This window comes from Sphaeramia orbicularis, chromosome 12 (genome assembly GCF_902148855.1).
Source record: "Sphaeramia orbicularis chromosome 12, fSphaOr1.1, whole genome shotgun sequence".
NCBI classification, from domain to species: domain Eukaryota; kingdom Metazoa; phylum Chordata; class Actinopteri; order Kurtiformes; family Apogonidae; genus Sphaeramia; species Sphaeramia orbicularis.
This window is the reverse complement of record NC_043968.1, coordinates 15,278,997-15,423,175: the sequence shown is the minus strand read 5'-3', so window position 1 is coordinate 15,423,175 and position 144,179 is coordinate 15,278,997. Positions and strand designations below refer to the sequence as shown.

The 144,179-nt window shown below is 38.1% G+C and overlaps 6 protein-coding genes across 9 annotated transcripts; 5 read left to right on the top strand and 1 right to left on the bottom strand.

Moving 5' to 3' along the window:
• The first annotated feature begins 1,620 nt into the window (after nucleotides 1-1,620).
• On the top strand, nucleotides 1,621-25,269 carry tnfrsfa (tumor necrosis factor receptor superfamily, member a). 2 transcript variants are annotated; one of them, XM_030150392.1, is made up of 10 exons: nucleotides 1,621-1,883; nucleotides 12,857-13,028; nucleotides 14,485-14,616; nucleotides 21,210-21,321; nucleotides 21,407-21,540; nucleotides 21,631-21,729; nucleotides 21,818-21,864; nucleotides 22,003-22,284; nucleotides 22,380-22,416; nucleotides 23,029-25,269. In XM_030150392.1, exons 1-10 carry the CDS (start codon nucleotides 1,851-1,853, stop codon nucleotides 23,328-23,330), a joined length of 1,350 nt encoding a protein of 449 aa, XP_030006252.1. In that variant the 5' UTR covers nucleotides 1,621-1,850; the 3' UTR covers nucleotides 23,331-25,269. The 2 variants fall into 2 exon arrangements, with proteins under 2 accessions (XP_030006252.1, XP_030006251.1); XM_030150391.1 differs by having other exon boundaries at nucleotides 12,842-13,028.
• Nucleotides 25,270-38,968: 13,699 nt separating this feature from the next.
• Nucleotides 38,969-41,560, top strand: LOC115430594 (cytochrome b ascorbate-dependent protein 3-like). The gene is made up of 4 exons (XM_030150688.1): nucleotides 38,969-39,098; nucleotides 40,902-41,110; nucleotides 41,169-41,320; nucleotides 41,437-41,560. Exons 1-4 carry the CDS (start codon nucleotides 38,969-38,971, stop codon nucleotides 41,558-41,560), a joined length of 615 nt encoding a protein of 204 aa, XP_030006548.1.
• A 1,957-nt stretch (nucleotides 41,561-43,517) lies between these two features.
• On the top strand, nucleotides 43,518-55,207 carry trappc13 (trafficking protein particle complex subunit 13). Of its 2 annotated transcripts, XM_030150293.1 has the most exons (13): nucleotides 43,518-43,666; nucleotides 44,320-44,388; nucleotides 46,659-46,758; nucleotides 46,848-46,932; nucleotides 47,032-47,159; nucleotides 47,323-47,395; nucleotides 47,696-47,740; nucleotides 48,149-48,166; nucleotides 50,462-50,595; nucleotides 52,071-52,269; nucleotides 53,973-54,073; nucleotides 54,183-54,330; nucleotides 54,412-55,207. In XM_030150293.1, the coding sequence occupies exons 1-13, from the start codon at nucleotides 43,621-43,623 to the stop codon at nucleotides 54,517-54,519; spliced, it is 1,254 nt and encodes a 417-aa protein (XP_030006153.1). In that variant the 5' UTR covers nucleotides 43,518-43,620; the 3' UTR covers nucleotides 54,520-55,207. The 2 variants fall into 2 exon arrangements, with proteins under 2 accessions (XP_030006153.1, XP_030006154.1); XM_030150294.1 differs by lacking the exon at nucleotides 48,149-48,166.
• A 312-nt stretch (nucleotides 55,208-55,519) lies between these two features.
• On the bottom strand, nucleotides 55,520-63,333 carry sgtb (small glutamine rich tetratricopeptide repeat co-chaperone beta). Of its 2 annotated transcripts, none has more exons than XM_030150296.1 (12): nucleotides 63,216-63,333; nucleotides 61,154-61,266; nucleotides 60,796-60,899; nucleotides 60,593-60,668; nucleotides 59,797-59,896; nucleotides 59,466-59,570; nucleotides 58,713-58,851; nucleotides 58,111-58,173; nucleotides 57,644-57,681; nucleotides 57,470-57,553; nucleotides 56,437-56,561; nucleotides 55,520-56,357 (listed from the first exon to the last, which is right to left on the bottom strand). In XM_030150296.1, exons 2-11 carry the CDS (start codon nucleotides 61,251-61,253, stop codon nucleotides 56,450-56,452), a joined length of 921 nt encoding a protein of 306 aa, XP_030006156.1. In that variant the 5' UTR covers nucleotides 61,254-61,266; nucleotides 63,216-63,333; the 3' UTR covers nucleotides 55,520-56,357; nucleotides 56,437-56,449. The 2 variants fall into 2 exon arrangements, with proteins under 2 accessions (XP_030006156.1, XP_030006155.1); XM_030150295.1 differs by having other exon boundaries at nucleotides 56,441-56,561.
• On the top strand, nucleotides 63,330-69,051 carry nln (neurolysin (metallopeptidase M3 family)). Its single transcript, XM_030150292.1, has 13 exons — nucleotides 63,330-63,495; nucleotides 63,956-64,203; nucleotides 64,296-64,444; nucleotides 64,872-64,976; nucleotides 65,536-65,638; nucleotides 65,717-65,877; nucleotides 66,056-66,191; nucleotides 66,739-67,105; nucleotides 67,281-67,482; nucleotides 67,571-67,757; nucleotides 67,853-67,981; nucleotides 68,256-68,392; nucleotides 68,481-69,051. Exons 1-13 carry the CDS (start codon nucleotides 63,455-63,457, stop codon nucleotides 68,631-68,633), a joined length of 2,118 nt encoding a protein of 705 aa, XP_030006152.1. The 5' UTR covers nucleotides 63,330-63,454; the 3' UTR covers nucleotides 68,634-69,051.
• Nucleotides 69,052-69,939: 888 nt separating this feature from the next.
• erbin (erbb2 interacting protein) lies at nucleotides 69,940-118,131 on the top strand. The gene is given in 28 exon segments (XM_030150291.1): nucleotides 69,940-70,593; nucleotides 79,233-79,307; nucleotides 94,895-95,089; nucleotides 95,387-95,504; nucleotides 97,063-97,141; nucleotides 97,255-97,344; nucleotides 98,461-98,517; nucleotides 100,621-100,684; nucleotides 100,942-101,016; nucleotides 101,711-101,855; nucleotides 102,525-102,597; nucleotides 104,180-104,309; nucleotides 104,420-104,535; nucleotides 104,971-105,040; nucleotides 106,554-106,653; nucleotides 108,086-108,207; nucleotides 108,442-108,562; nucleotides 108,565-108,614; nucleotides 108,769-108,951; nucleotides 109,045-109,162; nucleotides 109,266-109,449; nucleotides 109,549-111,034; nucleotides 111,500-111,643; nucleotides 113,238-113,294; nucleotides 113,874-114,041; nucleotides 114,898-114,990; nucleotides 115,127-115,201; nucleotides 115,284-118,131. Coding segments are annotated over 26 exon segments (4,212 nt in total). The 5' UTR covers nucleotides 69,940-70,593; nucleotides 79,233-79,307; nucleotides 94,895-94,903; the 3' UTR covers nucleotides 115,392-118,131.
• The last annotated feature ends 26,048 nt before the right edge of the window (nucleotides 118,132-144,179 follow it).

Sequence of the window (144,179 nt, the reverse complement as noted above, 5' to 3'; positions counted from 1 at the left end):
ACAGATCTATTCACACACATATACACCTACATATATACATATACACACACACTTACCACATACTTGTACATCTTTATCACACCCAGTGATCTCCAAGCCCTCCCTCATCCCTGTACCTCTGAAAAACTGTCTTTGTACCTCTTTTTAAATTCTTTCATGCTTGGACATTGCTTTAACTCTATATTAACCCTTTCATGCATAGAGGTCACTACAGTGGACAGCTGATGAAAGGGGTTTTCTTGTATATTCATGGATTTGTTATTTTGTGCATCATCCCATACGCTACTGTTCATACCATTACTGTAAGTTTGCTGTTCTAGATAAACCTGATCTGTAGTAACATGTTTGAGTGTGAAAAAAAAAGCTAATTGTTACTAGACTGAAATAAACAGTTTTTTTGTTTGTTTGTTTTTTTAAACAAAAGTTGCTTGTTTTTGTTTTTGTTTTTTTGTTTTTTGCATATTATCTCCATGCAGGTATGTTAAAATGTGAGAAAACATCAGATTAGCAGCATTAACTCTTTCATGCACACAGGTCACTACAGTGGACAGCTATTCTACAGCTGTTTTCTTGTATATTCATGGATTTTGTTGTTCTTTTCGTTGTTGTTGTTGTTTTCGTTGTTTGTTTGTTTGTTTTTTACACATATCTTTATTAAAGTTTTAAGACACTACATATCTTTTCTGGCATGAATTGGTAACATTATGTAGGTCTCTCCTGAGCATAAAGCCCCAGAATCACAAGCCCTCCCCATAGTTTTCACACAATTTATCAGTAAATACATATTTCTGTGTGTCAAAAATTAAACGTGTGGTGTCCAGCTGAGTGGACATTTTTGCAACTTCATGAAAAATAGGTTCATAGGAATTTTTTTTGTTTTTCATTATTTTTATTTTTTTTAGGTATTTTTTAAAATTTTTTAAAATTATTGTTGTTATTTTTTAAAATTATTATTAATTATTTTTCAGAAGAAAATTTTTAATCGCATTGTTTTGTTTTGTTTTTTTTTTTTTTTTCATGCCTAAAGAGGAATAAAAACACTCAGGAAAAAATTTTGATTAAGGTTCTCATAATTCTTGCATGAAAGGGTTAAAAATGTTTTTATTTCATAGTTTTCACACAGTGTATCAGTAAATACATGTTTCTTTGCCTCTAAAATTAAACGCATGATGTCCAGCTGAGTGGACATTTTTATAATTCCATGAAAAATAGGTTAATAACAAATCAATTCCATTGTTTTTTTGTTTTGTTTTGTTTTGTTTTGTTTTTTCATGCCTAAAGAGGAATAAAAACACTCCGGAAAAAAATCTTGATTAAGGCTCTCATAATTCATACATGAAAGGGTTAAATCTGTTCCACAGTCTCACCCCGCTGACAGAAACACAAAAACCCTTCCTAGTCGTGCGTATTAAGGGAATCTTAAAGTTAATTTCCCCCTTTAATTCATAACCCCCCTCATGAATACTGAATAATTTCTGTACATTTGTTTCTGAACCCAAACCTGCACACATGCGCTGGATCATTATCTCTAACGGAGCGCTGTGATTGGCTGATCCACACTATGACGTATGCATCTCTTCTCGGGGCAAGGAAAAAAAAAAAAAAAAAAAAAACCTCGTCCCTGCCGCTCAGACCGAGTCTCAGCTCCCACTAAAAAAAGTTGTAAAGTTTTGTCAGGGACACGAGAACACGCATGAAAGACCCTGGATGACGGATAGCTTCACTTTTGGGCTCGTGCGGCTGTTTGTTTTTCTCGCGGTAACTGTGTGTTTTTGCGGAGATTTTATTCTGGTGGTTTTTATCACGCGAAGTCCAAGTCCGGGATTGTGTCTCATCTCGAAGTTCCCAAGATGAGCTTCGGTCCGGCGCTCTGGAAACTCACTGTGAGTACTCTTTAAAGCCCATATTTAACCTTCTGAATGTGTTTTCAGTTGAGTTACAGGTTCTCGGTTGAGTTTTGCGTCTGTTTTAACACTTTGGCGCAAGCGTTAATGATGGATTCAACCCCTCCTTATTTCGGATATAGCGTCTTATTTGGCACGCGCTTGTCGGCGGCGCTTTGAAATGAATGTGATACAATGTAACGAGGCTGCGTCAGAGTTTTAATGTGACACGAAGCCTTTAAAAAGGTAAATGTTGACTTTTTTTTTTTGGGTGGGGGTCTGTGCAAAGAGACATGGGAGCTGAAATCACAGCCAGGCCTCTGAACTAAACTAAAGGCTGAAGATTAGTGATGTGACGTTCACGAACGACTCGAATCTTTTGAACGGCTTTTTGAAATGAACCATGGGAACTGAGTCTTTGTAGAGCCGTTCATTTTTTTTTTTTTTGATTAATAACAGTGATTATTCACTGTTGTGTTTTGTGCATCTTTTTCCGTATGTTTACACACATTTATTGTTCTTATTCTGTGGGAAAATGCATTGCTGTTGTTAAGGTATTTAAGTAATTGCAATGATAAATCGCTATTGTGTTTTGTGCATTTTTCTGTGTATAATAATAATAATAATGGATTAGATATATATAGCGCTTTTCTATGAATGCATACTCAAAGTGCACACATAGTGGATCCATTATTCATTCACTCTCACATCCTCCCTCTGGTGGTGGTAAACTACATTTGTAGCTACAGTTGCCCTGGGGCAGACTGACAGAAGCGTGGGCCCCTCCGACCACCACCAAACATTCATACACCAGTGTGAGTAGCAGCACTGAAGGCAATGAGGGTGAAGTGTCTTGCCCAAGGACTCAACAGCACATGGACAACCCTTCGGTTATTGGACGACCCGCTCTACCATCTGAGCCATGGTCGTCCCTGTATATTTACCAACATGCTGTTCTTGTTCTGAGAATTGCACTATAGTTCAGGTATTTCAGTAATTGCAGTGATTAGTCACTGTTGTGTTTTGTGCAGTTTTTCCGTATGTCTACACACATTTATTGTTCTTGTTTTGAGAAGAATAAAATGTTATTTCATAAGAAATATTTTATTTCTTCTTCATTTTTAGGCTACAGACTAGTCCACATAATGTACCGTGATGTTTTTGGTCCAATTCCCACATTTGCCTCATGTCACCTCTCATGTCATGTATTTAGCCCACACATTTGAACTAACAATTCTTTTTTACGGTAAGATAATATTTACTGCCGCGCCAATTAAACACCTTTAAAATGTAATGTCAATCATTACATGTTGCCTATTTAGTCATTGAAACACTGGTGTTTCAAAATAATGCAAAAAACATGAAAGAGCCAGTCTTTTGAACGGCTCTTTTCAGTGAACGACTCCTGATTGAACGGCTCCCTTCAAAGAGTCAAAAGTCCCATCACTACTGAAGATGAAACAGCCCGTCCATTGTCCCACAAGACCTCGAACACAGGAAGCAACATTGTGTTTGTTGTTGATGATGATTTAAGTCAGGGGTGTCAAACTCATTTTAGTTCAGCGGCCACACTCAGCTAAATTTGATCTGAAGTGGGTCGAACCAGTAAAATAATGACATAATATATAGATAATGTCAAGTCCAAATTTTTCTCTATGTTTTAGAGTGAAAAAAGTAAAATTACATTATGAAAAGGTTTACATTTACAAACTATCCTTTCAAAAGATGTAAATAGCATGAACAAACTCAAAAAATAAGTGTAATTTTAACAGTATTCTGCATCAGTTTATCATTTACACATGTACATTATAACTTACAGATCACAGTGGATCTACAAACACACAAAACATTTAATAACAGGCAGAATATTGTTAAAACTGTACTTATTTATCTTAAGACATTTCAGGTTGTTCATATTTGTATAGGTAATTCACTTTTTTTTTTTTTTTTTTTTCGCAAAATTATGCTTTAAGTGTAATTACATGAAAATATTTACATTTACAAAGAGAAAAGTTTAGAGTTGTCATTTTTATGTTATTATGATAGTATTTTACTGAATCCTGCCCACTTGAGATTGAATTGGTCTGAATGTGGAACCTGAACTAAAAGGACTGTTAGTATCTTAGTGTAATTTTTGCATTTCACAAGGGCCAGACTGGACCCTTTGGCGGGCCGGATTTGGCCCCCGGGCCGCATGTTTGACACCTGTGATTTAAGTGTTTATTTCTGTAGACGAGGATCAAGAGTGATCCTCTGAAGCCCTGTCTCTGTTGTAGGTATACTGGACATGTGCTGTATCACTCTCTCAACATTACATTCACCATCTGTGTTGGACATCATGTGGTCGTGCTGTTCAGACATCCAGCAAATGATGACTTTTGGTCTGCAGCAGCGGATGTAGATGGCTTTATAGGTACTAATCTTATGTGCAGCTTTGACTCACTGTGCATTTTTTTCCCCCCCACTTGAAGTTAATCACTTTGACCCCACAAGCCAAGAAGCCACCTTTTCTAGTTTAGTCACTCAAAGCTGCAAAGTCTCCCCACAGTTTTTTTTTCCCAATCAAGTTAATTCCACTCAGACCTTCACACAGACTTCTTTTCATTCCTCAGCTGTTGCTTTTTCCAATGGTGCTGCACCAAAGCCAGGCACAATAAAACTGCACGGTAATGTATTTAGCTTTTAAAGTGTAAGAAAAAAAAGTGCAATTAAGTGAATGTATTTGTACTTATGCTGCATTTGACACGCTAAGTGAGCCAGAGTCAGTCAACGGGGCTAATTTTCATCTGTTGTCCTTGGCCAGATGTTAAAAGGCAGTTTAAAGAAATGTTGATTTGGAAGAAGATGGTTAATAATACAGTTAGCTATAAGAAAGGAAGTAGAAATGGATGACAAATTAAGTGTCTGTGTCCTTTGTGTACAATAGCAACAGTATTAGTCATCAGATGCAGTATTTTGCTGTTGTTTTCTGTCACTGGTGCCGACTGCCGCTTTGTTCAGACTAAAAGAAAATGTAGCTGTTAAAGTGACTGTAACATCTGTTGATGTGCCTGGAGCTTTAGTGTTTGTTTTCTGCATTGTCTGATCTGTGTTTTAAGTCATGCAGTGTTCCATTACTGAAATCAGATTTACTTCTACGGGTGGCAAAGTCAATGTTTATCTCTTCTGTAAACCACAGTACATTCTGGAGGCCTCGCCAGCAGGCCTTGTTGCTAAGGGACTATGAGGAAACTTCACCCCCCCATCCGCCCACCAACCCACCCCACATTCCCCCCTCTCTAATCCCCCCCAACACACACACACACACACACACACACCCCTTCAGATTGCTTGAGTGTACGTGCCTGGCTGTCCAGTAAACTTCCTGTCTAGTTGTACACAGATATGCTGATTATTAGTGGCATCAGTCAGCTTCTGAGAGTTGTCATGCCCATGCAAATGTACACTAGATTTTAATCTGTGATTGCTTACTGTATGTCTGGGTGTTGGTTCACACAGGAAATATCCCCCCACTGTCTCTGTGGACGACACAGAGGGCAGGACTGACATTGGGGACAAGTGGAAGCCAAAGTGTGTCACAGGGGACCGACTAGTGGTCAACAAATCAACCGCTCTGGGGTCTCGGACTCTAGAAAACGCAGTGCTGCAGCTTATTGCCTGCCTGCATAATGACCATGTGAACTGCTATGACCATGCCTGTGGCTTCGAGAAGCTACATGGTCTCAAAATGATGCAACACAGTGCAACCAATTCACTGTCATATACCAGGTGGATGCCGGTCTTTGTGTGTCTGCCTGTACTTGTTTCAGAAGGGGGCTTATCTCATGCTGTTTTATTGTTGGCGGATTGATAATTTCTTAGGACTTTGCTGTTATTGTTGTTAGGGTGAGTGACTCCCACTTTAAAGCCCTGCTGACTCACAAAGGGTGTGCCACCTGTACAGGTGTTGCCTGTTCATGTAATGCATACCAAGAGAGGAAAGTAATAGCTCACTGATATAAGTCAAGATAATGCCCAGTGTTGTATCACGTATCACCAAGTAAACAAATAGTAGTCACATAGATTCCTTTTGATTTGATATGATTTTATAGGCAAATAACAACTACTTAGTGTAAATAAGAATGTCTGAATTCCTCTGAGTTGCACAGTCACACACAGCTCTTGCGTGTGTATAAAAGTCATCTGATAGGTCAAATCACATGAGTTTTCTCTGAAGACATTTCCCTGTGTGGGGTCACTGCCTGCCTGAGGCTACAGAACTATTGCAAGCTTTTTCAACACTTTTCCCTCTTTACCTGTTCTAGATATATTTTTGGTGGAAAAGGTGGTTCTTCCAAAAGGGCATGTCAGGCATGTTTGAGTGTAGTTGAAATGGAAATAAAAGCCCAAGGTAGCTTTTAGTAACTTGTCACCAGTTTTGAGGTGAATAAAAACATGGAGTTAAAGAAACCCCGATAGTACTTTAAGTCTCAGCTGTGGGCTTTCAAGACTTGACAGCTCAGAGAGGTGGCACTGAAGTCACGGTATGGTGGATGTTCAGGTAGTTCACTACCTCACAGTACATAACATTACTCAAAATCACAGCTGTATCAGAGTTATATCTCCTTACTTCCTGCTTTTCTTGAAGAATGAACAGATGAAAAGTGTCCAGTCTTAGAACAAACTCAACCTTTGTCCAGAGAATGGACTGGTGTTTACAAAGACATAAATCCTATATAAATTCCAGCCTGATGGTCACTTAGGTCCTTGTTGATCTGCTGCACAAGCCACATATTCTACATTTTTTGCTGTGATGTGTTTATAGTGAAAGCTATAAACTGCCTGAGCTGCACTGCCGTTTTTTTCTTTTACACAAAGACAAGCTTTAATGGAGCTAATGTGATTGTCTCTAGAGCGAGGTGATGGATTCCTGCGCATACTTTAATCTATTAGTCATCCCCTCTCACTCTTTTTCATTCTTTCTCGGCTCCCTCTGAGTTGTCTTGTGAGTTGCCGTGCTGCTTCACAGTGAAGGGCTTAATCAGAATTTGAAAAGGCTAAGGTCAATAGCGATCCTAAACACACGTCTGTGCTCTCTGTTTGTGACTGGCATTCGAAGTGCGTGTCTTCCCTCCTCCCCTCAATAACATGCTGTATGACTCATTTGTCATTCATGTGAATTCAGCAGCCAACCAGCCCTTAGAAACCACTGAGACCACCTCAGCCTCACAACACAAACAAATTGGAAAATGTGCGTCACATTGCACCTGTCAACAACTCATGAACTCTTTTTTTTTTTTTACCATTTGAACAAAGAGCACCCTTTTGTGCGGTCATCATTAACGTCAGAAGATGTTTTTCTCTACCTTTTTTTCCCCTTTGATATGAAGGTGAATGTCACCTAACCTGCTTGTGACACAGTGTCATACTTCTGTAATCAGTGAAGCATACCTCCTAAGGAAACTCAAGAATTTGTGTCGCGGAGCTGCAGCTTCCCTGAGTTATAAATATCCATTCTAGCGGATATGTTGTGGGTCTAATCGGGTGCTGGGCTTGCTCTTAGGCAGGCTGCTGTGGAGGGAACAGTTTGGAGCTGAACCCTGCATGAAGCCTCTGTATTGTCTCGAGCTTCCTGTGCTCCCTGAGAGGAGGGGGCAGTCGCTTTTCACACGCTCCCACTCGTGCTGTGTGTGTACTTGTGTACTCTTTTGTATGCGTATGTCTGCTCATGTTCTTCAGTGTGTGTGTGCATGCAGATTTTATGCTTCGACGTGATGGTTTTCACACTGCAACTGGCTGAAATTGATATTGGGGGCATTGTCTTTATATCAGATTCAGTCAGCTTTATGATGATGAATTGCTTTTAGTTACAGTGTGTAAAGTGTCAGACTGACTTGTAATTGTCTTCATCATGTAGCGCAAAATGTCAGTGCACATTAAATCACTTAAGGAAGGCTGTGCACCTCCTGCTGTCTGCAGACAATACTGAGATTAGAATTACAATTAAACGCTTTCACTAAGATTAACAGCAATTATAAGATTAAACTTGAGGCATGTCTCAGTTTTTAAGTAGGATGAGCCTGAATTGTGTTAAAAAGGAAATCTCAATACCTATATGAATGAAGTAAATGCAGTATTTGTTATGTGTATGTATGTATGTGTGCATCAGGACACTTCAGGCTGGATTCTGGGCTGTCAAATTACAACTACAACAACAAAAATAACAATATATGGTTATTAAGTGGTATTATGTATGACACTGTAATGTTATCATAACCAATATGGTTTAGTGTTATAATTAAGCAAAACACAAACAATACAGACTGTACTTGTTGTATTCCAAAAACAGAATGATCATGGAAGATTTGATTTCCAAACTGATCCTATGTCAAATGCTCTGCTAAGTAGTGGCAGCTGTAACGCAGATGCTGTCACCTCTTCTGTTATGAGACAGTGGGGGAGGGTCTGTCTCCTTCTTGTGGTTGTGGTGTGACTGTAATGTATAATAGAGATTGAACTGCGGTTAGGTCAGAGGGATACGTATGTAGCTGACATTTAAACTTGAGAAAGCTTTTCATATTTTGTCATTGATGAAGCATGTCACGTCAGCAGCTGCGGCAAAACATATTTTTCCCTCCTACACCGTCTCACATGTTTTAGTACTTAAAGATTATCAGAGTAAAGTTGCCAAATTGTTCAGTATAACACGGACATAAAGCGGTTAGGGGTGGGTGATCTTGCAGTGACTTTAAAGACCCAAAGAGCCACCAGCTAAACAAACCATCTACAGATGTAAACTGTTTAATAACTGTTGATCCACTAATTTTATCAATACACGTAAATAATTGGTGTAAAACGCAGTTCGTCATCTTTTCGTGGTCATCAGCTATGACCCATTTGGATGCTCAGTTAGGAATATCTTTGCTGAAAAAGTCACTTTTTCTTCATTTTTCTCTGTTTTGATGTAGCTAACTTCGAATTTACTCTGAGTTTTCATGAACATCAACATGATCTGTGAATTAAATATAGGAAAATACAAGATTTACACCAAAAATACAGAGGATAATTTTATTTCAAAAATGGTAAAAAAAAAAAAAAAAAAAAAAATCTGTTAAGGTAGAAATAGAGAAAAGATCATTTGTGAACTGGCACAAAAGTAGCACTGGGTCTTTATGGGTTAATGTGGAAATGTACACATTGTACCATTAAATTCAGTTGCATTTGTGGCATAGTGCTAGGCTTGGAACTCCATTAATGTCTGTTGATAAACAATTATATAATAATGATTCTATCAAATATAAAGTGGTTTGATTATTCTTTCTTAACATGTTGAAGTTTGTGAAATGTTTTTTGTTGCTATTGAGGACATATAGTCTTGAGGACTCAAGAAGAGTTCAGATCGTCTTCTGATATCTTCCACAACAGAATAAACAATAACAGAAAGTCCGACCGAAATTACAGCTGTCACAGATGATGAGCTTAGACAGATTGTGAGAAGACTAATGACAGAGGAAATGATAACTCCATGAGCTGCTGGTAGCTGCTCACTAGAAAAATGCAGACTTCATCTTTACGTCATTCAGTAGCAAAGTTCAGTGAATTGTAAATATTGCACTCTTGATTTGAGAAAAGTGTGATTCATATTGTAATTATATCCCCAAAATTACATTAATATATTTTATCCAGATTAGCCTTCGTTAATAATTGGGTATATTTTAATTTGCTTGTTGATTTTCAGATGCAGACAGTCCATAATCTGAGATGATGGACCATATTATTTTAGTCTAGAGATCAACTGATCTGGCTTTTTAAAGGCTAATATAATAAAAACCAAAGCAGGAAAAAAGCTAATACTGGTGCAGATTACTCAACTAAAATGACACTAGTTGGTGTAGTTTAGATAACATTCAAATAGTTGATGCAGTATTGGTTAAAATATGTAAACGTGATCTTCGGGGCAGTGATCTAAGATGAGTGGTTGAATGGTAATTATTTATAACATTCTCAAGGTTGCAGTATTTTTACTCTATAATCTAAACTTCTCAAGGATGCCTTTCCTCTCCGATAAGTTGTTCCAGAGTATAGACATACAATATTCTATCACAAATGCCCCACAAATAGAATTGGCTAATAAGGAAAGCATGATATGGAGAATCAGGTCCTGCTCCGGATACAGGAATGTAATGAAGTACATCGTGTCTTTCCTTATCAGTTGGGTATGATTGAAATCATATGTTCAATATGAAATAAAGAATCTGCCTCCGTTTTACGTTCAGTGTGTGCGCTTGTTGTTGTGTGTCTGTACAATAGTTAAACACATTTGTTTTCTGCGAACTTCGATAATGGAGTTCACTGTAATTCCCTGAAGGATATAAAGCGATCACAACACTCTAAATGGCCCATTGATAACCTAGGTCAACTGAAAGGATGTCCTGTCATTTAGTCACAAATGCATTCTCTTGTACACGCCATGTGTGGAGTTTGTGCCAAGGCAATTTGGAAGAACCCGGGATCTGTAGAGGAAGAGGAGGGGAGCTACTGTTGTCAGATAAACAGAAAGTCCCTCATTATTTTATTGTAACATTTATTAGTTTAACTTTCCTAACTATCGTACATACAGACTGAAAGCAAGACAATAGGACACTGTTGTACCAATAATTTGTATCCAAACCCGCTCATTGTAAAGAGGATAGAGAAGACTGAAGTGGACTGAGCCACTTCAGTCTGAGTTGGAGCATTTCCAGGGATTGTGGGTTTGGAGGGCTTTCTGCACTGAGGTTACGGTCACTCCAGTCTTCCTCTTTGCTTGGTTATGGAGGTAAAACTAAGCCACAATGTGGCTGCCCATAGTGTTTATACACTTCATGTATGCCTGCCACTTCAGCAGCCCTCGGATGTTAGTGTGGACACACTGTGTTGATGACTTTGTTCATTTCCCTTGTGTGTTTACTTTTTAGCTGAGTTTGAGAACTGCCACAGCACGACTGCCTCTGGCTTTCTGAACTGTTTACAACAAAACTAAAAGCGGCACAGAGATTGATTGTGAGATTGTTTGTGATTCTCACATTAGCAAATGGAAAAGTGATTATGTGCTAGTGTCAGATAGAAAAGTGACCTGCAGGTCAGATTTCCATGGGATCAGAATTCTATATGACACTAGTCTGACTGCAGTCCATCAGTGCACATGTGTAGAGTAATGGTATTTTTTTACACTGTACTGTTGTGTGTGTAATATTTTGTTAGATTTCATTGGTTGCAGCCTTTTCACAACTCAACAAAGCCGACCTTCCAGAGAGTGCAGCTGCACCTGAGAGTGTTTTGCATTGAAAATCCTGAACAAAGACAGGAAATGATGTCATTTCAGTGCTTTCTATGCATCTTCACTTCCGATGAGACACCTGAAGTTCTATGCTGATTGGTCTCCATAATTATCAGCCACTCACTGCTGATGACAGTGACTATTATCACAGATGCACATTCTTTGCCATGTTTTTTTTTTTTTTTTTTTTTTTTTTGCTTCTGCATAAGTACAGGTCATTCTTTCCCATTTGTCTATTTCTTTCTTTCCACTGCTTTGCACATGTGCTTACACACAGATTTTTCTCTCTTGCCTTTTCACACGGCCTTCTGCATACTCTTTTCCCAATTCCATGCCTCTTAATATCCCCCACCCTGCAGTCATACACATACTGTATTCAAGTCTTAGACTCACCCTGTGTCATGCAAGCTGTTAGTCCCCCCCCCCCCCTTCATTTTATCTCCCTCCCCTTTCCGTCTCTCTTCTGCCTCCCCCCCTCCGCAGAATGTTTGGATAGATCTAAATGGTGTGATTGTGACTGCTCTGCCGGCCGTCTGCCTCTCAGCGTCTTTGGAAAGTCTGACGTGAGCAGAGGGAGAGGAAGAAGGGAAAAGGCAGAGGAGAGGGGAAAGTTCTTTTGAACAACAAGGCATGGCGGACCTCCAGAGAGCCAAGTGTAGCGTCAGGAGTCGGCCTCAGCTCCAGCCTGTCCCTCTTCCCTCACTGTCTATGTGCTCTCAGCTCTTTCTTCCTCCCATTCTCCCACACTCGTCGTTTTAGACGAGCAATTCCCACTAGAACGTCCCACCTTCATCTTGCTGTCTTCAATTTCTCGCTTTTAAATCCCTCTCTCAACCTGGCCTTCTCCTCCCTAACCTGTTCTATTCTTTCCTGGTCTGGTACGGTGGGAGGTGGGGTGGGTGTATGGGAGACAAAACCTCCAAATCTAGGCCTCTCATTTACCCAGGAGGTGTCGCGTTGCGTTTGAGGCGCTTCATAGCGGTGTCGCATGTCGTAGCATTCAAAGAGCCGGGGTTTAAGAATGTGGGTCATTTGAAGTAGAGGCACTAAAGTGTGTTGTTTGCCAGTGAATAGGGCCTTCTCACATTGACACGGTGAAAAGCGTGTGAATAAACACCAGCGCCTGGGGGCCACACTAAAGTGTTCGGCTGTATTCTTCTCTGTACCCCACCTATACAAGCCTGTTATTATCTAGCACATGAATGGATTACTGGAATCACATTTGATATGTGACCATGCGGGCGTTGATAAGGTATCTTAGCTACACAGTGAAGGAAACAGATTCTCTGCTTTTTAATCTCTCCCTACATGAAAACCAGATCATGGTGTAATTAAGTTAGGCTGCCTGTTGCACTGCATGGAGTTAGTGTACAGCTCTGCATCCTACACACACAGGGTTGTTTGCCTCCAGTTCTGACTGGCTGGATGGCTACCCTAATTGCTTTCCCACAGCAGATGTTCAGATCAGATGGTTCAAATTAAGTCATAGATTGCTCACACAAGGTTTCCTATGAAGATAGACTCTTCTCTTTACTGTCCTGGATCTAATGACTTGGAGTGGGCGAGCCTTTATGCTGTGAATAAAGAAAAATAATGTATACTTTCTCTTCTGTTTTTCTTCCTGTGTCTCTCCCTTCCTCCCTCCCTCCCCTCATGCCTGACTTTTCTGATACAGGTGTTGGTGACAGTGCTCTCCATCGGGCTCGTATGTCACGCAGCAGAACTTAGTCCGGCATCTCAGTGGTCCAGTGACGAATTCCGAAACCTCACTCTGACACGGCACAGAACCTGTGTGGAGAACGAGCAGTACCTTCACCAGGGCCTCTGCTGCCTCAACTGCCGAGCTGGTAAGGACAATCACATTCATTAGATGTAACAGCTTCAGCTGCTATCAGTCAAATTAACGGTGGGAGGCTGTAGTAAAACTCCTGCTCCAACAAATGGGAACTTTCAACATAAAACTCCCACTGATCAATAATCAGCTGTGCTTCCCTTATCCAATAAATTAAAACACATTATACTCCAAAATTAACATTGACACTACCATAATATGTGAATAAGTCTAATGTTATATCCACAACCTTAACTATTTGGCACAAGAGTCTTGCAGATGTCCTCTGCCCAGTCTGGAAAGAATGCATCACTGCAAATTACTCCACTGTAGCCAAACCCCAAAGTAAAGCGAAAAGCGTAGGATATTAAGTGGACTTTATTTTCAAAGAGAAAGGAATTCAACCTTTTGTAATGCAATATTTGAAGAATTTGGAAAACATTCTTGTAGCTCAGCATATTTTTGTTAAGATGCAGTTAATACATTGTCTTTAGATTAGATTATTTTGTCTGAAATGTTAGAAAGCATTTACATGTATTTGATCTATTCATTCACTTTAATGCAGGTTTATCATTCATCTCGAGGACAGTTTGTCTGTATTAGCATTATATTAAACCACTCACCTTTTGAAATAGGTGCAAAATAACAATGTGAATTAAGACCTATGCTTTGGCACTTTGTGCAGGACTTGGAAATAAAATTCAAACCTGGTGTTCTGATCATTGCCAGTGTGTAAATTCACAGAGTATAGGTAACTGGGAGTGATAGAGCATCAGTGTAGAGCTATGAAGCTAGGATGTTTTTTCTTTGTTTCTATTTCTTCTTTTGATTCAAGTTTCCTTTTTTTTGCCAGTTGCTAAATTTATACCACAAACTGTAAAACCACAGCAACCTTTTAATAGTGAGAAATGTTGTCATGGTCAGCTTTTTCAGTTGTTTATTTAATTTTGCATAAATGCACGCTAAATTCTATCCATGCTACACTAAGCATGCTAAACAGTAACTGAATGCTTTTGAGTTCATGCAAATATGTCTTTACCCTCACTTGCATTTTTCCCCATTGGCTTCTGTGTTGTGCAAACACATGAGAATTGAGTGGTTTTATTCATGGCATGCGTGAACCGTGTATGAAAATGACAAGCATGGCATACAACCAGTGAAGGAGGTCGAATTACTGCGTATTCGACTGAATTTGTTCCTCTTTCTCCTCTGCTCCACATGAAATGTCACCTCCTGGAAAAAGAGACATTTTTTAATGGTGAACTCATGCCCTAGAAGTGAAGAAAAATCTAGAAGTTCTACCCTCTGTGCTTCAAATGGCCCTCACTCTCCAGTCAAAAAGCACACAATACTGTCAGATATTGCTCTGTTGTTTAGGTGATAAACATTTTGCATTAATTATGGGACTAAGAGCTCGAATAACCTGTGTTTTGTGCATATGATGTCTGACAGTTTTTCCCACTTATTTTCAGGAACATTTGTGCAAAAAGCCTGTGAAAGAGACCAAGAGCAGGGAACATGTCTCCCTTGCGAGCATGGCCAGACCTACACAGAACACTCGAATGGGATGAACCGCTGTTTGCCGTGTACCCACTGCCGCTCAGGTAAGGCCAGTTTAGTTACCCCTCATGTCTCTAGGAAGAAAACAGTGTATTCCTGTCAAGTTTCTTTTTCTTACAGCCTTTTATTTTTGTCTCATCACACAGTGCTTGCACAGGTCTTGAAAGTCTTAGAAAGAATGGAATTTTGAAACGCTGTTTTCCAGATCTTGAAAAGTCTGGAATTTTGTGTGAAAGTCTTTATAAAGTATGGAAAAAAGTTTCTCTCATAGTCGAATTTTAGAGTATGTTCAAAGGCACAAAAAATAAATACATGAGGAAAGCACATACAAAACTTGATGCGATTTCTCTAAGTGGTCGGAGCTGGAATGATTCTAGTGAAACTTGCTTGTGGGTTAGGGTTTCATATGTTTTGAAAATGTATCAAACATAATTTACTGCAAATTATGCATTCATTCATTCATACATTTATTAAAATGAACTTTTCTACTACACACAACAGGTACAATCTCAACCAAAAAAGCATGCAAGTATAAAAGTGCATAAAGTCAAGGTCTTAGGGAGGAAAAATAGCAGTTTTGAAAAAGTCTGGAGTTTTTATTTGGATAAAGAGCAAGTACTCTGTATCATTCAAGTTCTGAATACGCTATTAAGATTCTCTGTAGCCCCTACATTGTGGATCTATTATTATTTAGCTACCATTCAGCGCTAGCATAGGATAATCCCCTGTTTATCCATTTTAGTAAACCCACAATGAACTGAATACCAGGTTGTTAGAAAAAAGAGCAAAAGCAAATAATAGCCTAACTGAATTGCCCTTTAATTCAATCTATTGCTTTTAAAATTACATCAATATAGGGGTGTTCTGTAATCCAGTTTGCCAAAGATACATTGTTTAGGAAAGTCAATACCTTTTTGTCTGTGCCCCCGCCTTTCAGGTCCACTCATGAAAATGTGATCTTATGATGTTACATGGAGCAGCAGGGCGTGTCTTTGTTGTTTTGTTCCGTTTGCAGAACGCGAGCGTGTTACCTGTCTCTGGAGATTTGCTAGTGTGTCTGTCTTACCTGGCTGAACTGGGTGTGGCCATGTCTCATTGTCTCCCACACTGGGCGTCTTTGTGCCCGGTGAAAGGCTGGAGCCACAGAAAAGAGACTACTGTTACATAGGATGTGTTTTGTGCTCATTCATTGCTATTTTTTTTTTTTTTTTTTAAAGAAAGAGCTTTGTGTGTTTTGCTCTAGTTCTAACTCTTTTAACAATCATGTAATAATTAATTGGTACATGCCAAAGAGTTGGCTGTTAAAGTTTAAGAAGTTACCCTCACTGGATCACTCGCACTTCTAATGAACTGTACATCAAGGCCGAATGAATAATTAACGGCACCAGGTGGAGAGTTGCTTTTTTACAAATTTAGCTTTTTTTTTTCCTCTTTATTTTATTCCCAATTTATAATACGAAGCAGCATTTTTTTCCCTGCTGTTGTTTTTTGGTGTTTTTCAAGTTCGACACAAAGTAGGTCAGCTGCATAAATTATTCAGAATTACAGGAAGAACACAAAAAGGCATTTTTAGACTCAGGCTAAACATACATTGTGATTTTACACCAGAACTTGAGCTTTCCTGCTTTAGTCAATGAAAAGCTTTGTGTTGACAAGTCTTGTGCGCCCCCGCCTCCTGCTTCCCCCCACTCCTAACACTCCCATCTACACAACACACCTGCCATCCTCACAGATTTAACAATCCAGACATTTAGGTGTATTTCTCAAATGCCATCTGCCACAGACTAGTGACTGTGTACGAGTGGGTTTAGCTGTTTTTTGATGGAGTCGTTTAGTTTTTCCACCCTCGTTCTTTTTAAGTTATGTAACAAAAACAATGCTGCAAATGACACTATGAAGACTTTATTCCCAGCAACAGTTCAGACAGATTCTGCATCCAACGTGACATTGTTTTTGATACATAAATGTTTAAGTTCTTGCTTCTGAGAACAGCATGAATGCATCGGCACATATGGCTCCTCCGATGATACGACTCGTACATGACAACAAAGCAGGCTTCCACTTTGATCAAATCTTCTAAAAAGTAAACAAAACGACAACGCCGAGCAAATGAAGTCAGCTAACGGTGTTGAAAGTTGAAAGTTTAACATGTTAGCTGTATTAAACTACTCTGTGTTTGCTTCTTTATGAAAATTATACTTTTTTTCAAATGCAGTGACCACTTTTTTTCATCAATAGGCTCTTTGTGAGAAGACTGACAATCCCTGCACCGTTTTGATACAGTTTTATGTCGCATACTATCACATTTAATAAGTTGGTGTTTGTTGAGCTTTGTAAATAGAAATACTGTACTCTAAAATCATCCATGATGCAAGTGTGCTACAGGGCGCAACATTTAACAGCTATTGAGTAAATTAGTCCCCAGTGTTTCATCCCCTTAGGAATTTTTATCTGTTTGATAATCCTTTTTTTAATTTTAAAGTATTAAATAATGTTAGATTACAAACAAATAGAGTGATCACAAGCACACTGCAGAATTTTCTTCATACTTGACTGTGGTCTCTTGAGTGTGTCTGTACGTAAACACGGAGAGGAGACACTACTGTAAGAAATGCCCGAAAAGAACAGCAACGATATTTTACTGAATTTATTCCCTCAGGTTTTGGTAATTAACAGGCATATAAACAAATCTACAAAATAGTATTTTGTCCTACTAAAAAATGTACACATGCAAAGGTTATGATGTGGAAATGTGTTTTTAAAAGTAGATTAGCAACTAGGGCTGCATGATATTGGAAAAATCTGACATTGCGATTTTTTTTTTTTTTTACTCTGCAATATATATTGCAATATAAAACAATACTCAAGAGGATATAATAGTTGTGTGGTTCCGACATAAAGGGTCAAACAAATGAGTTGTCACCTCTCATAGCAATGGGCGCAAGGCACTATTGACACAGAATACGTGTTTTAATATCATTCTTCTTGTAGCTGAAATAATTCCACATAACTGAAGTTGCTTTTCTTTTTGGCACAAAATCTTAGTTTTTGGTGATTTTTCTTCTGTTCGTTGCTCATTTTTCAATGTTGTTACTAGCGACTCACATCATGTGCAGGGGCGTGGTCTGCTTCCCCAAACTGATAAAGAACGATTGTGATTGGTGGATCGCTGTGTGCAGTGTGTTTCAGGTACCCAGGTTGAAATTAGATGAGAACACATTGCCTCCTTCTAGAGCTGCACAGTATATTGTTTGAGCATTGACATTGCAATGTACACGTGCACAATAGTCACATCGCAGGTCCTGCAGTGTAGGAGGCAAATGAACTCGATGTGTTCTCATCTAATTTCAAGGGTATGTGACACACACTGGGCACAGCCATTCACCAATCACAATTGTTCTTAATCAGTTTGGAGTGATTCGCTGGTAACAACACTGAAAAATGTGCAACGAACAAGAGAAAATCACCGTAAACGAAGACTTGATGTCATAAAGAAAAGCAACGTCAGTTATCTGGAGTTATTTCGGCTACAAGAAGGATGTTCTGTGTTGACAGTGTCTTGCACCTGTTGCCACAACAAGAGGAAACACAACTAATTAGTTTGACCATTTACGTCGGCACCAAACAGCTATTATACCCTCCTGAGTATTTTTTTGATATCGCAGTATATATCGCAGGGTAAAAAAAAGTCAATGTCAGTTTTTTCCAATATCGTGCAGCCCTACCTCCTACATTACACAACCTGCGATGTGACTATTGCACACACATACATCGCGATGACGACGCTCAAATGATATATTGTGCAGCTCTATTAGCAAACAAATGTGTCTGCATGACACACCAATGGTGTGTGCTCTGTATACACGGTCACACACATAACTGTGTAAACTAATTTGCCAGCTTGAGCCAGTTTTAGATGTTTAAGCTCTATTTTTAGTCTTCATGTATTTCAGCTGAGATGTCTACACGCACTGGCCACATCTATAGTGTTCATTATTGTCATTACATTACATTACATTCTAGTCACTATTAAGTTAATAACAAGACAGACGCAGTGACTTTGGTGTAGGGAAACACATGGAGAAAAGATGGGTAATAAAGAGAATGGAAACTGTGCGTTTGAGTTTTAGTTTTCAACTTAAAATGTGCAGAAAGATGAAGGGAAAAAGCATCTCCTTAAAGTACAGGATTTTCTTAGTAGCTCTTCCAACACAGGCCTGGTGACGTGCCCTCTCAGTAATTTCCTGATGAGGGTGACAGCGTGCCAACAGATGACTAATTGCGGACTTTGTATCTTAAGCTAAGCAATAATTCACCTGCGGAAAAGTTGACTAAATAAATGTCCTCATTCTGGGTGAATCGGGTCGTAAATATATAGCATTAGAAGTTCTCTCTAACTCTGAAACATCCTACAAAATTAGATTAATTATCTGAGTGACTGTGGAAGAAATTACCCTAAAAGTAACAGCTGCTGCTGTTGGAAACTAAATCACTGGCTCTACTACCGACTGCCGCAGACAGCAGGTTCTCTGTAATTGTCCAGCATACACATTAGATAACTCTGAAAGTCTGTTTGGGAGAGGTGATCACTGGTTTAGTTGAAATTCTGATCGTATCTTAAAGGTCAAAACTGTTGTCTGTGTTGAATTCAATATATCAGCCTTGTCTAATTCTCCACTACTCACTACATTCCACACAACATGTACCTAAGAAGAAGGCAAAATTGTACAATCTAATCATATTATGTCTCAAGTGGGTGTATAATTGCTCACATCCGGCAGATTAGTCCACTATCTGTTGTGACACACACCAATGGTCGCAGGTTATAACTGGTTAATTACGACAAACTACACAGCCTGACACTGGCGTACAGGTTATACACACTAGTTCGTCTTAAACTGTGCCTGTTCCTGCATTATCTCATTGCCATTCACAATATTTACATGTTATAAACCTGCATTACCATTGATGAACCATGAGTTGTTATTTCAATGTTATGTGCTGCTGTGAATTTTCATCTGTTTCAGTGTCATAAAAGCTGCTGTGAGTATTTGGGGTGTAAGAAAATATTGTTTGTGCAATATATCGCAATATTTCATTTCACAATACTGTATCGATATTAAAGTACTATACCGATATTTTAGGTATTTATTCAAATGCAGATATTGTGGAGGTTCATTTTTGTTGTTTTTCTTTTTCTTTTTTGTTTATGTTTTATTTATTATTATTTAACACTCTTTGTTGGGGTTGCACAAAAATAATATTATGATGTTAGTTATGAACTGATAGAATATGAACATTTGAACAGGATCTTAAGCTGTAATGTCTGTCAAATATAATTAAAATTTTAACACATGAAAATTTTGATATAGCATCAGATCCTGTTGTGATCAAATAAAAATGTGTTTAGTATTTGTGCATATTTCTGGTGTAATTCAATTCTTCCAGGAAATAATCTTTTAAAAAAGAAACAAAACCAATAAAAAAATTGCCTTTTCAACAGTATCATAATATATCGTGTTATATCGTATCATGATCCTAGTATTGTGATTTGTATCGTATCGCCAGATTCTTGCCAATACACACCTCTAGTGAGTATGTGCTTGTGTGACTTTTCTTCAGCGGTTTTGTTTTACTGTGTGTTTTAAGGTCAAAACAGAGTGGAATAACAGAAAAAGACAGAGAGGAATTGAAGTTTTACAGGTTTTTACTAAATAAGGCACTCCTGTAACACTGAACATCAACAAGTATTTGGATTTTGACTCAGTAGTTCTTGTTTTGGGCTCTTTTTTTCCTAAATCAGTCCAGCTGCTTTTTGGCACCTGGTTGAACTCCAGAAAGCAGTTACATGGTCAAAACTTGGTAAAAACACCGTAAAAAAAGGAAAATCATGACAACACTGCAAACAACAGTAACAACAAAAAACAACAAGGAAAACGGTGTAAAAACAAAAAAGAAACTGTCTATTTTTAGAGGGAGTCTGTCTCACTCACTGCTCTATGTTTTGCCTCTGTGCACTGAGCATGCTCGGATGAATTTTTATGAATAAATAAATAAATAAAAAAAATAAAATAAAAAAAATAAATCCTACTTTCCGAACTCTCACCACGGATAAGTCAGGGGTTAAAGGGTTAAAGATTCAGTAAGTGGTTTGTGTGAAAGACTGTTGACGTTTGGACTCACATCCTTCTCTTCAGTGCCGCCGTTTTCAGATTCGTGGAAGTGCATTACCAGCGCAGTACCCCCTGTTGCTGACTCGCTAGAATAGTTGCATTGTACTGAGCTACTTTTTGTGTTTTTTTTTTTTTCCAAATTTACAGACCCAAGGCTGTATACAAACACTAGCTTTTTTGTTGGCACACAAAATAGACATTTAGTAGTCTATGGGGAGATATTTGCTGAATTTGACAGAAAGAGAATTGGATTAGAATTGCTTACTCCAGCTTTAAAGTAGTTATTCCCTCTGTGCATTTCATTTATTACTCATTGATGTTTGTTTATTGTCATTTCCAAAGTGAGTTTCTTGGTTTTATATACAAACTGCATCACTGTAGGGATTTATTCATGAGTTTTTCACCATGTTATTTAAAGAACATGCTGTTTCATGGTATTCGGCTTCCTCCTTTTCTATCCACAGATGAGATTGAAACTACACCCTGCACCACAACTACAGACACCAGGTGTCAATGCAGACCGGGGACATTCTGTGTTCCAGATCAGGCCTGTGAGGTCTGCAAACGATGTGCAAAGTGAGTGACATTTCTGGCTGCACCAAATATGCATCATTTATGCTGTTTTTGTCTGTGGATTTTAATGTGTCTGGTGTTTGTACAGGTGTAAAGCAGGAGAGGAGGAGGTGAAAAAATGCACCCCGTTTTCTAACACCGTGTGTCAAAAACGGAATCCGTCCCCCACCCAAAGCTCCCCGGCCCCTCCCACACCCACCTCAACGTCTCCAGTGTCGATGGGTAACAGAGATTCCACTTCTTCACTGTTTGATTTATGGCCTGCGGTTTCATATGGTCTCTCTTTACTGACTTGTGTTTTTTATCTTCCAGTTATTCCTATATTTGTCATCCTGGCCATCATCATTATCGTCATTGCCGGACTGGCTTTTTGGTGGTTCATAATAAAACAACATTCATGCGAAAAGCCATGTGAGTTAACACAAAACACTGAAGCTCGATGAACTGTTTTTATTTATTTAAGAAGTACTCCTAAAGCTATTTATCTGCTCATAAACAGGTTCAGAGAGTCACTGTGAATCCAGCGAAATTGTCAAGATTCCTATTGTAAGTAAATATTTAGTTTTTCCTTTGACTTCGTCCATGTTGTTTATCTTTGAATCCTTTTGTAATTGGTTAATGCTGTGTGTGTTAACTGTCACAGACAATATGCAGTGCAGTGTTTTACTCTTTTCCATCCTTCAGGATGAGAGCGGAGCCACAGCAGAGGAGAGACAGAATAACCAGAACGCAGGTCTGGAGGGGGAGGAGCCTCGGCCCGAGTCACGACCCCTGCTGCAGGAGACCCAGGCCGGGATGACCAAGGCTTCGCCCCCTCTGGAAGACGAGGACCGAGGACTGGGGGACAGTTTACCCAACACCACCAGTTCATCTCAGACCAGCCTTTCAGCGCTGCCCACAGCAGCGTCCTCTGGTAACACGCCACACCAGAGTCCCACTGCCTTCAGACTGCCTCCTGCAGCCATGGTGAGGGCAAAATATCGGCACTCAGGAGGTTTTCTCTCCTCATTTTGATCACCCACATTACATGATTAAACACATTTGCATTTTTCTGTTACCAGGATGACCCTCTACAGCATCGACTGGTGCCACTACAAGGTAAGATTCCCATGAGGCGAGAAAGAGAGAGAGAGTGAGAGAGAAAGGCTTTCCTTCCCGGAGACATTTTACTCAATTCATGAAGCAATTATTCATGCTACTTGATTTGGCCTAAAACGCAACAGTACACAGAACAACAACCGAGTTTATACAAGTTCATGTCCGTCCACGGGGAAGTCAAATAAACAATATCTCCTCAAGATCTCACATTAACTGCTTGATAGATTAATAATCTCATGACAGTCAGGCCATATCTAAGCCTGTAGGGGATTGGAACATGCTCTCTTTTTTTGCTCTTTGTTTTGCCTCATGCTAAATTAAAGAGTGCATGGCTTAACAAAGTTATTTAAGTGTTCTGTTTTTATCTATATATCGCCAAGTAAATGCACTGACATGTTATACATGGTTTGTACAGTAACCAAGGCTTAATCACTGCAGGAGCATGTGATAAACATTTTACTTTGTGTCTCTTAAAATAGAATGGGAGCATTATCTTAGAACAAACAGGAAAAGGAGCCAAATAAACATTTTATCCAAATATGTATGAAAACTGTGGAGTTGCAGTTCACTTTAGATGTCATACATCTTGTTTATTTATCCATCTTTTTCTAGGGTCAGAAAAGTCCTTGAAGAAAAGCTTTGATTTGTTCGACGAGTATCTGGACGTACGGATCCATAACAAGTTCTTCAGAATGATCGGGGTCAGTGACAACCACATTCGGATCGCTGAGAACGGGACCCCCGGTGACAAAGTGTATGAACTGCTGAAGAACTGGATGCAGAGGCAGGGACTAAAAGCCGACATCAATGACTTGTTGGAGGCTTTGCTGAGTATGGATCAGCGGCGTTCGGCCGAGAACATCGCCTCTGCAGCCCTCCAGAGAGGCTACTACAAGCACGCAGACACACCCTGAACGCTGAACATAAGGGGACTGCAAATGAAGTAAACACAAAGTACTTAACACACAAAAAAGAAAACTAAAAGCACATAGACACTGTCGGTGGACAGCGTGTCTCAAGAACAGGCTTACCTCTTTGTGGCTCCTCAGCCATGTATTTAAAAGCCAGTAGTTTTTAATAAGAAAAACACAAAAAGGGGAAGGTCGAGCCGTATTGATGGGCGCTCTGCGGATGTTGACTACATGCCTAATGCTGAAGCGTTTAAAAAAACAAACAAAAATATATACAAAAAGATCTGTGGTCGTGGATACTAACAAGATGACCGTTAAACTGCTTTCAGTAATCTGAAATAATATGAAGGTGAATGTGTCCACAGGCAGAAGAGGCTGCTTGTTTCCGGCTCTAATCAAGCGAACAGCAGCCAAATACTGAAAGCTTAGAAGTCTCTAGGCACGTGTCACTCATCTGGTCCTCCCAGATCATAATACACTACCTAGAGACAAGGATATACACTGGTTTGTAGGAGTGGCATTAGTTATGTCACTAATACTGTGCCTCCTCGATGCACTGACCTCTGGCACATGTAGGATGTAAAACTACAATCATGCTATACTTGTTTTGTATATTTAGGATCCTCTGAAACTATGTAACAGGCCATGAAAACTGACTGTGTCATAACAAAGTGTAATATGCAGCCTTCGACCTTACAACTTTAATGCCATTTGACAATTTATTTGGTTTTAGATCTTTATAATGTTATTTTGTTCTTGGAGTGTAGTGATACAAAAAAAGACATCAGATTTTTCTTGTTTTTACAATCAGGTTACATTGGATTAATTCTAATGATTCAGTCTTTGATACGTTCAGTGTTACTACTCAACAAGACAATTAAGAAGGATTTTTCAAAACAATTGTTAATAGAATTTCCATTATGTTTCCGTATATCCAGGAGAACTTCAAAGGTCATTTTATTTATTCACATATTTATTGTAATGAATAATAATTATCGTCATTATTTATACTATTGCCAAATCAACCCTGGAAAGTAGTCGCACATCATGTTTGTGCTGTGACGATTTTTAGCTACAGGGCAAAAAAAAAAATGACTGAGATACAATTTCTTTCAAGGTGTGGTTGAAACGTCTAGTGTTTGTTGAGCTCTCCTGGTGCACTATTGTTATGTAACGTTACAAACACCAGCTCACTCGTTTCTTGAGTTTCTATGGTGACCACATACATGACAGCACTGAAGCTTCACAGATGCTAAAAACGAATGTGTCATTTCAAAATGGAGTCGTGTTAACAACCGTCTTGAGAAATGAAGACTGGCCCGTTGAGTCGGACTGTTGTGGTTGTAGCCGTCTGACCGAGTAGTGGCGTGGGATGCAGGTACGGATTGTTTTGTCTTAGACTCAGACAAGATGAAGGAAACATTTTTTTCTGGATAAACAAAGCTAAATTTATTTCCCCTACATTGACTTTTTTTGTACATACACGCCTCACATAATGTATTTGTATATATGTAGCTAATCTAATAACAAACCAAAATGAATATAGTGAGGTATGAAGTTATTAAAAACAACAAGTACACCAGCCAGAGTGTCTGCTGATGATGATGATGTGTCATTTAAACAGGTTTTGCCCATTTTTCTGCAGTTCTGTACAGAGAAAAGAGTTTAGAGTTATATATTATTGCTGAAGAGTGATGCTACAGTGCTGGCACTGCCATCTATTGACAGACAATGAAAATACAGCCTGCATCAATATCTAGGGACATTACAAACCCTTCTCTCACTAACGTTCTCCCTTTAACACATCCATGTCACACCTTCCAGCATTTTGCTTTCAAAGTGCTCCTGGCCTGTCCTGACGTAGTGGAAGCATAGCAGCGAATAGGCTTTAGTCAGAGTTTACTCAGTGGCAGTAAATGTGAGTGATTGTCTGCTTTTTTTTTTTTAAATATTATTTCTGTGTTTTTGACTTTACATATTTCATTGTCCTGAGCTATTCAAGTATTTTCCTGTCCTTGTGTAAAAACTTTTCTGTCCCACTACACTGTTAAGCCATTTCTCCCTTAGTTATTGTTTGCTTGTCATGAATTTCAGATATAAATTATGCAAAAACATCAAAGCTGTTTTTATGGCAATTTCAAATAAATGTTTTGTACAAATGTTTTTGTTGGAATCATTATGTTCACATGAGAATCGCCTCCCAGTGTTCCTTGTATTCCTTTTCAAGCAGTTAAGACCAACAGGTTGCCTATGAATTCACTTTATTTTAATGAAAATTTAAAATTATGTTTAGTTGCAAATCCTGCAATCCATTATCTAGACAAGATCAGTTATATCTAAGTAATAATATTTGTGTCACTATTTACAGATCTGACATTTTTATTATGTGTAAAGTATTTTTAGCTACATATTTTTTTAACAAATATTTTCAATATTCTGGTTGGTATGGTAACATGGTCTGTATATGTACTGGGTTTGAAATGTTTCAGAATGGAAAAAAAACTTGATTTGGATGCAGTTTTATGTAACCACCTGAGACCCAGGAGAATACAGATTTTTGATTTTTTTTTTTTTTAAGAAACAATTGTCAAGACTGAAAACAGCACGACATGCATTTTTTCCAGATACATTTTCAGTTTTTTTTCTCTGAATGTCCTTTGCAGTGGCTTTTATTTATTTTCATTTTTTTAAGATAAAGCTGTGGAACTCTTGTCCACAAACATGGACAAAAAAGACCATAGCTGGGTCTTAGGAGGTTAAATATTATGTTTTGCAGACAGTATCAAACATCTCAACCTCAAGCAGCTGTTGAAAAAGAAAGCATTAGAAATACAGACAAACAGACACATGTGGTTATAACTACTACAACATATCACCCTTCCTGCCTTAATTCAGCATTTGTTCCACATTAAAGTCTGGTGTATTTTTGGATTTGTTTGTGCATTTCCTTCCTGTATTTGATGACATTGGTGACTGTTACAGCATTGTCCAGCAGGGGGAGCTGCTTCTCAATGTGTGATTAGAAAACATTGAGTTTTGAGGCCTCCTGCTTCACTTTGTTCAGTCACACTGTGTATTTCATTTTGAAGCTTTAGTCAGTTTTTCAGTGTCTGTTTGCTTTAGGTGATCTTATTCTTCACTAATATACTTTCTTTCACCTCTTTCTGTCCCACCATGACTCCTTTTCACCAGTCTTTTTCTCATGGGGGTAAAAATTATTTCGCACTCTTTTCTGTATCCCATTAAAATAATAGAAGTGATCGTATTCATCGTCATACGGAGGACTGTTTCCGTTGCCTCTGTTGAGAAATGCATCTGTGGGTTCCTTTGATGACGTCATCTTGGATCCCATGTGTGTTAATCTGTCCAAGCAGTGTTTGAGTCCGAGCTCAGTGCGGTGTATTAAACCCCTGCAGAGCGGAACAGCGGCATCTGTCGCCTGGAAAGGACACCTTCCATTAGTGCACAGGTGTCAAACATACGGCCCACGGGCCAAAACCGGCCCACCAAAGGGTCCAATCTGGCCTGTGGGATGAATTTGTGAAATGCAAAGATTACACTAAAGATGGTAACAAACAAGGGTTTGAAAATCATTTTACTTCAGCGACCACATACACAAACACACCAACTGGATCTCAAGAGGATCTTGTTTTAGTATAAAAAGTAAAATTACGTAAACATTTTTAGATATCGGTACATCTATGAAACTGGGTTCATTTTGGTACCTGGCACTTTACCAGCTTTTTAGACCCAATAATAAAAGAGAAATTTAGACATATTTCCCCCCAGGATGTACAGGGTGGGGAAGCAAAATTTACAATGAACATTTAGTTGTTTTTTCCTCAGCAGGCACTACGTCAGTTGTTTTGAAACCAAACATATATTGATGTCATAATCATACCTAACACTATTATCCATACCTTTTCAGAAACTTTTGCCATATGAGTAATCAGGAAAGCAAACGTCAAAGAGTGTGTGATTTGCTGAATGCACTCGTCACACCAAAGGAGATTTCAAAAATAGTTGGAGTGTCCATAAAGACTGTTTATAATGGAAAGAAGAGAATGACTATGAGCAAAACTATTACGAGAAAGTCTGGAAGATACTATTAAAGAAGAATGGGAGAAGTTGTCACCGGAATATTTGAGGAACACTTGCGCAAGTTTCAGGAAGCGTGTGAAGGCAGTTATTGAGAAAGAAGGAGGACACATAGAATAAAAACATTTTCTATTATGTCAATTTTCTTGTGGCAAATAAATTGTCATGACTTTCAATAAACTAACTGGTCATACACTGTCTTTCAATCCCTGCCTCAAAATATTGTAAATTTTGCTTCCCCACCCTGTACTTAATGATGACCTCAGATAAATGCAAAAAATATATATACTCTTGCTCTGAGCCATCTCAAAATTAATGGATTTTAATAAAATATTGGGGCCAAAAACAGGACCAAAACTGCGACAGGAAAAGCTACCTAGGTGTCAGTGCATTCAATATGGAAAGCATGGCTTGAAATGGTCTTATATAGACTATAAATAAAGACACTGTGTTAAATTTGACAATCCTAGTGGTTTTCCTAACTCAGACATGTGGGTTTTTTGTGAATCTCAGTCTCATTCCAGATTTCACGCATAACTCATCGTGTCCATTGTGTCGGCCATTTTTGTGAAACACTCTGCCTTGCATTATTAGTTCGATTCACAAAATGTACCTGTGGAAGAATAGAGATATTTGAAAAAATAGTAGCGTGAAATTTTCGTGTCCTTTTTGCCATGTTACGTGCAGATTTTGTATAAAAATGTGTTTTATCAGAAAAATAGTTTCCCTTTTATCTTTGTAAATATCTCTTTTTAAAATAGACCCAAAGTGCCGACATTATTTATAGGTTTTTATCTTATTATTAGTATTAGTATTTTACTGGTCTGACCTGCTTCAGCTCATATTAGGCTGTATGTGGCCCCTGAACTAAAATGAGTCTGACACCCCTGCTTTAGTGCATTCACTACTGCAGAACAAATGTCACCAAAGACACTTAAACAACCTACACAGTTGATCATATAGCATATTATGTTGGACTTCATCTACTGTTGCATTAAATGAGAATAAGCTGGATAATCTTTTTACTGTATAGGCCATCATCTGTATTATAAAAAGGGAAGTGGACTCTGTTTGTGAGTGTGTCTCAGGCATCACACAAAATCCAGAAAGAGCTGACATCTGAGGTTTGGAATACTTTTCTATTTCTGGTCAAGGAAGAGACTACCAAGAACGGAAAATTCATAGGATTAATATTTTGGGAGATATTAGTAATTTTGGAATACAATAGTCTTATAATCATGTTGCTATGCCCAGAATCATAGAATCATCATCGAAGTGGGTTACCTAGCAACAGATAAAAAATAGGGCCACATTGCCACACTGTAAGCCCAGATAAGTTGAGTTTACTTTAAAAAATTTAGAAAAGTGGTTGCCTTAAAAAAAAAAAAGTAATGATTGATGAACTATTTAAGAACATTTTACTTACATTTAACTAAGATTTTCAGTTAAACGTACTCAAAAATTAATCATTACTTAATTTTTTTAAGGCAACCACTTTTCTCAATTTTTTCAAGTAAACTCAACTTATCCGGGCTTATAGTTAGTCTCCCCCACTGAAAAAAGTAGCAAGTCAGCTAGCGGACACCTAGCTAATAGAAAATGTCTGTGGAACAGGTCAATGGAACTGGTGGATAATAAAAACAAAACACTCCTCTCACAGTTAAAACGAACAATCATTGATAGCCAACAGAACTTTTTGAGTTGTATCTTGTATGAGAAGCACCAAAACTCCTGTAGCAGCTATGACCAAAAGCACAGACACTGGCATGGGCAGACATGCATGGGCAGTTGACAATTTACATGGTCAAAAGAAAAAGAGGTGTGGTCATAACTAAAACTTATTAATTTAAATCCATTTAACTTAAATTTATTCACACATTCAACTATATCCACAAATGAGTTGACAAAACTTAATATTTTCTAGTAATGTCATCAACCTTATACTATTAAGTGCATTCAAATACATTTTTTTAAAAGTATATTTGACATCCGGGCTTACACGGTGTCAAATTTCATGTGCAGAAACAGACACACCAGCTGAGAGGTTATTCAACTGAAAATACCAGTGGAATTTACCAAGAAAGTAAAGGAATGAAGTGGATCAGAGGATCTAGACCCTGTGGTTCCCCATAGGTCAACATGATACTTATTATTAGGGGTGTGAGAAAATATCGGTTCTGCAATATATCGCAATATTTCATTTCACAATACTGTATCGATATTAAAAAGTACTGTATCCATATTTTTAGGAATTTATTCAAATGCAGATATGACAGAGGTTCATTATTGTGTTTTGGTTTTCTTTATTGTTTTGATCTTATTTATTGTTTTGATCTTGTTTATTATTATTTAACACTGTTTTATTAAATAATGGTTATTTAAATCATCCTAACCGCACTTTTTACTGTCTGAGAGAGGCAGGTGTTAGTTCCTTTGTTGGAATTACACAAAAATAATGTACTGATGTTAGTTCTTAACTAATAGAATATAACATTTGAACAGGCTTTTACACTGTAATGTCTGTAAAATATAATTTAAGTTTTAACACAGGAACATTTTATGATATAGCATTAGAGCCTGTTGGGATCAAATAAAAATGTGTTTAGTAGTTGTGCATATTTCTGGTGTAATTCAATTCTTCGAGGAAATAATCATTTAAAAAAACAGAAAAACAAAAAAAATGCCTTTTCAACAGTATTGTGATATATAATGATTTATCGAATCATGATTCTAGTGTTGTGATTTGTATTGTATGGCCGGATTCTTGCCAATACACAGCCCTAGTTATTATTATTTCACATGTACAGCTGCCATGTTTCTCACACATTTCTGTCAATTAATTTAGTTAAAACCACCAGTTTTTACTTTTTTTTTTTTGTCTTTTGTTTGTTTGTTGTTTATCCTCAATAAAAGAACATGAGAAACAGCTTCACTTACTTTTGGGTCAGTGTTTGCATCTTGTTGAAGGACTCTTTCCGAAGGTTTATAAAATGGAAATGAATCGGCGCTGGTATCATTTCTTTCTCTTCTGTCAGTTTCTCTGTTGTTTGTTAAATCTGTGGATGCGTACGCTGCTTTTTCATCCTCAAGTTTGGTTTTGTCTGCAGGGAAATCCTCTCTCATCCTCAGGCCTGACAGTGACTTTGGAGGTGTGGATTGTGTGTTTGTTGTTTTCCATTTTCTAAATCTGGGCTCAGTGTCATTGTCGGGTTCTGGACTCCTAGTGCTTGTTTGTGTTTGCTGTCGCTCTGCCTTCACTCTGCTGTTTATTTTGAAGGCTTCCACTACTGATGTTGTCTGTTTTATCTCCAGGTTTGCTGCAGTTGTCTCTGCTGTATCGACTGTCTCCTTCATTTTTTGTAACAGAGGTAGAGCAATAATTGATACGTCTAATGTCATGTTTTTACCTTGTGCGGTCTGATTTATATTCATATTTTCAGGAGCTATAGTATCTGCTTGTGGATGCTCTATTTTATTTGTTGTTACTTTGACATTTCCCTCTGAACTGGAAGATGCTGTTGTAGTTTCTGCTGTGATTTGAGCTGATTTTAACTCTATCCCCTTTTTCACATCCATAGCTTTATATATTTCCAATGCAATTTCAGGTGTAGGAGGGGGGTCATCCAGCTCCGTTGTGCTTGTCTTTAATGTTTCCAGGCTTCTGTTAGTCTTTAAAAGAAGTTTTCTTGCAGCTAATGGCACCACTGAAAGTTGAAGTCCACCTCGTTGCATAATAGACACAACTTTTAATGAATGTTGCTTCACAAAATCTTTATGCATCAAATAACCCTGAGGCGCGTTTGGATGATTTTTCTTCGTTTTGCATTCTCCAAATGCATCTCTTTGTATCTCTAACTGTGATGCATATGTTGAGCTGTGAAAGTGTACGGCAGCAGCTTTCAACAGTTGTCCTTGATAATATTCAAGAACTTTACTTCCCATTGCTTGCTGTGCGCTTGCTTTTTGTCTCATTTGTAGATCTGCCATGCCTCCTTTCTCTTCTATTGTCTTGTTCATTGTTTTTATTTCACTTGCGGCAGTGGCGTATCTAATTGGCAATGTTTCCTCCAGTTGAATAGTTGTGATGGGTGCCCTGCTCTTGGACCTTTCCAGTGAGAAAGCCTGAAAATTGTGGCTGGAGGCGGTTTTGTGATGGTGCATTACCCATGCAGATCTACCCCTGAGATGATATTTTATTTTGTCTGCAATGATACGACTGCCTTCCCTCTCAGCTACAACTGGTTTGGCTCCGTTAACAACATCCGTGGCTGGCAGAGAAACATCAGAGTTCAACACAAATGCTGGAATGCTTATTCTGATTCCCTGGAGAAGAGAAGAAAAAAAAAATGGAATGGAAAACTGTTAGAATCTGCTGACAGATAAATCATAAAAACATGTTTTATATAATTGATGAGCTCAGATCTGGCTGTAAACACATAGCTTTCTGCTTGTTTCAGTGTGACCTCTTAACTATCAAAGGTTCTACTTTCTTTGTAATTTCTCGGTTTCCTCGTACCCCCGTGGCATGTGGTGCTGTCAGCGCACTGTCAGCCATGCAGAACATTCATTTTTATCTGATCAATGATACAGAGAGAGAAGGAGATTAGTTTATCGCATTTCCTCAACTTTTGATTTTTTTCCCTTCTCTTTTGGATGTGTCTAACAATGCAGGGAGGTCACGATTTGCATTTTATTATTTGACTTGACATTTGAGATTTCATTTTTTTATGCCCTCAAACTCAAATGAAAATAAGCAGTTTCAGTATAGTGGGAACTGGAAGTGTTTTGCCAGACTATCTCTCCTCTTATGCTTATATTTCATGCATGTTAAATAAAATAGAAGACAAGACATTGAAAATAGAACCTTTGCTGAAAGAGTATTTCTAGGCACAGGAAGTGGGTTGATTTTAACAATTAACCCTGTAACGCCAAACGTATCATATTTGATACATGAGTTCTGAAGCCCTCTACATGATCAGTGTGATATTTTTTTTCTTGAAAAACCTGATGTATACAATTAGATACATGCAATACACAGATAATCCACCAGGGGGGAGGAATTTGTTCACCAGAGGCCTTTCCAGTGACACTACAAGACTGTCATTAATGAGGAAGGAGGTAGAACTTTGCCAATTTTGAAAAGGAATTACCAGTTTGTTAGACATGTTTGTTAGGGCTGTGCAATTAATCGAAATTCAATTACGATTTCAATTATTACACGCAACGATTACAAAAATTATGTAATCGAGAAAAAACGATTATTAATTTTGAGTTGTTTAATTCACGCGCACGCAAGCTACCATGAGCTGCTCAGCCCCGCCCCCCTCTAAGCTACAGCTGCCAGCTAGCCGGCAGGTCCACCCCAAGAGGAAAGTTGTACCTAGCGGTCTGGAAAAATAGCAGGAGAATCGCAGCAGAAGTGCTTGGTAAACAAAAAAAGCAAGTCAAATTCAATTGTATGGAATCACTTTGGGTTTGATGAAGAGCAAAAACCCATTACATGCAAAAAAGTGTTTCGTAATTGTGTCCACACCGACTGGTAACACAGCAAACCTTTGTAACCATCTAAAGTTTAACCACTGCGACCTTTATCATAATCTTATGAAAAACTAAAACGCATGAAAAAAACTCCGTCTACAACTTCGTCCGCCATGCAATCTTCAGTCTCCGAATCTCTTTACGCTGCAACTCCCGTATTAACCTAACTGAAACCTCAGGGCATGCCACTGAATTTACTATGTTTCATACTACACTGAACATACTTGAATTTATAATTTGCACTTTACGTGAGTTTTTTTTTTTTTTTATTGCTCCAGTTCTATAGAAACTCTAGAGCAGTTTAATTCCAGTGCACTATTTGTTTACAAAAGGAAACATACTTGAATTTACAGTATACTTATTTGCATTCAAAGATTTTTTTGTGTCGTACAAAAGTGAACATACTTTGTTTTAATGGTTAAAAGCTTTATTTATATTTAAAGAGTATATCTTACATTGTTTTGCAAGAAAAAAATGAACAACTTTAAGGTTAACAAATAATCGTTTTTAATAATCGTGATTTCAATTATTGCTAAAATAATCGTGATTATTTTTTTTTCTATAATCGAGCAGCCCTAATGTTTGTGTTATACTATGTTTTGTTTGTTCAAAAATAATAATATTTAAGCATTGAGACCTGATGTATCAAATATGATACAAAATTGAAACTCATACATGGAAAAGGATTTTTGGAAAAAAGAAAAAAAAGGGTTGTTCAAAAGGCCCAATAAAGGCTCCATTTTCAAACAACTGGAATTTTCTGTCAATGATTTAATGGTTCAGGCTTTACAGGGTTAAAATTAAAATATTTACAAAATCAAAGTAAAATTAAAAAAAAAAAACTCAACGTAGCAGCACATGAAAATTCCCAGTGGTCTATAAAAGTAAAGGGACTGTTTGTCCTGCAGCTTACAGTCATGGTGTCAATTCAGAAAGAAAAAAAATCTAAGTAAAATGCAAAATAACTATTGCCACGCCCACACACTCACCAAAACTCCCATAAATTCAATAACCCCCTGAACCCCCGCACATAACACAAATCATGGTGCACACAATGCCAAACACCCACAATGCAATGCGGCAATAAACCCGCAGCATGCCACAATATATACTGTTATTGTAATTCACCACATCACTAGAAAATAAACATTGACAGGAAAATACAGAATCCAAATGCTGATTAAAATGCTGGTACCCATCCTGGGCTGTGGTCCCTATGGATTATTTCCAGGAGGTCCTCATGAGGCCGACTGTGTCTGTGGCCGTCATGGTCTGTGTACTCCAGGTGAAGTGGAAAAGACCTCTGTTTGTCCTGAACAGCAGCAGACACACACTGTCTCCAGGTCCTAAATATTTCCAGTCCACGGGGAGTCGTATATTCACAGTGGAGCCAGTTTGTGCACATTATGGAGCTAAAGTAATCCGTGACCCAGTCCTCGTCTCTGAAGGGACAGAGGTCAGAGACGAGCAGGAACGATACCAGCAGCCACAGTCCCATTGTACTGGAAGTGAGTCCTGAAAGGCACCGTGAGCCCAACAGGGATGCTCTTATCTCTACTGCTTTTTATCCTTCTTCTTTTCCATATGCAAAGTGTGTGTTAAATTACAGCTCTAACAACACCTTCTATTGTGTTCATGAAGTCGACTGTAGATTCTCACACTGTAACCTATAAAGACCCGAACAGCCACCGGTGACACAAAACTAAACTGTTTAATACCTGTTGATCCATTAATCCTATCAATCCATGTAAAAAATTGGTGTAAAATGCAGTTCATCATCTTTTCGTGGTCATCAGATATGACCCATTTGGACATTCAGAGGTTCCGTAGTGAACATGGAAACACAAAAATATAAAACAGACATATACTATATAAATATCCATATCAACTCATAATATCCTATCTGTTTTGCCATTTTTATCCCTCATCTTCCATATACCTATTTAGAAATAATTTTTATACCTCTTTTTAAATACATTTATGTTTGTGCTTTGCTTTATCTCATGCTCTAGATTGTTCCACAAAGTCACTCCACAGCTTCTTCTGCAACATTGATTCACCAGTAAAACCCATGGAGTTCGATAAATGACAGTGGATGGACACTTGTTTTTACATTCAGTCAGCAATGTCGTTGCTGACAAAGTCATTTTTCTTCATTTTGACATAATTACCTTTGAATTTACTCTGCGTTTTCATGAACATCAACATGATCTTTGAATTAAATATAGGAAAATGTATAATTTACACTAAAAAATGCAAAATACAGAGGATAATATTATTTTAAAAATTGGTGATAAATCAGTTAAGAAATGTAGAAATAAAGAAAAAAATCATTTGGGAACAGCCACAAAAGTAGCACTGGGTCTTTATGGGTTAAATCAGTGGTTTTTAACCTTCGGGTCATGACCTCATGTGGGGTCGCCTGAAATTTCTAATAATTGATAAAAAAAAAAAAAAAAAAATACTAATAAAAAATATTGTTTAATGATTCAATATATATTTCGTTATAATTAAAACACCACACGTTTTTCCTAATAAAAATCAAATTCAAATAAAATGCAGGATATAATATCTGAGAGGGCATATTTTGATTGACCCGATTATGTGCCCGCATGTGTAACTACACTTCAACCTGCCCGGACACAGACAGAAAACTGGACCGAACAGAGAATGGAAAGATTTCTTCGCCCACCTGGCCCCGCTAAGACATCTCCAAGAGAAACAGAGAAGCAGACACCAAAAAGGAGCATTATATACATTATATAGCCTAAACGTCATCTAAAATGAATGTTTATTTGCAACATAGTACAGCAAACTATTAAATGATCAAAAACAAGTCAGTTTTAGCAAAAAAATGTCTCGGTTTTGAATGTCTGAGGTCGCTAGAAATTTGTGATATTAAAATGGAGTCGCAAGTCAAAAAAGGTTGGTAACCACTGGGTTAAATGTAACTAATTATTAGTGTTCAACTTCTATGAGAGTAAATATAATACTTTCACCATCACTAATATTTCATAAATCCTTGGTCCCCCTTCAAAGTGTAGTTCTGCCTGAGTTACATTTGCAGAACTCGTAAGTGCCCTGATTTATGTAGAAAATACTTTGGTTTTCAATAATATATCGGTGTTACATTTTTTTAGTGTTTTTAACTCTTACTGGAATGAGCGAGCTTGGCTTTAAGCCACTATTTTACCCACCGTCTTCACACCTCTGAGGCAGGTGCACACACTAAAGTATATTGCACTGCATTTAAAGTTTTGCATGCTATCACACTTTTTCCATAAGACACACACTGCTCAGGCCAGGAGGACGAGTACTGTGCATTACCATCACCCTGTCTTCAACGTCTCTGCAGGTAAGAAGTGATTCTGTCTTTTATACAGTTTAACCTCCTCAGACCCACTATCCACATTTGTGGACAAGAGTTTCACAACTTTATACAAAAAAAAAGAAAAGAAAAGAAATCTGTCCACCACAAAGGACATTCCATAAAATTTTGAAAACTGCATCTGAAGAAACTGTTACATCGTGATGTTTCCAATATAGGCACTTATTTAATAAAAAACAAAAAAGCTTGTACTTTGCTGACATTTCATGGGTCTTAGGAGGATAAATAAGATGAGGCTCGATGAAGAATTAGTCATTCAACAGAAGACAGGCGGACAGCTCATAAAAATATAGTTTTATTTCCATTCATACACTTTCAAAATGTGCATATGACATTTTAAGACTTACTTGCATTTCCTGTATAGTCTTTCTAAGTCATTCATTAGATCGCTGTCTCTAGACTTTTCTGTAAGGTTTATGAAGAAAATCATAGTTTATTCTTTTATTTTCAGCTGTCTGTAAGGCCTGTCATTTGACTCTTCTTTAACCATTATCACATGTAAAAAGAAATCCAAAATGGGAAACACCAACAGCGTCTGTCAGATGAGCAACTACAGCAGGAGGAATGTACGAGTGTTTGTTACTGAGAAGGCTCTGGAAATGGACGCCTTCATCACTTCCGCGGCTGCTAAAGATGAGGTTTTATCTGCACTTCCTGGGGGTAAAAAGTTCATCTTCAGGAAAGACATGGACTGTGTCCGTGTCCTGGCCTCGCAGACTCAGGAAGTGCACTGGGTTCCTGATCACTTTCTGTCCGTGTTCGTGGAGGATGAAGACGATGAAAAAATTTGTTCCAAACAAATTTTACACAACATGGCTTTGGGCGCGCCTGTTACTGTCCTGCTTTATGATGTGTAGAAGAAGAACTGTGCACCTGCAGATATGCAAATAATGATAAAGTCTGATCTACAGTTCTGTCATATTCAGCATTTATGAATTAAAATGTTCTCCTTATTAAAAAGACCTTAATATCTTACATTGTATGCTTCAGTCACTCATTATGTTTCACTCATGATGTTTTGAGTTCAGAGGTTTCTCATCTTCATGCTTCTGTCTTTGTCATTACAAAGGGAAATGAGATTACATGTCAGGTGTCCCAGTGTGACCGACCCTCTGTCATCATTATGTAACATGGTTTTCTTCACTTTCATGGTTTGTTAAATCTCAGTCATCAAGTTCATACACTGTAAAATATAACAGACCCATGTAGTTACAGCCACTCACTTTTTAACTCAAAGTATTCTGACAAGTTCTAGTTTTTAAACTCAACTATGTGAGCTTTTGTTGGTTAAACTTGTAGGAATCTATTGTGTCGAGTATTTGACACTTTTTTCAGCTTTATACAAGACCATGGAACTAATCACAGGAAAGAAAAGAAAAGAAAAGAAAAGAAAAGAAAAGAAAAGAAAAGAAAAGAAAAGAAAAGAAAAGAAAAGAAAAGATGCTATTTTTGCCATACATTTTGACTTTGACAAATACTGCCATCTTTAAACTACGGTCATTTCGATCAATTAAACAGCAAACATATGTTGTGTATTGTAATTCCACCTTAAATGTAAACAGTTACAGTAAAGAACAGAGGACTGCCACTGTCCTGTCTCCCTCCTTCCTTTCCTAGCTGCTGTGTGTGGTGTATGTTTGCATGAGCACAAACAGAGCAGAGGCACAGGACAACTTCACCCAAACATGGAGTTCAATTTTGTTTTGTGTGTTTTTTGTGCTTACCTTTTGTTCATAACCTTTTTTTTTGTTTTTTTTTAGATCACAGTCAGTAGGGACTTTCACCTAATGTACAATACTTTCTTGTTGGGTTACTCTTCCAGATAAACCAAGTTTCCAGTTAAAGTTACACTAGCATGCATGCAAAACCTCATGTTACTGTGCATCACCTTGTATAAAGCATATTTGTGGAAGCTCATGTTGCTTTTTGGACGTTATCTAAAACTATGACTAATAAAATCTATGTCGGACTTGTTTTCAGTTTGACATGGTTTGCATGTCATGTGAGCATGTTGCTTCTGCAAATGAGTTGAATAACACATAACAAGTGGATAAAACTGTGAACAATGGCATTATATTTCAAAACACTTTTCACTTACAGATATACATTAAATAAATGTATATTATATTTCCCCAAAACTCTGCAATAGCTGCTGAAGATCAACATGACAACATTAAAAATGAATGTTATGAAAATAGAGATCCATTTTGATTTTGTAAAAACTTGCACATAGCTGTGACTAATGTGTTAAGTTTTCCAGTTAACTCTGAAAAAAAATGTTTTTATGTAACAAGAGTGCCGACAAAAGAGACCCCATCCCACTTTAACAATCCCTCCTGTATCTACCAGACTTATGTTCTTCAGTTGAATGGAAACAGGACACACTGTTCATCCTGGACCCGCTCTAAAATATCAACAGGACGTTTGGTGTTGTAGTTAAGGTCCTTGAACTTCCACTTCTTCAGATGTACTGACAGCACTGATGCAAAATTCACATGGTGAAGTCTAGATTAGCCTCAGGTCCAGACATTTTTATATGTCCTTTCCCAGACATAGAGATATGAGTCAGTCTGTTCTTTTCTATGTCACCTACGTGCTGGGCCTGTGTTTGGGTCTGATGTGTCTGCTGCTGGTGACCTGCTGGAGCTCCAAATGGAGAGGTGGGTTCACATGGGACGGTTCTGCTCTGCACTTCAACTGGCATCCTGTTCTCATGGCGTCTGGATCCGTTTTTCTGTATGGCAATGGTAAGATATTGTGTAGTTGTAATGGCATTTTTAACAACACTTATTTATTTTCAACATATACAGTATAAATACACTGAAATGCAGTGTTTTTCAACCTTGGGGTCGGGATCCCACATGGGGTCACCTGGAATTCAAATGGGGTTGCCTGAAATTTCTAGTACTTGATAGACATAAATAAAAACTTCAAAAAATAAAAAACTTACTAATAAAAAATATATGATGATCTGAGAGAGACAATCCCAATCCATAAAAGACATGACAAAGTCTGAAGCTGAAACTGAAGCACTGTGGTTCTGTTTATCTGTCAAATGTTCATTGTGGTCGGTTTCAGATGCTACAGCTCTTTCATAATTTATAGTTTGAGTTCTTGTTTATTCAGTATTAATTGTCAGTCTTGTAAATCCAAGCTGGACTGACTGTACATATCCTGACCAAGGAAAATCAAATTCTCCCTTTGTGCAGCAATCTATACCTGGATTTCTGCCTCTGTCTATAATAATATACATTATATAGACTAAATGTCATCTAAAATTAACGTTTATTTGCAAAATAGTATAGCAAACTATTACATGATAAAAATAAATTAATTTTAGCAAAAAAAAAAAAAAGTCTCCATTTTGAATGTCACCAGAAATTTGTGATGTTAAAATGGGGTCACGAGCCAAACAAAGTTGGAAACCACTGATGTAATGTTTCAAAAAATCATGGGAAGGAATGCTTCTAGGACCCACAAAAGAGTTTGTTCGAGGTGCTCATTGGAAAAAGGGATTCATAAAGTAGATGACAAAACTCCAAGGCACTCTCTTTAAGCATTAAAATGCCTTTATTCTCATGGCATGATCATGTATAGACCTGAAAAAACACTTTAATGTGTTTCAGCTACAGGCCTGCATCAGAAGTCAAACAAAACAGACTGAAACAGACACTGTAATGCTTATTTAACCCATAAAGACCCAAACATCCAGCGATGACCAAAATAATCTACTGATGTACAATGTTTAATACTTGTTGATCCATTAATCCTATCAATACATATAAATAATTGGTGTATAATACAGTTTGTCATCTTTTCATGGTCATCAGATATGACCCATTTGGACACTCCGAGGCTCCATAGTTACTGTTATCTTCTACAGCATTGATTCACCAGTAAAACCCACAGAGTTTGCTGAATAACAGTAGATGGAGACGCTTGTTTTAATGATATATTTTGTTGAAAAAGTCACTTTTTGTTCAGTTTTAATATAACTTTTGAATGTACTCTGAGCTTTTATGAACATCTACATAATCAGTGAATTAAATATAGGAAAAAATATGATTTACACAAAAAAAAAAGAAAATACAGAGGATAATATTATAATAAATTGTGAAACATCTCTTAAGAAAAGTTAAATAGAGAGAGAAATTCATTTGGGAACTGCCACAAAAGTAGCACTGGGTCTTTATGGATTAAAAACAAAAATATTTGATCTGGTTCATGTTGAACTATATTCATGTCAGAGAATAAATATTCCTATCACCATATAAGATTGAGTTTTGTTGCTAATCTAATTATTTTCCTGACAATCTCTCTGTAAACATATGAGCAGAGCCCCAGTGCTGCTTTAAGTGGCCTGTGACCTCAGTGACCTGTCCTAAAAAATATGGAAAAAGCTATTTTTAACCCATTTCATGTGAATAATAAAACTGGCCACAGAAACAACAGTCACACATGTCTAATCATAATGTATTAAAATAGCTGTATATGGGAAAATAGAGCCACTGTCATCCTGGATTATCTTTTATCTCTGTGTGCATTTGCAGCTGTTGTTGTGTACCAGGTCCCGTTCACCTGGAAGCAGAGGAAGTGCATCTGGAAACTGGTGCATGCTGGACTGATGCTGTTGGCTTTGCTCCTGTCTATCCTGGGCCTTTGTGCTGTGTTTGATTCCCACAGAGGACTCAAAATTCGTGACCTGTCCTCTATACACAGCTGGGTGGCCATCAGTGCTGTGATAATGTTTGCATTTCAGGTACAAAAAACACACCTCTGTATATAATAATATAACATTATGCCCCCTCTCTGAGAAGTGGATTTCAGGTCTTGCTGGTTTCTTGTTCTCTTGCTCTCCCCTGTGGATCCGTAACACCCTGAAACCTGTTCATGTCTGGATGGGAAAAGCAATCGTCCTCAGTCTGACCTCGTACATCAGTGACATCAATGAGAAACTGCTTCTTTCCCTGTAAGTATCCTGAACACCCAGTGACTGAAGACAACCCATCGAACATCTTTCCCAGCTTGTTGTCTTGCTCAGACTAACCGAAAACGAAACTCTCTTCACTTCTTTACTCACTGTAGTAACATCAACAGTGGTGAACCTTATAACCCCCTGCCTGTGGAAGTGGTGTTTGCACATTTCCTGAGCATCCTCATTGTGACCTTTGGTTCGGTCATTTTTGGAATCCTGTCCATAAACAAATAGCAGCATCCAGAGACACATCAAGAAAGTATGCATGTAAGTATGCCAGTACTTGGTCTGAGAGGTGAATGAAGAATATTTTTCTATCATACATAATGTATAGCATAAGAATATTTTCATTTTATCTGCATCTTTAACTCTCTGGACATGAGTTTAAGTTGTTGATGTGATTGCAGCTTTTGCGCCATGAAATTGAACAGAGTTTATTTTTGATATGTATAATGTTTTTTGCGTTTTGTGCAGGATTGTTTAGAATTTATTTTAACATTAGTGACCCCACGGGCAGCATGGACCTCTGGTGGTGGTCGGAGGGTCCGAAGGTGCAAATTGGCAGCCACGCTTCCGTCAGAATGCCCCAGGGCAGCTATGGCTACGTATGTAGTTTACCACCACCAGAGTGAGAATGTGAGAGTGAATAATTAATGGATCCACTGTACGCACTTTGAGCATGCATTCATAGAAAAAGTGCTACATAAATCTAATTCATTATTATTATTATTATTATTATTATTATTATTATTATTATTATTATATGTAAGATTTGTTAAGGTACTTTAACCCTTTCATGCATACTGGTTGCTACAGTGGACAGCTATTCTACAGCTTTTCTCTTCTATATTCATGGATTTTGTTGTTTTCGTTGTTTTGGGTTTTTTTTCCACACATATCTTTATTAAAGTTTTAAGACACTACATATCTTTTCTGACATGAATTGGTAACATTATGTAGATCTCTTCTGAGCATAAACCCCCAGAATCACAAGCCCTCCCCATAGTTTTCACACAATTTATCAGTAAATACATGTTTCTGTGTGTCAAAAATTAAACGTGTGGTGTCCAGCTGAGTGGACATTTCTGCAACTTCATGAAAAATAGGTCCATAAGATTTTTTTTTTCATTATTATTATTTTTTTATATATATTTTTAAAATTTGTTAAATTATTTTTATTTTATTTTATTTTTTTTAAATTTATTTTTCAGAAGAAAATTTTCAATCGCATTGTTTTTTTCATGCCTAAAGAAGAATAAAAACACTCAGGAAAAAATTGATTAAGGTTCTCATAATTCGTGCACGAAAGGGTTAAGGAACTGACGTGACTTTGTGATCAGTAGAAAAAGATAGGGTAAGGTGGCGGGAGTATATAAGTTGTACTTCATCCTGCTCCTTCTTGAATATTTTTTAATTTTTTGTTTTTTCAACTTTTTTCCCCCCTGTTGTTTTTGTTCTATGTTCGAAATAAAATAAATAAATAAATAAATAAATAAATAAATAAAATAATGCAATAATAAGTGGACTCCCTACAGGCTTCTGTGTGCTACAGGATCACAGAGGATGTTTTTCAACTGCACAATACTTCCAAGATGTTTCATTTAACAAGTATACATATTCAACATGTTTTCAAAGATGTGTAAACTCCTAATAAAGCATTTTAAATGGATTTATCAAAAATAAATGTGATATGATGCATTCTTCTTAATACCTTAATATATGGCAAACTGTATTTGTTGAACCTTTTTATAGTATATTTTTACATTTTACAGTGGTCATTTTACTTGCCTGCAGAGTTGAGTGAATAAATAAATGACCTAAGTCTTTTCCTTTTGTCCTTTTGTTCTTTTCCCGTAAGACACTAATAAACAGGAAATAAGTGAAACTGCAGTTATTGCAGCCAAGTGTAATACAGTCACTCACCACTGGAGGTCACTGCAGTACCATATGTGGTGATTATTTGCAATCCCTTGTAAAAAAAACAAAACAAAACAAAACACTGAAATAATTGGCGACACACAGTTTACGGACAATATCAGCTTTAAGACGCGCCTCTGCTTTCATTGGAGAGAACTTTTGTTTTCATGTTGGCCACTTCTAGTCGACAGAAGAAAGGAAAAAGGAGAGGGATTGTGAACCCTTGGAGGCGGCGCTGCGTCTCAGAGACATTAATTGAAGACAGAGAAGAAGAATGCATTCACTTCCTATGAGGTCAAAGGGCACCAGCTGGCCTGTCACAACACGGCCAACCAGCTAGCTTAGCTGCAGCATAACCCGTCATTTCATCTTTCAAAATGGATGTAAATCAAGCGAAACAGGAACACCTACTCGCATTAAAAGGTATTTTTGTAGTACGTGATAGTAGCAAACAGACAGTGGTGTTGCCAGACGTTGTACGGAATAAAACGTGTTTTTATGCCGCAGTGCATTAGACTGTTGTCATTTGTTTTTCCTTTAAGATGCTAACTATAACCAAGACAGTGTCAGACTTTCACATTTTGACAGTTGCATTCCAAACTGATATGACACGCGTAGATTTAAAAAGCTGCTAACATTTTCTAATTAAATGTAAAATCTGAAATAGAAAGAGGAAGTGCAACAATAAATTTTCCGCAGAGAATACCAAGGTGTTACCTAGCTTTGGCTGCGGTGTTCTCGGCTAACTTCGTAAGCTAGGTCAACTGAAAAAGAAACCTAACAATGGGGAAATTACCAGTAAAGTAAGATAACATCACCTGAAGAATTAAAAGTTTGCATGTCGGGGTTGCTCGTTTTCTTTTTTGTTCAACCTAAAATGCACTATCCATGGCATGACAAGGAAGTGGTGTGGAACAGTTTGTGTTGCTCTAAGATGCTAATAACTGCTATATTAGCAGCTCGAGTATTAAATCGGACAGCACTAGCCTGTTCAGTTTATTTCACTTATCAGATGCTTGTGGTGTGTATCGGACATATGTTAAATTATATGGATTATATTTCCCATTCTTTTACAGTAATGCGGTTAACAAAGCCAACACTCTTCACAAATCTGCCAGTGACATGTGAGGATCGAGACCTGCCAGGTGAGTCTGTTTATGTCAGTAAAATGTCAAAACTCAGAGCTATAAATGAATGTGTTTTTATGTCAGGCAGACATGTAGCAAAAGAGGAGTTAAACTTCAAAGCTGTTGGCAAGACAACAGGAGATGTGGTACTTGTGCTAAAGAAAGTCTCATGTGGATATGAATCTGTATTTGGGTTGCAGTTATGAGTTTAGATGTGGATAATCAGATCTATACTTAACAAGGCATGTTGAAATGGTCAGGAAATCAAATCCAGCAGGATGTTTAGAATTGTACCAGGTAATGCTATTCCTGTTGGAAACTGAAGGAGAGACAGCACTGAAACACTACACAGTAAAGCTGCAGGCATTGGGTTGGGTTCCTACCAGGATCATGTACCATAGAGGCAGCAGTGCTAACAAGCTATTGATGTTTACTGTACAGTATGATTATATGCTTCATAGAGATGGTGGGGATATTAATAAAAAGCAATCTGTAACATAATGCATATATACAGTAATGGAGATCGTGCAATGATTGAATGAATGGCTGTGTGTGTTTGTTTGTTTTTATTTTTATAATTATTTATTTGCTATTGTGATGTTTGTGTCTGGTTGTTGGAGTTTTTATTATGCACTGACTGGTGGACACTTTTTAATTTCATTGTACATGTTTCATGTTACAATGACAATAAAGACTATTCTATTCTATTCTATTCTATTCTATAAGATGAAGAACAATAGGAAAATGTCTGTCATGTAATATTTTTACATTGCTCAATAAGGTTTTAAATCGGGCTAGGCAACATATTGAATTGATTGAGATTTTGTTTTTGAATGACTGCACTTTCAACGTCACTGCTTCTGTTAGATAACTTTCTTGCTCTGCAACAACTCAAAATGTATCTGAATTGGCCAATGCATTAATTCTGAATGTTCCTCCAATCTTTGCCTTTTAATAGTGCTTCATTTACTTAAAAACAATTAGATTTAATCAAATAGTACTCATCTGCACCTTTTCTTATGCAGTTGTTGTAGCTGTTATATTGCATGTATACTAATTATAGTTAAATCAAACAAATTATTTATAATTGTGTTTTATCTAGAGCTCAGTGGAGACCAAAAAAATGACTGAAATCAAGAGTCATCCGTAACACTGAAATGACAACAGACATTTTATCTCCTGACCCAACCCTACTTATAATAATGAAAACAGATGCTTTTGTTTTATGGGTTTAAATATTAGTTTTAAGTAGCTTGATGTTCACTGTTATTTTTTAGGCTTCATTTTATGCCATTTGATGAGAAACCTTCAATGTTTGTCTAATCATTACATTGTGAAGATGGTGCCACCATTTCACATTAACTTGCACAACAGGGAACACAAGAGGGACTGAGAGCAGAGGGTGCTCTGTTTCCACTGACACCCAGAGTGATGTATATGATATATGTTTCATACAATAATCTCATATCAGATGTTAAACAGTGTTGTTAAGGGAATGCTGAAAAAATAGTTTACAGTTACAGCAATGGCCTGTAATAAGCATAATATTACTGATGATGTACTAATACAAAAGTAAGTAAGTCAAAAATCAGCTATGTAAAAACCTTTTGCTAATATCATTATTGAATTACCTCTATGTATTTGTACACAAAAATAATAGAATTCAGTGCATAATATAGGGAGGAAAAGTTTAATTGCATATACATTTTAACCTCATATGTATTTTGTATTGGCTGTGAACATCTGCATTGTAGCTCAAAAATCCAAGACCCTGCTCCCAAATTTAGATGGCAGTCCCACTGAGAGTTTCCAGTGTTTGTTTTGCCTTTGGGCAGTGTTCAACACAGAGCAATGTGTTTGCAGCACTGGTAACTGAACCCCAGTCCACATAAACCATAAATCACCATGACATTTCTAAGTAGGCTGGCTATTTATATAAAAGTAGAATGAAGTGTAGCGATATAAAGCTCACAAATAATAAGTGATTAAATTTGACTTCAGAAAGATGAAGTCAGTTTATTTCAGTTTTAACCGAAGTCTCGACTTTAGACTCTTCATAAGATTAATCATTTAATCATATAAGTTTCTGTAGGGGTAGGATTACAGATGGGCAGTATCTTGCAGCTGTTTGTAAAACCCTGCAGAAAATAGGAAGGACAGTAAAGACAGACTTCTGTTTAGGGCTTTTGTCATGTGCAGATTTTATGTGGTTCAACTCATAGTTTAAATTGATTAATTCATGTTCAATGCAGTATACAGAAACTACAACTCTGTTTTTCCACCCATAGGGGATTTGTTTGGTGAACTCATGAGAGTGGACCCATCGACCATCAAAGGAGCAGAAACATTGATGCTCGGAGAGATGCTTACCTTACCACAGAACTTTGGGTATTACATACAAACTCACAGTAAACTCTGATTACCCATTACTGTTTGTGTATTCCGTTCTTTGACTTTTCTCTATTGTTGAATGGCAGAAATATTTTCCTTGGTGAGACCTTCTCCAGTTACATAAGTGTGCACAATGACAGCAATCAAGTTGTAAAGGATATTCTTGTGAAGGTACTGTTAAGTTACCTGTCAACCATGTGCATATTATCACACAGCTTTCCTTTCCGTTTCCATCATAATCATCCTGTTGTGTCATGTGACTTTTTCCAGGCTGACCTACAGACCAGCTCACAGAGACTCAACCTCTCTGCGTCGAACTCAGCGGTGGCAGAGCTCAAACCAGAGTGCTGCATTGACGATGTTATCCACCACGAAGTCAAAGAAATCGGAACACACATGTAAGTCTTTTTTTCTCGAGCTAATTTTGTCACAGCTGTGCACAAACACCCCATCACAAACCAAAAATATCCTGCTGGCTCACTTTTGATGTGTTAATACAGTATAAAGCACAGTTGAACATGAAAACGACTCCATGCTATTTGTTCATGTCCTGTTTTCCAGCTTAGTTTGTGCAGTCAGTTACACTACTCAGTACGGGGAGAAGCTATATTTTCGGAAGTTCTTCAAATTCCAGGTGAGTTATATTTGAGCATTCTCATTAGATGACAGCAGTAAACTCATGTGGAGGCTTGGTAGAGGCCTGACAAATGTCACATGTCTACAACAAACCACACATAATGACTATCCCATAGTCTTGCTGCAGTGAGTTGTTGAACTCATCCTTCTCTTTTGCAGCATGTTCAGAAAGACCAGTTTTCTTCTTAATTATTTAAGATTATAATCAATTTTAGAAACAGTCTTACTATTTTTTTTCTGAATGGAAAAACAGTGTGAGAAAACCCCTGCATTCAGTTTGCAATCTATTTTCAATCAGGTTTTAAAGCCTCTGGACGTGAAAACAAAGTTCTACAATGCAGAGGTAAGTTAACCGTTCTTCGGCTCTATACTGTTAGCATCATTCTATTCTTATATGAAATGTAGTCGTCAGTGTACAGACTCTGTGCCCTTACTGTAAATCTCTCATCACACCATTCTGCTGAATAGAAAAAAATGTTTTCTATTACATGGAAGTCAATAACATGCTTCATATCCTAATAGGGGCATAATGTCTCTTTGGAAACCCTTGTGCCTTCTCAACTTGTATTGAGTCTAAATTCAGAGCTGGAGATCAAGGCACTTCCTGAAAAGAGACAAAAAAGCTTTTCTTTCCTCATTTTCATACAGTAGCTTGTAATGTTAGAATGCAAATATTCATTGTCATCATCTTTGGCATGTAACTTCATTTGTTTATTATTATTGTGTTTTGTATTTTTATTTTCTCCATTAGAGTGACCTCAGTTCTGTGGTAATTGTTTCTTCTGTTCTCATTGCTGAACATCAGCTTTTCCTAATCCTTTTTTGTCTTTCTATAAGGCCAGTAGAAAGGTGCAAAATAAAAAATGGAAACACATGTATAGATGTTAAAAAAGCCTTTTAAAACACTATAATAAAGCAGCTGTAAAACAACATGCTTGCAGTAGTTTTAACACATGAACTGTTGACATGAGTTTTCCATTATTTTTCTCTTGCCCTTTCTGTGGACTCTCATGCTTTCTTGCCAACTCATCATGCACAGTTTTTTTTTTTTTTTTCTTTTTTGAAAATGACATTTCTGGTGGCAAATTGTGGTGGGTGGGTTTGCATTGATTTCTAAAAGTACCCTGAAAATGGAATTGAAATCTGTATATAATGATGCAAACAATGGGAAAATGATAATGATACGTAAGTCCATTTTCAGCAGCTGTATTTTTCATTTGACGGGTTTTATTGTGGTGTAAAAAAAAAAAAAAAAATCTTACCATGAATAGATAGAACAACAAAGTTACTTTCATTTCACTGATTCGATGCAGGTCGGAATTGATTAAAACAGAAGTCAATTAATGAACTGACATATTTGATTAGATGTTTGAGGTTGGAATGGCTTTGCATGGACCCCAGGTGCTAAGCTCTGTGATTTAACATTAACCTCATTCAGAATGGTTCATGGGTCAGTTCTTAAACTATGAATTGCAGGCATGAACTAATCTCTGCTTCCTTCTTATTGTATCTTACTGTATAGTTGAGGTTGCACAGTTCTAAAGACCATGAAGTGCTGCTGTTCCGAAACATCACCTACTGACCAAAGAATGTCCAATTTAGATTACATTACGATACTTATGATGTGCTCAATTTGTTTAGTTGTTGCTAGTATTATATTAAAAAATACAGTAACCTAAGTTTACTTTTGGCAAAAAAAATACTACCTTTTATTCTATGTCAGTCACTTTCCTGTTCCTTATTACATGCTCATACAGAAGGACATGGAGACATATACTGTAGATTGTGTCAGAATTGTCCTTTTGGATAGTAGTTAATACTTAAAGGGGTCATACTTTGCTAAACCCACTTTTATCATTCTTTGGTACATTTATTTGTGTATTTGGACCCTAATAGTTCATAAAGTTTGAATTTGAATCCTCCAGGTGCTGCAAAGCTATATTTATATTCATTCCGGCAAAAATCGAGTGGATTTCTACAACCCGTTTTAATTCCTGCTTAATTTGTTACATTTTACAATTAGTTACGTCACAACATTTTCACATATAAGGTCAAGACTTCCGACGAACATTTTGTCCAAGTACGCCATAATTTTTTGTCAGCAGCAGCGGTTGTAGTAAAAATTGAAAATATGTCCAAACTTTGAGCTGATTCCAGTTTCACTTGTTGGTTGTATTAACGAACACAAGTGGCTGAACGGGACAGAAAGCTCGGCCAACAACCTGGAGGGGGTGGGGGGTGAAGTGACTCGTGCATTTAAAGGGCCAGGGTTCAAAACAACCTTTACCATGTCATTAGTCAGAAATTGGGTTGAAGATGGGCCTGTGGAGTTGAATTAATGAAGAATTCAGACCCAAGCAGAGCATTTACAGTTTATGTAGACCACAGGGAAATGTTTTAAAATGCATAATTCCATTTAAAAATGCAAAATATCATTCCTTTAATGCTTTTTTATTCAGTCATTTGGATTGCAGTGTTTGAGAAAGTACCAGCAATGTTCTTTTCTGTAAAGGGAGCCAAAGATACATTTACATAAATCTACATATTTAACAGCTTTGAATGAAAGAGCTGATTGTGTAACTGTTATAGATCATTTAAATATGTGGAGTGGAAAACAACAAATCTTTGCTGGAAAGGCTTTGAAGATGATGGGAATAATTATCAGATTGGTTATAAACACTCAAGTCGTTGATACTTGACACGTCAACTTAAAAGCACTGGCAGTTTGACAAACATAGCAGCTGTGCAACCTCTACTGTACTACTGTAAACTCTGCTGGTCAGCACATGTACTAACTATGTCCTCCAAGGTATACTGAGCACTCTGAGTAGAACCCAATCTGTGCAGTCCAGACAGTGTTCTATGTTTATCTTCTCTTAAATTATATCTATTCATACAACTCACATCACCTGAGGAGTAGTTTATGGTAGTATGAGTTTTTGCACAAGCCTAACCCTTTTTAAAACCTAATGATGAAAGTAATGTGTTGCTCAGTTCACCTTAGAGATGATGTCGGTCCAGTTCAGTGTCAAATATTAGTTTGACCCCTGACCTTCTCCTCCAGACAGATGAAGTGTTTCTGGAGGCTCAGATCCAGAACATCACCACTTCACCCATGTTCATGGAGAAGGTCTCACTAGAGCCCTCCATGATGTACAACGTCTCAGAGCTCAACATAGTCACAAATAGTGACGATGGGTAAGTATCAGAGGACCCGGTGATCGGATTAAAAAGAAATTGTCAATTTAGTCCATACTGATAAATTTCAGATCATTATTTCCTTGAGTTTTATGGCGTATTTTTGGACCTGAGTGAAAGTTGAAGAAAACAGAAGGTTATTACCTCCGCCAAGGAGGTTATGTTTTTGCCAGGGTTTGTTTGTTTGTTTGTCTGTCTGTCTGTCTGTTAGTGTGCAACATAACTCAAAAAGTTATGGACAGATTTTGATTGAAATTTTCAGGGTTTGTTGGAAATGGGATAAGGAAGAAATTATTAAATTTTGGTGGTGATCGGGGGTGGGGGGGCCCACAGACCACAAAATTTCATCAAAATCTGTCCATAACTTTTTGAGTTATGTTGCACACTAACAGACAGACAGACAGACAAACAAACAAACCCTGGCAAAAACATAACCTCCTTGGCGTGGGGGGGCCCACGGGGGGGCGGGGGGGGCACTGATCAGCCTTGGCGGAGGTCTGCGCTCTCCGAGTGCTTCTAGTTTGTAGAAAAGAATTAATAAGATGAAAATGACATAAAAGATGCAATGCAATGAAAACAGTATGAAAGTCACAAAACAAGATAAAAATGGTCTGATAGATTCAACAAGGCAAAAAAACCCCATGCAAAACAAGACAGAAATGGCAATTAAAGATCTAAAAAGATGTTGATGTTGAGGAGACAGAAAATACTGAAAAACATGAAAAAAGACAAAAGCCTATAAAAGAAGAAAACGCACCTGTAGGTTTTTTTTGTGATGTTGTCCTTATTCTGTTCATTTTATCTAAAGCCTGAATGAAAATCCTGAAGTGTTGATGCCCAAAGATAAAAGAAAAATGTGTATCTGTAAAATTCAGCTGCACTAATCATAGCTGCTTAACTCTAAGGAATATTCTCACTGCACAGTCACAGAAAAAATTATTAGACCACCCTTGTTTTCTTCAATTTCTTGTCCATTTTAATGCCTGGTACAACTAAAGGTACATTTGTTTGGACAAATATAATGATAACAACAAAAATAGCTCATAAGAGTTTAATTTCAGAGCTGATATCTATCCATTTTCTATATTTTCTTGATAGTAACCAAAATCACTTCACTTCTTACATTAATATCTATGGCATTGTACTGCCAAAAACAGTGCTTTTAGACATTCTATGTTTTCTTTTCTGTCTGTTTTAGTCACATGGTACACACAGGAGTTAGTACTGGATTGCATAACCATTGTTTTTGATGATTTTTGATGGTCTAACAATTTTTTCCACCACTGTATAATATGATATTGGGATATGATATAAAACTATATCATGCTTATTATCATCATCATTGTATCACCCAGCCCTACTGTATTATGGCTCTGATACAGTAGTACAGTGCAATAGGCAGCTTTTCCAATGACCTGTACCTTATTTATTTATTTATTTATTTATTTATTTATATATTTATTTAAATCTACCAGAGAGTCTACATTTGGGAAGATGTCCTACCTGCAGCCCATGGACACGCGGCAGTACCTCTACTGTTTGAAGCCAAAGCCAGAGTATGCAGAGAAGGCTGGCGTCATCAAGGGGGTGACGGTGATAGGGAAGCTTGACATAGTGTGGAAGACTAACCTGGGGGAGAGGGGCAGGCTACAGACCAGCCAGTTACAGAGAATGGTATGTGGACCCTCTGAACATGTGTGCCCTGTCTTTGTTTATTTATGTATTTATGACTTTATTTCCAATCTAATTCAACTTTATTTGTAAGGCAAAGCAGGTTTATTTATATAGCACATTTCATGTACAAGACAATTCAAAGTGCTTTACATAAAACATAAAAGCATTACAGCAGGGGGCAGGGGAAGCAATAAAAAGTATGGGCATTAAAAAGAAAAATAATAAAAAAAAAAAAAAAACACAAAATGGATGAACAGATTAAACAGATAAGCAGATAAAAACTTTAAGCTTAAAAGAAACAGTGCAGATCAGAACTTCTGAATACAAACTCTATTCAAATGCAGCTGAGAACAGGTGGGTCTTTAACCTGGATTTAAATAAACTGAGTGTTTCAGCTGATCTGAGGTTTTCTGGGAGTTTGTTCCAGACATGTGGAGCATAGAAGCTGAACGCAGCTTCTCCGTGTCTGGTTCTGACTTTGGGAACTGACAAAAGACCGGATCCAGATGACCTGAGGGGTCTGGTGGGTTCATACTGGGTCAGGAGGTCACCGATGTATTTTTGGTCTTAGAGAGGACTCTAGCAGCAGAGTTCTGAATGAGCTGCAGTTGTCTAATTAGATTTTTTGTAAAGCACTTTATAACAACCAAAGTGCTGTATAGAAGAAGAAATAAAAACCAAAATAAAAGAGTAAAATATAAGAATAGATTAAAAGACATACAACTGTACAAAAAAAAGTCAGTGCTGTACAGAAGAATAAATGAAACCTAAATAAAAGAATAAAAAACATAAAAAGCTGTACAATAAAAAAAAAAAAACAAAAAATAAGAACAATAAACCAATACCAAATAAAACAATCGAATAAAAATAATACAGTCAAACATCTCACATGGCTTCAAAAGCCAAGGAGAAAAATGTATTTGGTAGGGGACAATGCACATTAATGAGCAACTGTACTGAACAAAATTAGATGCGATTGTGCCGGATTATAGTGAAAATCTTCATTTGCATCTGTAGTCCCTTGGCAGGTAACAGAAAACATCACAGTTTAAACATAGAAATAGAACAATAAAGGAAAAACACATTAAAAGGTTAAACGTTACTAGAAGTTGTTTTTAGCCACTGTTTGAGTTGAGTTTTATAGGTAGGATATGTGGAGCATTCTCTTATTGAGAGCGCTAGATTTCCTGTGTTTAGTTCATTTCACACAAAGTATATTTTGTCCAAAAGTGGTTCTTCTGGGTGGGACCTCAGAGTCCCTTCTAAAGGAGGTTCTGGTTCTGATACCACTGAGTCCTTGGTTTAAAGAACTCGGACATGGGACGAGGGACAAGTCCATGTAGTACCTTGTAAATAACGCATATTGTTAGCCTAGTTATTATAATTATTAGTCATTTTTTTCAGGACATAGCCAATGGTGCAAAATGAAGCAGCAGTGTTAGAGGAGTGAAGTTACACAGATATCACAATATGGCGCAAAATATAACTTAGGCTATTATGCTACGAGGCTAACGATATTTTAAAACTGTAAAATTTTCAAAACACAGCAGGTTATACTTAACTAAAATGTTGCACTGATGACATGACAGTGTTTTTTGTTTTTTGTTTTTTTTTATCAAGGACTTGATGTTGTCAAAATAAAGGTGCCTTCTATTTTTCGTTCTCTCCTGTTGATGATATTGTGTTTCTGTTGTCCTCTCCAGGCTCCAGGGTACGGAGATATCCGGCTGTCATTAGAAATGATTCCTGATACTGTCAACATCGAGGAGCCTTTCGATATCATCTGTAAAATCACCAACTGCAGGTAAAACCTCCAAGTCAAGCCAGTTTTCTTCCCATTTCATGCAACGTACAAATGACAACCATTCTGCTTTTGTAACTGTAACCTTCTGTCTGCTCTGTGTTTGTTTTAGTGAAAGAACCATGGACCTGGTGCTGGAGATGTGTAATACCAGATCAGTCCACTGGTGTGGTATATCAGGGCGACAGCTGGGGAAACTTAGTCCTGGTGCCTTCCTCTCGCTGCCCCTCACACTCCTCTCATCCATGCAGGGTCTTCAGGTACGTTAAGTCAAATAGAAAACCTACTCATTAATCTGTGTGTGGATGGTAATGTGTTTTTTTTGTATTTCTTTGTTTTAGAGTATTTCCGGGTTAAGACTGACAGACACTTTTCTGAAGAGGACTTACGAATATGATGACATTGCACAAGTGTGTGTGATCTGCCCGTATACAAGCAACGAGAGCTAGAAATTTTATTTACTTTTTAATTTTCTAGATTTGAATGGACCAAGTGTACAATTATGTACATAAGGTATTGTGGGAAAGTCTAAGGCCACCTTAGGTTTGGATGTTTTTGCAGGGTTGTAATGAGATACATATTTATTTCTCAGTATTTTTTTTTTCAGAAACCACAGGAGAAATGTGCTCAGTGTTAAAGACACAAACAAATCTCAGCTAAATGGTTCCTACAGGAAAAGGTCTGCATTTACAGTGACCTCTGATCCTGTGAAAAGAAGTAGCCCCAAACAATAAGTTCTCATGTCTTGAGTGAAACCTGGTGTAATAAACCAGAATATTACTGGAGTAAATCTCATATTGTCAGTGACGTAAAAGCAGAGAGAGGTCATATTTAGGTCAAACTGTAGGAACGTTTTTTTTCCTGAAGTTTTTGTTTTTAATGCTGTTTCCTGTTGTATCTTGACAGAGAATTTGAGAAATTCATACTGTTTGTACGTCACTATTACTTTGCTACACCAACTAACTTAATGGCCTAAGACCTTTGCACAGTACTCTATGCTCACATTTCTCTTTTTGCAACCTCAGAGGATAAAGTTGTAAAATAATATAAATCTCTTTCTTTAACAATAATCTTGTAAATGTGCATAAATGTTAATAAACATTACTGTTTTCTTTGATTATTTGCTTTTAAAACCTATTTCATGGTCTCTTTGGTTACTTTGATTAAAAATGCTCTAAGCTTAAAAAAATGAAAAGATACAGATGTGAATGGCATCATATACTTATTTTATCATGTTATAAAATCTATTGGGGAAAAAAAATTTAATTCAATTTATTTAACTTAAATTGGTAGTGGCATTCAATATTGTTCTGGTTCTGTTAAGTAACAACTAGAGTTCAAGTGCACTCGCTAAGATGCTTGGATTCTCTCAGGTGTGGAGATACTTTAATTATTATCATCGAACTTAAGGAATGATGACGCACAAAGACAAATATATGAGCACAAGTGTGAATGTTTGCTTAAGACGTTTATTCACATTTTAGACAAAACATTGTTCTGCCCTAGCATACCTATTTGTTTTCATAAAGCATCTGATCTCAAACACCAGATTTAAGAGCATGCAAAATTAACAATCTGAATACTCTGTTACTAGTGTATCAACAATTAAATATGCTTAAAGGGGGACAGTAATCTTTGCTAAAGTGCAATAACATAATGGAAGCTGCAAACACTGCTATATACTTACATGGTTTTCTTAATCAAAAGTTAATTAGTACTCTTTGAAAAGCAGTGAATGAGTGCGAGTCCCACATGTTCAAGGACTGAATGGTCTGTGTCACTCAATAAACCTCTTTTTACAAAAATAATATTACACAAGATGCAATATAAACAAGATAAAGTTGATGTTTTATGTGTTACGTTGTGAGAAAAAGCTGAAATGTTCCCTGCAATGCAGTAAAAGTACATTCCTTCCCAACCCTCGACTTATCGTGACATGGTTTGTTAGCGTGTCGAATGAAGAGGACAATATTTTAAAGCACATTCTGCAGAATGGAAAAGCACTGAAGAAACACATTACTTCTATTCTGTCAGTGGTCTAAATGCGATCTTGGCTCCTGCTTGTGATTAGGTGTTTACGTGTATTTTCGTCCTAGATGTGTGGGTTTCTTCATTTCATGGTCCAGTCTCCAGGCCCTTGTCTCTTCCCTTCAGAGTCTTAAAGTAAAGTGCCTTCAACCCCATCCTTGTCTCTTCATTCCAGCTATGCCGGGGAGTTGACGTTAAGAAATGGGTGTAGAGATTGTAATCGCGTCATATGGTTGCCCTTCCTCTAGTGAAAAAAAAACTGAAATGGAAAGAAAAGTTATTGATAAAATTAGATTCATGTAATAATGTGGTTATCTAAGGTGTGGTTTCAGATATACAGACCTGAATAGATCATGAGTGCTCCTCTGCACTGCCACTGAAGGAGCGGCTCCGGATGTGGTTCCTTAACTGCTCGATCAGCTCAGGGTTCTGCTGCTGGATCTGCTGAGCAAACTGCTGTCCTCTGGTAGAGAACGAGAGGAGAAAACTCTTCTGAGCTGCTACTGGTATACTCACTACCACAGAAATGTTTATTTTTAATAAAACAAAGTAGATGTCTTTTTCCTGCACAGATCTCTACACACTGTAGCTTAAATATTTACAATAGAGATGCAGTATGACACCAAAAAAACCTGTGTGTCTATGGTGTGAAAATACCACATCACTTTAACCCATAAAGACCCAAATGTCCACTAGCGACCAAAACCATCTACTGATGTAACTGTTACATACCTGCTGATCCACTAATCCAATCAATACATGTAAATTGGTGTAAAATGCAGTTTGTCAACTTTTCATGGTCATCAGATATGACCCATTTGGATGTTCAGAGGCTCATGTAGTCATCTTCTCCACCATTGATTCACCAGTAAAACCCATGGAGTTTGATAAATGACAGTGGATGGACACACTTCAGTTACTTCTATCTTTGCTCAAAATGTCACTTTTTCTTCAGTTTTCTCTATTTCTGATATAATAACCCTCAACTTGAATCTGTGCTTTTACAACCACCTACATGATCAGTGAATTAAATATAGGAAAATACCTAATTTTCACTGGAAAAACACAAAAGAAAGAGGGTAGTATTACAATAAATGGTGATCATAGAAAAAAAATAATTTGGGAATTGCCACAAAAGTAGCTCTGGGTCTTTATGGGTTAAATGGAAATTCTATTAATTGCTTCAAACTGTCTAGCCTACATATAAAAATGGGTTCAATGCAAACCAGATTTATCTTCATTTTATTCCCCTGTGATATCAGAATAGCACTACACAAGGGTTATATTTATATTAGTCAAACCAGCAGTTTCCAGGTAAATAAACTGTTCAATGAATTATTTATGACGTAATTAGACAATCCGTGTACTTACGCTTCGATCAAGCTGGAGATGTCTGATAGTCCGCCTACTCCTGCTGCAGGCCCCCCGACGGCATTCGACATCATTCCTGACATACTGACCACACAGTGACACAGTAACAGTACACTAAAGTATGTCCACACAAAAGCCAAGTCATTAGTATAATCAAACACAGATGACACTCACAGCTGTTGGACTTGCTGGTTCTGCATCACACTTGCGGCCTGTAAAACAGAAATCCGACAGAAACCCATCTATTTTCACACAAATGTATCAAAGGACACTACGACTGATTACATCTGTTTTACAGTGAGAAATCAATGGATTATCAGATGCTTTGGATCAGTGCTGCTACAGCTGTAAAACTCGGGTATGCTTGTAGAAGCATTCTCAGCCTGGCAAACATTCCCATGTGTCACTATTTAATGAATCAGGATTGTTGCAGCCCAGACAAGGTCCCTACAGCTAGACATTACAGCTGGTAGAATAACAAGCTACCTATCAATCACGGAACTAACAAGCAAAAATGTCTAGTCAAACCCCTGGCAGAGGTAAAATGAGAATGAGACACCTGACTTCAGGGCATGTCCGTGGCACCAAGGTTTTCTGCTGGATTTTTATGAATTCTCCACGTATTAGGAGGATACACTTACCATGCTGATGAAGGCAGGGTTGTTGATTAAGCTTGCCATATCAAAACCCAGTCCAGCAGCTATCTGTGGCACACATTTGCAGAAAGATTAGACTACACTGGAAAAAATCCAAATCTAACCAAGTGTATTTTTCTCATTTCTTGTCAAAATATCTCATCACACTTAAAATAAGACATAATCACCTAAAGAGTAACTTTTCAGTGAGATGTAAGAACTTATTTTTAGACAACAGATCTTGAAAATCTTATTTCAAGAAATCTTACCAAGATAATTTTCACTTGTTCCATTGGCAGATCTTTTTTTTTTTTTTTTGCTTAATTCAAGATTTTTTGCTTAATTCAAGCTAAAAAAATCTGCCAATGAAACAAGTGAAGATCATTTTGGTAAGATTTCTTGAAATAAGATTTTCAAGATCTATTGTCTAAAAATAAGTTCTTATATCTCACTGAAAAGTTACTCTTTAGGTGATTATGTCTTATTTTAAGTGTGATGAGATATTTTGACAAGAAATGAGAAAAATACACTTGGTAAGATTTAGACTTTTTGCAGTGTATGAGCTTTATGGGAATGCTCATTGGAAAACGCAGTTAGTTTTAACTTACCGGACTTGTTGCTTCTTTATGCTTCTGCTCGGCAATCTTCAGGTTGGATTTGTAGGTATCATTCTCCGGATCTAACACCAGAGCTTTTTTGAAGTAGGAAATTGCCTCTGGATACTTGTTCATGGCCGTTAAAGCCAAACTGGATCCACAAAGGACAGAGACGAGCATCATCATCTGACAAAACTCCATATATTCAGAAATACTACACAGGGTTTCTGCGGGTCAATAAAAAGCATTAAAAACCATTAAATAGATTTTGTGAAAATTAAGGCCTTAAATGGCATTAAAAAGCATTAAATTCGATTTCCAGAGGCATTAAAAAATTAAATCCACTTGATGGGAAAAAAAGCATTGTCATTCATGATTTATTTTGATTATATGAACATTTAATAATTTTGATCAGAAGTAGAGTGTGATGATTGACAGGCGGAACCCTTTAAATGACTACTCTTTATGGTCGATGCATGAAGTCACAACACTGGATGCTTGGAATGCAATGTGCTGTGGCGAAAGAGTGAAGGGAATATTAGCAAATGTGGGAAAAATGGGAAAATGCAAGTTTCAGCAGAAGTGATTGGAGGAAGAACTATTCAGAACCTTGTTAAAGCCTGTTGATGGCAAACTGTCATGTATATATAAAAGTATATATAAAACTGTATCTGCAGTTGGACAAGAGCATTAAATTAGATGTGCTGATACCTGCAGAAACCCTGCTACAATAAATAAATACAGTAAAATTAGCATGTAACACACCCCATCCGCCCATATGCTTTGCTGTAGGTAGGATCAATCCCAATGGCTCTCTCACAGTCGCCAGTTGCCTCTGTATAATTTCCCAGTTTACTGTGAGCTGCAGCCCTGAAAAAGCATAACACAGACTCTATTTGTATCCATCTCTGTGCCTGTTTTATTTAATTTCGTTGAGAAAATGAAAAAAGAAATGACATCGCTGCGTCTCTTCCTATGTAACTGGGCGTATGTTATACTGTTATATAAAAGACCTCAACCACTAATAAAAACCACAAGTTCAGAGTTGAGTACATGGGCACACAGGATGAAATCATGGGTTTGCTGTTGTAAGTACCTATTGCAGTAGTACACAGCGTTTCTTAGATCCAGATCGATTGCCTTTGTGTAGCACTCCACCGCACATCTGTAGTTCTCTTCCTTCATGTGATTGTTCCCTAAAAATAAAAGATTTGCTCTCAGACTGATCATGGTATTAGTCCTTTCATCAGTAGAAATGGCAAACTGGATTACATTCTTTTAAGAGTCTGTGCCACAAATAGCTTTTCCACTTAAGACTAAGACACTGCAAGAGAGAATTTCATGCATTTGGCAGTTGTTGACAATTCCTTCAATTTACTGACACTTGCTTGAACACTAAATCCATCATCAGGAACAATATCTAACAATAGGTCCTTTAAACAAGAAGAACGAGCTGCAGAGTCTCGACATGTTTTTACAGGAAGTATCTTGCAGACATTTTAGTATTTTTGACAATACTTGTAATTTTAGAGTAAATTAACCAAAGCAGTGCAACATATTCCAGTGCAACATATTCTAATTAAAATTAGTTCAAAGCAACTGTAGGAGAGATTGCAACAATAAAAATACAAATAAAATAACAACTCATCTCTCATAGTTGTCTTAGGTATTGCCATACATCAAAACACATTTAATTTCTGCACTACATATACCACTTTTTGTGTTGCTGATTACTCCTGTTTTCTATAAGATCCTCCAGGGTAAACATCAGTTAAAAAGCTCATCATATTTACAATATTGCCTAAACTGAAATGTTACAAGATACTGAGCTACAAGCCATACTACAGAAAACAGAAAAAGTATCACAGGATTAATGCAAGTTTTAACATTACCTTCATTCTTGAGTTGTTCTGCTCGTTCAATGTCTTCTGGGGATGGGGAAGTCTCTGGTATGGTTAGGTTGTCATTCTAAGAAGAGTCAAAATGTGTTTTTAACATGGAGTATGCAATTGGCTTTTCTCGTGATGGACATTTTGATTTGAAATATATTTCTTTATATGTCGTGCATTAATCCAGAAGGTGTTGCACAACCTACCTTGAGCAGGGCATTGAGAAATATTTCTGTGAGCGGCTGTGGCACAGCAAGATGGCAGTCACTGGAGCTGATCTTAAAGGTGGTTTCCAAACACTGAATAGCAACTGGAGTCAAGGACATGTTACATTTATAACGGTTTCACTGTAAATTCAGCAAGACAAGAAGTGTCCATCAACAACATACATATACACGGTCATTTCTAGGCACAGTGGATGCTTTTTTAGTTTGTATAACCTACTTATCTTTTCTAAACTGGGGTCATTAACAAAGAGTAAACAGAACATTTGATCATCAGAACTGGACAAAAGAGCTGAGACCTGAACTCTTCTAGGTGTAGGTGCACAGTGAGTCGACCTACCTTCCAGGCTTTCCTGCTCATCAGAATTCAAAGCTCCACAGTGTGTTTGATCTCGTAAGAACTGCACAATTGAGTACGCCAGGCGCTTCTCCACAGCCATTTTCACCTGGAAACTGCTCGCCACATGCAGTTATTTAGAATGAAATAGAAAACCACAGAATCAAAGCAATTATTAATTAATGCACATGTATTACTTATGTAATGTGTGACTGTAGAAATGTATTAGCCCTAGAACTATGTCACCTCTATATAGGAATTTAGAATTATTACAGTTCTGGCTAGAGTTGGGCAATATGGACAACAATGTTACAGTAAAAATATTAATGACAGTCAACATCTATAATTATCAAGACATACGTCATATGATTATCTCGGTCTTGTTTTGGTCCTGTGTTAAAGTTGAAGGAACTAGACTGTTATTTGTGCTTTTAAGCTTTGGTTTATGGTCAGATGATAAACACTAATATTGCAGAAATCTAGGGGTGGAACATTCATAAGAGTTAGAATAATACAATTTTGCTCAAGAGAGTAATTAACCCTTTCATGCATAGTGGCCCCTACAGTGGACAGCTATTCTACAGCTGTTCTCTTGTATATTCATGGTTTTATTGTTTTAGTTCCATATCAGCCAACACAGTGGACACTTATGTACCATCCCAAACACTGACATTCATATCATTATTGTAACTTTTCTGTTCTTGATAAACATGATCTGCAGTGACATGTTTGAGTTTAAATCAGTTGCTTACTGTTGTTATTAAACTACAATCAACATTTGTTTTTGTTTTTTTAAAACAAAAAGGTTTTTTTTTTTTCTTTTTTTTGCATATTATCTCAATGAAGTGAGTAGTGACTATTAGAGTATGTTAAAATGTGAGAAAACAGCAGATTAGCAGCATTAAAAATGTTTTTATTTCATAGTTTTCACACAATATATCAGTAAATACATGTTATCAAGCTGAGTGGACTGAGTGGATTTTTGGAACTCCATGAAAAATAGGTTCATAACATTTTTTCAATCACGTTGTTTTTTTTCATGCCTAAAGAGGAATAAAAACACTCAAAAAATAAATCTTGATAAAGGTTCTCATAATTCATGCATGAAAGGGTTAAAACAACTAAACACTGATTTTTTTTTTTCTTTTACTTGATCAAGTAAACAAACCAAACCCTAAAGGCAAAAAAGTTATATTGCATTAATATAAATAGTGCTAATATACAGGATATAAATAATCATTGCCACAGATCTCAAAAGGACCAATATCATGACATAATATGAGAAAATATATTATCATGCACTATCATGTCAAATTATGTCACGATAGCTCTAGTCTGGCCCTTGGGTTAGTTGTAATTAGACTGTTATTAGCTCATACGCAGCAACTGCTGGGAAGGATGCTAGGGTGGAGGCCTTTGCTTCTGCACACAGGAAAATAAAACCATTCTCCTATGAATATAACAAGCATTGATTCATTCTCAAAAGATGGCTACTGTTGCAGGTTTTTCTTGTCTTGAGCAGAGCTGATCCAAACATGTTTAAGGGACAGGTCGGGAAAAAGGCCACTGCACAGGGGGGATATGGATGCTAGACAAACATTGCCTCATATGTCCATCACGTGCATCAGCCATGGGCTGTTTTGTTCATGTATGTCCGCCTGGCTCTGCTTACTCCTCCCTCGGTGTGTGTTGACACACGTAAATGCGGTGATGCAGAAGCTGTGATGTAATACCATAACAGGAGACAGGGGGGATTTCTTGGCATTACACGAGCACTATATTAGCTAAATGCAATTAATTCAAGGTAATTCCGCATATAAAACTGATACATCTGTGTGGACTATTTTCTGGACACTGTCCTTAAAAACCGTCCGGACAACAGGCGCGTGCGTTGTGCAGGTTTTTGAGCGATGGCTAAACAATCCTATTTTTCTGTCAACGAGGCAGTAAAACAGCGACAGGAGCAGACACACGGGTCGACCTTTAATCCCTCCTAACACCGCAAAGGCAATTTCTACCTAAGGTTGTGTCAAAGGATGTTATTGAGTGTCCCCCGCCCACCTACCTGAGCTCCTCCAGCTGTCTGCTGCTACCGCGTCATGAGGACTAGTGGCGGACTGAGCGCATCTTCGGCGCCTGCGCGTCAACGGCGGAAATAAGGACCGTTTTCCTCCGCACACAATCACACATGCACCGACACCGGACCGGCGTTCAGCTGCGGAGAAAGAGCTACAGAGAGAAGGGAGTGTAGTACAAAGTGTTTTGATTTTTTTTTGGTAATGACAAACGCATGAAACCGCCGGCATGTGTGCGCTGAGAGTATGTGCCTTCCGTGCACTTTGGAGGTACGCTGTTTGGAGCTGCACTTCTTAGCATTAGCAGGGTTGTTTAATTAACATCTGCTGGTAAATGAAAGAGGCTTATGCTGCAGCCACTGCTCTAGAATGTATTAATGTTTTTAACGTGCACCTGTTAAGCGTAAAATAAAGATGTAAGAGCTGACATTTCCGGCTCCACTTTAAATGCACTGCAGTTTAAAGTCCTGGCTGTGACTTTATTTTATTTTATTTTTTACAGAGCTGACTGATAAATACTCTCCGCTTTAATAAACTTGTTTTGAAAGGCTGCCGCCCAAGTGCTATGAAACTCTACACTAGGTGGTCATGGGAAAAGGTCGCCCCTTAGCATGGAAAAAATCCAGAGCACGTTTCAAGTGTGACTTTGAAGAATTTACTGCTTACATAGGCCACCTGTTAAATTCATTCTTAATCTATGAGTAATCATAAATATAATGTGATTTTGCAGCTTGTCCAAACCTCAACAGAGAATGACCATCCAGAACAGATATGTGATATCTGCCAGAGATTACTCTCAAGCAGGGAACCAGAACACACTGAGATGGGACCTTAGTCCTGAGGACATCAAAACTAGGACAGACAACTTGATCAACCGAATAAAGAAGGTTTATGATGATGTTGGATCTCTTAACATTGAAAACATCTGTGTTGAAAACACCCTGAAGGCGTTGGCTAATGCCAAGCTGGACTATGCATGTAAGTAATAAAACTATCTTATCATAGTATCATATATATTACCAATATTAATTGCATTCACTGTATCTATTTATGTTTATTCTTGTCCTTAGCATCAAGGCACGTCCTTGATTTCCCCCAGCATGTGTCCCCCTCTAAGGAAGTCAGGACAGCAAGCACTGAAGCAGACAAAAAACTGTCTGAGTTTGATGTGGAGCTAAATATGAGAGAAGATGTTTTCAAGAGATTAACTGCCTTACAGGTACGCCTCATATCACATCCATTTATGCATTTTCACATTGCTGACAGTCTGAGGGATGTAAAGATTGATATGCACCTGCTAAAGATGATGAATGGCATAGTAATCTTCATGATAAGAACACAATACTTTGAAGATGATTGAGTCTAATGTGTGAAGATTCATCACATCATCTACACTAATGATGGATTTTTTGTTTACATTTGATCCCAGCCTGAAGACTCTGGTGTGTGTTGTGGCAGACCCAGAGGTCATCACCTTAATGGACCTCACTGTTTCATATTTAGCCTGAGAGTGAAATTTAATCTGCTCTAATCAGCAGTAGCCAAAGTCTTACATTAAAATAAACAGGGCTGATGGCTGACACATGCATTAATATATTTGGCAATAACCCCATAACAACTTGTGCTTTTCTTGTTTTTTTTGACAGGCAAAGCTCCAGGACAACCTCCCACCTGAGGAAAAGAGACTCCTGGACAGACTTGTTACATTAGGCAAGCGGAATGGATTGCATTTGTCTAAAGATATACAAGAGGTAATGCGGAATTTAAAGTGATCAACAAAACTAATGGCATTTAGTTTTAAAGTCACATCTGAATTACATCAGAATTACTAAATAAATATGTTCATTTCTGAAATAATCACAACTGAAAACACAGGCCTGTTTTAAGATCAGACTTTACTGATCCCACCATGGGGAAATTTCACAGTTGACAACAGAAACATACAACACACAAGAGCAAAGAAAATGACTAGTAGAAAAAAACCATAACTGAGAGGTGAAATATACAAGAAAATGAGAAATTTGGTATTTATATAAATAGAGAATTAGAATTAAACATTATTGAAATTTAAATAGTATTTAGATATTTACATTGTGATTGCACACGGTGTGATTGGGGGGGATTACTGTGAACTGTTATAAAGTCTTATATGAATGGAAGAAAAAAGTTACAGTTGTGTTTTAAAAGTTGATTGTGAGGATACACTTTTATTTACCTTAGTGCTTCAAGTGCCAAAAATGCATTAAAATAAAACAGAAAATCTTAATGATGTTCCTTCATGCCTTAGTAAAACTTTTCTTTCCTCCCAAGGAAATAAAAAGAACCTCCAAATTGATAGCTGAACTCTCCATTGAGTTCAACAAGAATCTGAATGAGGACAACACTTCTCTTGTATTTACCGAACGTGAACTAGGTAAGCTCAGTCTCATAAAACTGACTCTTATGTCTAGAGTTGGTTTTCACACTGTTACCACTGCATATTTGTGTAAAGGTGGGCTTGCAGAAACGTATCTCAATGGTCTGGAGAAAACTGCGGATGGACACTACATAGTGACACTTGCATATCCCCATTACTATCCCCTGATGAAGAGGTGTCACATTCCTGAGACCAGGAGGAAGATGGAAACTGCTTTCCATAGCAGATGTAAAGAGGTAAAAGTATCGCACACTTTCCTGATATTTTTGTCACAATTTCTGTGCCCCACAGTTTATGTAATATGTGGAGAAAAGAGCACAAGTATTTAAAGAAATATCTTCTATTTCTAGCATGTACTTACTGAACTTCATACATTGCTGATCTGCATATTTTGCTCCTCTACTTATTTTTCAGGTTAACACTGCAATCCTTGAGCAGTTAATACAGCTGAGGGCAAAGGTTGCAGACTTACTTGGTTACAATAGCCACTCCAACTATGTACTGGAGGTTAACATGGCCAAGAATGCAAGCAATGTGTCTGACTTTCTAGGTATGAACTCTTCACACCTTCGGCACATGCACGTGTGCTTCACGCATATATTCTGTTTGTGTCATTGCACATTAAAACTTGGGGCATCTAGCATCTTTTGATGTTGCAAAAGGAACCTTATGGGGCAGGCAGCTGAGTACCGAGTCAAGCTAACAGGTGAAATGTAACACTAACTGAATGTATTGAATGTGAAACTGCATGCCTCTTGCATGTAGCAGAACGGAATGATTTATGGCTCACGAAGGCACATGGCACACATGGCCATATACATTATATTTCTAAGTGGAAAGGGGCTACTGGTTATTACTTGTATGTGTTGTATTTAAAATCTGTGAAAAGATGTAAATAGACTAAGACGGATTTACAGCAAAAAATATATTTAATAATTGAAGTCATGATTTATTGTGTGTGAAAAGGCAGGAGGGCATACTCAAGGGCTTTGAAATAAGATATAAAGAAAATATAATTAGATCAGGGTTGAAACAACATACTGTATAGTAGTAACTGTGGTTGTAAAGACTTTTATTTCTCACCTTGCACTTTACAGATAAATTCTATGAGACTCTGAAGCCGGTCGGGACCAAGGAGAGAAAATACATTCTTGCGCTCAAGAAGAGAGAGTGTTTAATGAGGGGCTACAATTATGACGGACAGATCAACGCCTGGGATTTGCCCTACTACATGAATCAAGTGGAGCAGTTCAAGTTTGCGGTGAACAAGGACAAACTAATTGAGTATTTCCCACTTGATGTGGTGACAGAAGGACTGCTTGGCATTTACCAGGAGCTGCTGGGTCTCACATTCACAGAGATGGAGCATGCACACGTGTGGCACGAAGATGTCAAGATCTTTTCAGCCCGGGACACTGAAACGGAGGAAGAGATAGGACAGTTCTATCTGGACTTGCATCCCAGGTAAAAAATATGTCATAAATGATATCATGAAACCCTCGCATGTATGACACTTCCCATAAGAAAGTGACGAAGCATGAATTTAAGTGGGTAGTGATGAAAGCTTGTGATCTGTGGTATGCATATCGTGCATTTGAATTTCTATGTGACATGTACTGAACAATCTGTCTTCCACCAGAGAAGGGAAGTATGGGCATGCTGCCTGCTTTGGGCTCCAGCCTGGGTGCAGAGGCCCTGATGGAAAACGCAGGCTTCCAGTGGCAGCTATGGTGGCTAACTTTACCAAGCCCAGAAAAGGCTGGCCCTCTCTCCTCCAGCACCATGAAGTGGAAACATACTTTCATGAGTTTGGTCACGTAATGCACGAGCTGTGTTCCAAGGTAGACCATTGTTAGTTTTATTGTATTCGTTTATTGTATGAGTTGTATCAGCAGTGGAGAGAAGTAACTTTTTCTGTGTTTGTATCAGACCACTTTTTCAGAATTTAGTGGAACCTTGGTCGAGATTGACTTTGTGGAGGTGCCGTCTCAGATGCTTGAAAACTGGGTCTGGGAGAAGGAACCTCTTAGGAGAATGTCTCGCCACTACAAGGATGGCAGCCCGATCCCTGATAATCTGCTGGACAAGCTCATTTCTTCCAGAGTAGCCAATACTGGTCAGACTCTGAAGTTTGTTTAAAAAAATCCTCTACAGTGTCTATGCACAGATCTTTGTCAGGAAATTTTTTTCATTTTTCCCTCCTTTTTCTAGGTTTGATGAATCTGCGTCAGATAGTTCTCAGTAAAGTAGATCAGTCACTCCACAACAGCGACAGTGCAAATACAGCAGAGGTTTTTGCACAGCACTGCCAAGACATCCTGGGTATTCCTGCCACGCCAGGTCAGTTTAACATAAGAAACAGTGCTATCAGAAATATACGTGATATAAATGTATATTTACTGGAATATCAGTTTTAACATGTTGTAACTGAAAATTTTATGTTATTTCTGTTTCTTATTTGCGGACATAGAAAGACTAGGTTGTTTGGTTCTAAATATTTAATATCATAGGCTTTTGATACTTGTGTGTAGTGTATAAAATCAGATTTGTAACAAAAATATTTTTAATATAATACAGATTTTCTTTTTTCTTTTTTTTTTTTTTTTGTCTACAGGCACCAACATGACTGCTAGTTTTGGCCACCTGGCTGGAGGATATGATGGCCAGTACTATAGCTATCTGTGGAGTGAAGTCTACTCCATGGACATATTCTCCAGTCGTTTTAAGAAAGAAGGCATAATGAATCCAAAGGTGGGTCTAATAAGATATGACGCATCATTTGTAGGGATTTTTTATTGTTTGCAGAAAATGTCTTCAGCCTATGTGTGCCATAACACAGGTTGGCAGAGAGTACAGAAGGGTTATTTTGGAAGCTGGAGGCTCTGTGGATGGAATGGACATGCTGAAGACCTTTCTTGGACGTGCCCCTTGTCAGGAAGCTTTTTTCCAGTGCAAGGGACTAATGAAGTCTCAGGAAACAAAAACAGTGTAATTTAATGTAGAAACAGTAGTCCTTTTAATCCAAAGGTACATTTCCAATGGTCTGAGTACAGGGTCACTTCACCTTTGAGTGAGTTATAACTTTTTACTGTGATTTTCAAATGTAATGTAAAGTAAAGGTTCCTCATGGACAGTACAAATGTATGCAAGTATTGTTTACACTAAAAATGACAATCATGTGCCTAAAGAGTTCTAAGTGATGTAGAATTTATAAAGACTACCTTAAAATATGTGTTAGTAATTTTTATATTGTTTGTATCCACAATAGAAAATGTCTCCTTTTATGTTCTTGAAAAGAAATGTATTTAGACATGTCCTGGACATGCATTAGACCCAGTTTCTAACTACAAATAGGTGAAAATGTGCAAACCACTGAGCTTTATGTGATCTAAACTAAAATTCCAGTTAGTAAACTAGAAAAGCTCTCAGAGAGCGCAAACCTCCGCCAAGGCAGATCAGTCACACACACACCCCCATCACCACCAAAGTTTAATCATTTGTTCCTTGTGCCAGTATCAACATTTCTCAATTTTCATCTAAATCCGTCCAGAACTTTTTAAGTTATCTTGCACACAGACAGACAAACCAACGCCGGCAAAAACATAACCTCCTTGGCGGAGATAATTATGGTAATGGCATAAATGATATCATGAAACCCTCGCATGTATAACAGTTCCTGTAAGAAAGTGAAGAAGCACAAATTGAAGCAGGTAGTCTATGTCTGCAAATAACATAAAATTTTCAATACCGACATATTAAAACTGATATTCCAGTAGAATAAAAAGCCAGTTAGGACATTATGGTAAGGGCCCATACATTGTCTTATAATTATATGCACTCTTTCAAATACAAATACTACTAATAATGACTTGGTATCTGTGACGTGTGTCCAGATTCCAATGTTTTGAGAACATTCTTGAAGTTCTCTATAATTGGCACCAGATGGCGCTAAAGGATGACAAATACCGGTATACAGCTCAGACATGCCACAAGAAATATTAATTTAATCACTGATAATATTGTCATAGCTTTTTTTTCTTTCTTTTTTCCTTCTTGGATTAAAATAGGAGGTAAATAAACAGTAGAAACTTACATTCGATTGTGATGTAAGATGAATCGGCTGTAATAAATATCCCAATGTATAAACAGATGCAATAAAATATGTTCTGTTTATTATTATTTTCTTTACTGTCCTTTTTTTTTTTTTTTTTTTTTAATTGAGAAAAGGGAAAATAAATGGGTGTGATGGTTAGAGGGAGTGTTTGTGAGAGCTGAGTTGGGTCGGGTCTAGGTAGTGAAAGCATCACCACCACCTCAGCCCGACTTGTGGAGGACAGCCTACCAGTGCATGTAGGCACAGAGGTCGAAGACAAGGAACTCACCGCCGCATATTGTCGCTACACAGCATCCATGTAGCTCCTTTCGACTGTGTCAAAGCTTTACAAATAGTCAAACGAAAGGAAATTATGAGTGTAAACATCTGGGTGCGGCATACTTTAGAGGAAAAGGGTTCTCTCTGGCGGAGGTCGTGCGCATTTTTGCCTTTTGTATTTCCTTGCTGAATGTCGAGGACATTTTGGATTTTTTAAAAATGTGTCATTAATTCTTGCCATTTGAAGACCGTTTTACTCTTGTCTTCACCTTCGATTAGTTTGTTCAAATAATACCTGGAGGATAAAACACTCTTCGGTGGGAGAACAACCCGGGACGACAACGTTTATCAACTTGAGGACGGCTTGCTGAGGAGAATGCGCGTACTGGGCCAGCTTCGACTTGCTCTTTAAGTGGGCAATATTAGCTAGCTGCTAACACTAGCTAAACCTATTTGAACTGCCGTTAAACAAAACTTTAGCGCTTGCCAATGCTCTCTCGTGGCAAACTACTTGGACAGTAGCATCCTGCTCAAAACCTGGACGTCAATACATGAGACGGGTGACTCAACGATATATTTGGTAAGTCTTTGTTTGCGCAAGTTAGTGTTTGTGTCAGTGGGGCCCCTTTACAGGATGCTAGCATTAGCCGCAGCTTAGCGTTAACTGCGATGAGATCCTGTTGTGACTTGAGTCTTGGCATCAGTTCAGTTAAAAGTACCTGTGAAATACTTGATAAAGCACTTTCTGGACGCTGCCAGGGATAGTTCTGTCTCTGTACACGAATACATTAACGGGATTTAGAGTGGAATAAGGGGTTTAAAGCAGCTGTCTGTAACGTTATTTTCGGCAGGTTTCATATCTGCAACGCACCGCAATACCTCGTGTCTTCACAGAACACTTGAACACATAACAGTGCATCCACAATATCGCTTTTACAAGTTGTTTGTGCTGTATCGCCATTCATACAGGCATGTATTTCATTAGGTGTACAGCTGCACCACAACAGCAGCTGCAGTCACATCTTTTGTTGCGGAGCACCTTCAGCTCGTCGACGGCCGAGGGGATTACTTCGCTTTATGCTCCAGTATATCGGCGTTTTCATTTTCTCACTACTTCGCTAATCAGATTACCTTCCACACTTAAACTAGAGAGTATTTTTAATCTTGTTAAGATTGGAGATAGATGCGGGGCTAATCGGTGGTTTTTAATTGGGGATTTTAACCAGGTCTGTTTGTTTTTATTAAGCTCATATTTCTGGTTAGTGCTGGCAGCTGACACCCGGAAAAATCTAGGAAAATGAAGATAATTAGGTTAAAAGAAAAAATAGCTGCAAGACTGTAATATTTGTTTTACGTCTGTGAGTGTCTTGTGGTTTTAATACACGAATCAAACAGTGTTATGCATGTAGATGTACCTGCATAAACCAATACCATGTATATATCTGATGTAATAGTGGATGTCCAGTTGAAATACAAACTTCACCCACCCCAGCTAAACCTTAAAACTGATAGGGTGGGCTGCTTTATTTTGTCAGACAACATTTATTGCGTGTATGGTCAGGTGCTCTGTAGTGTGTTTTAAGAATACAGAGAATTTTAGTGCCATCACTGACATTGTTTGGGTAGATGAAAAGGTAAAATGGGTAATAAAATCTAAACCAAAACAACCAGTTGTTAAATCCCACCTGTCATTGTGCCAGGGTAATGACACAAATACTGATAGCTGATAGTGTTGTTTTCAGCAATTTTCTCAAGCTGCGTGAGTACAACATACTGTTTTACATTGCTTAATTCTTGTGGTTTCCTTACCCACATTGCCATAAATCCCTGAAACATTCACAGGGTGTACTACAATGGCATATTTTCATTAAGGTGTGGGAAGCCAATTTATCTAGTTCCTGGTAAGATAATTTACAACAGTCCTTATCTAATGGAAGATAAGATTCATTGCAACAAAGGCCTTTTACAGCTGTCTTCCTTTCTGTCAGAGTACTGTTCTTACAGATACACTTGCCAGACAGATTTTGATGTCCTCTTGAGATGCAATGAAAGTAAATACTTGACCACAGCCTTTTACAAAAATGACAAAATAATGATTCCTTATCTTCAATAAACAAAATAGAAAGATTGTTAGTTGGTTGCATAATTGTAAATGAAGAGGTCATAATGCTGTTGTTGTTTTTTTTCTCCACATATCAACGTGTACTTGGTTGTATAAAGAACCTTCTACTCGGCTTCCATGATAGCTTTTAAAAACCCAATGACAAATCCCTTTTTTTCTTACCACGATGTGATTCCAATGTCATTTTGACAAAACTCAGCAAGTGATCATGTAAAAGTGTGTGACATGAGGAAGGAAGGAAAGCCTGTTTTTTTTTTTTTTTTAAAGGTCAGATGGGTAAAAGCGAAATAGTGACTGAGCTTCTTGTTCCCACATCCTCACTTTGTAGGTACAGTAAATTTGTCTAATAGCACTTGCTGATAGGGAATCTGTGTTCTCTGGTTGTCTCTTAACAATAGCTATAATTGTATGTTGTTGATTATCAGGTGTGTTTGAGTAGTCAACAGTTTGATGTTACAATGGGGGTTCAAATAATTTCACAAACATTCTCTTATTTTAATCCTCGAAATGAATCTGAGTGGATGGCTACAAAGTTCTCAAACAGTTACCTTTGTTGTTATTAATTTGATATTCTTTATTATGTACTGAATAATTAATTTCTTCTTTTTCATATTAAAACATGGATAAAACCCGATAAATAAATAAAACATGTTTTTATTTGAAGGTCTGCTCAAGTTCAATAAGTAATCCATGGTGCATTAAAGTTTCTTTTGGTTTCTGCTGTTTGAGCTCGAAGGTAGCCCTTAACTATAATTCCTACTTTGCTACTTTGTTGTCATTTGTCTGAGATTCTGAGCATAAGCAGCTTTTTTCTGCAAACTCTAAGAAGCACTGTGTCGTCTCTTACAAATGTCTCAGTTGGATAATGAATTAAGTCTGAGCAGCCCATGCAGACTGCATACACTAGCCTCAGATAGTACCATTAAGTGGATATCCTGTCAGCCATACACTCATGTGTTTGTTTTTAAAATTACTAAGGGGTAGGTGTACACCTCCCCCTTCCATTTCTGGTTTGTGTCACATCTATTCCAGTTTGGCAACATCAGAGAGAAGGTAAACATGGAGTTGACATTTTCAGCCAACTTCTGTTACACAGCATTCCTATCGACAAGCAGTTACAGTGTTTGAACTGCTGCACCATCTTTGTTTAAGCCATTAGTAAAACACACTGTTTATGAAAGTCTTCTGACTGGTTTCATTGGAACACTAAAGCCACTCGGAACACATAGTTGCCAGTGGGTCTTTGAGCTTTTGCGTGGCTTTTCTTTTGTCCAGTTGAATCCCAGCAAAGACTGATCAGACTGGTTGTTGTACTTTATGTAAAAATGTTATTGGTTGACTCCAAAATGTTATATGGCTTTTTGTTATTTGTTTATTTTGCTAGCTGTCGCTACAGCTTTAGTGTGTAAAGTGTGTCAGTAATCTCTGGGGCATCTCAAACTTAGGCTGTATATTAATCTAGAAAATGTTAGCTTTTAATGCCGCAATAGGGGCACTTTTCATCATGAGAGAGGATTGTCATGGTAACTGAAGCTGCTGAGCTAAGTTGCTCTGAAGAAGGCTATATTCAGACATGGGTTTTCCCGAGCTGATATTTATAATTTATAACAATGTTGCAGTCCCACTGACCTTATTCATGCGGTGTAAAAGACACTGAATCACTGTTCTATTTCAAATTTGACTCCCCTATAAGGTACGAGTTTGTTGTCAGTGTTGCTTGGATTCTTTGAGATACTTTTTGTTTTCATATTTTACCTTTTTTTAACCAGCAATACAGAATGTACTCAAATATATTGCTCTTATTTTGTAATAAATGCACATTTGCTATGTTTTGGATATGCTAGAATTGAAATATTGATCCACTGAGTGATAGAAAGGCTGTTGACAGAACAGATTTTATGGTCTGTATATTGCCTTCCATTATTTGTGGAAAATTCTAAATTTGCATAGCATTTAACATGCTGGTGTATCTGTTTTAATGTAACACTTGGATTCAGTTTCTCCCTAATGATTTCCCTGCTTCTGTGACCCAGTTAGGAGAGCATCTGTCTCTGCCTCATTCAGTCTCGCTGCCTGTCAGCAGATACTGCATGTTTATAAAGCCAAACCATTCTGTTTAGTGTAAGAAATCACACCTCAGAATCTACTCTGAAAAGATTCAGTTTTGTCTTGCATAATCTCTGGTCCAAAAAAATTAGCATTTGCGAAAGGTGGTGATGAGCCTTTGAATGAATTTGCATGTACATGGTGCAACACTGAAGCCTTTATCTCAAATCCAGAACCTGCATGGCCTTTTGTAATACAGAGATTTTGTACATCCCCTTGAATGCCAAGCATTGTCTGAGAACAAGGTCCAGGGTATGCTGCTGTTTTCACACATGTAGCAGAGGACAGGACATTGTCTGCGAGGTGAATTCACAGCAGCTAGAAATAATCTGGGCTGTTCAAACAAGGGGGTGCAGCAGGCAAGGAGAAGAGACATGATGCAAAAGTCTGCTTTGGAAGGCTTTGTTTTGTTTATGCTAACTCAGTCAGCTCCACTTGATTGGCAGTGGTGTCTCTCACCATGCCTGTGATCTGCCAGTTTATTTTTGTGGCTCCCCAAGACCTAGATCTTGTTGTCTCTCCAGTTACCTCCTTCCATTCTCCAGTTACTTACTGTCTATGTGATTGTTATCAATCTGCTCTTGATTTTATTTACTCTGCTCTCACGTGGAATAATTAATGCGGCATCGATGCTCCTGAACTAGGTATGGGTAATTACCTGCACCGTTTTCTTATGAACTCACCCACATGAAGTTCTCTGTAATTGGGTGTCAGCAGCATAATGTACAAGTCACCTTTTCCGGACATTTGCTGAACATGTCCATACACATATTTATTCACTAATAGGTAGTGTTTTGCTGATAATGCTACTGTTACATGTGCTAATAGGATATTTTACAAACTATTGGTATTGGAAGAACTTGGCTCAGGTAGTTGCCACTGGCTAATACTGGTTTCTGAAATGAAATTAATGTTTTTAATGAGAAAATGATAGGCTACCTAAAGAAATGAAAATTGGACATTAAATCACAAAGATCACTTTTTGCCAACTTTGTGTTCAACTCTGCATTTATAAATTAATTACTTGAACTTTGATGTTTCATGACCCAGATTTATGTATTAATTGTTTTTGGTATTTATTATTTTGATTTTAGATGTCCAGATGAGTGGCTATGTAGTTGTGAAAAAGCAAAAAATAGTCCATTTGAAATGGTGATTGATCACCCATCTGCTTTTTTCATTCATTATTCGAATGGCCTTTTAAAGTTCACTATTGGATGACCTCTACTGCCTATAAATGATGCTTTGGAGTATATTTTGCTTTGAGTTTCTTTTGACTGTAATTGTACTCAAGGCAGTTAGTTTGTAAAAAGATCCCCGTGATTTTGGCGTATAGCGACATAATTTAATTTGAGAATTTGTATATACAAGCAGTGAGTACTAAGTTTTCCTCTATAATAAAGTTCCATATTGGGCATTGAGTCGGTAATGGGCACAGGCTGCGGAGCACCTTGTTTACTGACCCCAATACACAGTTGGCTATAATGTCATGTGACTGGCTGCAGTTTCTGTATAGCTTTGTCTTTACATCTGTTTATTACTTGGAGTGAAAAGTTCTAGGTCAAGTCTGTTTTGATAACTTAACAGCCCACATTTGATTTTTGTGGCCATGTCCATGTTCTGCAGAGCCAAAAAGCAGAGAAACTGATTGTAATAAATTCATAATTTTCCTAGTAATAATAAATAATAAGATTAACACTATCACAAAAACAAACAAACAACTCTTTGTTGATTCCATTTGCGTCCTTTCCAAGCATTGTTAAATTTACTTATGTAATATTATCTAATAGCAGTGTAACAAATGCATGTTAAAAAAATCTCTTCCAAGAATGCATTTTTGATATATTATGAAAATTTGACATATGAAAATTAGTCAAATTTTCATTTTGAATGCATAACTTTCCAGACTTTTCCAATATGAATTGATTTGTTGGTTACATATTCCTTGGTACTGACATAGATTCAGCTTTAATAATTACAGGAACAAGTGCGTCCTCATGGATAGAGATAATCTAAGTAAAGAGCAGGTGATTGTTTTCATAGGATTACTGTCTATGTAGTTGTAACAGCCCCCTCCCCCACTGCCAACACCCCAGATTTGAAAATTGACTCTTTTCTTGTGTGATTGCAGTGTGGGACTGAGGGGACTTTTGTATGGTAAGATTCAGTATCACAAATTGATGCGATGAGGATAAAGGCACCCAAGAGGAAGTGGGGCAGAAACTAATGAGTGTCAGTGCAGGCCACTGTGTTTCCAGTTGATTGGGAGCCCCTATGAATAAGTCAAATTTTCTTTTTTTCTCTCCTCCCCTCTATTCTTGCTCTCTCTCTCTCTCTGCCCTGCACTATGGTTTCTTTGTGCTCAAAGCGGATAGTGAAGGTAGTGATCCTATCTTTTAGTTGCCTAGGTTAGTCTCAAATCAGCCAACAAGCCTAATGCTTTTCCAGACATGCACAGACAATGCTGTTGTGTTGTTCCCATAAAGCAAGACGATATGTTGCATATCAAGGCAGAGTCTCTGTAGGTGCTTGTTTTTCAGACCTGCTAGATCACCTTCTTTAAAAAGACATATTTAAGAAGGTAAGAATATTGTCTATGCAGATCACACCGCATTTTGTACCCATTTTATCAGTTGAGGTGAAAATGCTTTGTGAGGTTTGTTCTGTCCTTGAGCAGGATTAAACTTGGCAGAAAGGACAAAGCTTGCACTTTCAGCATATCAGAAACTCAGTAAATTATCAATAAAATACTTTGTCTCTAGGGGTGTAATGGTGCACTCATTTGCTTTTAATACAAAACAGAGGTGTACTGAACAAATATATGTACTAGCTTATATGAAGAATGCAAACACTCCCCTTAAGTTTCCACACGAACCTTGAAGTGGAATGCACACAGTATGAGCAGGATGGTCACAAGAGGAACCCATGTGCAATATTTGATATCCTAGATGGACGTCTACATGCTACACGGACCATACACATACTTAACGTGAACCTGCATGTCAGCTCAGAGCAGCGTCACAGCTACAAAGCCAGAGTTGGAAGACCCCCCCCCCCCCCCCCCCCCCCCCCCGTCTTCTCTAAGGTCTCCGATTTGGGAGCATTTCGGATTCCCAGTCAGATATGTCAGTGGAGAGAGACAAGTCGACAAACAAGAGCGGTGCATAGTTTCATGAAGATCAGTTATATATCTGGTAACACGTCAAATTTTGTAATGCATTTAAAACGACACCACCCAGCCATTAGTATTACCCCTACCAAGAGAAAAACTGTAACCCAACTACAGATACCAGCAATATTTAAACAGCCTTTAGCCAGCAGTTCTGATTGAGAAAATGCCACAACAAATGCTATTGGCAATAAAGGTTATTTTTAAATGAAATTGGTCTCCTTTGCTGTACCGAAAACAGATCAAAAATGTATCGAACCGAAGACCACTGTACCAAAAAAGTACTGAACCAGAGTTTTTCTGTACCATTACACCCTACTCGTCTCTATATGCTTATTGAAATATTAGCTGACAAAGCATCTTTTTTTTTTTCAGACATGCCTAACATTAGCAACCACTGTTTCAAAGCCAAGTGCTCACCATAACTTAGCATGAAATGAGAATGTGAAGTACATCTGACCTCAATTTGGCAGCTAATGAATTTCTACCATGTACCACGTAAAAAATGTTATGGCATGATTCATACAGGCTCTATGTTGGGTTGCCTTTGGGCGGCTCTTTGTTACATTTACGTTATATTCCTCACGAGGGATGAGGTCTGTAATCACATGGTAGTTAAAGTGATATTATCTATCATTAAGCTGCATCTTTTTCTTTTTTTTCAATTTTCTGCTTGAAGTTGCCCTGCCTTTGTAATCTCTGCTGTCTCAAACTTTCAGCGAAATGACAGCTTTTGATATTGCAACAAGGGCAATGTATCATGGAACTATTGCATTATGGGTTGCTGTGTCATTCCCAGCTCTGTTTCCCATGAAGGATGTTCGGTGGGGGATGGGAAAGGGATGTAAAGCATCACAAATGGATTGGAAGGATTATCAAAGCTGGTAAATTTCTTATTAAATCTTTGTCTTACAGAGATTATTTCACGGTCATTGTAATTATCAATGTGTTAGAAAAATTGTACATGTTTCAAGGCTGAAAAATATGTCAAATATACCCAGCATTTAGGGACATCTTAACCTCAAAGGATGTCTACCACTATTTTTTGTCAAGACTATTTAGAGACCATTAGACCTGTTTCTGAAAGGCCCATGTCAGATCTTTTATCTCTGGTGGAGTTAACTGCTCCACTCTCCCAGGTAAGAAGGCTAATCCAGACCTGAACAAACATCTTTGGTATCCATGGTCTCATCAGACTCCAAGCCATTGTCAGAGACTTTTGCGTACAAAAGCCAAAATATCTGCCTCTCACAAAGAATGACTTCATCCAATATTTCTGCATCATATGTGATAAACAGCCAACATTTTGCAGTGCTTATATGTGTTAAGAGTGTGGCCAAAGCATGGCAGGGGACAGTGACTGTGATGTTCAGTATTGAGATGTTAAAAGTGTACACTGTTCTGTGCTGTGACATCTACGTGGCCAGCAGAGCAGCCCCCATTCCTGCAGCATTCCAGGGACTGTACAGCACCGTTGTGTGTTTGTACTGACATTAATGTAGATATACCAAACAGTACAGTGCACATGTCGTGTCTTCTGCTGACTAAATGATAATTCTGAAAGGAGTTTCGAAGAACAGCAGCCAATTAATTTCATGAAACTTTCACAGATGGTGTATGTCTTATATTACATCAATTTGCTGATTTTTTTTAGGAGCATCAAATGATGTACTGTTGCTTGTAAATGTGAAAGTTTGACATGCCATCACAACCGATGTTGAAAGTTAGTCTGCAGCACCGTTTTAATCAGGGCTTGGTATTTAAACAGTTAACTTTACACTTGAATGCTAATGCTGCTGTTATATTTGTTCTGTTTCAATAGATAAGCAAATTGTTGCTGTTGGATTTATCATCTACCATCCACTGGGATCCAGGCGCTTGAGTCCTAAATGACAAGGTATGTAAGGCAGCACTGCATTTGTTATTCCCAGGATTAAACATTTTCCACCACAGAGGGACCTTTTTTTGGATTGAGATATAAATTTTGTCCTCTTGAAGCTTTATCTTCCATATATCTAGATCTGTTAACATGGATGTGAAGTGTTTAGGCCAAACAGTCCAAGTCTTAACAAGAAACAACAGGAGTGCCCCACCTTTCTCCTGGGGGCCAAGTGACATGATACACCTGCCAGACAAGCTCTGTGTGCAATCTGTGTCTCAATTCATTTAAAAGGCCACAAAGCAGCTGTCCCCTAGATATAGTTTGGCATAAAAAAATGCATAACAACCAGCATGTTGTTTATCAAAGCTCACCACTGTCTTAATCTGTGTGTTATGTAACTTCTATAATCAGTGAGACAACTGCATTATTAAAGCGGAGATGAACACACTGTATTTATGCATTGTCTTGTTAATTTGCCAGCGTGGCAGTTATTACTGTAATTTGATTGATTACAAAAGTGTTTTCCATGGATACAAATGCGCTCTAGTCAACACAGTTATTCCAAGATAAAATCCTGCAGCTGCCTCACCGTTAAAACCTTATAGCAAAGGGAATCAGTTGTGACTTTTGCTGTCACAATACTCAAGACACAGGATGTAGTTATTGTCTGTCAGGACCTGTGAGGTTGTTGACTGTGATTATGTAGAACATGCGTTTACAGACGTGGCTGCTTCCAAACACACGTTGTTCATAAGCTGCTTGAAGCAACTGGATGAAAAGGACAGGCTTGCCAGAGAGCCCCTCCAAGTGCTAATTGTTCTGTTGAAGCTTAGTTTTTAACCCCCCAGGTAAGAAAGCTCCTTTAAAACTGAATATAAAATTATAGTGTTTTGTTAAAGGTTCACATATCTCGAGCAAAACAGTATTTTCACTTTGAAGGTGACACGTCATTATACATATTCATGACCACTTTAAGCTGCATTGATTAAAATGAATCTATGCTTTAGGGTTGGAAATGAACTTTTTTGTCCAAAATCTTGCGTCATGTGAAAAATAACTCTCTGAAATACCCATGCCTGATTATTTATGTAAATAGGCCATTTCATTTTAAGTAAATAGTATATGCTTAAGAAAAATGCTGACATTCTGATCTCTGAGGAACGATGTGGGCCATTTGTCACAATGCCAGTTATACTGTGTCTGTGCTTAAACAGATCCAGGATCTGTTCAAGTAGGACCTGTATTTAATAGATCACATTAATTTTTAATTAATTTTGTCAGTTGCAGAAGACAAAAAAACAGTGAAACTGACTACCCCAGATCCTTTGATAGATTTTCAAATAGGGAATACTGCTTAAACAATGGTTATAAAGACAGATGTTCATATTGACCATTATACCAAGTTAATCCATATTTTAAATCCAATATTTAAATCAATAGCCAGTGCAACTCCACTCTTTTTCTTGTTGCATTACTCGAGAGTTGTAACTGTTCCTCGACACACAGACCAACTATATCTTGGTGCACGAGTTTCTTTCATGAACACACAATCATAATATTGTGTTTCAATCTGCACTTCATAAACACTGCAGCCCATTGGTATTAAGCAAACATAGTTAATGTTGTGTTGCACTCTCACTTTAGTTTGACACAGTGCGATAGAAAACAGTCCGGGATGTAGTTGAACAGCAAGCACAACACAAGACAGACACTACCAGCAGCACTTCAGTTTAATGTATTTTGCAACATCAAACATGGAGAAAACACAATTTTACCAGGCTGCACTTTTGTCAAATAGTTTTCACACAATGGCCCTTTTAAACCTGACATTAACCATACGTCTTGCCTAATCCATACACATATGGACTGCTCTAATGCAAGGTGTCAGCACAATCATGCAGCATTGAAGATGCATTGAGATCCAGAGGAGGTTAAGGATGCATATGTCCACATTCTTTTATCAGTCTTAACACAAAAGTGTCCTGGGACACATTGGAATACTGCCTACTCAGCTGATACGCCTTGCAGAAGTTGAAATCAGCATGCCAATGCAATCATATAAAAATGTTTTCAAGAGTAACCCTGGACAAGCCCACATGTACAGTGACTGCTTCATATGCGTAGATCTGTCTGAGTGCACTGGAACAATGCTTCACCACTTTTTTTCTCTCAAAGGAAATAGAATTTCATCAATTTTCACAATCTGGTAGAAATTCATGTACATATTTTAACTATTGGGCGATTCCCTCCTCACTAAAACGTCCATCATGCAAGAGAGCCAGTGAAACAGTTGTCATTTTAACAGTCAAGGCAAAAATGATTGGTTCACAGTATAAACTCATTCCAGTGAGTAATGGGCAAGAAAACATTCCACCCTGAAAAGCTGCCTGTTGTCTTTGAGCTGCACAATGAAATAAATTAGCAAAGAAACATTTTAAAAGCCTCTTAAACCTCCAATGAAAGCATGGGCAATGTTCAGTGTATAGATGAGTTAATTTACTTGGATATAGAGCTGGAAATTTAGATCCAGTCCTAAGCGATCCCTGAACACTCATCCTAACATCAGGTGTGAACAGACAATCTTAGAACTGTCCATTTATGATTGGATGCCAAAAATGCATGTTAATTCAAGTTTTGAACAGGGCTGCTTTAACCTTGGAGGGGAGGGTCATACATAGCTCAAGTCTCCTCATTATGAAGTAATTCATGTTTCAGTGTCTCAATTGTAGAATGTCACAAATCAATCTGTTACTACTATATTACTTGCGTCTATGTTATACATTTATATACCTGCCACTGTGGCTGCTAATATGAGCAGATCAGCCCTCAAAATCATCCACATTCTGCAGGTGACAGGCTAAGATCCATGCTTTCTTTGATACATGTGATATTCATTGTTCTTCGATAAATTGACCATCACTTACAATTTAGTGTCCATGTTAACGCAAAAGAGATAACACATTTATAGACGTCTAGACTGTTCCCATGAGGTCTTAAGTCCATTTGTCTCAATGACACTATAGATGTTTGTGTCTTGTGACGCAAATAGTAAGGAGAACAACAGGACTGGATGACAGGAGGCATGGTATGTCAACTTTGTCCTTTTTGAGACAGCTTTGTTACTTACCTGTACTGGAAGGGATATGTTTGCTTTATAAGGAGGAAGGATTTCCGTTTGTCTCAAGTACCAGATTTCCACATTTACTTGTTTGACTACTTGACTGTGCCATGCAACTCTTATTCACTCACTGTTTGCGTAAGTTTCACAGTGCTGCAGGCGTATGTGTCATATTTAAAACCTTGATCTGAATTGTGGTTTCTATTTCAGCAGGAATTTTGTGCATAATAGGAATTTCCTATTTTTAAAACCACATCAAATTACATATAGTGAAAACCACTTGTGTAGTACTATATGACCATTTGCACCGTTATCTCTGTTTGCCAATTTGAGGACTGCTACAGACTGCACTGTCTGTATTTTAGTGGTGATTTTTGGATACTTGCACAGCCAACCCCTATACATGACTAAAAGTTGTTATTGCTGTTAGGCTTCTGATTTTTGTATTGAGGGGAGGCATATATGTACAATGGTTTATTATAAAGGTTCCTCTTTTTACTTACAATAGGTTGAATTCTTATGAGTAGTGAGTTATACCTGAATTTTTCATAGGGATGAAAATTTGCATTTTCTTCATATTTTATTTTTGTTGAAACTTCTTCCAAGGAGGTACGGCTTTATCAATTGTGTTGGTTGCTATAAGTGGTACTGTTTGGAACAACTCCAGTTCTGCTTTTGTATTTCTCTTTTAAGTTGAGTTTCATCCATTGAGTCTTTTTTTTCATTTATCTTTTCATTTGCAGAAAAAATTCTATTTGAAATACACCAGACAGTGAAATGTTTTCCCAGTGCAGGGATATATTTTTGTGAACCTTGCATCAAACTTGGCTGCCTCAGAGTGCCTGTTAGAGGGGTTTTTTTGCTCAGGTTATCTACATCGAACAACTTATTCTCAATGAGAATTAATCGGTATAACAACATTATCTAGTGATAGACAACATCTACAGACTGAATTAACCAGCCTTGCCCATGTGATCTAATATCTTATCAGAACATCTAATTGATTATTCTAGGCACACAGTTTCAGCTGACAGTGTTTTTGGCTCAGAGACAATTTTGCCTTGAGTAGACTTTCTGTTTTGTTTTTTTTTCTCCAGGTAATCAGGTGCTGTCCCTTGTCTGTCTTTGCAAGGCTCTAATTGTCTGCACTGTACTGACTGTTATTTGTCAGCTTTAAAGGAAAGTCAGACTTCTGCTTCAGGGTGTGATAAGAACACAGGTAGAGTCGATGGTTCCTCTGCATTGTGATTCGTCACCCTTGTGTGGTTGTGCTTTCTCCAACATATGTCTGACGCAGGTAGAAACTGCAGCACATTTTCTCCACTGAATGGAGCATTAAAACATTTGATGAGACTGTATGACTTTAACAAGGCATTACAGATCTATCATCCATTTCAATGTTCTACAGTACAAGCAAACACTAAAACGTGGCAACTGTCTGCACGGATACATGGCAATGACCTGAATGTGTCCGACCTGTTTATTGAAACTTGGCAAACTGTGTCTCACATGGACAAATACACAGACCTGCAAGCAGCTGTATCTGGTATACATATAGGTATACATGTCGTATATCACACACATGTGAGTGAATGCATTGCAATCGGGCCATAAAGCTTAAAGTAAAGAGATTTAGTGCATGTTATGCAGATTTTATATGGTTCATTTGTTGTTGTTTTTTTGTTTTCTCATAACACTATCTACTTCACTACTTTTCTATCCCAGGCCATCTGTGGGTAGTAGCCTAGATCACAGGCAGATAGCCCTGCAGGCCCTCTTGAGATCTGAGCAGCAAACAAGACAAGCAGAATTGCTCTTAAGCATTTGAGTCACTGTGTATTCATATCAACATATATTATAGACTGTAAACATTGGTCCTGTGTCATGCTTCATGGTTGAAAATAAACTATCACAGCAAATATGTACATATTCAACCTGTCACGTAGAAGTGATTTTAGATTATAGTAAATAAGGCTCAGCACTGATGTGTATGTGTTACGGTGTTTAATTGTAGTACACATAAAATTGTAAAGCGCCATCTGTGTTTGAAAATGACGTTCGGCTCTGTTTTATTAATTCCCTGGAATCGTTTGCATGTTACACAGTGTAACATGCAAATGATTCACAGGAGTGTTAGTTTGTTACTGTTTTAGTGGAATAGTCTATTCTTTACCTGGACAGCATGTCTCGATCTTGAGAACAAATGAAACAAGTGCAAAGGGCAACTTTCTAACCAGCAGCAGTATTTCAGTGGCTTGGACAGTATTATTTTTTATTGAAATTAAAAGAAAATATCATACAGAAATTATATTTGAAGTACTCAGCTGTACTCTCTTGAGTAATTGATTTTTAGAAATATTCTATTAATTGTATATTAAAAATTTCTCGGGTGTCATTGTTCACTCAGCATCATGCCACTTTTTGAGGAAAAGCCATCCTGCCAGAACACCTTCTGTCTTTTAGAGAAAGCTGTATGTTGAAACCAGCTGGACCAATGCACTTTATTTTTGAAACCTGAATATTCTGAAATGGATACTACTCGGTTGTCCCTATAGTTACTGTGACATTGTTAAGTAGGATTTATTTCAATGTATGGGATTCCTCTCTGTAGAGATGAACTAATCCCAGGGGCTCATATTTAAGTAGATCTCATATTTAATTAAGAACTCACTGGCAGAATACTATTTATAACCAGCAGGCCTCGCTCCTTTTTTGCCCTGGTTAGGTTTCTTAAAAAGAATCTGTCTCTAAATTCCCAGATTTTTATCTGCATTAGACCCAAATCTGTTGAGTGTACCATGTGAGAATGTGGTCAAGAAAAACGATCACCATCTAAAGAGGCTGTAAATCTGTGGATGATTAAGCCATATATAGAGTTTTTGTCCCATTTTCAATACTTTGATGGTAAAGGAGCGAAAAGGGAAATTTAGCAGTTGCAAACAAAATGATTTACAACCTTAACCTCTACGCAAACAATTGCACAAAACCATTCCCCAGTAGGACAACCATAGACCAGTTCAACTTGTTGAAGCTCTTTTCCCCTCATGGTTTGTTTCCAAAACAGATGGTTATGCTTAGGGTTTTTTAAAGGCTGATGGACCCATAATACTACTGCTGTGTCCCAAAAATTGGGACTATTGTGGAAAAACATTTATAGGCTCAAAGGTGACACAGTTCAAGTTTAATTTCATCCTGTAACAAAAGAAATGGGAAATGAAGTGAGGAACAAAGTGGTTATTAATAGGGACAGAGGCAGAATGATTTGCGAGAGTGTTCTGCAACTGAGGTGACTAATTCACAGGTGATTAAACAGTTGGTTTATTCAATAAGGCAGCTTTGCACTTTGAAGCACAGAAGTCTAATATCTTCTGACTTCATGTGTTTACTTGGTATCACATGAAAGTCCACCAAGGTGAAAGAAATGCTGAGTAGTAGTGGGTTTTCCTGTAACAGCGGAATGGACTGCAATAAAAATTGTAAAACAAACCTCGTTGCTTACTTGCTTAACTGAAAATCCAGAACTTCAGACCTAAAATTTGCATCTTTTTTCAGATTCTTTTCAACATTACTAAGATGGAAAGTCACCTTCAATTGACAGCTGCGGTGTCTGTAGTGTCTCAGAGGGTGTTCCGCTATTGCCAACGTCAGCAGGTCTGCTGTCAATTTTCATATATCCAGGAAGTGGCTTTCAGAGACACAAGAAGATACTTTGTGAAAGCCCGTGGTTGTAATTCTTATCATGAAACTAAATTTATACATTATTGAACCTGCTAATGGATTGGTGGCACATTTTTAATCGCAAGAGTAGGAAAACATTTGTTGTTCAACCACAATGACATTTCCTGTGGTGATGTAGTGCTGCAGTTGTTCTTAGACAAGAAAGTCTTTGTATCGCACTAAAATATCCACTGCATGACCAATGTAAAGTAATTATGGAACAATTTCATTTTTAGAGGTATGTCCTCCTTATCACATGCACAGATCCAGAGAACAATGCTGATTGAAGAAACCATGCAGAATGACTAATTTTATTTTAATATCATATGTATTTGTCCTAATCTCTAATCTGACAGACATGGGAATTGCCTAAACCAATATTTTTTGTGGTTTAAGGAATAATTATTTGTTGATAACAAATGCAAGCATTCCAAACTGAGTTATTAATACTTAAGTCAGGATTTATAACTTCAAAACTATTCAACTTGTTATACAGTAGTGATAAATGTCAGTGCCATACTCTGTGAAAAAAAAAACAAAAGGCAAAGTGTGTTTTGTATACCTTCCTCAGATACATATTTCCATACAAAGCTAATTTCAGTACAGACTGTTACCAGCTTACATTAAATGTCAAAAGATAAACGTATCAGCTCACTGCATGTTAGAGAGGACATAACCTTTTGGAGTGGACTTCCTTATTCCTGGTATTTGTCATCCTCCTGGGGATCCATGACATCTCCATAACCTGAGTTGCCGGTCCCTGAATAAATGAAGTAAAAATAAGCCAGCATTCATTTGCTTCAGGCCCATCCGTGTCTAAAGAAATAACATGGGAATTATTCATTAGAGTAATTATGATAGTCATCTCAAAGGGAATTGAAATGAAGACACTCTGGATTCTTATTTGAAACCCTCTTCACTGTGAATTGATAAGAATATTAGAATGGTGTTAAAATGCTCATGCCTGTCAATGTGTCAAGAAGTGTTTTTATATAGTATAATAGCCACCCTTTTTATAAACTATTCAACAAAACTTGCTTTAAATACATGTTACTTTTTGCATGCTGTTACACATCAATAATACACTGTCAAGCAAAACTGTATTCTATCTGTGAATTTTGGTTTAGTTTTAAAGCATGTATTTATCACAATTAATCAGTGTAAAATGCAATGGAAAACTTAAAATCTAAACAAAGCTATTTTGTTTCTATGTACCATAAAATGTTAATATTTCCGTGGGAATATATTTGTGCTTAAAAGGCTAAGTGTGTACAATATTGTTTTCATTTTTAGTGGACAAACACAAAGCCACACTTTCTCCAGTGCACATTAGCATTCCAAACTATTGGCTTAGCAGGCCTGGCTGCAGCGTGGGTGTGTGGCTGTGCGTCATGGTATGTTGAAGACCGCATCTTGATTGCGTCACATCCTCGATGGTTTGGAGCGGGTATTGTAACAGCGGTTAATACAGATGGTGACTTGACTGTAAGCAGATTTATACTGGAATAGAATGCTGTTGTGTTTTTAGAAATGCAGATAACATTCATGGTATTGAGTAAGTGGTATTGTGTTCATGGAAAAGGCATTGCTAAGAGGATGTGTGCTGAATCTTGTTTAAAGCTTTAGCTATTGAGGACATGCACATCTTAAACAAGAGGAGGGGATGAATTGCACATTTTGCATGTAACTTGTTATAATGTAGAGGAATGTGCATAGATTACATGTTACAGTGCAAACATATCTGTCTTTTCATTGTCATTTTGAGCTCAGTCTAGTCTGATGTAGTGTGCTTATGGCTAAAAGTTGGGAAGATGCTGTAAAAGGCACTTTGTCTTTGTCACAGATCGGATTACTCACCCTCATTTCACCATGAATTCAAAGAAAACAATCATTGTTTTGTTTTCTACAGTCACGCAAGACCACTGAGACCCAAGAACGCTGGTGAGAACCAAAACCAGAGCGAAACTGGAACTTCAGGTTCCACTAAGCTGCATACCCCCGCTACAGATACTGACAGGGTTGTCTTTCTACCTATTTCAGCTGTAATTCCAGACATGAGTTCCTGTTGCTTAGTTTGTCTAATTATGGATTGCTTCCTATGTTTTGCCTTACTGAGATGAGGGAAAAAGCCAACATACTGGCTTTCAGCAGTGCTAAAATAAGAAAATCAGCATGAAAATGCATTTAAGGAACTGTGTCTGGGAAAGGTTGTTTTGTGAGTGTGGTGTATAGAGCCAGGCTCTGTGTGTGTTAGTCAGTAGCTGAGCTGTTGTCCTCTTAACTCAATATCGCACTGCATTATTGAGGAGCAGCAGCTCTCCTGTTGTGCCGGCTAGAGTTAAACGCAATGCTATTAATGAGGTGGCCAGAGGAGAGATGAGGGAATGTATTGTATTTTACATTGTTTCACAATGTATGCAACCTTTCATATGATTGCACTACAGTATTTTTTTTCTTAAAAAAAAAAAAAAAGTATGTATTTGTGTGTGTGTTGGTGTGTGTATATAATTTATATATATGAGGAATATTTATATTTGTAGTGCTTTGTTTTAGAATAAAATAGCAAAGTTCCAAAGTTTTTTTTAAGATGGAATATTCTTCTGTTTGTTACATAACCTGTAAGATAAGGAAAGGCAGCCTCTTCCGGACTGGACTTGGCAACAATGTCCTGTGTAAAATCACACCTGTGCTTATTTTGCGCTGTTCTGTGTTGGCAAACAAGTGTACATATGGGATTTCAAGAAATCTCAGCAGTACCAGATTAGTATCAATGGAAACTAATACACTGTTTTGTTTGTGAACCTGATGCTGCATACCACAGCAGTGTGGTATCAGACTCTGGTGTGCACCCATGTTGAAATATAGTTTGATTACAGTACAATATTTAAGGCCGTTTCCATTCATTTTCAATGCACAGAGGCTCCACGTATTTCCTTTGCTGCTTTGAATTACAAACGATAAAAGGGATGGTAATGTACCACATCTACTAGTTTGAAAGCGTTAAAGCATTGTTATCAGGAGGGTAAGAGAACAAGCCCGAAGCCCAGTGGCTCTACAACTCTGCATTAAGGAAGTGACTTTTTTCTTTCCTCTTCCTTCACAGACGGAGGCAATTCAAGTGTGTCCCGCAGGATGGTTTTGCTTTGCGTTTTGTAATCTCTAACATAAAATTTTAGCTCTGGCCTAGCAATCCTGTAACGGTCCACTGCAATCTGGATCAAAAGCTTCTTTCATAAGGCGAGGGCTAGCTCGTACTAATCACATTCTGCCATATCAACCAGACGTGTTCTATTTGCTATAAATAACACAAGCTGCTCGCTACTGTCAAAGGCTGCACTTGTGTTTCCGCTTAACCCATAGCACACAAACACACATACACACCGAGACTCCAATGCAGACAAAACACCGACAATACCTACTGGCCCTGCAGTATTTTCAAAGTTCGTACACTAATGATGAAAACTTTGCTTGCCCTGTTTGTGGGTTTTGAGCAGCTCAGTGAGGTAATTGTGCATTAGGAGCTAAAGCAGAGATGCACATTAGAAACTGCTAATTGGTTCCCAACATATTCTGGCGGATAAACCAGAATTAGGGCAGTGAGTCCTAGACTGCCGCAGTGGAAAGACTCTGACCTTAAGGGAACACAGAGAAGTCTAAAGCATGAAATACACCCTAATTATCTCCTTCTGCCCAGTCAGGCTTTACTTTTATTAGCGAGTCTCTTAGTCTGGCCACCTATCACTATCCATCGTAACCTTTCAGTATAAGCTGTTCAGTGCGCTTAGCTGGTGTTCGGTGTGTGACTTGGGGGTCGGAAAGCCGTCTCTACCCTTGACCGCAGTCTCTATAGCAACAAGATCGACCCAGGAGGCACTTAAGTTACAGGGAGAGGGGTTGTGACAGGGAAGTGGTTTCCTGGCTCTGACTGGGAGAATAAAGTAGGAATCTGACTGGCCTGCCCTCTGGACTATTTCATTCATTGCTGCTCAGAGGAAGCCACAAGGATCACTGCCAGGCTTGAGTCACATGTCCACCATTCACACATGCCCACACATGTTGAAATTTCTGCGGAAATACAGATAGCGTTTGTTTCTCTCCTTGTGTGTATTTTTTTTTTTTTTTTAGGTTAAACTGTGTTCAGCGATCTGAGGCAAAGCTCTTCCTAACACTCTGATCTAAAGAAATGTACTAAATAAGTAGACTAAGAAAGAAAATCTCAGACAAGAGCTTACCATGTCTGGAAATCTCCACTGCATGTCTTCAAATTTCTTGGCTCAAAAGTCAAAAGCCCTTGATGGACTAAAGCTGGGTAAGTGTAGTCAGTCATCATTCCAGTAACATGTAGGTCAGTGGATAAGCCTATCTATCTATGTTGTAGCCAGTGCAGTTCTCATTAGTGTGGTGCCTTCCAGATTACACTCTGCCAGACAGACAAGCAGACTAGCATTGCCAGAGTTATTTGGTCCAATTCACTTTCACTTGATTTTTGTTTCCTGGGCAGAAGTAGGAGGAAGTGAAAATAGTATATTAATGTCACAGAGGAAAAATAGTGAGATGAGCCATAGATGCATTGTCACAGAAAAAAGGCAGGAGATTTATGTGCCACTCCACCCTGTGAAACAGATCTTCTCTTTGTGTGGCAAAGGTATCGCAGTGGTGAGGTGTTCATCATGCATTTGTTGGAGAGATACTGCATACTGCACCAGACTTTGAAAAAACGACCATCATAACAAAACTGTAATGGGTTTAACAGTGCACATATTTATGTAGTTTTTCTGTAAAATAGCTGTTTAGAGAAAGACGGTTCATGACCGTCTCACACTTGGCTAGTTGCTGCCAAAGTAGTTTTGCCCTTTGTAAAGAAATGTAGGGTTATTAGTTGTAAATGTTCTGATTTTATTGCTAATTTTGCAAAAATGTGCCATCACTGAATAAACTGGATTTAGCAATCCTCATAGTGGAAAGCTATTATAAACTAGGAATCAAAAGGGAAAAAAAATCATTGTTATAATTTGTGTTTTTTCTCCTATGTGTCTGGAGAATATGATTTCAGAATTTTTCACACCATTTTTAGGCATAGGTGTAGCGCACAAGTCATTTTGGGGACCACCAAAGTCTGTGTGGAGAGTATCAACTAATTAAATGACTTTTTTTTTTTTCGATCTAATGATTGTAGTTGGTCCCCTGTGTATTTCTTCAGCAAGGCTTTTGGAATTTTTAGATGCCTTTCCAAAGGTTTGCATGCCAATATTATAATAAACATAACATACTCTGTACTTTTAATCCACCCAAATATTGTGTATGATTCTGTTGAAAGTTACTGCCCTATAATTTAGATTAGATTGTAAAACTTATTACATACACATTTATATTTAAAAATACTCAGATATTATAACTGCACAAGGCCATTTGACCTTGAAAAAGTAGGTCAACGTCACCTAATTTCAATAGGCTTCTGCTCTATACCAAGATACATCCACAGTATAAATTTAGTGCAGCTATGTCAATGCATTCTTCAGATAATGCGATTATGTCGATGAATGGACAGACAGCCAGACAGCCAGACAGCCGGACAGACAACAAAACGATTATAATACCCCTTCAGCCAGAAGTTGGCCGAGGGGTAAAAATGGTCCATGATAATATTTAATTATCTGTTTTATTGAAAATGTAACGTTACTTTACAAACTTCCTTTGTAATGGTATGCTGTTACCCATATTACCTCCATCAAAACATCGGAGCTCCTACAATTTGGATTCTGTGCTTGACAAATTATAGTTTTAATATTTCAGTCAAATGCTTAATATGAACTTATTCACCTCACAGAGACTTCTCTCTCAACTTACATTTAATCTCCTGAGACCCAGGAAATGTCAGCAAAGTACAAGCTTTTTTTGTTTTTTTATTAAATAAGTGCCTATATTGGAAACATCATGATGCAACAGTTTTTTCAGATGCAGTTCTTAAAATTTTTATGGAATGTCGTTTGTGGTGGACAGTTTTCTTTTCTTTTTCTTTTGTATAAAGGTGTGAAACTCTTGTCCACAAATGTGGACAGAAAACCCATAGCTGGGTCTTAGGAGGTTAAAGCTTTCCTGTTAATTGGTCAGAACATATATACTCTTATGTCTCACCATACTTTTCTCATAACAGTCCTATCTCCTCTTGTTTCATGGTTGCCCTTTCTTGCATACCTCAAAATAAACTATGTCTACCCATCCCTCTGTTAGCCCTCATATCACTATCCTCTCTTGTCCCAGGCCTCCCTCTCCTCCCATTCTGCACAACATGCGTCATCCATACACTCAGTGCTTGTTATTAGGACTGAATGGAGCCAAGCCCTCTGTCATCCCCTCTGGTGATAGACCATATTACTCAAGAGTATTTATACATGAGTTGCCTGCTGCTGTAGCAAAGGGTGTGTGGGAGGCTGACAGCCTCTTGGTTGTGCGTACCTCATGTGAGTGTGGGTGTGTGCATAGCTAGACCCATTTTTTTTTAATATAGATTTGGAATAAAGTGGGTGCTGATTGAACCAGCTCTCCCTCAAGTCTACTTAAGAATGACTTAGGAAGTTCCTTCAGGATGCCTGCTTTTATCATTTTTATTAGTATTGTGACTAATTCCATCATATGCTATGGGGCCACGATTTCAGTGGCTTCTAAAATATTTGCATGTAGGTTGTGTTGTCTATATAAAGCATCTTTGCAGACACGGAAATACAAAAAAATGTTGTAACCAAATGACTTAACTTACAGAAAAGAATGACTGGCATACTTTCCTTAAACTGAGCTCTAACACAAACATTCATTCACACCCACTCTTGGTCTGCACTGCTAGGGTAGGTCAAGGCTATCACAATTTTACAGCACTGTCAGATAGCGAGGATACACAATGAGTGAAGGACCCAGAGATTATGTACTGCAGTAGCTCACAGATTAAGACAAGGGGGTGGAAAAGTCACATTCTCTACATGCTTCAAAGAACAAAGCCCCTGTTGTCCAGAACGCATTCCCTAGTGCATACTGTATTTGATAATAACCTCTGTGAGTTGGCCTGAAACTGAAGTTATAAGAATAAATATATATTCCTGTAGAAAGTTAAAGGACTGTTTACAACTCTCCATTCTTTCTCTTAAGCCCCTCTCAACCAGACCGAAGGCTGAAAAGATTTTCAGGATTTTATACCTCCTCATTTTACAGTTGAGAGTTTTTGGATGAAACTAGTCAAGAGCAAGCGCTTCCAAAATGATGACTGATTCATGACCTACTTTTTTGCATATTCATCTTCATCTTGATCCCAAAAGAGGATAGAGAATACCCATGATATTGAAAAGATGCTCATTTCGCCTACCTCTTGAAAGTTCAGAAGTAGAAAAACAGCCTTTTCTCACTAGAGAAACAGAAACAAGAAAAGAAAAAGCTACCTTTTTATGTAAGTTTTTTTCCCCCCATTATTTATTTTCAGTAAAATCTGAAACAAAACATTCAAAACCTCTCTCTTTTGTTTTCCTCTTTGTCTGTCTCTCTTCTGCTGAACAATGACTCATTTTCATTGATCAAATGTAATCTATATGCTAATTTGAGTGTGCTGGCAGCACACTTCTGTGGCTGAAATAATAAGATTGAGTGTGAATGATGCAACCATTGGTGGTTTTTAAATGTCCTTCCTGAGAATTGCTGCTGCACTGAAGGATGCAGAATGAATTCTGTAGAAGAATCTGAAGTGAATCTATTCCTGCTCTTCATCTGACGCTACTGATGCTGGTGTTGAGCTTTGACTTGACGCCTGTCTCATACTAAAAGTTCCTTAAAACCAGAATGTGAACTTCATCAAGTGCAGGTTCCAAAACATGACACAACTGAGCAGTAATATCCAGTTTAAGGGAAATTTGAGTGTTTCTCAACATTGGTTTTGTTTCCATATTTTTGCCCTTCATGATTATAGATGATTGTGAAATTTCATCCACCTCCATCGTAAATATTTGGAAACAGCAGAGGAGTTGTAACAATGTAGGTTAAAACACATCAGAAAGCCTGTTAAATCTTTCCAAAAAACACATACTTGTTGATGAACAGTATGAACACAAATCTCTAGAAAAATAGCAGATATAGGCCTAGCAGTAGAGTAAAATGCTCACACAAATTCACATTTCCCTTTAAAAACCTTAAGGGGATGTACTCAAACCAAAGACTGGTCATGGCTTTTCGTCAGATCCCCTTTTTATATATTTGTGTGGGATTGTGATGTGACTGACATCCTGTCTCATACTTACTATCCTTAAATGACCGTAAACCTCTTTTAAGTGACAATCTTGAGTTTATTAAAGAACATTAAAATATTGTGGGCTTTTTGTGATTTTGGCACATTGTGTTGTAACTTGATTTATTTATTTATTTATTTAAATCTATGATGTTTATTCATTGGAGTAATCTAAATTTCATGTCTTCCATCTGAGCTGTTGCTATTATTGTCATTGTTCTGCAGACCTTTGACGGTGGTCTCTTCCTTAAAGCAAGACATGAAGGGAAACAACATAAAAGTTTCCTTACAATTGAAAAAGTAGTTGCATAATCATGGACCACATTTACAGGTCACATATCAAGGTTGGAGTATGTGTATAGGAGAATGATTATGTTTATACCACATAAAAATATATATGTATGCTCTGTATGGGGGGATGAGGTCTTGGAAAATGCTTTAAAAAAGTGCACTAGATCTATGGTTACATCCTCCACTCATTCTAATCTTTAACTCCCTTTCTAGTGCCTGAGGATGTCCAAGCGGAGCTTGTTTGTTCGTCTGGTGCCGTGCCGCTGCTTGCGGGGTGAGGAGGAGACGGTAACATCGCTGGACTACTCCCACTGCAGCCTGGAGACTGTTCCTAAGGAGATCTTTAGCTTTGAGAAGACTCTGCAGGAACTCTACCTCGATGCCAACCAGATTGAGGAGCTGCCCAAAGTAAGACTCATACACACAAATGCTAAATACTACTGTATGTACACCACCTACAGTTTATGAATCCTTATTAAAACAAGGAGGTGTTACTCATACGGTCAGTAAATATTGATGCTCACAGTGCGTCATCTAGCTTTTGTCTTCTGAAAAGGGCTATTGTGGACATTTGTTACTTCATATTGATATTAAAGAAATGCTTGTAATCGTAGTTTGAAAAGAAGCCAAATTTTTCATCAGAGACATTTTTTCCACATTTTCTGCTATTTATCCTCATGACTTTATCTCTTCTCTCCTATACAGCAACTGTTTAACTGCCAGTTACTCCACCGACTGAGCATGCCAGATAATGACCTAACTGTGTTGCCAGCAGCAATCGCAAACCTCATCAATCTCAGGGAGCTTGACGTCAGCAAAAACAGTAAGACAAATGACCACATGTTTTTGCTCGACTCTATGTCTAAATCTTTTTGTTAGGAAGGTATCCTAGGTTAGAGGTGTCTTTGGATCAACACAGTCATGTTAAACTGTTATGAGATCATGTTGCTGAAACCTGAAAACTGACCACAGCATGAGCAAAGATTCAGTGACCTGTGAAGTTAAAGTGGTGAACTGCACTAGTCATCTTCTGACTCCCATGGCTGACAGTCAGTGAAAGGGTAAAAATGTACTTGCTGGAAAAGGCTGCATAGCTGATATCTTGTTTGGATAGTTACAGCATTCTGAACTAAAATGCTGCAGCACGTTTCATTTACCACATCATACGTCAGAGGACAGCATGACTCTAAACCCCTGATGTGATTGATAAAGGAATTGGACATGCCCAGACTTGCAATATATGTAACGCTATCTTCAGAGTGCAGTGTAATAGATAGGACAAAACAGAACAACTCAGTGAAGCTCCTCAGAGCTGCTTCTCATTCACACTGAGAGAAAATCTGCACAAGTGCGATAGTGACTCTAGTACTGAACATTCACAATGCTGTACATGATATAGTGCCTGACTTAGGAGTTATATTTAGCTTTTTTTGGAAACTTTTGTATGCCAGCCTTTTACAATAACAAAACTTTGAAGGAGCTGGACATCTTTTTTTTTTTTTTAATTTCACTGCTCACTTGCAGATAGATTCACCTGTTTCACTTTTTCATTTCTGACTATATAATGACTGCTAAGCACTGTTGGCTAAAAAACTAAGCAAAAGTAACTTAAAGTCACTGCAAATGACTGTTGATTATCACTTGATAACTTTAAGGAGGATGGAAAAATATAATGCAACCTCAGCAAAAACTCTTTCCTAGACAGAGAAAGGTTAAAAAGGTAGTTCTAATAGAAATGAATGCATACAGAGACAGCCTAGTTTAAACAAATGTTGAGAGATGTGGTGGTGTTTTCAAGAACCAGAGGTGCTATGTTGACATTAAAAGTAGCTTATCCTGCTTCACAAAGCACTCTCTGCTAAGTGTTGTGAACACGAAACAAAGTAGCTGGAAATAAACCTTGAGACTTGGTCACATCCCTTTTCTACCAGTTCACACGCTGTGAATGATGGGTGAGAAATCGCAGACTATCACCCATTGATCTCCCTCTTTTTTTTCCTCCTTGCTCTACCTCTCAAGCTCTATTATTATGTCACCCGGAGTGCTCTTCTCTGTGGTTGTTTAGAGAGGAAAGGTGCACAGCCACTCTTAATGTAACGCACACACATGGGTCACACAAAGAGCCTTACTGCTTGTTTCAGTTTCGGGCTAGCCAGAGAAGTCACAGTCCACCTATGTTAACGTTCATAAAGCTGCCTCTGCTAAACACGAACAAGATGGCTTTGATTATCCTTCATCTTTTTTGGCCTCGGCAAAAGTCATTTGTTTTTTTTGTCAGCAGTAATAAAATGGCTCAGACACGGCGCACAGCTGTTGATTTGATGGTGTGTATTGGCTGTAAAAAAGGAACTGTTCATGTCATGCTGTCTGGTTTTTCTCAGGCATCCAGGAGTTTCCAGAGAACATCAAGAACTGCAAAGTCCTAGCTATTGTGGAAGCCAGTGTTAATCCCATCTCAAAGTAAGCACAATACACACGTAGATGCTACTTTTTAGTAGTATTATACTGCACAGACTTTATTAGCCTGTCTGTAGGTGCATGTGTAGTAATGTTATTTCTGTCTGTGTTGTCAGGCTCCCAGAAGGCTTCACCCAGCTACTGAGTCTGACGCAGCTCTACCTGAACGATGCCTTCCTGGAGTTCTTACCAGCCAGCTTCGGCAGGTAGGTTTGTTCTGCATGTGTCTGCATTAATTGATAATTGATCATGTCGTGATTTACATAAAGTTATCTAATTTGTGGATGACCATAATATATCTCCATCCACTGTACTTTTTAATGCTGCTGGAAAGTTCATTAAAACATGTAAAACATAATCAGATGACTGCTAAATTTCTCTTAAGGAGATCAATAATGTCAACCTTAATCTGGAACAACTATGGCGCATTTTGAAAAGCAGATTGAACATATTGTGACATGGGATCACATGTTGTCTTGAATGATAATATTGTCTAATGCAAAGGTCATATTTACCTGTATTTATTCTGAAAGCAGCAGTGGGTTTCCTGAGAATATTGTCTCAGCAAACATAGACCAGCTGTTATATAATTAAATTGTGATTTTTACATAACAGCACTGAGCCCAGCCATTCTTTACAGTAAACACTTATCCCTCATATCTCTTGAGTGCATTTTCATTTTGTGAACATGGTTCAATTCCTGTCAGAATACTGTTTGTCATTACTCATCTCTTTGCTTGGGTTTCATGTTATATATTTGCCACTCTTGTTCAAAGAAACGTACACAAATTTCCCCCACAACATCTTAAATGTCAGTGTTCTGTAATCGCCACCTTACTGACTATGTTTACATACACAAACCATTACAGATTCTGCTCTGAAATGCATATAGCACCAATGTTCAGGTTTATGTGCAGCCATGCATACCCTGATTAAAATCTGCACGCAGTTTTGATACAGACCTGGCAGCCATGCTTTCAGTGTTTGCCGTGCATTATACATGTGTTTACTGTTTGGTAAGAGGGCAAATTGTGTCTAGCATTGTAATCAGGAACCTTAGACCTTCACAATGCCAAGATGCTTTTCTCATATCTGCAAGATAGTATATAAAGTTACATAAGATCATGTCTTTTTGTTAATCGTTGGTAGAATAAAAACACTCACAAAAACAGTAGATGATTATTATTTGTTTTTATTGGCAAGTCTAACATTCCACAGTGTTATTACACTGTGTAATGCCCTCTAGTTTTCACAGTTTTATATTTTAAGTCTTGTTGTAGCACTCTGATTGTGATACTGACTTAAGCATTTCCTGTTTACAGGTTGACTAAACTACAGATCTTGGAACTGAGGGAAAATCAGTTAAAGATGTTGCCAAAGTAAGTAGTTTTGGCTTATATTTGAGTAAATATACAATACTCAGTTCTTGTATCTCATAAGAAAAGTTTGTCTCTCTCTTCACTGTCCATTTCCTTTGAAAAGCCCCTACATCATCTCCACTGTGTACTCTATCCTCCCTCTTTTCACCATAGACTCACTCCCTGCACCTCTGTAGTATTAAATTCCATGGTGTTACATAAGAGCCCCCTTTAGTTGGCTGCTTGCTGTGACAGGTTTTATAATCCTCTTCTGAGACAGTGGTGAGGGTTATTTCACCATTTGAGAAGGTTGCAGCGCCTCTGGGAGACTAAATGTCCCCTGAATATTTGGGAAAGCTCCAGGTGATTGTAGGGATAGCCACTTTCTCTTTTAGTCCCTCATGCTTCACTTGCTTTGAAGCACTTGCTGTATCATTCCATTGATGTCCTTCCCATTTTCTCAGCAAAAACTGCTTGTTTCCCTATTTGCCTTTTTTGTCCTTCCTCGTGCTGGCAGGGTTTCTTTTGTTATCTCACTTTCTTTTTTTCTTCAGCTGACTGACAGGCTAGCCAGTTTATATAGTGCAGCGCAGTGCCTGAGCTCAGAGCGGATCCTCTCTTCTCACTGTGTTTATGTGACAGAGGCCAGACCTGTTAAAGGCTGGAGCCCTGACAAAGAAAACGACTAATGATCAGGAAGGTTGCCAGAGCAACACACAAGCATTTCAGAGATGTAAACAAATGTGTGCTTGCACAAAAGCCCGCAGAGTCTTTTCAGGACTCCTTCATGGAAAACGCTAGCTTCTTTTTTCTCAGCTTATAGACGGCAAAAGCATAAAGCAAATATTTCTGCAGAATCTAAAGAAAGCTGTTCTGCTCCTCACAACTTGGGGTCATAAGCCATTGCATGTTTTTTTTTTCCCAACCTTTGAAAGGATTTTGTACAGCAGCCAGCTCTCTCTAACCCCTCCAGCTCACATGGGGGTCTCTAGTACTTTTGCCAACTTTGAGGTAAGAATGTGACAAAGCTGGCTAATGCTCAAGTACATCGACATGATTAATGTTTTCATACGGCAATAAGTACTTACAAAATCACCAAAGGGTTTAAATCTTATTATAATTTGTGCCGTATGTCTTACATTCTCTTTTTATGAGGAGTCCCTAAAAAGAAAACAGACTCCACAGTGGCGTTAGTGGGCGTTAGCTTTCCATTCCCATATACCATTTGTCACTGCTATAGGGATCTCTTTATAGGCATAAGAACAAGTACAACAATTTCGTCTCCATTTCATCTACTGGTCTATATATCCCCAAGTGGTTTGCATTAGCCACATTGTGTCATGCAATTTTTTGTGTTATTTTCTGAAAAATCATTAATCATTTTTTCTCTGCTTTGTGTCATCTAATAACCCTTCAGCGGATTTCTTGTATCACAATTATTTTAATGCCTCACACTGTTTAAACTCTTGACCCAGTATGTTTTTATGAATAACTTGCAGGAATGTCCTTCCATCAAGGACACTGATGCAGTAGACAAAAAAAATTTGTGTATTTAGGCACAATTTCAAGTAGCAGGTGTTATGAATCAAGCCTTTGCAACGTTATTTCACCTCCAAGTTTCTGCTACTGGTGATCAGTTACATATCGTTCAGATTGTAAGCACTTGATTACCCTGCTTTTTTATCGCCTTGTTTACAGTGTAGCAAAGAATGAGCCAGTGACCTGAATGTGGAGAGAAAATTCTAGGGCAAGGCTTAGGGCTAGCATACGTCACATTTTCCATTATTAAAGCATATTTCTGTCATGCCTTTGCTCCAAAGGTATTTATGAAGTTATGTTGTAAAACAAGCAAAGGCAGCAAATGCAATGTCTCCAAAATGTATCATAATTATTGTCAGACATTTTAAGACTCAAAAAAGCAATGTTTCTTTTGAGATCTTTAGTGCTTGTAATCCTTTTCAAAAAACAGGGTCGGTTCAATGCTTGCCACTGGTTTCCAATTTCCCACTTGTGAAAACGTTTGATTTGTGACTGACGGCGATCTGATTTGAGTAAATTTACTGAATGATTGAATGTAGTGCTTGTTTTGAGTGTCTCACCTCTGTCTGTCCCATGTGTTAACAGAAGCATGCAGAAGCTCACACAGCTGGAGAGGCTGGACCTGGGGAGTAATGAGTTCACTGAAGTGGTGAGTATCTGTCAGTCGGCGTGTCCATGCACAGGGCCGTCTGCCTCTGCAGTGATGACCTCACCTCTCCGCTTAACATGTTTTCTATCCAGCTCCAGAAAAAAGTGCTTTTACAGTCAGGTTCATTAAGACATAATAAGACACAGTAAAATATTAATGTTTAGTTTATTTATTTGTGAAGCTCTTCATCCTGTCCCTATCTAGCAGGCATGCATATCCCTATGACCTAATCTCCTTCTTCCTCTTTATATCTGCAGCCTGAGGTGTTGGAGCAGCTGACTGGAATCAAGGAGCTATGGATGGACGGGAACAGACTGACGTTTTTACCTGGGGTATAATTTACACTTCTTTCTCTACACACCCTTTCAGTGCTTACAGTGTCCCAAAACATCATCTTCAGATTATTTCCTTTGATTTTTCTCTCCACCTGCCTGCTTAAATCCTCATCAAAACTGTCTGCAGTCAGTTTGCATTATCCTTTGTGCTTCCTGAAAACCAGCAGGGGAGGAGCTGCAGTTAGCAAAGGGCTTCGTAGCTGAATGCATACGACTGAACAGCATTAATCTTTTTTCGGAGGTCACTGAGATAATTATCGAATAATAATGCTGCTGCTGTGAAGTAATTGTTTATTTGAAAATGCTTAATTTGCAATGATGACAATGTGTTACGTGAGATTAATTTTTCATCCAAATGACCAGCTTGTTTGTATCTGGGTCATAATTGAAGCTTTATTTCCGTTGCCAAGTATTCCACAGCATCAACTGTAATCACAGTCTGGGGTTTTATACACAACGTCTGTTAAGCAGACAAGCACAAACTGAAAGCAGTGCCATTCTCGCCATTTTCTTTCATATGTAATGTGTGTGTTTCACTAGATTGCTATAAATATGCATGTTCTATATGCATAGTTTACTCATTTGCTTGATTACACTTATTGCATATTACCAGGCAAGAGGATGATTGGATAAGAGTGAAAATATTGTGTAAGTGGTTTTTTGTCTGTGACGTCTGCATTTGCATGTCCAGATGCTGGGGATGCTTAAACAGCTGGTGTACCTGGATGTGTCTAAGAACAACTTGGAGATGGTAGATGAGCAGATTGCAGGCTGTGAGAGTCTACAGGACCTGCTGATCTCCAATAATGCCCTCACACAGCTACCAGGCTCTATTGGTAATGCACACAGTTCACACACACAGATTTCTCATCTAAAACAACTAATTATGAAACACCTCAGTAGTCTTCTATCTGTTGACAATGTACTTTTCATTCCTGGTTCTTCATCTTGTACAATAGTCTTGTGCTAAAAACAGCAAGAAATGTTTGCTGATTATTGTAGTTTCCCATAATACAATACCACATGTTGGCTTTTTTGAACTTGTGGAATTTTTCTACATTTATGGCTATGAATCATATAAAAACATTGAAAATGCTCCTTTTTTGAGTTGTTTTTTTTTTCCTTTCTTGGATAGTGTTAAGTGTTTGTTTTTATTCATGGATAGATGCAAAATATAATTAAGAAAATCAGTTTAACATGAATGGCAAGCTGCAGTATATTAATGTTACATCCAAATTGCTTTCTTTTCACTCTCCAGCATAAAATTCACATGTTTAGACCAGATCCATATTATTAAATGATCCCAGAGGTAACGTTAGGGTTGATTATTGCAAAACTAGTTACAGTCCTGTATTGATGACAGGATGAATTAATCTAATTAACTGCTGTAATGGATATTCCTCTTTGTGATGCAGTAGCAAGTGAGAATCAATAACAGCCCTGAGCTGTGGAAAGCATGTCTCTGTAATTCACTCTTACTCTCATTGTCTTTTACTTTACATTAGGCTCATTGAAGAAACTGACGGCGCTGAAAGTGGATGAGAACCAGCTGATGTACTTGCCAGACTCCATCGGAGGGTGAGCTTTGCAGCAATAGTTTAATGTCATCAGAATAAAACCCTAGATTAGTGGATTATTGTGCTGTTTTCATCTGTCATCCACAGATCACAAAAACGTCTGTCTGGATAAATCAGATATCCTCATATAAAAGAATCGCTTTCAAAGGCTGATTTTGTTCCAGTCGGTCCTTATAATGTCAATGTCCAAGTGCTACTACATGTCATGTGTCTGCTATATTGACTGATGGAGAGCATTTTGAAAGTTGCTTTTCATTGTAGAGGAGTCAGTGGTAATCTTAAAGACAGATTAAATCAAGCATACTTGTGTTCCTCAGACTGCTGCTGTCCACATCAGATAAGCTGCTGTGGTTTTAGTGCTCAGGCGATTTCTATATGTTGACCTTTCATCTGATTTATAGTTATGGTCCATCGTTAGGATATAAGTCCAGTTCATTCCATTTCTGTTTGTTTATTTGTTTGTTTATTTACATTTATATCAGCTCATTTCCACATCTTGAATTAGGTAAACCTTTTATGCAACTTCTCATTTTTGTTGACTGACTGTTGTTTCCAAACACTCTCAATTATCCCTTATGTTAAAATGTGTCTCCTTGTCTACTTTCACACAGATTATGTTACAAAGCCTATGGTTTAGCTTAATCCCATGCAAGGATTTTAGCTTAAGCATGCTGATTTTTTTTTTTTTTTTCCCATTCATATGAAGCTTGGTTTAGTCAGTGCACTGCTGGTGATTCTGTTGTTGTTTTTTGTTTCTTGTTTTTATAGCTGGTTTAAGTTTAGCAGGAGGTGGTCAAGCAGTGTGGTGGTTTTATTTTCTGGATCACAGTGGGAATATATTTGGGGTTTTTTTTTTTTCAATCATCAGAAAGCCCCACCTCTTCTGTGCTGCTCTGTGGAATCAACTTTAAAATTTTGTCTAATCACATCCCATAAAATGTATAAAATGCTTGTGATCTAAGGGGTTTGATTTATATTAGCATATACTGCTAATAGTGCTTGGCAATACAACAATGTTTTCATATCTTTACTGATAATTATTATAATGTAATAATTTCTTTGAAGATTGATATTTCATCCTAAATAAAAGCTGAAGAAATTTGACCATGTGATGTCACAACATCACAAACATTTGCCAATAAGCAGAGCATTACATAAATATGAGGCAGACAGCAGTTCTAATGAGAAAATCTTTCTCCATTCAATGTGAGCATTCATTTTCATTTTAATAGCTTTTTATATTCTGATAATCATGATCATTGATAATTAGTGAACTGTAATTGAGCAGGTTTTTAAAAAGTGGTTGAGTTCTTTTTTAAAGACTTTATAGCAATAACAATTAGAATTTTACACCATTTCACGGTCTTTTAAGTCACTTCAACATTTTTTAAAATATTTTTTATCTTCTCTTATTTTCTTTTGTGTTTGATGCTTATTGTCTTGTGCTGCTGAACATTTGACTTTCCCCCTTAGAAGATCAATAAAGTATATCTTCTTTTATCTTAATCTGTTACAGCCCAGTAAAGACACCACGTAACACAAATGTATCCAGTAGTTAAATTGCGCCTTTTACTCTGTTCTAGGCTGACGTCTCTAGATGAGCTGGACTGCAGCTTCAATGAGATCGAAGCCTTGCCCTCCACCATCGGTCAGTGTGTCAACATCCGCACCTTTGCTGCAGATCACAACTTCCTCACCCAGCTTCCCCCTGAGGTGACTATTTCCATTGCTGTGCATTTGTGCAGGTGAAGCTTTGTTTACTACTGTGGCCTGTCATGTTTTCTTACTAGCTCATGAGTCCCTGTTTATTTTCCTTGTCACAGATGGGAAACTGGAAGAATGCAACAGTGCTGTTTCTACATTCCAACAAGCTGGAGACATTGCCTGAGGAGATGGGTGACATGCAGAAGCTTAAAGTCATTAATCTCAGCAACAACAAGTGAGTCTGCAGTGACAGTGGTCAGTCATGATAATAGTTAATTTTAGGACAAATATCAATCAAACATTTTTGTGGCTTATTTGTTTTTAATAAAGTGACCCTTGTGCTTACTAGAAAATGTTAATGGAAGCAGAAAACCCTTCAATGTCTGAGACAGCACCTCATGCTTTCAATATTAGTGTGATCTTAGTTTTATCCTGAGTATGAATGGTTTACTTAGATGTTTTAATCAAATATTTACTCTTATTATCTCACTGCTTTGTGTTCACAGTGCTAAACAAATTATGCTCATGACTCGACAGCACAGGGGATGTAAAAATAAAATTAGTCAGCAAAGCAGGGTGTCATACAGCCTCACTTTTTAAGCTCATACATTTGGTCTGAAATGTCTCTTATGATGACTGAGGTTGCGGCTCTGTTTTTGTTCTGCTACAGGTTGAAAAACCTTCCCTACAGTTTCACTAAACTGAACCAGATGACTGCTATGTGGCTGTCTGAAAACCAGGTAAGGCCACATGTACTATGCACAGATCAGCAGAAAACAGGTTTAAGAAGAGGTGCTACTTCAGTCATGTGTTGTTGTTCCACCATAGACTTTGTAATAGCAGGAAAGTACTTGACTCGTCTCAACCTTCAGATGTAAATGAAGCCAGCTGGACTAAGGATCCTTCAGAAAACACATTCAAAATGCAGTAAACCACTTCCAGGACATTTGATCTAAATGTGCCAAATGACAGTGCGGGTCAGACTTGGTGATCTGTGGAGCTCTACATTTTTAAAGCAGAGTAACAGATGTCAGAGAATGTCATCATGTCCTTAATACTTGTTTAAGGACAGCAGTGTGATAGTCTGTGCAATTCTGTCTAAAGCTTTAAAAGGTGATGACACAAACTGCTAACTTGAAGTAAGACAATGAAGAGAGGTAAAGGTTACTAAGCTGAGGTGCTTCACATTTGTAGTACTGCCTCAGCCAATGTGGCCTTTGCCAGAATAACAAGATAAGCCTATCAAAGGTGGAAACATTAAAGTCTGATAAGAACAGGTGTCAGCCATTTAACAAATGCATTAAAAGGAGGTCAAAAGAACAACAATTGAAAGTCAAAATAAAAAAAAAATCATAATGATATATATTACTTTTACTGTGTAGAATTCCATCCTATCAGCTTAACAGTTATAATCCTCTTAATATTTTAGATCATTTACAGGGATCCCTGCAGTTATTATCCTGCTTACATTTGTAAATTCATAACCGGATACTGTACTGTCAGGACTCTTAAAGTCATGGCTGCATATTGGTTCAAGGCCAAAGGTTACCAAGTTTTTTTCTGAGCAGTCTTACTTTACTGACTGCTTTAACTGCTTTTGACAGTGTTGCTCATTCTCTTGGTGCAAAGAGGGCTTTTACTGATGTTTTTGTGTTTTCAAAATTGCCATTTCCTCGGCTTTTTACTAGCTCATAAAGCGCTTTGTAACCCTATAAGACTGCTGCCCTTATTTACAGTCAGTGCATCACCTGTTATTCCACCAGGCCTTAAATTAAACCCAGGACAGATAGTCCCAACAGGCATGTAAGCACTAAGACCCAGACATACTTTTGGGTAAGGTGTGATGAGCCATCTGTGATGAAGCACTCATGGAGCCCGAGGAAGTTTAATCAAAGAGTGGCTGACAGGTAAATGCAGCCACGTGTATAAAAAGCAGTGCCTCAGTTAAAGCCGGGTTTGTAAGCGATGTGGAGTAGATGAGAGCGGAAGGAAACTTTGCCAGAATGAACAATGGGGGTATGGAGTCAAACCATATTAGATTTGTCATTAGTGAAACTTCTGATGTGTTAAATATCTCTACTTTAGTGTTCTGAAGTTTCTGAAGTTTGACAGTGTTCATGTACTGTCACTGCTGTCAGATTTACTTGCCGTAATTGGATAAAAAAAGAACACTCTTTGAGCTTGAGTGTTGTGGAAAATCACTTCTGATTACACATAGCATATACAAACTTCCTTTGCTTTTGTCTGCCACAGTCAAAGCCCCTGATCCCGCTTCAGAAAGAGGAGGATCCAGAGACGCACAAAACTGTGTTAACCAACTACATGTTCCCCCAGCAGACCAGGACGGAGGACTGTGAGTACTGTGGAATTAATTGTGGTCTTCTCTTTTCTATCATGTACCAGAAGTGATGTGTTTAGATGGTTAAGTACTTGCCGAAGCCATGTGGCCAAGACAGCTGCCTTTAATATAGCTGAATATTAGGGGGATTTTCTCAGGTGGCCTGCAAGAACCCCTTCACCTGCAAGAATCTCTCAATGCATTTTTTATAAGTGACCTTGTTACCTGAGACAGAAGCTGCCGGAGAAACACTAGTCCTTGTCTCTTGTCAAGCATCTGTTAGTTTGCTTTGGTTTCCTATTACAACAGACAGCTTGCCCTGACCTTGTTGCATCTTAGCCTTAGAGTAATTAGTGGTTTAAGATCTTGGACTGCTGAAATGGTAGTCTGCTTCTCTGTCTTGTGAAAATGTCAGACGCACCATGCCTATAAGTCACCGTGTATAAATTCTGTTCTCTCTTTGCCTCCAAGTAATCCGCTTTATATAATTTTTCCGTAGTGAATGCCTGGGACATTTTCCAAAAGAGCTTTTATCTGTTTCCTTGTGTTTTCCCAAGAGCTAGAAGCTAATGGGTCATGACCTAATTGTGATGGTTATGGTTTACAACTTGTTGATATGGAGATTATACTCCAGGTGACTCATAATACCCACGGTGCATTCACCTCACTTGCAAAAGTGTGACAAACATTGTGGCATAGTGTGCTAAACAATATTCTACTTCTAGTGAGCGGTAACTGCAAATAAACCTAAATGACTAGTCATTTCTTACAGAGTATCTAATGGTATTTTTGGATAAAGTGTCATATTCATCAAGTAGAAGCAGACAAGCATCATAACTACATTAGACTTTTTGTTTAGCAAACTTGAAGGTGAGAAGAGTTTTTTAACACCTTAAACCACACTGACTTTCACATCTCAAATAAGCATTAATCTATGTTAGATGCTATGTGAGTGAGATTTATTTTCAGTCAAAGTCAAATCCGTCAGTACATTTTCAAATGTGCTGAGGTACTTTGTTTTTTCAACAAGTATTGGAAACTTTCATGATATAATAGAAGGCTGTTAGACACAACATAGTGTAGCCTGAATGCAAAATGCAGAGTTTGAGGAAATCAGCATCATTGTAACCACAACCACCGCTACCATGACGTAGTCATCATCACAGTTTCAGCCTTTTCTTCGTAACATGGCTTGTCAAAATCCTATTAGATGCTTTCATTGTGAAGCAGTGTATTAGAGGGATCCTGCCATGTATTTGTTATTGTTGTCAGGTTTTGTTGGAGCCTGATATCTGGCTGTGAAGGTTCTCCTTTGACTGTTTTGGCATGCCTCATGTTGTCTTTGCGCCATCTCCTGGTCAAAGTCAGACTTGCATCAATTTAACACTGAGCAGGTGATTCAGAAACTTTTGTCTAATGTTGACAAATTTGTCTTTTTATATTTTAGACATTCCAAACTCTGACTCTGAGAGTTTCAATCCAGCTCTCTGGGAGGAGCAACGCAAGCACCGAGCTCAGGTGGCCTTCGAATGTGACGAGGACAAGGATGAAAGAGAAACACCCCCAAGGGTTAGTTATCATATACTTTACTCTGTTTTTATTATTGGGAAATGACAACAGACTGCAGTTACCTGTTTAAGCACAACTGTTGTGTTTTTATTATGGAGAATGGGCCTGTATGTTGTTGAGTATTATAATTATTAAATGTAATTCATTTTCTGTGCTGTTTGCTCCATCCTGGGTGTGGACATCCTAAAAATCCACTTTCTATCCTCAAGTCAGTGATTATTTTTATTGTTTCAGGAGGGAAACCTGAAACGCTACCCTACACCGTACCCAGACGAGCTCAAGAACATGGTGAAGACAGCCCAGTCAGTGGCCCACAGGCTGAAGGAGGATGAGTCAAGTGACGAATCAGGGAAAGAAACAAACCAGTGGAGAGGAATCATATCGGAGTGCAGGATGTGGGAGTTAAGGTCAGTTGTAGAAAATAGCTGATAATTCGAAACGAAATGTTTCCCTTCTACTTAAATGTGGAACTAAGCCTCATGGGAGTAATTTAGCAATTGTAATTAGCATCTATGCTGCTAACACACTACATTTCTGAAAACTTGCACTATTTGCATACAGGTGATTGAGGCCCCATGTCCCAACGGCATGACACCAGAGATGGAACCCCAAGTCTCTGCTCATACATTCATACAAAACCCTTCCACACCTGAATCAAAAGATACTTCAGAGTCTTTGAGCTCCCAGAGAGTCCCACTTAAATCTTCAGAGACCTCTATGATGAACCATGAAGATACTCTTGAGGTACTCTAAATTGTTTGATAAACAAGGAAGTGCATCAGTAGAGCGTTCAACTAAATAAAAGCAGCTTCAAGAAATCTTTGTTTGTTTCTCCAGGACTCGGAGGAACTATCGGATGAAGAAGAGGAGATGAAGATTGCAGAAATGAGGCCCCCACTTATTGAAATCTCTATCAACCAGCCTAAAGTAGTGACGTTAAGTAAGGACAAAAAAGGTAAGTTGAGTAAGGTTTTAGGTATTTGCATCTTTATAAAGCAGTAGATTGTGTGGAATTAAACTGTTTTACACTAACCATGATTTTAATTTCTGATAAACAGATGATGGGAAAGACGCCGACTCTTTGTTGGATGACACAGTGGCCAACAGCAACCAGAACAACAGTAACTGCTCATCACCTTCACGCATGTCGGACTCAGTGTCTCTGACCACAGACAGCAGTCAGGACAATTCTTTGTGCACCCCAGAAAGAGAAGCAAAGATGTCCTTCCTCTCAAAAAGCCAGTGAGTGTCCTTTTTTAACCGGCTAATGCACAGCACAAAGAGACTAGTCCTCTTCCAGTAGCTACTGAATCTGATGCAAATTAATGTTCTTTGTTTTAGGCAAGAGGACGAGAATATGAACCCACCCAAGGACACCACCCCTCTCCTCCATAATGGTAATGGCTCAGAAACATCTTTGCAGGCCCTTTTAAAAACCCAGCAAACACAGCCAGAGAAAGTGGGTGACTACGATCTGTCCATGGAAGCCAGGCTGGCCTTCATTGAGAAGGGGATTAATAACGGCATGGGAGACACTTACACCAAGTGGGACCAGATCAATATGAATGTTTCCAAGCTGCCAACGGATAACATGGTTCAGCTGGATGAGCTGGATAAAACTAAGAATGGCCCCATAGTGCAGGACGATTTAGATGGCAAGCAGGGTTTTAAAAATGACAACATGGACCATTTACAGAATGGAAACCAGCAGGTTGGTGACTGTTTTAATAGTCTGGGGAACAAGAGCTTAGCAACGAGAGTCGAGACATCTGCTGTGCATGTGGCATCGACGGGTGTGACAGCCAGCAGTGACATGTCTCTGTCTCGCAGCACAGAGGAGCTGTCTCCAGAGAAAAGGTGCCATCCCCCACAGGTGATGAAGTCTCACAGCATCAGTAACATAGAAACAGGCGGCATGAAGCTGTACTCGTTTGATGTGGATGGCGACGCCTATGACACGGCGGCCGTCAGTAGGATGGCAGGGGCTGGTCCGGGGCCAGGGACCCAGGGCCAAAGTATAGTCCGGAGCAAGTCAGCTTCATTACTCAATGACCAGACTCTCCAGGTCTACCCCAGCTCTTCTGCTTCTTCTTCAGATCTGCTGTCCTCTTCTAAGCCTCCTGCCAGCACCAGCAGATACCCAATCTCTTCCAGCATGGCCATGGGCATCCCTCCCCCTCAGTACAACATTCAGTACACAAACAGTGCCATGCCAAAAGATGGGCTCTGGACCCAGAGGACGCCCATGCCTCCAGACCATCAGGGCTACCTCCCTCCTCCTCCGCACTCATTAGCCAACACCAACTATTCCAATCGTAATCAGGCACCTCCCTACCCCCAGCAGAGGGGTCCTCCCATAGGTCCTAAACTTCATCCTACTGGCGGCCAACCGAGGAGCAGCACCCTACAGAGGCAAAGCAGCAGCGCCTCCACTGTCTCCATGGGTGACCCAAGGCGCATGCAGGTGCCTGATGGGGAATACATGACATACAGGGACATTCACACACTTGCCAGGGGCCCACTGGCAATGAGCCAGGCCATGCAGAGGCCTCTGTCGGCTCGCACTTACAGCATTGATGTTCCTGGAGCCAGCAGACCTCAGACCACCAGGCCACAGCCCCATGAGCTCCCAGAGCGGACCATGTCTGTCAGCGACTTCAACTACCAGCACAGCAGCCCCAGCAAAAGGCCTAACACCAGGGTGAAGTCGGAGCATTCGCTGCTGGACGGACCTGTTGCTGTGTCAGGAGGAGTTGGAGCAGGAAGGGTGCCAGCTGACTGGAGGGACCAGGTGATGCGGCATATTGAAGCCAAGAAAATGGAAAAGGTAAGGGACAATAGTGTAATGACATAAAAGGCCTTGTGTGCATTTGTTTTGTGATTTAATTTTGTAGTTTCATGTGTAAAGTAGGATCTAACCGGTGTCTCTGGAAGATACTCCAAAATCTATGGATCACACTGATCACACCATTTCTATAATCTACACAGCATGTCCTCAACTTTTTTGCCAGAAATTGAGTTTTAGAAATTTTCTGACAACACATGAATAATAACAGACATTTTGTGAAGTTTTTATGAAGTCAAGTATGAAGTTTTTCACATCACAAAAAACATCTGAATCCAAAGCTCACTAACCTGGCTGCGTGTTATATATAAACCACTGCATGTTTGTCTTTGTTACTGTATAAAACTTTTCCATGTATGTTTTATGTCATCATTTATGTGGTGGATTGCATGACCACCGTTGACGTTTTGGTCGGTCCTGGTTATTTCATGTCGTCCCTCTGTTCAGAACACGCTGTCTCGCTCCTATAATTCCAATAATGCTCCACTGAGCTGGTCTCACTACGGCAGCTGTAGGGACATGCATGCCAGCCAAGGCTCTCTGGTCTTTAGTGCCAGAGACGGACAGCCCTACGGAGCCTTGGGCTTCTGTGTGAGTACTGTGAACTTGTAGTTAGCTCCTGCTGCTCATACTCAGCCTGGGCCTCCGGCTCCTCCTAGTTTCACATCCTTTAGAAGATAAGGAAATGTCTGTTTCCTTCTCTCCTAGATGTTGAGAAGTGATCACTGACCTTCCAAATCTTTCACTTGTCCTTTTATAGACAATTGAAAGTAAAATGCACCTCCCAGTGTGTGTTTTCTCACTACCACAAACCCTACAGCCCTATACATACAGCCCTAACATGTGATGTTTTCTCAGAGGGGAAATTTTAGGTTTTCTAATCGGTTTTGTGTGGCTCTTCTATGTGTAGTTCAAGTAGAACTGTTTAAAAAGGGGGGTTATTGTATCATTTTAAAATTGGCAGCATCAGTCAATCCAAAATTATTCTATAAATAATTTAGTACTCACCCAATTACTCATCTCAAAGAATGTGATTTGAGGGTTTTGTAACTATTACAAAAACCTTTTAGTACGATTGTATCAAAGGAAAACATGTTTTAGGAATGTGATATAGCAATATTCATAACTCACTTTATGGTACCTCCCCTTTTAAACCCACCAAGTTCTTCACTTATATATCATCTTTAATAAATACCTTGTGCGTTAATCCCTCCACACCATTCTCTAATCATCCAATGACTGTTGTTACGTTTAAACAAACATAATTATTTTTCCTCCTTTAGCAATATTTATTCTGCTCATTTATCATCTTCACTCTAACTTTTGATCACTTCAGAATCACTTCATATTCTCTCACTTTGTGTGCGAGGTTGAAAAGTCTGTTTGCCAAAGGTAAGTGAAAGAAGTGTGTGTCCAGAGTGATTTAGAAAGTGGGTTTTAGAAAGTGTAGAGGGGGCTAAACAAACCTGTGTCACCTTTTCCTGTTTAACACTGAACATTGACCCTGTCCTCAGCAGACTAGTATTCAGAGTTGACTTGGTGTTTGGTCTTTTAAATCAGCTCTTCACTGCTTCATGTCATAAGTAAACCTGTAATGTAGTCTTGTCACTGAGCTTGTTTACATGACCAGAAAAATCCAATTACTGGTAGTAATCAGATTATTGTGATTATCAGATCTGACGCATGTACACGCACTTGAGAAATGCGATAATCAAAAAACCAAGGTTTAGACACTCCAGTCCATTATCAGATTTCTTACGTACATACGTACATAATAAAGATAGACTCAAACTTCCTGTTGTCTTTCGCTCCCATTTGACTACATAACTTCTGTTCTCTATAATTTTGAATTGTGTTTACGCATGCGCAGACAGAAAAGAACAAAATAAATCAGATTAACCTGTAACCATACAGGAAGACATCAGAGTACTGCGAAGAAATCCAGGTGTGTTCATCTGATTTCTCATAATCAGATTACTGCCGTTATCTGATAAAGCATATCAGATTATCCTGTTTACATAGTCACTTGAATAATCTGATAACTCCACAATCGGGTAATGATCGGAGTACTAGTGTGAATGTAAACAGGCTCATTGTGTCCTTATCATTAAATCCTGTATCTCTGCAAAGAAGTATGTTTGTTTAAAAGACAGAAAATGGATGATCACATTTTATTTTCTTTCAGGATGAAGTGTTTGTTCCACAAGGGCAGCAGAGCTTCACTATGGATCCCCACAGAAAAGTAGGTATCGTTCGTACACATGTTTTTATATGTACAGTACACTAAGTAGTATAAAAACCATTTGGTCATCAGATTATTGAGCATCCAGGTTTTTGATTAGTAGCAGATGTGTCCTCCTCAGTCCACACTAAATGTATTACACAGACGTCATTCCAGAATAAACGTGAAATATTACCGGAACAGAAGCGCTGTGTAAAAGGGGCTAGTAACAAGTTGAATGTGCATCATTTAAGGTTCTGCTGCTATGTTAAGAGTCCTGTGGTCTTGATGCAGGAAATCAATCTCCCAATAGAAGTGGGTGGAGAACTCAACAAATTAAACGATAGTCCATATATGAATTCCTATCAGTGTTCAATAGTAACTATATTGATATCTGTAACCATTTCCATATTTTAAGCTATCAAAATATGGCCCACTGTAAGTAAAGGGAAATTTGTAATATTTAAAAAATTTGTCAAAAATCAAAACTGAACAAACTTTGTAGACATTGTCCCAAGGAAGATGCATATAAAATTTGAAATTATTAGGGGCAAGTGTGTGAATGTCCCTTAATTAAATACTGACTTGTTGTCCTCTCAGGTGCCTTTGATGAACGGTCAGATGGGCCCTCCTGTTCGTCCCCAGATGAGCCAGGCGCCCATGGCCCGCCACCCCTCCAGAGAGCAACTCATCGATTATTTAATGCTCAAAGTTTCCCAGCAGTCCCAGGGGCCTCCTCGCCTTCCCCACGATGCACTGCAGCAAGAGGTGAAGGGTGGTTTTGGGGCACTTTTGTCACACACGATGCCAAAAAATTAATTTGCTTTGGTGAATTTATCTTCAGGGTTCTTACAGGTGCTTGAAATCCCTGAAAATGCTTGAAAAGGCTTGCAGGTAGAACTCTGTGATGTGATTTATTTATTTATTTTTAATATTTATTCTGTTAGGTTAGATGCCGAGCCAAAGCTACTTACAGAGATGTGGTACATTATGAAAAATAAAACTTTATGTCAAAAAAGAAAATTAGCAGGTTGTCTCAGGTCGACTCCAGGCACATTTTTATCTTAATCTTTGTCTCGGTGCGGTGTGTCTGAAGAACACCAAGTGGCTTCCCATTTTTTGGATAAAACTTTGTGTTCTCCTTTAATTTCTAAACATAATTTTTGTTGTTTATAGCATAATACAATGTACATCATTGTGATAAAAAGTGAAAAATTGGCTTGAGAGTCTGGTTTCAACTGGCTCTGTATGTAAAATGCCATGAGGTAACTTTTGTTATGATTTGGCTCTATATACATAAAATTTGATTTTATTTGAAAAATAATCATGAGTACATGTATTCCTGTAGATATGTATTTTATCCCAGTGATAAGATGCTGTGCTGGAAAAATTTGAAAATGACCCTTAAAAGTGCTTGAAAAGTGCTTGAATTTGACCTTGAAAATATGTGCGAGCCCTGTATATTTGATTTAGGATATTCTAAATTAATTCTAAATAAGAAATACCATGTCTTTATGTTTTCTCTTGTGGTTTTTCAGTACTAATTTACAAGAAATGTACAGCATATTATGCAGCGAAAGAGTGAAAAGTGTTTTGTCTAATGAAAGTATGTGGGTGTTTTCAGCTCCGTGTGAAAGTGGAGAAGAATCCAGAGCTGGGGTTTAGTATATCAGGAGGAGTAGGAGGCCGGGGAAACCCCTTTCGTCCAGATGATAATGTAAATTCCCATCCTAATCTTGACTGTTTGTCTTAAATTTTACAGAATATAATTATTTACAGTGTATTATAAGACCAGTTAGATCTTTATCTTTGCTTTTTCAGTATTAACATGTATATTTTTTAAATCCTATCAGGGTATATTTGTGACAAGGGTTCAACCCGAAGGACCAGCATCCAAGATTCTTCAGCCTGGAGATAAAATAATCCAGGTATCATACATTTCCTACCAAAATATCACACTCTTCATGTCTGGGGTTACTTATAACTAAATATCCAATTTTTCTTTCTCAGGCAAATGGCTACAGCTTTGTGAATATCGATCACGGGAACGCAGTGTCCCTCCTGAAGACATTTCCAAGCACTGTGGATTTGATTATTGTAAGAGAAATGCAAGCATAGACTCTTGTGAGACTGACCTCCAAAGGGGAGGGAGAAGAAAAGAAAACAGAGAAAATTATGTGAACTCTTATTTTTGTACACAAACAGAGACTGGTCTGTTGATACACGTTGGGACTATTTATAGTAGCAATCTTCAGAGCCTTGATTCAATGGGGAAAACCACTGAATGTAGTGGATCAACGAGAGACAGACGCAAACATCTGCAAGTACGAGTCCTCAAAAGGCCATCACTGTGGTATATATATTTTTATACAAAAGAAGCTGAAGGTGTGACCTGCTCTGATGCAAATAGTAACTGTGGTCTCTGTACAGATCATCTTTTTTTTTTTTTAATCCAAAACTCATCCACCCATTATCACTTGGTTTTACTTCCACAGATGGATGGACATGAATCTGACCACTAGAGGGCAGTGTTCCCTCCTCTTTAATCCAATTTGCCTTTTTATTTTCTTCGTCTTTTAATTTCAGATGTTGAAACTTTCTGGTCTGCCAATGCGATCTTTTACGGAGGACAGTGTTACGTGCTTTTCATGCGAAGACGAATGTAGATCATGGTGGTGTTTGATTTTTGTTGTTTTTTTTTGGTTTTCCGGAGAGATTTTGTCTCATCCTCGTGAAAGATCCAAGAGTTGAGAAGAGGAAATCATCCACCCCCACCCCCCCACCCGCTTCTATAAACCCGCAAGCACGTCCGGTCTTCAGTTCATCCCAAATATCTTCACGGCATCTGCGCGGCATATCACCTAAACCTGCGAATCACAACAAGAAAAGCATCTGCACGTGATCATATGATGAGACTGGGAGAACAGAATGGAAACTCAAATATTGGAGAAATGTGAGAGGATGACAGATGCAGCGTGTATTTGTTTGGCCTTAATCAGAAGCTTTTTGTTTTTAACCAGAGAAAGAAGTGGTGGTTGTGCTAGTTAACCAAAGCAAGTTTGGGAAATTGTGGACAGAAAGCAAATGAAAGAGATTACATAAGAAAGCTGTTATGATGTGAACAGGTCAGAAATTCACTTTTTTTTTTTTTTTTTTTTTTTTTTAAGGGCTTCATCTTTCAGGCGGCCGCTGAAACGACTATAATGCGAGGGTTTCAACATCTTTTGTGTTGTTGTTTTTTTTTTAACATAGGAGATGACCACAGTTTGCCTTTGCGTCTATAACAACGTTTTATCATGCTTTTTACTCATCACTTCGGAGCACTGTCTTAGTTTTATTTTGTCTTTGCTGTACAGAGAATCAGAGAGACGGGAGGAACAAAGTTAAGTGCCATAGACCTTGAACTGTTTGAAAAGGGGAGGAACCTTTGACCCCAGCATCCAAGCAATACTCACATATTCACAACCCTCCTGAGTACATTTGCAGCATAACGGCTTCGAAGCAATATTTAAAGCCTTTATTTTCATTCAGAAAGACAAAGCAAAACATCAGATAGCGTTTTTAAAACACCTTTTAGTAATCCCGGATGATTTTACATGATTTTTATATTGTGAACAGAATCTTTTTTTGTAATGAAACAGCACAGGCAATATACAAGAGTAGTGCTTTAGAAAAAAAAGAAAAAAAAAATGTTTCTCTGCATTGTGTTAAAGTGAATGTTTGTGTCACTTTGCCCGAGGGTTATCACTGAGTCTGTCGCTTAGAATCTCACAGCTCCTGATGTTCATCCAGTTTATGGCATCCAAACTGCATCTCAGAACTTGTCGAGGTAGAAGTGTTTGCAGATGCAACGTTAGATGCATTTGATGAGTCATCCTGTTAATATTCATTCACAAAAAAAAAAAAAAAGAGCAAAGCGAGTGAGACGTGTTTCCAAAATACATGGAAATGATACAAGTAAATGAAATCCCCTATGAATTTCAGCTGTAAGTCTAATGGTGCAGCAAATAACTGCATTTTCTCTTTCGGCTAAAGGCATTCCCTCCACATGCGCAGTCGACTGCACTGCTCATGTGTCTAATTATGTCTGACCCATATTTTATGCTAGCGGCACTGTCGAACCAAAATGAAAACACTGTGGAAATTCCTACATTTTTATCCCTTTAACAATATTGGTAGTTGTGTTTTTGTTAAAGGTAGACGTTTTAACTGAAGCTGAGCCCTTCATTTTTAGACCGAAGCTGAGAAAGCTCAAATTGGTCCATTGTATTCACACATGACAAAAAAAACAAAAAAACAAAAACATGTTTTTCTTAAATTTTTCACAGAACATGTTCTATTTTAAACACATGAAATTGTTGTTTATATGACTTGTATTCATTTTTTTTTGTTTGTGATTTCTGTTGACTTTTTAAGACTAGGGGTTTAAAAACAAACAAGTTTGGGGTAACGGTCACTTTATATACATGGCAAAAACATGCAGTCTGATAATGTTGACAATCTAGGGAGATAAAAACATGTCACGTTTTCTTCATCCATGTCAGTCTGTCTCTTATGCTCCCACGTTGTTATTTATTTAGCAGTCTTATGTGGATTTTAGATGTTACTAATCAAATTGTAAATACTCTAAAAATCAAGAAAAGAAATAATAACAGCATTAGTGACTTGCGATTGTAAAACCAGCAATAAATTGCAATGCAGAGGCACCCATTTTAATGTATAGCTAGCGTTTCTAAGGTTTCTCTGACAACAGCCACAGTGAGATGATGATTGATATGCATTTACCCAACATTCCAGATTTTGTACATAATTATCTGTTTCTGAAGTAACCTGTGGAAAATAAACTAATGCTCTTTAACTCTGATTTTTTGGGGTTTTATTACGTCTTAAGTGTTTCATCGACGACAGTGGCAGAACAGAGTGGGTACTGTTGACATAGCAAGTTTATTAAAAAAAAAGTTTTATTATTTTAATCTGACAAATGCAACTGAGCGACTGCTGTTCATGTGAAACTTAATCACTGAGGTTAATTTAATTGGACGCTACACATTTTAAAGTGTCGAACAATTTCAATAAGTTCACTTCTAAAAGTCGTGGTGGTTTACGGTCTTCAGCGGACTGCTTTAGTGCCTCAGATTAACCCATTAAGACCCAAACTTCCATCACTGACCAAAACCATCTACTAATGTAAACTGTTAAATACCTGTTGATCCACTAATCCTGTTAATACATGTAAATAATAGGTGTAAAATGCAGTTTGGCATCTTTTCATGGTCATCAAATAGAATAGAATAGTCCTTTATTGTCATTATAACATCTAAGATGTGCAACGAAATTAAAAAAAAAAGTGTCAACCAGTCAGTGCATACGAGGGCTGTTCAATAAGTTCATGGCCTCACCCAGAAATACTGGTTGTTATAATACAGGATGTTACATTCTTTCGTGATGGGATAGTGATGCTTGAACATCGATGGACCAAGTGCATTGCTGTAAATGGAGATTATGTTGAAAAATAAAATATAAATTATCAGTCTGTGTTGTTCTGTTCTGGGTGAGGCCATGAACTTATTGAACAGCCCTCGTAGTAAAAAACAACACAAACACCACAGTAATAACTACAAACAAACACACACGGCCATTTACTCTGTCCTTGCACAATTCTGTCACTGTATGCATGTGTTGTGTTAGAGATTCTTTTTTTATGGCGTTGAGGATGATTATTGCTGTTGGACAGAAACTGATACGATTAGATTATACTGATGAGATATGACATATTTGGATGTTTAGAGGCTTTGTAGTGAACGCGGAAACACCGTCATCTTCTACAACAGTGGTTCTCAATCTTTTTCTCTTGAAAAATCTCCAGGTCCCCCTCAACCCCAACAGCATTGTAACAGTGGTGCAATTATAACTTTTATTGAAAAAAAACAACCAAAACCTCAATATCATAACAATACTTTTTGCTTTTCCTTGAATAATTTGTCGCGCAAATTAAAAATAACTTAGATTTTTGCTTGAATAATACAAATAAACTCAGCAGGTCAATATTTTTCAAATAAAATTCGGAAATGTGCAATTATCTTACAGCTATGACAAGTTACTTTTTTTTTTTTTTTTTGGATTTATTTATTTCGAACATGCAAAGAAACAAAATAAAATATTTAAATGGACACAAGCACATACAAGTCTGAATTTTGCATGGTCGAAAAGGAGTGGGAAGAAGTCTAAACTTATTTAATCCTACCCCTCAGTGCTTTTACACCTTTATCACTAACTTAATACAACAATCAAACAATACTATTTTCTTAATTTTAGCATCAAACCACAACAAATACAGAATGCAGTAACTGAATTACACACAACAATATAATCATGGTAGTACAGTCATACAGACTCAACAATTCAACCATCAGTACAACAGCATCTATAAACAAATAAGCCTCACTGTCATTATTAAATACTGTACCTCTCAAGAATCTTTTTTTTTTTAATCTTTTTTTTTAAACTAAATTATGTTTGATAATTGTTTTATCTCCACACACAATTTGTTCCAATTTTACTCCACAGATGGTGATACAGAAACTTTTTAACAAAGTTTGTACTTTATGAATCTTTAAATTTAACTTTCCCCTTAAATTATAGCCTCTCTTTCACAAAACATTTTTTGATTATTGCCCGGCAGTAAGTTATTCTTTGCTTCATACATTATTTGAATCGTTTTGAATTCTACAAGGTCAATGAGTTTTAAAATTTTAGATTGTAAAAATAGTGCATTTGTGTGTTCACAAAAACCAACATTGTGAACGATTCTTATTGTTCTTTTTTGCAATATAAAAAGTCTTTGTAATGAACTTGCATATGTATTTCCCCATACCTCCAAACAGTAACTTACAGGGTGGGGAAGCAAAATTTACAATGCACATTTAGTTGTTTTTTTCTCAGCAGGCACTACGTCAATTGTTTTGAAACCAAACATATATTGATGTCATAATCATACCTAACACTATTATCCATACCTTTTCAGAAACTTTTGCCCATATGAGTAATCAGGAAAGCAAACGTCAAAGAGTGTATGATTTGCTGAATGCACTCGTCACACCAAAGGAGATTTCAAAAATAGTTGGAGTGTCCATAAAGACTGTTTATAATGTAAAGAAGAGAATGACTATGAGCAAAACTATTACGAGAAAGTCTGGAAGATACTATTAAAGAAGAATGGGAGAAGTTGTCACCCGAATATTTGAGGAACACTTGCACAAGTTTCAGGAAGCGTGTGAAGGCAGTTATTGAGAAAGAAGGAGGACACATAGAATAAAAACATTTTCTATTATGTACATTTTCTTGTGGCAAATAAATTGTCATGACTTTCAATAAACTAATTGGTCATACACTGTCTTTTAATCCCTGCCTCAAAATATTGTAAATTTTGCTTCCCCACCCTGTAAATAGGGTAAGATCAATGAATTATACAAAATCTGAAGTGATTTTTCATCTAAGATCCCCTTTGCTCTGGCCAGGACTACAATGCTTCTAGATAGTTTGTTTTGTACATATTTTATGTGAGGTTTCCAGCAAATTTTATCATCAAATATCACTCCAAGAAACTTGTTTTGATTCACCCTGTCTATATCTATTCTATCTCTATTTAGAACAAACACATTTTGGTAACAAAGATGAACATTTTAGCAATATCAGCGGCTGCAATGAGCCCGTTTCCATTGCACATCTCAGAACATTAACCCTTTCATGCACAGTGCTCACTACAGTGGACAGTTATTCTACAGCTGGTCTCTTGTATATTTATGGATTTTGTTGTTTTACTTGCATATCAACCAACACAGTGGATACTTATGCACCATCCCATAATACACTGCAATTTATACCATTACTGTAACATTCCTGTTCTTGATAAACCTGATCTGCAGCAACATATTTGAGTGTAAATCAATTGCTAATTGTTATTAGACTGTAATTAACAGGGGGGGGTTATGTTGTTGTGTTTTGTTGTTTTTTTGAACATTATTTGAGTGAGTAATAACTACTATTATAGTATGTTAAAATGTGAGAAAACATCAGATTAGCAACATAAAAAAAACCCCATTTATTTCCTAGTTTTCACACAGTATGTCAGTAAATACATGTTTCTTTGCTTCAAAAATTAAACGTATGGTGTCCAGCTGAGTGGACATTTTTGTAACTCCATGAAAAATAGGTTCATAAAAAAAAAAAAAAAATTCAGTCACATTGTTTTTTTAATGCCTAAAGAGGAATAAAAACACTCAGGAAAAAAAAAATCTTGATTAAGGTTCTCATAATTCATGCATGAAAGGGTTAAAGTACAAACTGCAAAAACAGAAACATGTCACATTTTTCTTTTCCAGTCCAAACCCAAACTCTGTTTAGTCTAGTGACAGATCACCACAGCAGTAGATTTGTTTGTTGTACGTCCCTAAAATTAGTCCAGGGTGCTCCTACGCTAAAACATTAGTTCCACCTGCTACATGTTCTAACCTGAAGAAAAAGAAAAACATCCAGAGGAGATTCCATGCCCCCCCCCCCACCCCCCCGGCAAGTTTGAGAAACACTGATTTACAACATTGATTCACCAGTAAAACCCATGGAGATGGATCAATGACAGTGGATGGAGACACTTGTTTTATGTTCAGTTAATGATGTATTTGACCGAAAAAGTCACATTTTCTTCAGTTTTCTCTGTTTTTGATTGAATAGCCCTAAACTTTAGTCTGAGCTTTGGTGAACATCTATATGATCAGTAAATTAAATATAGAAAAAATACTTGATTTTCACTAAAGAAATGCAAAATGAAAAGAGTATATGATATATTTGACTGAAAAAGTACATTTTTTTCTCTGCTTTGATACAATTAACTTTGAATTTACTCTGAGTTTTCATAAACATCTAAATTAAATTGGGGAAATACATGATGTACAGTGGGAAAAAAAAGCAAAATACAGAGGATAATATAATGAATGGTGATAAATCACTTAAGAAAGTTTAACTATTGAGAAAGATTTATTTGGGAACTGCCACTAAAGTAGCACCGGGTCTTTATGGGTTAAATTATTTGAGTAACACAACTGATTTGATGTGTGTTGGTTTAAATCTGTGCTCATGGGCACCAGGAAAATCAAAACACAGTCCTTCCCATGATATGACATAATGAACTGAGCTTTCCCGTGTTCATTGTGTCATATCATGAATAGCTTTGCTGACAAATGTTTTCATAAACAAAAGCCCCCAGAGGATCATACCCTCATAAAATGTAGAAGTCGTACATGTGTGTGACGTTACCACAGCTGTGTGGAATGTGTCCGTTCACAGCTGAGGAGTTGAATAGATACAAGTAAAACAGATAATGGTTTTCTACGTCTGTCAGGTCAGACAATAGGACAGATGACAGTAAAAGGAGCCACTCCCATCACATTACTGATCACATGGAGCAGGTCTATGACAACAAAATGGTGACTGACTGACTGACTGTTCAACAGATTAAGTAGAACAACACATCAGCACTTCAACCTGTCATGTTTTAGCACTAGTGTTAGTGTGACCTGAACAGGAGGCACACGGACGTTAACGTGAACAAACACAAGGACGCAGCTGGCCTTTGACTGACTCTGACTGACTGAGGTTCTTTCTTCTGGCTTTCTCTTTCTTTCTGTATTTGTCTTTCTTTCTGGCTTTCTCTCTTTCTGTATCTGTCTTTCTTTCTGTATTTGCCTGTCTTCTTCTTTCTTTTTTTCTGTATCTGTCTTTCTCTTTCTTTCTGTATCTGTCTTTCTTTCTGTCTTTGTCTCTTTTTTCTGATTTTATTCTATCTGTCTTTCTCTTTCTTTGTTCTTTCTTTCTGTCTCTTTCTCTGTCTGCCTTTCTTTCTGGCTTTTTCTTTCTTTCTTTCTGGGTTTCTCTTTCTTTCTGTTTTTCTTTCTGTATTTCTCTTTCTGTTTTTCTTTCTGTCTTTCTCTTTCTTTCTGTATGTCTGTCATTCTTTCTAGTTTCTTTCTGTTTTTTCTTTCTGTCTGTCTTGCTTTGTGGGTTTCTCTTTCTTTCTGTATTTCTCTCTGTCTTTCTGTCTCTTTCTTTTTTCTGGCTTTCTCTCTGTTTTGCTTTGTGGTTTCTTTCTGTCTGTCTGTCTGTCTTTCTTTATTTTTCCCTCTGTCTCTTTCTTTCTGTCTTTATTTATTGATCGATCGATCCAAAACTAGGAAATTGCAGTGCAGGAGCATGACAGACTGTAAAATACAATACAAGAATAAAAACTAGAACACAAGAGCCAGCACACTAAATATCTATCTATCTATCTATCTATCTATCTATCTATCTATCTATCTATCTATCTATCTATCTATCTATCTATCTATCTATCTATCTATATATATATATATATATACAGGGTGGGGAAGCAAACTTTACAATGAACATTTAGTTGTTTTTTCTCAGCAGGCACTACGTCAATTTTTTTGAAACCAAACATACATTGATGTCATAATCATACCTAACACTATTATCCATAACTTCTCAGAAATTTTTGCCCATATGAGTAATCAGGAAAGCAAACGTCAAAGAGTGTGTGATTTGCTGAATGCACTCGTCACACCAAAGGAGATTTCAAAAATAGTTGGAGTGTCCATAAAGACTGTTTATAATGGAAAGAAGAGAATGACTATGAGCAAAACTATTACGAGAAAGTCTGGAAGATACTATTAAAGAAGAATGGGAGAAGTTGTCACCCGAATATTTGAGGAACACTTGCGCAAGTTTCAGGAAGCGTGTGAAGGCAGTTATTGAGAAAGAAGGAGGACACATAGAATAAAAACATTTTCTATTATGTACATTTTCTTGTGGCAAATAAATTGTCATGACTTTCAATAAACTAATTGGTCATACACTGTCTTTCAATCCCTGCCTCAAAATATTGTAAATTTTGCTTCCCCACCCTGTATATATATATATATATATATATATTCAGCAGAGAGTGGAACAGTAGATTATGAGACATGAGTTTTATCCTCTGATGGACCACACACATGACAGGAGATGATGTAGAAGTCCATCAGCTGCATTTGACCCGTAGATGATAGTGGTTGCAGATGTCATGATGATGTCATTGTGATGTCCTGAAGTACCCAGACTCCACAGAGCCTGGAGAGAGCTGTGGTTTAAATGGCAATAAAGGCCTAAAAAAATGATAAAATATAAAACTAATTGGGGGAAACTGAAGCAGAAAACCTGGCAAAAACGTAATGTGTGTTACTGCCAAAAGGACTGTACACCTCTGGGGATCTCTGCTGTTTTTCTTTGCAGAAATTTAGCAGTTACCAAGTGTTGCCACAGAGCGGCACTGCAGGTGTTTAAGAGACGCTCTATATTAACAGGACAAAACAAATAGTCTGCAAAATGTTTCACTTCTGGATGGTGACCAGAATTTATCAGCCAGCCGAGGCAAAGAGAACAAGCTGAATCTAATAAGGCACAAGAAGATATGGACGTGGAGCTCTTTAATAGGGAAATTATTTTTATTTTCATTCATTTGACCTTTATTTAACCACAAAAAGACCCACTGAGATCAAGATTCCATTTTTCAACAGCGACCCATAAAATAGATCAGATTGATGATGTCACTGCTCATCAATGTTGTACTTCTGGTAACAAATATTTACACCTAAATGTAAAATAAAAGAGAGTGAAGACAGTTATTGACATATAAAAAGGTAAGCTTTTGGTTGATGGATTTATCCTTTTTATTTTATGAAATTATTCTTTTGTTGTTTGATTGCATCCATTTTATGTACAGTACTTTGTGATTTTTATCTGTGAAAAGCACTTTATAAACAAACTTTACTTACTGTTTACTCAATAGCATATTCTCTGTACTCTGCTTTGAACAGCTGAAAATCAGGTTTGATATATTTTTGGATTAGTAATATGAACAACATTTTTTGATAGAAAATATTTTTTTGCGAATTGAACAATAACACATTGCGTTTTTCTTTAATATTCTGGCCCATTTGGATTAATTTTCTACACAAGTTGTACTCACCTATATTTTTAATCAACAGCAACAGTTCAGATAGTAGAGGTGAAAAAGATGTAAAAAAAAATAAAAATAAAATAATAATAATAAAAATAAAAAATGTTTGTGACAGTAAATAATATCAGGTTGGAGGTCTGAATGAATACTATGTGGATTCATTATCCACTGTGAGTTTTCAAACCAACAAACATGAATGTTTTATCTTTATTTTCAAGTCTATAGAGGGTATGCACGTGACGTCACCGCTAGCGGAAGTCACCGCAATTACACTGAGTGGCAGAAAGAGGGAGATGAGTGGCGGCTTTGGCTTGAATACTGCGAAAACTTTAGAACAATCTAAAAAATGGGGAAGAGCTGTTGTGCCATTGATTGCACAAATAGGTTTAAAAAGCACTCGGAGCTATCGTTTTACAGGCGACCTAAAGCCAAAGACAGAAGAAGCAGATTGGTCGCTGCAATTCGTAGAAATAACTGGAATCCAGGCAACGAAACCTGGATTTGTGGTTGCCATTTCATGTAAGGTAATGTTAATTTATACTGTATTCTTGTGTAAAATCATACCTTAAATTACATATCGTTTTGGCTAACGTTACTTCTTAGTAAAGCTCTTAATGTTAGCATCTGTCATTTATTTCTGTCATATATTTCATAACTGAAACATTTTTGTCTTCAATTGTGTGATTCTGAACCTTTTGCTCTACATGATTTGTAAACTAGCTTAAACTGAGGCTAACCTAGTTTTCCAAATAAGGGGGTACTCTAGCACAAAGCTGTTGTAGCTGTGTTGTATCAAGTATTTGATGTTAACTATACATAAATATCAAAAGTACAAGTAGATCATACACTCACTTTGGTCAATACTAAGGGTTAAACTACAGTAAATCAGTAGCGAACTGTGAGCACTGCTGCTGGGCCTTTACCTTCGCAATCACCGCCAAGAAAATATGTCTTCACTAACATAAAACCTCAAAAACAATAGTATGTTGAACTGAAAGCACTCACCAGCTGTAATTCTCTAATGCCTCGTTTCCACTACATGGTACCTGCTCGACTCGACTCGGCCTTTTTACGTTTCCATTACGAAAAAGGACCCTGGAATGTGGTACCCAGTGCTAGTTTTTTGGTATCGCCTCCGCCGAGGTTCCAAAATGGGGGAGCCAATACCAAAACGTGATGTGTGAGCACTGCAGACTACTGATTGGCCAAGTTGTCTCTGCATCATTGCGTTATCAATGTGCGAACCGCCATTTTTAAAAAACTAGATTCTGAGGTTTACAGTAACATACCGGTAGGTTAATCAGTCCGCATAACAGTATGGCAGTCCGCAAAACTACGCCGTGGTCGATTGAGGAGGTTCAGACATTTCTGTCCTTGGTGGCCGATGAAAAAATTCAGCGTGAGCTTGACGGGGCAACACGCAACGAACGAGTTTATCAGCAACTCTCTGAGCAGATGACTCAACTTGGTTACCAAAGGACCTCCACACAATGCCGGGCGAAACTAAAGAAATTAAAAAGTGATTATCAGGCCATAAAGGACCACAATGGCAGCAGTGGTGCGCACGGAAGACTTTGGAAGTGGTTCAACGTGATGAACTCTATTTACGGCCATAGACTGGCGAACAATGGGAGGGAAGGAGGGAAGGAGGTGTTGACTCCACCGCTGTGTTAAGTTCCGTGATGGAGGATGGTAAGTTTCTTTTCTGTATCGTAGCATTACAAACCTTAGTAGTAACCAAACAAGATTAAAAACCGAGTTTGTGTTGGGCTTGTGTGAAAAGAGAGCTTATATTAATTATAAACTGAACATAAAGCATGTGGCACCAGGCACAACAAATCCTGCCCCGCGCACGTATTTCACCCCAATATAGTAAATGGGAAGATATAAAAATAAAAAATTCGAACTTTTACCTACTTTTCCCAAAATGTAATCACATCTATTCGGGGTCACAGGCAATCTATAAACCCAGTTTGGTGTGAATTGAACCAATAGCTTTGCTACTAAAGTGTTAACAAACCAACAAAGAAACCGAGCTGGGGGGGTGGGGTTGGTAACATATTGTAACCCAGCATGGGTCAGCAGTTAAAAACCTATATTCACATTTAATAGAGGGTCGACAATACCTGACATTCTCAGCTAAATATAATATAATTATGAATGAAAATCACAGCACATGTCTGATTTGTTGATAGAGTGGTCCAAACTGATATTAAAAAGCTTTCTTGTTTTGGTCAAATAATAAGAATGTTTTCTGCCACCCGGATTACAATGATTTGAAATATTTGTTTTAAAGCTGTTAAGCCAAAGCTCCTTCTGATTTTTGTTCTAGACAACACATGGACAACTGAAGAGGGCTCTATTGAAGACACCTCGTGTGCAGTGTCGACACCATAGATAAATTCGCCACCGGCTCAGACACCACCACCGGCACAGGCCATGTCGAGTGCCATGACACCACAGCGCACAGGTATGGCGAAAGCAGTACACACAAATCAGCAAAGTATAGTAGACTACTGTATAATGTATTCTCTGTAGTTAAATTAAGAAAAGTGAATTGTCTGAAGCTCCAAATGTAGATCTTTACCAAAAAAGAATTGATAAATGTGCTTTGGTTAACCACCTTTGCTTTTTCTTCATTATTGTCCAGGAAAGAGGAAACGTGAGCAGGTCCATGCAGCAGTCCTGTGGGAGATGCAGGCAGCTGATGTAGAGCAGCAGGGGCTGAACTGGGCACTGCGTGAATGGCAGTTCCAGGTGGCCCTTGCTGAAGCTGCACGAGCGCGTGACCAGGAAGCTGCCTTGAGGAGGGATGAGATAGCAGCAACGGCGGCCTTCAACCAGGTCTTTCTGGGCACATTAAGCCAGTTGGTGCAGTCTACCAAAGGCATTTTCAACCACTACCTGTGCTCTATAGATTTTCTTGTTGTAGATCTGCTGTTCTGGTGTCAGTCGTCCAGTGTCAGGGAATAGTTTTAAGAGCCAGTTCTGCAAGGGGTAGACAGAGTCTCCCAGGATGAAGTAGCTGACATTCACCCCACCAATATTCTTTGTGTGTGCTGGAAAGAGGTTGCTATGGCTGGCCATCTCCCACAGAGTGGATAGTCTCAAGACCCAAGCATCATGCAAGCTCCCAGAAAGTCCTGCAAACACATTCCAGAAGAGTCCCTTTCCATCTACAACACCTTGAAGGACGATGGAGAGCCAACCTTTACAGTTGAAATAATCGCAGTGGTACTCCTGTGGGGCCAAGATGGGTATGTGTGATCCATCAATAGCACCTATACACTGCAGGATCCCCCACCGGTTCTCGCTGTAGGCAGCCATTTCTGCAAACTTCTCTAGGTCTGGAAAACGAATTTGGTCTGGTACCAACAACAGCTCTGCAGCAGCACAGAACTCTTGTACACACCGGCACACAGTGCTTCTGCTCACACCGAAAAGATGGCCGACAGTTCTGTTTTCAGAGCCAGTTGCAAGCTTCTACAGTGCGATGGCCACTCTCTTCTTCAGAGGTACACACTCACGGAATTTCATGTCCTGTCTCCCCATCGCTGGGTGCATTTTGTTGTAGAGGTAGATAAATGTCTCATCAGACATCCTGAAATTCTGCAGCCATTGAAGGGAAATGAAGCTGGGAACAATGACATCCCACCACTCAGTAGCTCGGTTAAACATCCAAACAGATGGTCTACGACGGTAACTTTGCAAAGATTGAAAGCTCTAAAAAAAGAAAAGAGAGAGACACACACATTTAAATACTGATCTAGAGGGCTTATAGACTTTATAAAGAGTACACTGAAAATCAAGCTAATCTCATATCATCTCTGTACAATGACAAAGACCTTTTTTAACTGTTAAAACAGCGTAGACTTAATCAAGATTTGTGTTTGGGCAACACAGCCCTGTAACAGGCAAAACATAAAAATGAATTTAATCATGGACACATCAAACTGAAATTATTTACTTTGCTGATAACACCGGTCTACAATTTTTCAGAAAATATATGATTCAGAGATTAAAATGCCCTAAATGTTACATTTTTAAATCAAAATAAATGAAAAACAAATGACAAGTGTTGGTTTGCTGATGTTATAAAGGTATATGATGAAGTCTTAGTACCCATATATATTGGTTTATGTACATTTATACAACAGATGTATAAATCTTCCACTGATAGAACCTGTAAAGTGAATGTATTGTCATGTGCAGACGGCGTTTTGAAGTAGATCTGGTGGCTCTAACACTAATCATTTTTTGTAAAACTCATTCTCATAAATTTCTGAGTTTCACATTTTGACCCAACAATGTATCTTTGAAACTGCAGCCAAACTTCTTTCTCAGTGAATAACCCGCGGTAAAATTTCACTGCTTTTATTCTAGAAGCGTTTTCCTTGTAGACCAGTGTAATCTATCCTACTGTGAGCGCACAGCTTCCTTCGGTGGCCTTCATAGTCCGTACATTGGCTAACAGTATAATATGCCACAACATATAATCAACATATCTCGCTAACCCACTAAACTAGCTTGTAGCTACATCTCTCAGGTTATCTTACCCTCATGCGTCGCCGGGCAAACAGACTCGTTTCATCGTCGGAACTCTGGAGGATTTCCCAAACTCTCCTATATTTTTCCTCGGTATTTCGTCTTGCCGCCTCCAGCCTCTTCTGGAACAACAGTTCCCTCCAGTTATTGTTGTTCTTCTCCTCATCCTCTTTGTTTTTACCGCCAGCTGTGTCGCGTTGTAGATGACGTTGCGCGCCGCATCACTATGACGACCAGGCACTCTGCGTCGGTAGTATCCTGTAATGGAAACGCTCTCAAGGAATGGTACCTGGTACCCGAGTCGAGTCGAGCCGATAATACGTAGTGGAAACGCGGCATAAGTAACGATGACGAGGATGTCAACAACTCTTTGGCTTTTGTATGCTTTCAGGCTTAGCATTGTGTATTTTCCCGGCGTTGAAATCACGTACATATAAATGTCAGGATACGTGATTTCCGGCCACATATCAATGTTCGTAGACCACTTGTTGTTTGGTAGCTTGTATGGATCCATGTCGAGTCCAACTGTGTTTAATTTCATGTTATATTCCACATTTTCCTTGGTCTTGCTGTAGTTACTGCTGTGCTCCGCCACTTTGAGCCGGTTGTTTTTGCCACTCAGTCTGACTTAGAGGGGCGTGGCCCAGGGGGGAAGTGACGTGTGTCCATAGTATTCTCACGCATGCTCAGAACAGCTCAGGTTTTCGGTAGGTGAGCAGGACAATTGGCTCCTGCGTTTTAATAATTTTACTGCTTTGTTTTTCTAGAAATGTAAAAGTTGTCACCTTAGACATAAAGTAGGAACACAGACGTCATTTAGAATTGCTTTAGTGTGTGTTTTTCGCTTGTTGCTAATCGTTGCTAGCTACAGAGTACTAGCTTAGCCGCGTGTGCTAGTTGTGTCATTACTTTTCTGCTGAATTTGCTCCGTCATGACAGTGTTTGACGGTGAAAACTGTCAGTAAACGTGGCCGGTCAAATGCTGCTGGTCGTGTCTAATGGTGCTTTCCAAAGTGCTGGGAGGTTTGGAACTTTCCGACCTCCAATGAGGTCAAATGCGTTGGACCGCCTGTCGAAGCCGGAGGGAAATAGCCGGAGCTCACCGCCAACTCCAACAATGGCGGCGTACAGGGTGGAAGTCCGTAATGAAGACCAAAGCTGCCTATGCATACTGAGTTCATTTGGCCTCTTCCATCTGCTTTGTGTCTGTGAGAATAGGAGCTGCCATCCGCGCTCCTTCCCATGTGTAGTTTGTGTTCCACATGGATGAGGTGGACTCCAGGTGGGACATGGTGGACCTCCCAGTCCTCTGTTTTGCTCCATCAGTCCCCGTCATGGTAGGTGTGGCTCCGGGCCGAGGCTGCTGTTCTGGTGACAGTCATGTGCAGAATGAGCGGGTTTTTTTCAGGGGACGTCGGTGGACGGTGTGCAGCAGTGGACGACATGGCGAAGGGCCAGTGTTGGCACAGTGCAGCAGTGAGGAAAGGCGTCAAACCTGGGGTCTACAAGAGCTGGTGAGACTTGATCCAACCACACATGCCCACTTTGAATGCACCTACGTCAGCCTTGTAGAAGCCAATAACGTAATAACGACCCATAACGTAATGAATTTGCCATTTTTAAAATGTAATAGGCCAATGACGTAATAACTGACCAATAACGTAATAAAAGTCCTGAACCGATAACGTACTGACCAATAACTTTTGACCAATAACGTAATAACTTATTACATTATCGGTTGGTTATTACGTTATTGGCCTGATTAAAAAAAAAAAAAAAATCTTTGCAAATGTAATAACTGAGGCAATAACGTAATAATATATTAATATCACTGTATTTAAGTTTCATTTATTAGATATAACTGTGAAAAACCCCCCATGTCTTTCTCTGCCCCCCTATACATACATATACATATATATATACATATATATCAGGGTAGAGACTGCGATCTGGTAGGATCGGCGATTCTACCAGTAGAGACTCCGATCGTAGTCTCTACTGGTAGAAACTCCGATCCTGCCAGTAGAAACTCCGATCGGGTTAGGGTTAGGGTCAGAGACTCTGATCGGAGTTTCTACTGGTAGAGACTACGATCGGAGTCTCTACTGGTAGAATCGCCGATCCTACCAGATCGCAGTCTCTACCCTGACATATATATATATATATATATATATATATATATATATATATATATATATATATATATAAAAACCTTTTTAAGGGTTTGTCCCAAAATTGATCTATTCAATTTATCCATTCCGTTCCACAAAATTGACCAGATGTGCGCACACACATGCACGGACGCACGCATACACATACATACACACTTTTCTTTAAAAATGTTTATACCCCCTGATATTAAACTGTAATAGTTAATAATGCTAATAACTAGCCAACAGTTAGCTAAGTATAGTCAGTTAACTTTGAATACACTCCCAATAATGTTATATCCTCTTGTATTAAATATATAAGATTGTACGTGGTATATGCAAGAATTTCAACAAAATGAACTGTTTACAAAAGAAAATTGGTCACTGACTACCATTCAACATGTGTCCGAGAAAGGAAGCAAGGAAGTTTGGACAACTGAAGAAAGTCAATGTCACACCATTGCCCTCTAGTGGTCAATTATGGGAAATCAAAAAATCCTTAATAGTGAAAAAAATTACTATCTTCAAGAGTGAGTTACATGTCATAAATATCATACATATTTCATTTCATACCAGTGTCTATGTTTGTAAACATGTGCTTCCATTTCGTTTGGAGATACAGTAGCTTGAAAGGCTAAGGAGCAGCAGACAGGACTAGAGATCATTTTAACCATCAAGTTAAATAGACAAATACATGGGGGGGGGATTTTTTCACAGTTATATGTAATAAATTAAACTTAAATACAGTGATATTAATATATTATTACGTTAATGGCTCAGTTATTACATTTGCTAAGAATTTTTTTTTTTTTTTATCAGGCCAATACATAACCAACCGATAACGTAATAAGTTATTACGTTATTGGTCAAAAGTTATTACGTTATCGGTTCAGGACTTTTATTACGTTATTGGTCAGTTATTACGTTATTGGCCTATTACATTTTAAGAATGGCAAATTTATTACGTTATGGGTCATTATTACGTTATTGGCTTCTACAAGTCTTAGTAAACCTGTGTAGAAGAACTGGTTCCAAACCCCCTGGAATTATGGGTAAAATAAGGCTTTCCCTGGTTTCCACTGCTCAAACTTTACTTTAGGTCAAATGTTGAGAAAGCTGTTGCCATGGAAACATCCCAGTGTCCGGTTCAATGCAGAGTTTTGAGCCATGGAACATTTATTCTAATCTGTATGGTGAGACCATTTTAAAGACTGTTTATGCAGACATTTCATTTACACACAGATATGACAGTTATAATGGTCCAGAATGGTACGAAATTCATTGTTATCATTGAAAAGAACCCTAAGAATGGGCTGTGAACATGTTGACTATGTTTTCTTTTACACATATAGACCTGGACCAGGGTGTCAAACATACTGCAGGGCCTGGTCAATTGGTAACAGATCAAATAATTTACTGTTCAAGTGGGTATACTGTTTCAAGTAAATAACCTAAAGTAACTTATAAAACATATTTTGGTAGGTATTTATAAGTACTTTGATATGACAAGAATGATAATTTACTTAAATTATGTTTTTGTGGGAAAAAATGGCAAAATAAGCCTGGTAATGGATAAAAAAAAATCAGTGTTTTTTTTACCTACGCAAATGACTAAAATGCCCTGATCCCGACCAAACTTCACATAAAATATTTATTTATGTTATACAGAATTTATTATATTAATTAATTCCAATTAAATATGTTAACTAATATGTGTTTCTATAACACCAGTTTGTGTTGGAGCAAAAATGCGCCATAATTAAAATATCATTAGGGGCAAAAGAAGGTAATGGATCAAATTCCCCACTGAGTAAGAGATCCAAACAGACTATAGTCTCAAAGGGCATGTGCACGGTTCAGCCGGGGTGTGTGTGTGTGCGCGTGCGTGCGTGCACGTTAGGGCTGCTCGATTATAGAAAAAAAAAATCACGATTATTTTAGCAATAATTGAAATCACGATTATTAAAAACGACTATTTGTTAACCTTAAAGTTGTTTATTTTTTTCTTGCAAAACAATGTAAGATATACTCTTTAAATATAAATAAAGCTTTTAACCATTAAAACAAAGTATGTTCACTTTTGTACGAAACAAAAAAAATCTTTGAATGCAAATAAGTATACTGTAAATTCAAGTATGTTCCCTTTTGTAAACAAATAGTGCACTGAAATTAAACTGCTCTAGACTTGCCATAGAACTGGAGCAATAAAAAAAAAAAAACTCACGTAAAGTGCAAATTATAAATTCAAGTATGTTCAGTGCAGTATGAAACATAGTAAATTCAGTGACGTGCCGTGAGGTTTCAATTAGGTTAATACGGGAGTTGCAGCGTAAAGATATTCGGAGACTGAAGATTGCATTGTGGACAAAGTTGTAGACAGAGTTTTTTTTATGTGTTTTAGTTTTTCATAAGATTATGATAAAGGTCGCGGTGGTTAAACTTTAGATGGTTAAAAAGGTTTGCTGTGTTAGCGGTTGGTGTGGACACAATTACGAAACACTTTTTGCACATAATGGGTTTTTGCTCTTCATCAAACCCAAAGTGATTCCATACAATTGAATTTGACTTGCCTTTTTTGTTTACCAAGCACTTCTGCTGCGATTCTCCTGCTATTTTTCCAGACCGCTAGGTACAACTTTCCTCTTGGGGTGGACCTGCCGGCTAGCTGGCAGCTGTAGCTTAGAGGGGGGCGGGGCTGAGCAGCTCATGGTAGCTTGCGTGCACGTGAATAAAACAACTCAAAATTAATAATCGTTTTTTCTCGATTACATAATTTTTGTCATCGTTGCGTGTAATAATCGAAATCGTAATTGAATTTCGATTAATTGCACAGCCCTAGTGCACGTGTGTTTCAGTCAGTAACCTTGCTCATGTGTTGGATTCCATTCTACTTATAATACTATGGGGGTACAGGGCAGTACAGTCCGTGCCCCCTCAGAAGTGAAAGTGAAACTTTACTGTCATTTATCTTTTCTCTACCCTAATGCAACTGTGATGATTTTTTTTTTGTAATGTTTGGTGTGGCGGTAGCGCCATGGCAAAACCTTACCAGCAGAAACGGTGCAGAAGCATGTATGTGACGAACTGGGCTGGCATTGGACAGAAAAGTTGGGGGCGGGGTCAATCAGAAACTGTGGGTGTTGATGAAAACCAACGTGGAAGTCCTATATGCAGTTATGGTTTTTGGAATATGTATTCTATTTTTACAGACACACATTTTCGATAATGTGAACTGTCCAGAACAGCTCATTTGGAGCCAGTTTCATAATACAGACATCGGATCACATGTCCGTGAGAAAATTCCATCTGCTCATTGGTCTGTCTCTGTCCACGGCTCATGGCTGCTGCTGTTAGCTCTGACCACCTGTGTGGCTCGGCTACTTCCAGCAGCTACGGTGGCTCGTCAAGCACAAAAAGGCTCATGGTTCCTCAGTTTGTTTTGGCTCAAGGTCGGTTCTATTCACACCAGAAGTGAACTGGCCCAGTGTCGGCGTGGAAGTGGACCCAGACAAACGAAAAGAGGTTTGTATTCGTGGTGCGGTGCGGTGCGGTGCGGTGCGGTCTGTGCTACACTTACCTCACAATGGGTACGCGAGACACAGACTGCAGAAGTGACAGTGAAACTTAACACTCATTTATCTTTTCTCTACCTCCTGAATCTTTGCAAACTTTCATTTGAGGGGGCAGGACATTTGTCCTGACCTATATTATATGATACATATGTAGAATAAGTCTGTGACAGTGATGATTTTTTTTTTGTATGACATGTATGGTGTGGTGGTAAGGATTTTGCCGTGACACAGCACCACAGCACAACACTAATGAAACCACTTTCACAATATTTAAAAAAAAAAAGTGAGAAAATTGCAATTCCTAGATGTGCTTTCACAGAGTAGATCTGCCTGTCTTCATATGGCTGGAACTTTTTTGTCAACAGGAATTTTTCAAAACCAAAACCTAGACAGAATTTGATAATAATGAGCTCTAATAGGCTATTGGGGGACAGTTGAAATTTTTTTACACATGTATATCTGTCCCTGACCAGGCCGACTGTAGTCCAGGGTCCGGACCGGTGCAGTCGTACAGGGTTGGAACAGAGGCTGGAAATGACAGTGGACGACAGGTGCAAAGGTGCTTTATATACACAAACCACCTGCCCTAACCCTAACTAAAACAGATGAAAGAAGAAAAGACTGAAAATACAGAAACTAAGACAGACGAAAGAAGAAAAGACTGAAAATACAGAAACTAAAACAGATGAAAGAAAAGACTGAAAATACAGAAACTAAAACAGATCAAAGAAAAGACTGAAAATACAGCAACTAACTTTTCTTCATCTGTTTTAGTTTCTGTATTTTCAATCTTTTCTTCTTTCGTCTGTTTTAGTTTCTGTATTTTCAGTCTTTTCTTCTTTCGTCTGTTTTAGTTTCTGTATTTTCAGTCTTTTCTTCTTTCATCTGTTTTAATTTCTGCTAGGGATGCACCGATTCCGATACGAGTATCGGGCATCGGCTCCGATACTCAGTGTGTGTACTTGTATTTGTACTTGTAAAAGACATCTGATACAAATGCACCGATTCCACTTATGGCCGTGACATTCACAGTTCAGTGCAGCAGGTACGAGGAGGAGGAATAATGTGTGGGGAGTGTGAAGAGTGGAGATTTTTCAAAATAAATGACACTGATAAAAGTAACGCTGACTGCAAGTAATGTTACAGAAACAGATGGATACGGACACCGCGTTCTTTCCGTCCTTTGCGTACATTCCATCTGTTTTCCAGGTGCTGGTGGATGCGTACCCAGAAGGTGAATACCAGTGGGAACCGCCGGGGGTATGGAGCGGTGTGGACCGCCACCAGCAGTAGTGAGAACCAAACTTATTGCTCATTTCTCTTTTCTCTACCTGCTGAAGCTAAGCTTTTAAACCTTACCAGAGGAAACGCTGCAACATTAGTATCATATTAGTGTTACCTCTGTCGTCTCCATGTTTATTACTGACTTTCTTCTTCTCAAAAAACTTTACTCTTCTTCGTGGTATTTGTCCAATATGGTTAATTAAGAGCGGCACCCCCTGGTGGATTAATTGAGAAACACTCATTCCAACACATTAAACGTCAGTAGCAGCACTTTGTTCCAGTCAGACTAATGACAACGACAGTAAAGCACATTTACAAAAGGAACAAAGAACTGGAATGGAATTAAGTACTCATATCGGTACTCGGTATCGGCAAGTACTCAAATGTAAGTACTCGTACTCGGTCTGGAAAAAAAGTGGTATCGGTGCATCCCTAGTTTCTGCAGTGTGTTCTTTTCATATGCAGGTGGTTTTTGTATGTGAAACCCCGTTGCACCTGTCGTCCACTGTCATTTCCAGCCTCTGTTCCAACCCTGTACGACTGCACTGGTCCGGCCCCTGGACTACAGTTGGACGCTGTTTGAAATCCTTGAAAATGCTTGAATTTCAATGTTGTTTTCCAAGTTTGAAAAGTGCTTGAATTTTAGTTTAAGAGCTTGAAAGTACAGGTAAAGGTTCTCTCTGTTCTTTGTGTTCTCTGTTGTTCATTGTGTTCTCTTTGTTCTAAATGTTCTCTGTACTTCATGTTTTTTGTGTTCATGTTTTCTGTGTTGTTCGTGTTCTCTTTGTTCTGCATGTTCTCTGTTTTTCATTTTCTCTGTTCTTCATGTTCTCTGTTCATGTTTTCTCTGTTAATTTTTCTGTTTGCATTCTCTGTTCGTGTTCTGTTCTTCGTGTTCTCGCTTCATTTTTTTCTGTTCGTGTTCTTTCTGTTTGTCTTTTTTTTCATATTCTTTATATATGTTCTCTCTGTTCATTTTTTTCTGTTCGCGTTCTCAGTACATGTTTTCTGTTTTTCGTGTTCTCTGTTCTTTGTATTCTCTCTGTTTTCTGTTCATGTTCTCTCTGTTCGTGTTCTCTGTTGTTCATGTTCTCGCTGTTCTTCGTGTACTCTGTGTTTCGTGTTCTGTGTTCTTCATGTTCTCTCTTTCCTTTATGTTATCTCTTTCCTTCGTGTTCTCTGTGTTCTTCGTGTTCTCTGTTTGTGTTCTCTCTTTCCTTTGTGTTCTCTCTGTTCTTTGTGTTCTCTTTTGTTTGTGTTTACCATTGGTGTTCTCTGTTCCTCATGTTCTCTATGTTCTAGTTCTGCTGTGTTTCAGGGATGAATGTAAGACTCAGGTGCATAGGTTTCCTTCTGCAATCTTTAAGAAGTTTGCGTCAGAGGCAGATACCTGGGTGTTCGTCAGAGGAGTGGAGGCGTCTGCAGCTGCATCGTCAAATAACGGTACCCTGGCTGAAACGGTACTTCAGTGTCCACACATCCTGTTCCCATCTTTAACCCTTTAAGGACTCTCATTAGAACAGGACTAGATTTATATTTGCTGGGGGGTTTTTGTTTGGTTTTTTGACAGTAAAAGTGTCAGAAAATGTCTTTTTTCCTAAATCTTAAATCTTAATCTTAAAACTTTCAGTGTCTGTCCATGAATTTTCATTATTATATGTAACTAGTGCGTTGACTCATGTGGTTCCACAGGTTCTAGATTTGGTCATTTTTAAGCTGTTGTGTATTTGTTCATGCTGTACTGCATTTGTCCAGCAGTCACCGCCAAAGCGTTCTGGCCATAGCAACAGCATTGTAAGGATATTGGATTCAAAATTACTATTATCTCCCAAAGTATTGGTCCGATCAACTTGTGTTATTTGCTAGTCTGTTCACTGAGCAAAACTAAATAAGTACGACAAACTGCAGCAGTCAGCTGTGAACAGGTTTAATGTGACTGCAAAGACACACACACACACACACGCAGAGGCCACTTGGCTTTTATTAACTAGATAAATGTTTAAAACAGTGTGTTATAGAAAAAAAGTATATTGATTTAATCATATTTATTATGAAAACCAACAGTAAATGTTCATAATGAAACTTTCTGAGGTTATAGAAATAAACGCTCCTGTATTTTCCATGTGTTCAGGCATTGCAGTTGGTCTAGATCAGGGGTGTCCAAGTCCGGTCCTGGAGGGCCAGTGTCCTGCATATTGGATATTTCCCTCTTCCATCACACCTGGAAGCCGTTCCATGGTTGTCAGGCCTCCGCAGAGCTGGATGATGAGCTGACCATCCATTGAACCAGGTGTGTTTGAAGAGGGAACCATCTAAACCATGCAGGACAGCGGCCTTGGAGGACTGGATTTGGACACCCCTGGTCTAGATCATTGTATGTCGATGTTCTTCTTCTTCTTTTTGGATCCTGTTTATAGTCTGTGTTCATGTTCTGTCTAGTTGTAGACAGTGCCCCTCATTTCAGTGACAAAAACATCCAATATCTGATTTAAATACACACACTGGGTCTGTGTATGACCTGGAGAGATCTGACTGTAGATTTTATATATATATGTCACAGTAGAGATTGAAATCCAGTAGGATTCCTAATCCTACTAGGACAGATAGTAATTTTAGTTTGTCCTAGGACAAACTAAAATTCCTGTCTGTCCTAGTAGGATTACCAATCCTACTGGATTTCAATCTCTACTGTGACATATATATAATACTCACACACAAATATACAGACATTTAGGGAATGTGTTGCAGACCAACAGAAAGAAGCCAATCTCAGACAAAAGATGACTTTTTTTTTGTGGGTAGAGCAAACGGATCAGGAGTTGGGGTTATTCAAATGACGTTAAGTGCAAAATGTGGCACCGGTGACACAAGTGTGGTAAAAGGGTTAAACTGAGTCTGCAGTGGACCAGACCAGGCCAGAATGGGATGGAGTCCAGTGGTGGTTCATAGATTGTTTAGGATCTGGACCCTAACTGGGTCACCGCTGTTTTTATAAAATCAGTCAAGTTTTATTTATACAGCATGAAATCATAACAGACATGGTCTCATGACACTTTTCCTTCAGAGCTGGTCTAAGCCAGACCCAGACCACTGAAATCTGACCTGTGAATAAAACCCAGGACGGGTCCAACCTCAACAAAGACACATCAACAGAACCATGTCATCACAACAGGACAGCGTTTAAAATGATAGTCATTTGATAAAAAGACACATGCTCCTCGATCTTGTATAAATCTGATGGTCAAATTAATTCAGACTGGGAGATCTGATCACCAAATGGGCCCTGGAAGATTGGAGAGAAGTCTGTTACAACTGAAAATGTAAAAATATGCTGATAACTACTACTCCAGATATATAGATTTAATAAGTGATACTAGCTGGTTTTGGATATTTGCCAGTCCATGTATAAATTTGCAATAAAGTTTCCTGAAGCTGGTTTGTTCTGTTTAAATGTGAATATTTCATATTCTATTTCCAAACACTGTCATTAATTATGTATTTTGGGAAATCTGTTTACATAGAAACTATTAGTTTACATCTTACAAAGATCTGTTATAATTTACAAAATCCATATTTTGCTTTTTGGCATTTGAAGCTGCAGACATACATGAAGCACATGATATATAGGACACACACACAAACAACATTCATTTCAAATAAAACGGTTAGGTCATTTTGTTTTTCAGATGTAAAACTCTGGGAACTACATTGCGGTGCAATATCGGTGATGTGGTGGTGTAAATGTATACAAACAATAGCACGTGCCACACGGTTTATGCATGTGTTGGGTAAATGGGTGCGATTCTGGGGTCCCAGGTGACGTCAAGGTGCATGTGCTCAGCCATGTTTGTATACAGTGGATGCCCGGCAATCAAGGTCAAACCCACTGTAGTTCTGTGTTGTCCGCACAGGGGATTGCAGGGTCACATTTATTGGCTCAGTAGACCTTTGACCCTGTACGGAGGTTGACATTTCCCCATGTGAACGAATGACAATATATCCAGCAGGGGTCACTAGTAAAAGTAATTTGGTGGTACAAGTAAAGCCCCGCGATCCATACGTACCAGGGTTGGGCAAATGACTTTAAAAAAGTATTTAGTTATAGTTACTAGTTGCTTTCCCACAAAAGTAATTGAATTAGTAACAGATTTACTCCTTCATAAATGTAATTAGTTACCAAGGAAAGTAATTATTGCATTACTTTTTTGAAAAACCTTCAAATATGTAAAAGCAAACTGATTTCTGAGCATTTCATGGGCCAGTTGTATAGAGTAGAACAGTGGACAGGTACTTCATACCATAACTGTGGTGAGGCTGGGGTCCACCAGGGCCCGGCTTTTCCACCACATAAGTGCATATCTGCATTTATAGGAAGAAGATGTTCCTCCAGTTAATCCCACATCTCCACTTTTTTCAGTCGATCCTTCCTTAAACAGCGGTAAATGTCTTCAGTCCAGTCAGTTGGACTCACTGATAACTCCTCCCCTAAGTTAGCTGTGCATGTAGCTGCGCTCAAGTGAATGGGGTGTGATGGGACAACTCAAACTCGGACATGTCATTAGTCGTTCAGGTGAAGGCAGCGTGGACAACTCAGACTCATGGGGCACACAGGTGACGCATGAAGGCAGTGCGGGCAATTTGAATATGAGGACGGCTCGTTAACAAATGGCTCGCAACGAATCGGTTCTTCTCGTTCACTGAAAAGAGCTGTTCAAAAGACTCAACTCGTCAGTGAACGTGTCGCCTCTCGTGCCTGGCTGAGCCAGGACGGATAAAAGCTGGTAGATATCAGTGCATAGTAATGCACCACATTTCACTGCCGATAACTGTAACGCCGTTCTAACGTTTCAAATAGTAATTCATTACATTACTCGTTACTGGAAAACAATAATGGCGTTAGTAACGTTGCTGTTAGTAACGCCACTGTTTTTAACGCCGTTATTCCCAACAGTGATACGTACACACATTTATTTTTTTCACGATCGGGTGGGAGGTTTCTAATTGTGTGCCAGGCGGCAGAAAAGACCTGACCTGGGCTCCAGAGAAGAAAGTAGCCAGCAATACATATTAAAATAGCCAGCGAAAATCGCCGGCAGCTGGCGGTTATTGAAGCCCCTGCAAATATACAGACATTTAGAGAATATTTACACATACATACAAATATACAGACATTTAGAGAATATTTACACATACATACAAATATACAGACATGTAGAGAATATTTACACATACATACAAATATACAGACATTTAGAGAATATCTACACATACATACAAATATACAGACATTTAGAGAATATTTACACATACATACAAATATACAGACATTTAGAGAATATTTACACATACATACAAATATACAAACATTTACATGATTATAATAATAATCTTCTTCCTCTCCTTTTCTTCCTCATCTTCTCCTTCTTCTTCCTCTTCTTCTCCTTCTGCTCCTCCTACTTTTCCTTCTTCCTCGTCTCCTTCTGCTCCTTCTTCTACTTTTCCTTCTTCCTCTTCTCCTTCTCCTTTTCCTCCTGCTTCTTCTTCTCCTTCCTCTTCTCCTTTTCCTTCTTCTTCTACTTCTCCTTCTCTTTCTTCGTCTATTTCTCCTTCTTCTTCTTCTTCTCCTTCTTCTTCTTTTTCTTCTTCCAGAGTGGAGAAGCTCCCTCCCGTCCTGCTGGGAAGCCCCCCCAGTGCCTTGCAAAACTGTTTGAGGGCAAGAGCAAGACCTCTGCCCTCAGGATGTATTCTTTTTGTGACTCCGTTAGTAAGTGTTGAAGGTGTGTGACATCTGTTAATGAGGTGTTTGTTGCTACTCTACATTTGTTTTCCTGTGTGCCTCCCTCCCTCCCTCAGGCCACATTGTGGAGGACAGTACAGGCCACAGTGATGTCACATGACCTCAACATGACCCTTAAGTGGTGAAGACAGTGAAAGCGTTCCTTCAGGAGGTCAAAGGTCATTTGGATCCTGGCCCTTGTCCTGGCATGGGCATGACTGTAGGCCTGCTGTGGTTCCTGGGGGTCTGTGTATGGTGTCAGGAGAAAAGGATGGTAGGTAGACCCCTGTCCCCCACAAACATACCAGACAATTCATCTGTCAGTACAAAACCTCAGCATCACAACCTCAGAAATAGTGACATTCTGTACACAGATATGATGTAAACAGTGGTTGTTAATAGAGGTTGTGTGGCTCACCTTGTGATCAGTGCTGACAGATTCCAGAGGTCCGATAGACGCAGGAGTCATGGACTGAGCCAGAACCAGACCACTGTGACACAACACTGATGAGACGGTCAGCATGGACCATCTGAAATGATAAGATGAAAAATATTAAACCAGACAATGAACAGTGTTCATTAACCCATAAAGGTCCAGCACTACTTTAGTGTCAGTTCACAAATGAATTTTCTCTAAATCTAACCTTTCTGAAGGGATTTATCTCCATTTAATATAATATCTTCTGTAGTTTGTATTTTACCAGTATAAATCTGATATTTTCCTATATTTAATTCACTGATCGTGTAGATATTCATTAAAGTTAAGATTAAAGTTGATGGTTATTATATCAGAAACAGATCAAACTGAATAAACAGTGTCTTTTTCAGTCCAATCTGTCATTAACTGAACATAAACCCAGTGTGTCCATCCACTGGCATTGATCCAACTCCATGGGTTTTACTGGGAAATCAATGTTGGAGAAGATGACGGTGTTTCCACGTTCACTACGGAGCCTCTGAACGTCTAAATGGGTCATATCTGATGACCATGAAAAGATGAACTGTATTTTACACCAATTATTAACATGGATTGATAGGATTAGTGGATCTACAGGTATTAAACAGTTTAGATCAGTAGATGGTTTTGGTTGGTGATGGATGTTTGGATCTTTATGGGTTAATTGACAATATCATAAAGTCATGAATCATGATAAGATAAGTTTATTTATCCCAAAGGTAAATTCACTGAAGTCAGTGAGCTCATCTATTTATCAGAGTTATTCAGTCTGATGCAGTTACATTTACACAGTTTCACTCACATCTATAGTCAGTTTAACTTACAATTTCACAACTACGTTTTCACAGGTGTTAATTAACAATTTGGGTTGTAATTGTGGTGGTTTCAGTGGAACAGTCAGTGTGTATTTGTGCTCTACTTACTTACTCAGGCGGTCTGTAGTCCTTCGCCACGCTGTCTCTCGTTTTTGTAACAGTGGCGGTGTTGTCTTTCTTTTTGATTCGGGCCTTTACTTTCTCGTTAGCCAAAATGAGGAGTTTTGCGTCTGACAGGGGAAAGTCCGCTACTCT

Coding starts and splice junctions, on each gene's coding strand:
- trappc13 (XM_030150293.1), top strand. CDS start 43,621: ATGGATGTAAATCAAGCGAAACAGGAACACCTACTCGCATTAAAAG. Junction 47,160..47,322: donor AAAGAAATCGGAACACACAT/GTAAGTCTTTTT, acceptor CCTGTTTTCCAG/CTTAGTTTGTGCAGTCAGTT. Junction 52,270..53,972: donor CCAGCCAGTTACAGAGAATG/GTATGTGGACCC, acceptor TGTCCTCTCCAG/GCTCCAGGGTACGGAGATAT.
- LOC115430594 (XM_030150688.1), top strand. CDS start 38,969: ATGTGTCTGCTGCTGGTGACCTGCTGGAGCTCCAAATGGAGAGGTGGG. Junction 41,111..41,168: donor TGATAATGTTTGCATTTCAG/GTACAAAAAACA, acceptor CTCTCTGAGAAG/TGGATTTCAGGTCTTGCTGG. Junction 41,321..41,436: donor GAGAAACTGCTTCTTTCCCT/GTAAGTATCCTG, acceptor TACTCACTGTAG/TAACATCAACAGTGGTGAAC.
- sgtb (XM_030150296.1), bottom strand. CDS start 61,253: ATGGCTGTGGAGAAGCGCCTGGCGTACTCAATTGTGCAGTTCTTACGA. Junction 59,571..59,796: donor GCTGTGTACTACTGCAATAG/GTACTTACAACA, acceptor ATGCTTTTTCAG/GGCTGCAGCTCACAGTAAAC. Junction 58,852..59,465: donor AAAGCATATGGGCGGATGGG/GTGTGTTACATG, acceptor TTGTGGATCCAG/TTTGGCTTTAACGGCCATGA.
- tnfrsfa (XM_030150391.1), top strand. CDS start 1,851: ATGAGCTTCGGTCCGGCGCTCTGGAAACTCACT. Junction 21,322..21,406: donor GTCTGCAAACGATGTGCAAA/GTGAGTGACATT, acceptor GTGTTTGTACAG/GTGTAAAGCAGGAGAGGAGG. Junction 22,417..23,028: donor TCGACTGGTGCCACTACAAG/GTAAGATTCCCA, acceptor ATCTTTTTCTAG/GGTCAGAAAAGTCCTTGAAG.
- nln (XM_030150292.1), top strand. CDS start 63,455: ATGTGTGCGCTGAGAGTATGTGCCTTCCGTGCACTTTGGAG. Junction 64,204..64,295: donor TGCCAAGCTGGACTATGCAT/GTAAGTAATAAA, acceptor TCTTGTCCTTAG/CATCAAGGCACGTCCTTGAT. Junction 65,639..65,716: donor ATTTACCGAACGTGAACTAG/GTAAGCTCAGTC, acceptor ATTTGTGTAAAG/GTGGGCTTGCAGAAACGTAT.